Here is a 144,179-nt window from a genome sequence, read left to right on the forward strand (position 1 = left end):
TGTGTGTGTGGTTTCTTTACAAAAACAACCAACAGCACCCACTAGTGGCCCAATGTGAAAAAGAAATCGTTTTCAGAATTTCCGCCTTTTCCATGTAAATTAACACTTCTTATAAAATGTTACTGTGCAAACGCAAACGTTTTCTGAGAGAAAAAGAAAAACGATGCATTTTCATTTGAAACGTCGTCACGGCTCCTCGGATTTCTTTATTTCTCTTCTTATCAAACCTATACGCTCCACCCGGTCAGTCATCGTCTCAAATGAATCAAACCAGAGAGAACCTTCATTTACACGATGTAGTTGAGTTTTCTTGGTCATAAAACAGCTAACAGTCCACAGCGAGTTATTTTAGAAGTTAGTCCACATTCAGTGTGATCAGGCTGACATTGCTGACAGTTAAATATTCCGCTACATCATTTTTTTAACCTACCTTGCAAGTTTTAATGCCAACCAAGCTTCTTCAATCATCAGCTATTTTTTCAAACTGCAGCCTTGTTTCCTTTGCTCCATGACGCTTCCTGTTACTGCTGAAGTCTGAACGCACAATGTTGAAGAATAGTCAGAGGAATCAATAAACTCCAGAGCTATGATTCTAATGGATCACATCATTGAATGGTTGTGAATTAGAACTGATCTGCTACCATCCGCTCAAAAGCTTCTTATTTCAGTAAAACTGAGACTGAGGATCAACAGTCTGAAATGAACATTTCACAGAAACTGTTCCGAAGTTGTTCTGAACTTGAGCAGACTCACTGAACCTCAGCCGCTCCTCCTCCTCCGTCCTCACAGCGAAGCGGCGCTGCAGCTCAGTCTGGCGGCGCGACTCGTGTTCGGGAAACGTCCTGCAGGGAAACCTGGAATAGAAGGAGGCCGGCCGCAACAATGTGAGGCAATAAAACCGTCTGCAAAATGGAAAAAAACAGGAAGAACCTCTGGATTCCTGCACATCTGCGTGCCGCAGCAGTGTTTTACGAGAGCGGGGCACGATTCGTTTCTCAGAGAGGAGCAGTGACCGTTTCCATCCACACCTGAACTACAGCGACACGCTCAGACTGAAATCAACACGGCTTCACGAGGCTGAATTAAACGTTCCTGTTGTGAGACTGTCCCAAACTGGAAACACACCGTGGTTTAGAAACTGGATTCAGGGTTCTAACATCGCTGCTATTTGAGATTCTGAAGGACAAAATGAAACAGCAGGACTGGAGAGCTGAAAATAAGAACATGATAACAAAGAAGAGGTTAAATCCAACACTGAAGGAGCGGAACAAGGCCAGAGGACGCTCTCTCACCGACGAGTCAGAAGGACGAGTTCTGTTCAATCCGGAGTAAATGGATCGAAATCTTTTCTCCAATTTGTGGATTTATGTGAAACACTATTGAACTAAGCCCTTTTATAATTTCTTTCTTTCTTTTTACTGAACAAAGTTTATTTGTTAAAAAAGTAAAAATTGGGGGAAACATCAATAGTCAACTTTGTATGAAATTAAATGAATCATTTTTTAGATTTTCTTTTCAGAGATGTTTTCAGTTTTGCATGGCAGCGTTTTGGAAGTGATGTGAGTTCACACAGTAACAGCAGGAACGCAGAAAAGGATGCAGTTATTACACGAGCCGGTGCCGTCGTTTGTTCTGAGATGAGAAAACTACAGTTGTTTTCATTGTGAAGCTTCTTCCTCTTTATATTCCTGAGCGCCGGTCAATATTTCTCCTTCATGTTATGCAAGGTTCTATGGATGTTTGCAGTCTTGAAGGTTATGAACGATTTGACCTCCCCGAAAATGAAGATGTGTTGAAAAGAACAAATTAAAGCGTCTGTGAAGGACACGAACACAATGCTCCATTCATACAGCCAATTTTCACCCAGATAAATAAATTAACTTTTGACTTGAACAACAGTGTTAGAAAATAGCAAATTTTTGCTAGATTTTTTTTTTTAATGCATGCAAAACCTTGATAATGCCCAGTAGAATTTGCTTGTTTTTAGTTGATAACAAATAATATTGAAATAAATAAACGGATTTAGCAGAAATCTGCGTGTGAGAGTGGAGCAGAACACTGTGGACTCACCTGTGACGTCCGGAGTGCAGCTGTTTGCCTGCAGGTGGATCTTTAAAGTGCTTCCTGCTCTGCGAAGCATCAAGCCTGCTGCTTTACAGCACTTCCTCTGAACTCCCTCATAAAACTCGCACGTCCACTGAGGAGGGCTGCTTCACAAATTAGACCCACGTCGAAAAAAAAAAAGAGAAAAAGTAGAAAACATTTTCTGTAAGTGTGTGTGAGAGTGTGTGTGTGTGTGTGCGGGCGGCTGCAGGATGTTGAGCGCTGCTGGGAGGAAACGTGTCACTCAACCAGAACGACTCAGTAAATTGGAGGAAAGCCTTTCTGCCTCTTTCTGTTAGCTTTATTCGGCGTTTCCTCTGCCGCTCAGGATGTGAGAAGTGTTGTCTTTTTATTCACAGGGAAAATAAACGGGGGCGGGTGGGGGGGAGGGAAAATCCAAACACACATTAGTGCTAATGGGGCTTAAAACAGTCCGAGACCGAACAAACAGGAGCCGCGGTCGCTGGATGGTGCGATCGTTCGCGCCGAAGCGACAGCAGGACGGACAGCTGAGCGTTTTAATACCAGACTCCGCTGCTGGAGGGGCCGATCGGCCGATCGGCCCCTCCAGCAGCGGAGTCTGGTATTAAAACGCTCGTCTATTTAATCTGCATTAAGTGTGACTTCCTCAATTATCGGCCCATCGATTCCCACACATCAGACAGCTGTGAAGCAGATACTTAATATGCACTGAGTGCCACAGAGGGAGGCGGCAGCACGCAGAATTCAGACAATCTGTTCGTTTCATCTATCGCTGTGTACCGCGAGTGTGCCGAACCCAAACTTAATCATCTCGGCAAACTTCAGAACCGCCGCTTGTTGTCGTCTCTCGTCTCGCCGTCTTTTTTCTGTGCAAACCGAGTGTCAGGAAGGCGGATTCTACTCTGAGTTTGCGCTGTTTGACCAAGAGACGGACGGCTGCGTGTTCAAGATCCAACTACACAGCAGTGTTTTCAAGTGAAAATGCAGCTCTGGTTTACCGTCAGTCTAATTCTTACGGTGCGTTCACACCGGACAAGCGTCGTGAGCGGCGCTTTTCTATGCAAAGTCTATGTGGACGAGCGTCGTGGAGCGGCGGAGGGCGGGGCGGCGCTTCTGGAGCGTCAACTTTCGAGCGTTTCAAGCTTCAACGCCGTCAGGAGTGTCGTGAGCGTTGCTTTTTGAGATTTCGAAAAACTGAACTTGCGACGCGCTGCCGCTGGGCGTCAACCAATCAGAGACGATCCCTCCGGTGCTACGTCACTACGTTTCACGTCAGTACCAGGAGTCCGGAAAAGAAAGACAACGATGGAAGACAAGTTGATTGTGGCTGTGTGCGCTCGTCCTGAGCTTTATGACACGTCGTCAGACCATTACAGAGACACGAATAGAAAGGATAGGGTTAGCTAGCTAACAAATGAAGCCAAGCCAGTCTCCTGATGCGATCCGCCATAGCTGGAAACAGAAATCAGCCTCCTGCGTGCCAATAAACTGACGCGCGTCAAGAGCGTTGCAAGCGTCGTGAGCTTTGTGACCACCTGGTGTCAAGCGTCGTGCTTGAAGCTTCACAAGCGTCAGCTTCGAGGCGTCGACAAAGCCCACGACGCGTCCGGTGTGAACGCAGCATAAGGGATGCATGAAAACAAACAAAAAAAATGGATGAAAAAATTTGAACAGCCACAGATTCAAAGACACAAGAATTCCTAGTGAGGTTGTCTCAACTATTCATTACAAGTATTTAAAGACACAGTGATAGCAAACCCAATAAAAGCTCTGTTGTCTCACGCTTTAGAGGTAATCTGGTTGATGAATGAATCGCCGCCACAGCGGCCGAGGAGCTCGTCGTCCCTTCCTGACGTTTACAGACCAGAAACCATTAAATTATTAAACAGTCTTCAATAGTTTATGTCCGGGCCGTATTTGCAGAGGGGTGATACTCAGGATCAGGTCTGGTGTTCCCATCAGCGCTGACAGCAGTTTAATTCAGTATCTACATCCCGGCTGGGAATGTTAACATACGTTTGTTTACGCATTCCCCGTGAAGAGGGAACATTCGACCTGACGCCTCTGAACACACCTGAAGCTCAACAGAGACATACAAGGACCGGACCGACCGCCGAAAGGACGCTTCTCCTTTAGACAACACTTCAGACAAATATGCCCTGATGAGCGGCGTTCCGGTCGGATCCTGACAGGATGTTCACCTTTCCAACAAAACAAGCAGCAAACAGGAAGTGATGGCTTATGCTGTTTATGTGCAGGGCGGCGGTTTGCCCTGAAAAGGCAAAAAGGAGCGGATGAAGGTATTTGATTCAATGTCAGACCATGTTTGATAGAGACAGAATTACCCCGATCTGAGTCTGCATGTCTTCCAACTTCTGTCTCTTCTTGGAAATACAAGAAAAAGAAAAACTTCAGTGCAATTCCACAAGTGACCACTGTGGGAACCTGTCAAGGGTGCAGTCTGTAGCTGTGAAAAACGCATGTACGGGTTCATTACCGCGAGGAAATCCGTCATCAGATCTATCCCGGCTTTCAACATTGACTTCATTCTTGTGTGGAAACTAATGTAGAGACGTGGGCGTCCAGAACGGCCATCAAAACAACGGCTCTGTTTCAGTGACTGCCTGCATCAGCGGCTAAATACACATAAATAACTCCAATCCTCCGCCGGCACGTTGAGGCAGCACGGCCCCAGGCTGCCCACCCACCCAGTCCTCCCTCAACAAGTTACCATCCATGCATTAAATTTGCATTGTAGTTGCCCAAATCACCTATTTTCCTCATATTTCAAGATTTATCCTTAAAAAAAGAATCATCATTTTGTTAGAATTATAGTAACGGATGAATTTCCAAAAAACTTGGGTCCCAAAATGAAAGAGTTGAGAATATTGATATATATTATAATTCCTAAATATTATAAAGGAGGCATTTGTCTGCTTTTACAAAGTCCAGAAACTCTCTGAACACCACCTTTGTCTGTTTCACTGTCAAGATGTGAGGGTTTGATCATTTACAGGCCGGAAATCTTTTAAATGTTCAGTATCTGATTTTTTATATTTGTCAATAAAATATTGAAATCCCTCGACTCTGCTGTAATCATGTGAAAATTGTCGTTAATACATTTCAGCGTTTATTCTTTTTTCTAATTTATGAATAGAAAAACTGTGCTGCCAGCTCCGCCTTGCCCCTGATTGCTCATTTTCAAAGCTCGTGTGAATGTCCAGCACCGTGTGTTTTCACAGCACATTCTTGCTGCATGAGTCCAGGATATTTGTTAAGAGCATAAACAACCTGCAGAAGCAGCCGCTCCGGGTTCGATTCCCAGAACTCCGGCGACTGTTCCACTTACTTCACACCACTTTATAGTCACCGTACCTGGGCAGAGGTCATCTCTGTTACAAGTGTGTGTGTGTGTGTGTGTGTGTGTGTGTGTGTGTGTGTGTGTGTGTGTGTATATATATATATATATATATACAGCATTTATTTCATATTTGATATATGAAAGTGATTTATTCAAGTTACTTTTTTTTTATAAATGCATAAAATAAAATGTGTGAGCGGTAATAATTGATGACAATCATTTCTTGTCAAAAATGACCTGGAGTTGATCGATACATCAAAATTTATTCATGTAATTGAACAGAAAATTGCTTGATAAATTGCTTAAGGCATAAAAAGACAGATAATACTGGAATAATTAGTAAACAATGACTAAAACAGGATATAACCACAGTAAACAGCTGTTTCACAGTCAGACATCACCTTTCTAGTGTTGCCATGACAACAAGTGCATGCACTTGTTGTCATGGCAACACTAGAAAGGTGATGTCAGAGGAAGTTCAAAGCAGGATCAGATTCTCTCTTCACCACGTCTGTTTGGCCTCTGCCAGTTGCTGGAAGCACTCCTTTAATCAACGCGCATATCTACGTTTGGCTTACTTTAGACAAGATGTTTCATTTGGGTTTCTTTCTCGGCGCTGCCGTTACGCGGGCGGTCAGAGCTGTGACCTCTCGTCTCACTGAGACTTCAAACCACGTCAGCGGAACAGATGAGTGTTCACCTGGGAAGCTGCTGTGTGGTGAAGGACAGGAGGAAGAGCCGCCCCAACAGCAGATCACATCCATCTGCAGGTTTACCAACAGATATAACAACTGTTGGCTGAACTCCACACTGCAAGCTGCCCTGAACTTGGACATTGTCAAGACCAAGCTGCTTTGTCAGCCACCAGAACTTCTGGCACAGCTGTCAAGCACTCCGGAATTTGCAAGGCTGTTTTTGAGAGCCCTCCATGAGTCAGGAAGAATGTTCAGCCCGTTAGATCTCCTTCCAGTCCTGCCTGAGTTAAGCGTGACGATCCCGTCGCTCGCGCTGTGGGGACACAACGACCCTGTAGACTTAGTCAAGCATCTCCTCGGCTGGTTGAGCAAGTGTGATGTTCAGTCAAGTCTTCAGGTGCAAAAAGTGACAACGTGCCCCAGCTGTGGCGAGAGGGCAGCGGAAAACACGGACCTGGAAAGCATCGTCTTCCTAACAGTACTTTCTCAAGATGAGAACATCGCTTCTCTCTTTAACCACACTCTCCATGAACAGCACAGCCCAAGACCATGCCACAGATGCAGCAGCCCTACGGGAGAGCCAAAGATCTTCTGCAACAGTCCGGATGTTCTGACACTTTATATCTGCCGAACAGAGAGCTGGATGCCCGGCAGACAGGATGTGACTGCATCAGAATTCATAGAAGTGCCTTTGTCTGAGGACAAAAAGCAGGCGTACGTCCTGTCCTCGGTCATTTGCCACTGGGGATCTGCCACTTGTGGTCACTTTTGGTCATACCTGTTTAAAGAAGACGTGACCATTGAAGCCAACGACACAAACACTTCTGTGGAAGCAGATCGGTTCCTGCACAACATTGACAGAAATGGAATCATCTACATTTATGAAAGGGTGAATGAGAACACAAGTGCACCTCAACAGGAGATGTTCAGAGTGTCAGAAGCAGGCCCGCCGATTGGGGGGGACAAACAGGTCTGTTGTCCAGGCCCAGGGGGGCAGGAGGGCGGCGGCGGGCAGGAGGACCGGCGGCGGCGGGCAGGAGGACCGGCGGCGGCGGGCAGGAGGACCGGCGGCGGAGGGCAGGAGGGCGGCGGCGGCGGGCAGGAGGCCGGCGAGCAGGAGGCCGACCAGCAGGAGGCCAGCTGGCAGGAGGACCGGCGGCGGCAGGCAGGAGGACCGGCGGCAGGAGGACCGGCGGTGGCAGGCAGGAGGGCGGCGGCAGCGGGCAGGACGACCGGCGGGCAGGAGGCCAGCGAGAAAGAGCAACAAGGCAGACCCACTCCCTAGTGGCAGAGGAGTGGGCATGACACCGCTCAACACAAATATGGTTCGCAAAAAGAAAGTAGAAAAAGCGAGAAAATTTAGAACTGCGAGATTCATGATTCATGATTCACAAACATTTCTGTGGAAATTTCTGGTTGTCCAGGCCCAGGGGGGCAGGAGGGCGGCGGAGGCGGGCAGGAGGGCGGCGAGCAGGAGGGCAGCAGCGGCGAGCAGGAGGCCGGCGGCGGGCAGGAGGCCGGCGAGAAAGAGCAACAAGGCAGACCCACTCCCTAGTGGCAGAGGAGTGGGCATGACACCTCTCAACACAAATATGGTTCGCAAAAAGAAAGTAGAAAAAGCGAGAAAATTTAGAACTGCGAGATTCATGAAATAAGTATTTTAAAAAAAAAACCTGTGGCTGGTGAAGTTGGAACGAGCAATGTCAACCTGCAGCATCAGGACAGAGATGTTGATTAATAAAGTGAACAAAAATCTTTTTCCACGTCCTGTCTGCTGGAACATTGTGGAGATGGCAGAGCTGGGCGGAGAACAAGAGTCATTTAGAACATTGTTTCATTTTTTTCACTATAACTTGAAAAGAGAGTTGGTTTTTTTGTAATTTCTGCACAGAAGAGCCTTTTTTTCAGAGATTCAAGCAATTTTTGGGTCAACTGATTGTGGGAGAGAGATTTTTTAACAACAGTAAAGCTTACTGAGTAACTTTTGAGAAGCCAGTCTGAATTTACATCTTTGGAAAGGATATTTTGTTAAATATCACATTATATATGGGAATAGGGAAAAATTAACAGCGATCATGTTTGCTTTTTTAATTTTTTTAAAGATTTTAATGTTGAAGTTGATAAACCTGCAGTGTGATTTACAGTGAAAACATTTCCATGTTCATAATTTGTTCCTGTTAAAACTGTCTGAGAGATATTTCCTCGTGACTTTTATATGTCAACTTCATCAGAAAATATTTTCAATTTTAGCCCTTTTTGGATTTGCTCTTCTTTTTCTTGCACATTTAACTTAAAACTGAAAATCTCCTACTTTTTGGTTTGTTTCTTTTTAATTTTATTCAGATATATGGGCTTTTATTTTTCTTGAAGGGAAGAAAGATTTGTTTCCTTCAATGCTCTGACATGTTTGATAGCTTCCAAAACGTTTGAGTTTGAGTCATCCAGTACTCAATCCAGTCGTCTAATAAAAATATATTTTCCAGCAGGTTAATCTCTTACAAAAGGGCCTGATGCATGAAATACCCACATCTATACTTTCGGTAGTTTGAAAAATTTAAATTCAACCCCACTTGGTCACTTGTTCATCAACAGCCATCTTGTGGCCTTGTTGACACTCGATGCCGACTCCATGCTTTTCACGGTTTCTGCTCTCTCTGTGAACTGAAACCAAAATCTATTATGTGAAATTTACCAAACTTTAACAAGCTTTGCAGTAAATCAGGCCTCTGGCTGCAGCTGGACTCTTGTCTTCGGGTTTCTGACTGGCTCTGATCGGCTCGGCTGCCTCTGTGGCCCGAGCTGGAGGAAGCGGGATGGAAGATGTATGCATGTACTGCCGCTTTGTGAAATCTTTACTGTTATTTTACTGTGGTAGCGCACTAAGACGAACTGTTTATCTGGCTGTAAAATGACCTACCGGTCTCCTCCGCCTGCCGCTCCCGGTGTCAGAGGTCAGCCTGAAACCAAACTGTTTAACTTGGCTCTTTCATTCAGGACCTGCATCCTAATAAACCCGACACGGAGCTGCGGCACTAAACACTTTGACCCACGCGTTCAGGTCTCGGAGCAATTTAAGCCGGCCTCACAAAAAAAAACCTCCGTAACATCCACTTCTGCACAAAGCAGCCGCCGAGGTCGGGCGTCCCGCTGGCTTCATTTATGGAGCCCCACTCGGCAGTGGCACCGTGATTTAATACAACAGCTATTATTCCAACGCTGCTATTAATCTATTAAACACAACACCGCAATCAATGACAGACACAACGGCGTTATTTCGGGGGCAGTTGTAGAATGGAATAACAAATGACCAATCACAATGCGCCATGCTATACCGCGCTACGAGGGGCCGTTTTGCAGAAATTGATTGTTTTTTTCCCCCAATGTGTGAGCTCCAGCCTGCACTCCTGGATGTGTCTGAATAACAGATTCAGCCAGTTTCAGCGGCCTTGAGTCAATCACGGTGTTTTCTCTGGCTCGGCTCTCTCCTTTTCAGAGATCCCATTCAGCTCGGAGCGCAGAGCGATGAATATGTTCTCTTCCACTCAGCCTTTATTTTTAGGTTTGAGTAGACTTACAGATGGCCTACATAAAAACTGAATAGGGCTTCATTTTAACAGCGGGGTAGAGAATTGGCCGGCGATGCCATTGTGTGGTCTCCATTATGAGCATACGGGGGAGTTGGGTAATACAGCCTGTCCCCTCGCCGTCCGCGCACACGGCCAGCACGATTTTCCGTGATGATTTCTGAAAATGAGTTTGTCCCCGGGGTGTGCGGCTGCGCCGCCGCGCGGTCCAGGGTCGCCGTTTCCGAGGAGAGGGGCCGCGACTGTTCGGCTGCCGGTATTAGCGTCTCGCTCCTCCCAAAGCGGTTCGCTCGCCGCGGCCCGTCGCCTCCTCCCATCTGCCGCGGCCTTCAGACAAATCGAAGAGGACAGGAATAAAAGTTTGAGGGGGAAGCGTTGAGAATTAAAGCGGAGATATGACGGCGGGGGCTCTCCCCGCGAGATCAAATTAACACCAGCCTCACGAGACGCTCTTAAGACCAAGGCGGCAGGAAAATTAATCAGAAAAATGACGGCTGGCAAATTAGAAGGTGTCAAACTTGTAACCTACCAGTACGTTAAGTACGCTGGGTATTGGGCTCAGTCTCACATCTCATTTTGACCCCGCTGCCAATCAGCGTTTCCCTTAAGCCCTGATTTATTTCATTCTAAAGTACATAAATACATCCTGAAAATCCACATCCATCATCCCGTTTTCTCCGCCTGACTGGCCGTCCTCTCAATCCTGGATCCCTTAAATTAAGATATATAGAACATTCTGGCAGACACTTCACTTGGAGACATTCCTCAAAAAAACAAACAAGCCCTTTTACATCCGCAGGCATAATTGCCGTCTGTGCAGGTCGCAGGGCTTTATGTCCTCTGAAGTTATGATCCTCCGAGGATGAAACACAAATATGCCTCCTTTACCCAGAGAACTGGTATTTACTTTTGAAACATTGTCATGTGTCACTGCCTTCGTGCTCCCATGCGTCCCTCAGTTCTTCCATCCAGCAGGGGGCAGTGCACGTCGTTATCGTCATGTGGGACGTTTGTAATCCAGACATCAATAAAAGAGATTAAATGCGGGTAAAATAAGCTTTGGTGTCTCTGTTAGTATTCAGAATTTGATCTTTTTCTGTCTGTGGTTTTCAACTTTTATGTGTAAGAAAAGTAACGCTGGTCGCACCTTGGCTAAACTGCACAACACTGCCCCCACAGGCCATCACTGGTATTACTCTGGTAGCTCCACATCTGTATGTGCCCTGGATTTTGACTAAATCACACAAATAATGAACACAGAACACAGACAGAACACAGACACTGTCTATATCCATCTCCACCTATGTATTTAAACAACTCTGTCAAGTGAAAACACAAGACTTTAATTGTGTTCTGGGTGTCCATTTACTTAATAATGGTGGTTTTATGACTGAATATGGACTTTTATAGATTGATCTTAAATTGTAAACTCAAGGTGTAAAAGAACGTTTTGTGAAATAATGATTTCAGACGTCATTGCGCACTGGCTTCCCTCCACAGTCTGATAAGGCAGTGTTAACAGGTGACTGTAAACAGGCTGTAGGTCGACTGAGGTTCTCTCAGAACTGTAACCAGCCTCTGTAGAAAGGTTGGATGTGAACAGATTCTCTAAAGAAGCTCAAGCAGTGCAAACAGAAGTGGGTGTATCTCCATCTTGAGGGGAAACAACTCCACCAAAGTGCTCTCGTCTCATCTCGGCTGTCACGTTACCCCCCACACCGAGACTCCACTTCCTGCGGCTGACATTGTCTCAAGGTGGCAGCTTCCTCTGCAGCCAGCGTAATGAAAGCGACGCGCCCCGCGCCTCCTGCTACGCCGTCTGCGGCGCGAGGCGCGGCGCAGATGGGGAAAGTGACAGAAAACAGCTTCTGGGCCTTTCGCTGCTCTGAAGGAGCCGAGCGCGCCGCCCCCCTCCGTCACTCTCCAGGCGGGATGTTTGTGAGATCTACACATCAGATGATCGGCCGTGAGCCCCCTGCTGCCCCCCTGTCTTCAGACTAAAAGTCAAAATGAAGAATATAAGTCACCTGTAGCTAACACAGCTCATCTGTTGTGGCCTCGCCCCAAACCCAGAGACTCTGGAGCGGCCTTTTTTATTTGGACGGCAATATTTATGGCAGGCGTTGATCGCCTGATGGTATATCTGTGATACCTTTTCTACTGACCTTTTGGGCTCCAAAACCCAGGAGTGTGAGCACTTTCAAAAAGTTCCACTTTGGGAGCTTGTTTGAAAAAGTTACATTTTCAGTGGCTCCAAGCTCTGTTGTCGTGTAAACAGAAACCCAAAACGCAACAGAAGCTTTAACAGCTTCTCTTTGAAATGTTAAAATAGCATCTTTTTGCTGCTTGTTTGTTCAAACATCACATGAATGCGAAAGTTATTTTGCAAATCCTTTCAAAGTCAAGTCAGTCACTGCTGTTATCAGGCTTTAAGGCAGTTCCTCCTGTTGTTTCTCAGTATTTCAGTCGGGCAGGTTTTTCCTCTGAGGACAGCGCTTGTAAAATTCACTGTTACAGAACGTCATCCGGCTGGGGGTCACAGGTCAGTGGAGCTAATCTCAGCTCGGTGGGTGAAGGCAGGTTACACCCGGGACGGGTCAGCGGTCATCTCAAGGCAAACAGTCACACATACGGACAATTGAAGGACGGCAGTTAACCCAACATGCATGTTTTGGAGGAAACTGAAGGAGCTGTGAAAACACCTCTAGTGTCTGGACCCATTTCCTTTTCACCTACACTGAAGTCTGTTCTCCCTCCAGCTCCGTGGAAGAAGGAAGTGACGAATAAAACACGGCCGTTTGATCACGTAAAGGTGAGTCACAGGAGAGAAATGGCTCGCCCCCTCCTGATAATCAGCGGTCTTAAGTTAATCTGTGAAACAGCAGAGAAGATGCAGAGAGTCTGTCTCCAGCTAATCCCGCTGCTGTGAACATGTTTCTGGATTCATCCTCTCTAATCTCACCACCAGAGTTGAGACACAAAAGTAATCACTGCGCCTCACGGACTGATTATACCCTCCGCCGAGGGGCTCTGATTGCGTGTTTGTAGGTGTATTCTGAAAGTCGCACGGGGAGTGGAAGTGTGTGACGGATAGAGTTTCGCCTCAGAAGCAAAACACAGATAAGAGCCGAGACGTTATCAGTGGGAAGTCCAGTCCGAGACGTTCCCACAAGTCATCGGATGGAAACACGACGGAAAGAAGACTGTTCTGGGCTTAAAGTAATGATGACAATTAGCCTGATTTGACAGACTGGAAGAGAAGAGGTGAGCCAATCAGAGACGTTGAAGAGTTTCTATAACAACAGGAGACAGAAACCCAGAAAGGTCAGAGTGCCTAATGGCTCAGGTGCAGGTGCACTCAAAAACATCCTGTTTCCTCAGATATGTGAAATGTCAGAGAGAATAAGGCCTCTTTTCTCTCTTTGCACCACACACTCAAGCCTTTAATTCATACTTTGGTGATAATTTGCTCTCTGCAGTTATCTACTTTGCAGAGGAAATTACAAACCTCCGGTTTGTTGGAATATTGAGAATGAATGTATCAACGCATTGTGCTTTTTCCCATTTAAACCCTAAATTGCATCTAACACCAACACCTTCAGCACACAAATGAGGGATAAAAGAGGAAACAAAGAAGACGTATAATAAAAAGGGACGGATGTATTTCTATTGTTCATCTACTCACAGATGTGCAGAAGAACAAGAAGAGGTTTTACTACAGTTGTGCCCAACATGATCGAATGATCAAGTTTAGACAAAGATGCTGGTGACAAATTACAAGCACCAAAGCGAATGAAGTTGGAAATGGGTGGAGCCTATTCCATACGACACATGAAGCTGAACGGGGACCCAAACAGCCCAGAGGAATGTGGGTCTGATCTGTGATTTCAGTCTCATCCGGTCCTGCCAGGGTTGGGTGGTCTTTGCTTGTCGCTGCGCTCCAAACGGACTGCTTCCATTTGGGCGCCACATGCCGGGACAGCTACTCCTGCAACCCATGTGTTTGTCAGACGCTTACCAGAGACTGACCTCAGCGCAGACTAATAAATCTAATGCCTTTGTTTGCTCGTTCTGCTGCATCGTAGGAATAACACAGCCGTCAGCGCCAGCGGCAGAGCCTTCATGCATCAGCAGCACATCCGGGTCCCTCCATTGGTGTTAATGACAACTTTGTAACTCAACTTTATGTTTTGAAGACAGACATAATCTACATCTAAGTCAAAAAATATAGATGAATGCAGAGCTGCCATTCTGATACGTGATGTATACGAGTCAAAAGTCAAGATCAGGGATAAAAACAGACGGATCTGCAGAGCAGCAGATCTCCTCCTGGAGCGTCTGTGTCTGCAGGAAACGCTCTTCTCTCTTCTCACGCTCTGCAGCTGTGACAGGCCGGGTCAGGAGGAGACGATCCAGAAGTCTCAGGAAGCCCAGACACTGCCGTCGTCTTCAGTTCCACGAGCTCCACTCCGAAGTGAAGGAGCTGGAGTTAAAAGTTAGCAAACCTGTCGCTCATCCACTCAAACAGGATCTGAGCCACATTAGCACAACACATTAGTTTGTGTTGTGTTTGTGTCCTGCTTCACGGACTCATTATGGAAAGACTTCACACAGAAACTGCAAAAATGCTGGAAATGCTGCCGTTTCCGTGACAGGCCATCAGTGTTTGTGTGTTTCTGTAATCAGACCACACACACGATGATGGAAACATTCTCACTACAGCCTGTATAACATTTAGGTCCAGCACATGTACGAAATGCTCTCTGTTTATGCAGATGATGGTGTGTTTTGTCTTGCTCTGAACTCAGTTGTTTTGTAGAGGGACGTTCAAAACTCAACTAAAGTTTTGGCTTTTTGTGACTTGAAAATGCTGTCATGTAAACTGAGTCTAAACTACAGCGAAAGTTGACGACTCAGTGTCTTCAGAGCTGAAGCAGCTCCCACAGACAAAAGTTCCACAATTCCTCCTGAATGATTGAAAGTCCAGCCTTTTCTGACTTTATATAATCTTTGGCTTGGTCTTAGTTTTCTGACATGGTATTTGCGCATGTTTTATGTTAATAAGATCATATAGAAGGTTTTGTTGAGAAAGGTGGAACGACCCCAAGCTTCTTCCTCGGGCTTTTTTTGGGTCGACCAACGTTTCACCATCAGCTTCATCCTGCTCAGATCTGTTCAGCTTGGTTTCCCTTCAGACTGAGTCATTTCAACGAATTTATGTTTTTTGGTTTTGGTGAGGTTTTCTTTGGTGCCGTTTCAAACCGAGTCCTACATTTTCGACCACGTCAGGCTGTGAAAATACCAGCATGATGCTTCTATGGCCCTGAAGGGAGCTTTGTTGGGTCTGAGAAAACAACGCAGATGATGTCAAAGACAAATTTATAAGCTTGCTTTACAACCTGGAAGTGAAAAAGATGTGGGCATATTCCAGCGGGGGAGGATGAATTGCAAATTGGAAACGTTGAATTTTTGGGAGTAATCCAGCAGAAGGAAGTTTCTGTCTTTAGCTGAAACTGAAGAAGTTTTTCTTTTTCATAAATCAGAGCCTTCGATTGTTCAGACGCTTCTGCAGCTTCTGGCTCCGGATTCTGACCTTCTTCCTTCCAAACAAAGAGATCCAAATTGTGAAATTCTCACAGCAAGTTGCTGCAAAGTCACCAAGAAGACGGAGGCGTCTGAGACAAAGACGCACACGGAGAAAAGAAAGCAGACGGCGGCGAGAGGCAGCGAGCGGCGTGCGAGGCCTGGGTTTTCTTGGCGGAGCTCCCCCCGAAGCGCCGCACATTCCCGCAAGATTAATTGAAGCTGTTTCTGTTTTTGTTTCTCCAGCGGGTGAATTACCTCCAGATTACAGAGCAGCAGCTGTTCTCCTGCTCTCCCCACTGTGATTACACACCGAGCGACAACCAAGACAAACATCCAGCTTTTCCACGTTCTTTCCATTTCACAAGCCGTCACTCATTACGGTGACGATTAATAAAACAAATCAGACAACATAATCACATCCGAGCAGTATTGATTCAACCTAGTCGTGTTTGACTTAGACAGCTGGAGCAGCCGCAACACGTGTCGAAACGTCTCGGAACCGGTGTAATTTCAAAATGACACTTTTAATTTCTTTCTGTTATGACATATTTCAGTTTGTAGTCAGACGTATTTGTTTGTTGAGTGTTTCTTCATTTTTCAAACGATGCTATGATGGCTTGTCATGAAATATTTTGCTTATTTTTCCAGTTATTCTTACCGATCATTTCAAAAATATGTGCCTACACATGCATTATGCATTATTGTTACGTTTTCTTCACTTCATTGTTGTATTTAATCTTTTCTGGTACAATACATTCATACATAACAAAGTTTTAAATTGTTTTAATTCTCCTCATATCATTAGAATTAGACGTAGTTTCTCAACTTTAACACAATATAAATGTTATGCTGTAAAATTGTTGGTTTCATTCTAAATTTTTCTCCATTCTAAAACTGTACTTCAAAATAATAATAATAATAATTATTATTATCTTAGTATTATTATTTTTTCCTAATGATTCAGTTTAGCTTTTGCCCATTGCTTCTATGAAGACATATTCTATGTAACTCTCTTGGTAAACTCTTTTGACTTTTAATTTTTCATGTTTCACCATTTTTTCTGCTTCTGCTGACTCTGGGAACTTAACCTTAATGTATATTGCATTGAATAAATGAGCGACACACTGAATAATAGCTTAAAATCTATAGTTTTGTGACATAAATTAATTAAATACAGAGTCAACTAGTTTTAGAACATAAATAAATATTATACCCCATAATCTGCAGAGGGTTGTATGATGTTAATGTCTTCTTCAGGCCTTCTGCAAAGTGGAAAAACTGGATTTCTTTTGACTCAGACAGTTTGAAATAGTCCTTGAGACATCTGAACATCGGAACATTGAACAAAATCAAACCAGACACGATAAACGACAAAGAAATATTTATTAAATCTTTTTTTTTTTTGTTGGTTTCTTTTAGTTAGTCATAGCTGCTCCAACACGTGTATTTACAAAGAAATGGCCTTTTTGTAGAAAAGTCTAGTGAGGGACTGAGCGGGAGGAACAGTTTTGGGCGAGTACAGAGGATGGTTTAGGCACGAGGTCCGGGTACTAACGTTAACGGAATTGTGCAGTTCTGTGGCACATCCACGTCTAGCCGGGAGGAGGGGGGGCGGGGTTAGAAAAACCACAGTGGTGGCTACAGTAACAAACAGCTTCCCACCGCGAGATGCACTGACAGAAAAGCACACGTCTAGTTCTCAAGATACGACGGACGCCAGCGGACCAGAGACACGGTGGTGTTCGCTTCAGGCTACATGGCACCAAAGACCAGGAGGAGGAGGAGGAGGAGGAGGAGGAGGAGACGACGCCATGCCGGCGGTTCGGGTTTCAGTTTCTCCGTCCAGAGGCGACGATGATCTCGCACCTTCAAGACACTTTGGATGCAACAGTACAATGAAGAAGAGCTTTGTTCTGGACTAGAAAAAAGAAGAAAAAAAAAAAACGGGTTTAAACTGATTTTTTCCAGCTCCGTCTGTTCTTCCCTCAGAGCCGCCGGCTCCCGGCTGTAACCCGGCCGTACTGCATGCTCGATATGTGCCTCAAACACTGACCTCCGTCCTCTCTGTTCTGTTTCATATAAAAGACATAGAAAAAGAAATCAGCATATTTTTTTTGTTATTGTATCAAACTTTTTTTTTTTCGTTGTTTGTTTCTTGCTAAGAACGTTAATGTGTCGGTTAAATTGCCCTTTAAAAGAGGTGTAGGGGAGAAAAAACGCTGCAAGTCACAAGTAGCTGCTGGATACACGGTATCCACTAAAACCAAGGGGCTGGGTTTTCCCGGCATGGCGCGGCTGCGGGGGACGAGTCCAGCGGCGGTGGGTGGGACATGTGGCGGTGGAGCGAAGCCACACCAGGCTGATGGTGGCAGGGCGGAGGAAATATTCAGAAATGTGCTTCAGCTCTGAAAAATAAAAATCCCTAAAAGGAATATTAAGGTGCTCCAGAAAACTCTGAACCTGTTTAAAGGGACCTACGATGCTCAGAATGTCAAACGACGAGGCTGACGACATGATGAGAGACATTTCATGGTCAGGTTTCATTAAATCGATGCCAGCTTGTTGCTGATTTGTTTAAATCTGGGATTATTTTCGCCATAATGAGGCTGGTGTCAAATTACATCAACTTATTGGTTTCATCCAATCAGAAGACAGTGATTTTTGGAGGAGGAGGGTAAAACATATCAGATAGTTTGTACGCTTCAGATGCTTGGTTTTACGTTCACTTTATTTTGAAGCTGGTGTCAAATTACCTCAGCTTATCGGTCTCACCAGCTACGTTTCGGAGACTCACACATTTCAGAGAACTTGCATGGTTCAGATTTTGGTAAATTTCATTTTCTTGAGCTGTAATCCGCCTGTTCAAGATTAAATTCATTTTGAGGTCGGTGTCAAATTACATCCATCGATGTCACATGCAATAATCTTGACTTTACTCAGAAGATAAAAATCTTTACCTGGAGAAAGTTTCCCCTGCTGAGGCTGCAGAAGCAAAAATATCTGTTCCACTCAGCACAACAGCCAGTGATACGCTGAGGCTGGTGTCAAATTACTGTACTGCTGCTCAGAACCTTGCTATTCAGAGCAATAATGTGCACGTTAAAGGAGCATGAGTGACCTGATGGACGAAATCTGAAGCGTCAAACTTTAACACAAATCCATTTTTCTTTTAGGGAACTTTACATTTTTGGTCAATTGAATATTTATCAGTGAAAAATGACACATCTGAAGACTTTAAAGTCTCGTATGATCAAACATTGGATATCAACATTCGGTTGATGTACGCCAGTCAGATGAAAGTGGACTGGGAGGAAGGCCGAATTGATGGATTAGACTGTTTCTTCATTTAGTGTGAATCTTGAAAAGATAAATATGAATAAATAAGCGTAAGAGGTCCCCTTGAAATTAGAGTCTTAGATTTGTGTGAGTTTTTTTTTTGTTTGTTTGTTTTTTGGTTATAATGAACTCTGAACGAAACTGAAGATTGAAAACAGCTTGAAAGTTTGGGCCTTCATCAGCATGAAAAGAATAAATTGTGCACTGATTGTTGAAATTTCAGTAAACTGAGAGCAGAAATCACCTTCAGTTTCATAAAGTTAATGGAACTCTGACTCCGAAAACTGAGGATTGAATGAAAAGTTAAATATCAGAATGTTTCCCTCTGCGGAGCTACGCTGACCTGCTTGACCTGGAGCCGCCTCTGTTCTCTGGAGAATGAGGGCCACTTTCACTGGAAATGAAAATCTCCTGATAAATAGAGTTTATACAGATAACTTCATTCTTGATACATTATTCTTTAATAGAAGTTTAAATCTTTATTCTTTAGCCTTTTTCTGATAAAATTATGCATTATAACAATATTATTTAATCATAAAAACCTTCATTTACTATTATTCATTTTAAATAAAGTTTTTATTTTATTAGTTTGAAATATAAGTTTTCATCCATAACATATACTTTTTAAATTCATTAATATAATTTATTATGAAGTTAGAGCTCAGTTGTATGAGTAATGTTAATATAAACCATGTTTTCCTCTTAATTATAGTTTTACTGTTAGTTAAATTATCAAGTGGCCCAAATGCTCCTCATACAGATTTACAGATAGAACTACTGGCCATGTAGAAAAGAGTTCTGTTCTCATGAGGAGGCTCCGGATATCACGTTTCCCTCTGTTTGGCCTCCCCGGTTCTGCCTCTTTCCCATTGGCCGGATCTGCACTTCAGTGACCGACACCGTCGCCTCACGCTGTGCCGCCGCCGCCTGCTTCGTAGCTTACTCTCACTGAAACGCCTCTTAGCTCCAGCAACTCTTTATCAAAAACGAATTTAAAAAAAAAAAAAAAAAAAGAAAACAGAAAAAAAAGTCTTGTTTTTAACCTCTTGTTCGGCATGGACACATCCCTGAAACTCTTTGTAGGAAACTTGCCTCTATTTACAATAGCTGTGTTATGACAGTGGTTCACAAAAACAATAGTGAAACAGTAAAATTACATCGGTGACATTCGTTAATGACAAATTCCAAACAAACTACCGTTTCTACACCCTGATAGCACATCAGATTTTTTTTTTCTTCTTCTTCTTCCTGGACTTTGTTAAAAACAGAAACATTGTAAGCATTCAATCCAAGCACGTATGTAAACTGGTTTCTTTTCTTTCTTTTTTTTTTTTCTGTGAATAACTATCAAATGTATGAAAGCGTATCGCTGCCTCAGAACGTGGAGCATTTGTATCACGTTGTGATGAATCACACTGTACCACGACTAAACACACAAACTGCTGTTATAAGTCCATAATATGCTAAACTGAAACAAGCTTCGACGAGATAATACATTAGAGTGTGAATCAATGTTCATTTAAAGCATAAATATCTGAGGATGTATTATTTTCTATATACTGAAATTTCAATATGAAACTTAAAACGTTAGCCTCTGATATTGTGACATTTTGAAACATAAATAAAATGCAGGTATATGATGCAAAGCCAAAGCACAACATGCTGAATCAGTCGTAAAATTAAACATTTGAACGTAGGAACACGTTAGAACTTTGTGATCAAGATTTCATGTTAAGTAAATACGTAGCATGAAAGTATAATCTCATATAAAAGTTTAAAAACCTGAATGTTAGAACTTCGTACGTCAATGGATGAGTAAAAAATACATTTAACAGCATGTTAATAGATTATTTTGTCAAAGCTGTTTGCATTGAAACTGAATAATGATCGTTTTAAGTTGTGATCATGCAGCTTTTGTTCATAACATAAAAAGTAAATCTTATATGTAGCAACATGATAATATCAAGGTGGATTATTCGTATTCATATCAATCATAGGTTTTCACATTATAACGTGATACAAACTGGTCTTTCATGACTAAGGCAGCTGTACAGTTTCATACAAATGACAGAAACGACGTGTAACTAACGTTTTAATGGCTTTCTATTGTACTAACAGACTAAACCGGAACAGAATAAAATCACGAGGACTCCACAATAAATAGGAAAATACATTTTGCCTGGCAAAAAAAACAAAACAAAAGCAAAAAAAAAACAAAAAACTTCTACACTCCGTTCCAATATCTTACTGTACACCCGTGTTGGCTGCTACAATTGAATTATGTGATTTAATTAAAAAAAAAAACAAAAAAACATATACATTAATCTAACATTAATCCATTCCTAACAAACACTGAAAGATGAGTGCTTCTTGATTTCTTCTTTTTTTTTCTCTCTCTCTCTCTCAACAAGGGTCCTCCTCAGTCGGAGACGGCGAAGCCTTTTTAACCTGAGAGGAAGGTTAAGTCTTCAGAGGCTCCGCCCACACCGTCAGTGGTCTCCGAGCAACAGCGTCCTTCCACCATCTTTTTTTTTTTTTTTTGCTTTGTTTTGTTTTGACCGTTCACTCCTGGATCGTCTTCAGCGAGAATAAATGGTGTAACGTGGTGGGTGGTGGTGGTGGAGGGGTTTTCATGTGATGTTCCTGAAAAATGTCGCGTGTGTGTGTGTGTGTGTGTGTGCTTTCCTAGCCGTTCCAACTAAAAGAGTGAGCTGATTGTGTGTTTACGTGTGTAAAAAGCGTGTGGGTGTGCTCGTCTACAACACAGACGGTGTCGCGGTGGAATATCTGCATTCTGTGAGCGAGCGAGGCAAACAGGTAAGAGACGCGTCTGACCGCCGGGGGGCGCCGAACGCCGGCGCCCTCAAGGTCAGACATCACACTGGTTGGCATTTTACAAAGTCAAAAACGAAAAGGAAAAAAAAAAAAAAACAACAACAAAAGGCTCCGAAGTCGAAGTCCCTTCCTCTCTCTCTTTTTTTTTTTTTCCACAGAGAGATTGTCAGTGTTTTTTTGTTTCGTTTGAAAAAAGTGCTCCTTGAGGGGAGGGGTAGCAGGGCGGGAGTGGCCTGCGGTCCAATCAGGACAGTCCATTCCCGGGGGCGGGGGGGGGCGGGGACTTCTGAGCCCGGGCGCTATAAAGACAAGATGGCGGCCAGGAGCATGAGGGCGGAGCTCAGCAGCAGGACGGAGGTGTGGCACCGGCCGGCCGAGTTGACGTCTCGTCTCGCCGGCTCCGGCGACTCGTGGCTGATGCCGTCTGGAAGGCAAGAGGAAGAAATTACCGGATACGGGATAACAGGAAATGTTGAGGTCAATCCCTCCTAAATCAGTTTCATTCTGAGTCTAACGTCCACCGGCGTGTTTCCACCCACCTCTGGGCTCTAGGGAGTTGTGACTGTTGTCGTCAAAGTCCACGCCTTCCTGCGCACTCCCCGAGCTTTTCACACAATTGTCTGAGAAAAACAAAGAAGATGTGGAGATTAGACGAGTCCGGCGTGGCCAGAGCTCGGAGAGAGCGGGGCGGCGGACTCACTCTGAGGCCTGACGAAGACTTTGAGCCGGAGGCAGCTCCTTCGTCCCTTGTCGTCGGTGATGGAGGCTGCGGACACAAACGCACAAAGTTATTCAACCAACAGACGGCAGAGGAGGAGCGTTGCCGTCAACTTCACAGCGTCGGCGATTTAATCCAAGGCGGCACGATGAAGGGAAATGTCATTAGGAATGAAAATGTCAGGTAAAATGCCACTGTTATTACCACACTTGAACTTTTGGATGTGACAACAGACGACAGCGCACTTCGACAACTAATCAAACACTTTGAAGGAAACAAGCAGCTGTTTCCAGTTTTCTCAGAAACACTTTTTTTTGGCACCACTGTGCCAAAAGATTCTCCTCTGCACCATCAGACCACAGCAGGAATGGAGACCCCCAGACCTTCCATGGTCCACTTCTCTTCCTGTTTCAACTGTTTACCCAGATTTCATCTCGTTATTGAACCATTCTCTCACACTCAACGTCACTTAAACTGTATTTGTTAGTGATTGCCATCGAGTTTTAGTGCTGGTAGTGCTGTCTTTAGTGCTGTCTTCTTGCCTGTTTTCTCTTCATTGACATCAGCCAAACTACAGAAAAAAAGACTGGTCTGACAAGCTGGAGTGTTCCTCCCGTCAGAGGTATCCCACACTTATCTTCTTTCCAGTCTGAGGAGCTTTATCTCTCCATCTGAACTTCCCTCTCATCCTCGCGTTAAAGACTTCCTGCTCCATATTTGATGTCAGAGTCACCCTCGTCGTTCCAGGTCTAAATGGGCCACAGGCAGTCTTTTCTGCAGATGTGTGGCATACGGTTACGCTCACCTACTAAATCTCATTTCCTGACGATAAAAAGGTGAGTATTCCAACAGTTTTTTGGGAAAGAGGGGCGAAAGGTTGCTGAGCACGTCCAACAGAACTAAGTAATGTTAACTAATCTGGCGCTAATAAAGATCTGATGGCGTCTCCAGCTGTGACGAACGACCTGCACGTTTTTCCACTAAAGCCTCAGAGTTTTGTCTGGATTCATCTTCATCTCCCGATAGATCTTCTTTTGTCTCTCAATCTCACGTGTTGAGCCGTGACCTCGGTCGGGTCGTCCCGCCTGCCAGATCTCTCAAACTGTTATTGATCCGCCTGCGCAAAGGCACACGTGGCCTCTAGTCTGGATATTCTGCATCGGGGGGGGTGTTGAGCTCGAATGTGCGACCGCTCGCCGCATCGTGCATCAGTGCGCGGACACTCCAGACGACGCTCGGCGCGATGGGATTCCAGCCCGGCGGTGGATTCCTGATAAAAGCAGAGCATGTCAGTGTTTCCACAGCGGAGGACGACTCTGGCTCCCATTTCAAAAAGCCACTTTTATCAGATGCTTCACGGCCGTGAGGGGAGATAAAAATCGTCTTTAAACTTTACCGTGAGGGGAGTATTGGAAGTGAAGCGGCGGCGGCGGAGGGGGGGGAATATACGAGACGGAGCCGTTGTCAATCACGCCGCTTCTGTCTGTGTCAGCGGGTATCCGGTAACTTACCTCACGCCCCAACGGTGGCTGGAACAGGAGTGCAGCCGCCCGGCCAAGCTCTAACTGCCTCTCTGTCTCCCCTCATCCTCTGGTCTCACTTCTCTTGGCTATTGCTCCCAACTTTATGCGACTCTGGTGGAGTCTGTATTTGTAAACTCCTGCACGGAACGTCTGGAGCGATGGTACCCCACCTGGGGTTCAGGACCACCTCAGAGGGCTTGCCAGAGGTCGCACAGAGGTCACAGGCAGCCGAGAGCTCGTGTCATGAGAGCTCTGGGTCTGAGAGCTGATGTGTCCGTCAGGATCTGGCTTCACTATAACGGTCTGACAGAGCGGAGTCAAAGGGGAGACCCCCATCGGAGCTCTGGAATACTAAAGGTTAAAGGCTCAGCGCGCTGTAGGGCAGGGGTGCCAAACATAAGGCCTGTGGGCCAGATTTGGCTCCAATCACACTTTTCTTTGAAGAAATTTCTTAAGAGGCGCAGACACAAAACAACAGTGAGACCCGAGCTGAGGTACCGTGATGCTGTCATGAGAGCTAGCTAACTAGCATTAGCCTCAGAGTCACGCTGCCAAGGTGAGTTTGTTAAAACATGCAAGAGTGAAATATACTATCAACTGCATTATATTCATATAGAAACATACATGTCCTTCAAATCAAAAAAGAGTTCCTAAAGATATGTTGCTGAAGATATTAGCTGCAGCTGTTGCGTTCGTTCTCCCCAGTTAGCGTCCTGCTTTACCTCCACTTTATTTTTTTCCAGACATTTTAAAGACGCAGTCATTTTGGAGGAGTAAACGGTCCCTTTCTGTCGCTGCACTGACAGAATTTTGGCGCACTAACGCCGAAAGTACTCGTATCAGGTTCCACTAGCAAATCCAAAAGAAGTAAATTTACTTTCTTTTTTTAAATAGACCAAAAAAAAAAAAAAAAATCAGTTTCCTTTAAGAGACTGGAGGCTGCATCTTGACTTGGTTCATCTGCAGGAAGATTTATTGCCTGTCATTTATCATTTTAGCACAAGCACAATTCCTACGACCATTTTATAGATTTTTACAGAGACCAATTTTTGCTTTTTACTGCGATCACTAAATCACACACCAAGACGTATAAAAGCGCAGGTAGCCATGGCGACGACGCGCCCGCTTCACGCCGCACTCGCTGCTGAAGCAGACAGTGTTTAAACAGGCTGCAGATGTTAAATGGCTGCACCGTGACGCCGCAGTTATCAGCCGTCACGACATACGGGCCCGGCGAAAGCGGCTCATTGACGACTGCAGCCAAGACAAACTGCAGACGAAGTGAGATCTTCCAGCTCATCAACTTGATTTGTGAAAGCGAGAGTTTCGGTAAAGAGATCTGTGTGAAAACCTGCCAGGTTCTGACTCTCCACTCATGCTATAGAGGCCAGAACCGCCGACCAATCAGAGGAGGACGTCCACTGAGAGGAACTCGGAGCAGCTCTGCTATGAAAACAGTGCAGTGTAACAGTAGCTGCAGTTGTTTTTAATGGTAGAAAACGTGAAAAAAAAAAGAGAAAAGGCTCAGCCTTGAGAGAGATAAAGCTGTTGTCCTTCCTATATGACCGCGGTATAGACCTGACGCTGCACCCTAAAGTGTCACATATCAATAGACATTGTTTTATGTGACAATGGCAGACAACTTTGAAGTGTTATTTTTTTTCCTTCATGTTTTAAAGGTAGAGACTTCAGAAAATGTTCTACTTCCACTCGCTTCTTCCTTTCCCGTCTGCTTTTCAGTTCCTCTCTCCCATGCCTCATCTTTCCCTGACATTGTGTCATCCTGTCTTTCTCTCATCTCACTTTCTCACCCCACCCCCCTCCCGCCGCCACTCCGCCGTACCCCCGTCGACTCCTTCACAGATTCCGACGCGCACACGCAATTACCCGACCGTCTCTCTCCCGTCTCTCTCCCGTCTGCCACTGAGGTCAGAGTCTGGGTTTTCTGTCCTCGAGCAACGCTGTCATGCCTCACCATGACTGTAACTGCAGCTCCGCCGTGCAACCCGAGACCGCCGTGTTAGTCAGCCAGGTCATCCGGTGTGCCGTGGCGGCGGGATGAACGTCGCCTTCACACGCTTCGGCACCGGTTTCGCCCGGCGCTGCGGTTCAAGGCCGTCCCTTGCTCGGCGAATTAGGCGAATCCTGATATAAACACGGAGAGATTGGTTGTTTTTCTTGCGATGATTGGATTTTATCTCAGGGACAAAGCCTTTCGTCTCCGCCTCAGCCGCGAGAAGCTAAAGGGGAACTGCCGGAGCGCCGCGCTCGCCGGGGTTCATGTCATTATCGATGTAGATCTCCGCTGGCTGCGCGGAGCAGGACCGGGGTTTGGAGCACGGGGGCTTTGCAGGGAGACAGTCATCTCTCTCACACAGGGAGAGCCAGACTCTCAACTGTCTCCTCTGAAAATTGGATTTCTATCCCCCGAGATTAGGATCAGGCTTCCCTCGCCGCACCGCGGCTCTATTAGAAAAACATGCCGCCCTCCGAGGCCGGGGAGAAGCTCGCAGCGCAGACCCCGTCGCCATCCCCGTGACCTTTGCCCCTCCAGGACCGGTTGCGGCGCTGATCCCACACCAGGGCGGCTTCCCCCCGGAGGTGTCGGCCTGTCTGCCAGGCGGGGTGGCCCGTAGCCAGCCACAGGTGTCATCCATTTGACGAGGTCCCGCCCCCCTCCAACCCTCCGTGCGCCCGCGGCGAACGACGATCCCCACGCAGGAGGACAAAGAAGTGTCTGTCTTCACCGAGACAAGCAAACCTCGACCCCCCTTCCTCCTCCCCGACTTCCATGTGTCATTTACATGCTCACTTAACAGACTCTCAAACCACACTATATGTGTAACACCGGTATTAACTATCAGCTATTGTTAGGGTTCGGAACAAGACACTGCCAACATGCAATCTGACCCCGATAGCAGCAGCTGATAAAATACAGTCTACTGTCACAAAGCCGGCTTCACTGGAGCCGGGAAGAAAACACCAGGAGGGTCTCCCGTGTGTAAACAGCAGAGGTCCTTCAGTACCGGCTGCACTTTCAGCTCGTTTCGGAGGCTTACAGAGCAAAGGTCTCTGTTTGGTTTCCTTACAGTTTGGATTTCATGGAACCCGAGTACAAATGGTCTCTCGCTCTTTTATGAAAAATTCCATCTTTCGAGCTTGTGGACGGATCAGAAAACCCTCTTATGAAAACTACATTTCATCAACAATCTCTAAATAGTGTTATTTTGCTGCTGAAAGCAAGCAAACCATGAGTTATGCCGTTCAGAGACTTGATTTTACACTCAGCACCTCATCAGGATTTCTATAGCGGTCCAGCCTGAAAGCTGCAGTTTGTGATCAAGAACACATGGAGGTGTTTTCAGCTTTACAAACACGTTCATTTGATTTTCTCTCATGATCATTGTTGTTTTTGTTTTTTCTCACCAACATAAAGGCGATGGTCCAATAAACCGCATGTACACAACCTGCTCAGTACAGCGAAGGCTGAGAGTTAGCCGCTACGCTAAGAGCATCCCTTAAAGCAGGGGTGTCAGATATTTTGAAAAACTCTAGCAGTCAAGTAGTTTCAAAATTCCTGCAATCTCAATATCAAGGCAATTTTAATGATTTAAAATACAGTGAAAGGTCCAAATGAACTTCTCCTATAGCTGTAACATTATGCATGTTTTACAAACTCCCCCTGACAGCGGAGCTCCCAGGCTAGCTTGATAGCAGCCAGGTAGCTAGCTTAGCCATTTCCTTGGCGGCTTGGTGTGCTGGATCCTGTTTCGGACCAGTTTTGGCTCATGGGCCTTATGTTTAAGTAGAGGAAGAGGCTTTCCAGATATATTTAATATCTCTCTGTATCTGCCAGATACAGTTTCTAGAGTCTTTGCACATAATTTAAAAATAAGTTAAGCGTCACTTTGCTTGTGTTTCTTCACTTCAAGTATCCAACACAATCAAATAATGTGGAAATTTGAATTTGTTTTGTTTAAAATTAGAAAGAATTCAGATTTTCTTTCAATTCTTAAACCTTATTTTAATAGTTGTGCTTCCAAAAGTAGATTATTGTTATTCTGTGTGATATCAAAGCAATATTGACTTAATGTAACCTGTGCTAAAGATGATAAACAAACCATACTGACATAAAAAGTTCAAGATAAACTATAAAGAACATTAATGAAAATAAACTAATGACCTTAAAGATGCTGATATTGGGTAAAATATGGCTTTTTTAATCAAATGTAGCTGTCAGGATAATATTTCTTTGAACAATTTTTTTTAAGACAATGAAAGTTCATAAAAGGGTAATTTTTCTGTCTTCACGGAGATGGAGAAGAAGTTGCAGCACTTTCAAAAAGTTGTGTTTTATCAAAGAGAACGGTTTATTTGATCTAAATACATTGAATGGCCGATTAAATGTTTTAGACCCACAGAAGGGTTTAAAGGAAGTCGGTGAAAGTCAATGTACTTCTGAAAACAAACGTCTGTGCGGCTCAGATCTGTTCTGAGTTACGGCGTCTCGCTTTGTTCCTGGAGGTGAATCCGTCACATGTTCAGGTCTCAGGTTCTCAGAGGAACGGAAAAAAAAAACCGGATGAATCACGAATCTGAGTCAGCAAGACGGAGTCCATATGGCCTAAAAACTGCTTTCAGCTCCTCCTCCGCCGTCGTGCTCGCTTTGGGAGATCAATCATCGTAAAAAGTCTTCGAAATCCTCGCCGTCGCTCGGTTTCAGAGCCAGCGCAACAAACCTGAGATTTTTCTCATCGGCGTCCAAGGAACGGCATCAACAAGGCTCTGGCAATGGCCGACGGCAGACCGCAGTTCCCAAAACAATACGGGCGCGATTCACGAAACACGGACTGCAGCAGACTTAAACAGACACGGAGATCTAACAGGAACATGCGATTCATCATAATACAAAATACTGCAACCAAAATATACATTGAGGTTTGGACGGCGGCCCCGAGGAGCTCCGCTCGCCGCCGGTGAGGAAGTACAGACGGTTATCGGGAATCTGCGGCGCGGTCTTTAACCTGCGTCACGTGGATTTTAAACACACTCTCTCATTTCAGCGCGTTCCAAGTTCATATAAAAAGCACCATGAATGACTTCTTGTCTGAGTGTTTTCGGTAACCTGAGCGCTTCTTTCTGCTTCTCCCAGCCTAACTGCGGTAAATTAACTGCAGTCGCCGAAGACACGGTTCAAGAAGTCTGCTTTGAAATGAGACAAGCTTTGGTGGGATTTCTGCAAAACGCTTCCAGTGCTTGATGATTCAATGACTGATGCATTCAGGATAAATCAGCACACAAACTTTTAATTATGCTGTCCATTTCTTCTGGTGTGTCACATTTTAAGACTTCTGAAAACTGAATTATATCGTAGCAGTGTGGTACTTTGAGGCGTAAATGATGTGAGAATGAGATTTCACAAAACTCCACTGAGCAGCGTGTCACATTTAAAGACATAAAACACAACGTAGGAAGGGACCAATCGATACTGCTTGATATAAGAAAATGTGGAATTCTACAGAATATGTTCACCTTTTCGTTTTCCATTTAGCTCTTTTTCTTATTTTATTCTGAAAATGTTCATGTCAAGTTTTTTTCCCCCACACTTTCAATACTTTGAGACGCATTTGTACATTTTCCCGAACACAGTGACTTCACTCTCAGGAAGAGAAAAAAGTGGACTAAAGGTCCAGATTTAAAGAAGCTCACAATCAGAGGAATTTATAGTTTGCTTTTCAAGACACAAACCACAGAAAGGCTGTGAGGAACTCATGGAAAATCCTTCCACCCTTCTCTCTTATCTCTGTTCTGTTCTTTGTTGCCTCTTCCCCTTTGTGATTACCGCTTCCTGTTAAGGTGGCTGAAGTCCTCGCCGGACCGCAGCCTGTCGGCCCGGCCCCCTGAACGCGGCCCTGAGCCTCTCCTGGCCCTGCAGGGCGCTGACTTCACTTATGAAAACACGGCTTCCCGGCTGCTTGTTTTCCTCGACTCTTCTCACGAGGAGGAGGAAAGCTGAGCTCAGCCGCTCGGCAACAAAAGGCTCTTCAGGCCAGACCTCGACAGCCGAGACGTTTCACTCCCTCCGGCCTGTGTTTTGGGTTTGGCCCTCGCTCGGAGGGAATTGCAAAACAGAACGTGCGCACCGCTGCATCAGACACTCACAGATGTAGTAGTACTCTCTGCCGGGGCGGAACTCGAAGCCCAAGGAGAACGGCGTGAAGAGCTGGAACTTCTCGGAGAACTTGAGCGGCCCGTTGGGCGACAGCGGCCGGTTGCACTCCCAGCGCTTGAAGCCCTTGGCGGTGTGGTCGCAGGAGCTGTAGCCGTCGTAGTTCACCATGTAGAGGACGTAGCGCTCCGCCCGGTCGTCCGACACCGGGCCGACGTAGTGCGGGCAGTAGACGTCCAGGTAGTCGTTGATGCAGACGTCGATGTGGTAATCGCCGCGGTAAAATCTGGAGGAGGGAGGAGAGGAAGAAAAAAATGTTTTGCTGAATTAATTTTCCATGTTTCTAAACGCCAAAATGCTGAAATTTCAGATTACTTTTTGAGCACTTGTGGTGCTGTTGAGCAGTTTTTTCAAATGTGTTCATATTCACTGTTCACAGCAAAAACAAGAGGACATTAAGGCATACAGCTGAGTTAACAGTGCTAACACAACGTCAGGCACAACTTCAGGAAGAATTTCATTGCTAACGACTTTCATTCTTAATATTTTACTTTATTTATTATTATTATATGAACATTATCCTTGACATCAGCTACACGAGGTCAATCATTTTTCGTTATTTTAACCTTATTTTTGTCATTCAAACTTTCTCAATATTTGGAGCTTCATTTAAATATATATTTAATTGAAAAATGTTTAATTTAGATTTCATCTCCGAGTTATTGACCATCATTACATTATTGGTTGTTTTCTTTCACCTTGGTTTGCAGCACTGTTTCACAGTGGAGCAAAAGTGAAAAAAAGATTTTTATTTACTGAACTCAAGGTTTTGAAAAATTTAATCATGACTTCCAGATAAAGAGTGAGAAAGAAAAAGTGACTGAGAGCAACAGCAGCTCATGAAAAACGTGTAGAAAAAAAACCCAGCTATTTGTTAAGAGATAATACTTATGAAGTAGAACTTAAGTGAACTTATGTCTGGGCCAGAGCAGAGTCATGAATAAGATTCTATTAATTCTTTTCTCATTTATTCAACATTACTGTCAACATCATGACTCATTTCATGAGTATTTATGTGTATTTCAAGCAGACAAAACACCTTTTCAGACGTTGTCCTCAGTGTGGCGCTAACCCAGCAAAGCAGTTTCCAGAACAATCCCACCAAGCAGCTTTAGGGCCGAACATACACGACTGAAGAACACACATGTGACCACTTTAAAAAACTCGACTTAATTGTCTTTCTAATCAACAATGATCGCGGCGTTTTCGCGTGTCAGCAGAAACGCCGGCGCTGCTCGTTCCAGAGCCGGTTATTAACACGTCTGCCTGTTTACATGCAGAGATCCGTCCCGGCGGGGCGCTATCTGGACGGCCATCTCCGCTCCTGACCTTTCCCGTGATTTATTCACTAATTAGCGTTGTGCTGAGCATGCAGCACGCTGCTGGCTTTCTGTTGTGCACACACATTTAATATTCCAGCGGTGCTCTGCTAAAGGGCACGTCGGCAGCAGCTGTTTAAGAGTGCGGGAAGTCGCTCGTTGATGGCGTTGATTCGTCCCTTCGAGCTGAAGTCCGACCGTGAGAGACGTGTTCAGGCTACGAACGCCGTCTCCGCTCATCACGTCAGTCTCAATCATCCGGAGATTTGAAAGACCCCCCCCCCCAATGCAGGAACCTCTCCCGACACACGCGAGTCAGTTCCTGAGCCGTATATCAAAGTCAGCGCCGAGCGGCGGCGACTTACGCCGGCGCTGGAATCAAAGTCCCCGAGCGTTACAGGGCTAATCCCCCGGTTAGCACGAGCCCTCAGCAGCTTTAAGCGGATCTCTCTGCAGAATGAGATTTTCATTAGCCTGATATGACAGCTTGATGTAAGAGGCCCCTTGTGGAATCCCCCCCCCCACTCCTGGGAAAAAAAAGAGGGCCCCGTTCTCCAGGTTCGCCCCGGAGACAGGCGAGAGGATTTTTCGGGTGTTTACTGTAAACCGAGCACAGGGGGGAAGAATGTTGCGACGCTCAGATATGTCAGGTATGAAGGGAGCGATCGGAAAGACGTATTCCCACCGGCGCCGTATAAGGTTGCGTTTGGGAGACGGATTAGGGTCGGACAGCCGGCTGCTAATGGCCCGCGGTCCGGTATCGCTGACACGCTGCGGATGTCTTCAATGCCCCGACGACGGGGGGGCTGATCAGAAGGAACAATCAGCTGATGGGGACCCCTCCGGGGGTATCGGGTTGTGGGCTACACGGATTGTAAATGCGCCGCGGGATTAGCGGCGGTCCTACCGGGGCTGCAAACGAGCGGATGTGTTGGCGATGGCGGGGTGTCCTGTGGCATCGTCGGCCTTATCACCGTTTGGTCAGGAGTGGAAATCAAAGCCGTTGTTTTTCTCAACCGCACGGCGGGCGTCCCGTTCCTCTCGCTTTCACAGCAGATAACCGATGTTATGGCTATCGAGAGGGCGAAGCGGCGCCACGCCATCCACGCAATGGAGTGGAGCTACAGACGTCAGTTTCCGGCCTCATGGGTGTCAATTAAACGTGACCCAGCACTAACAGCTCAGATTAGCCAGGATTAAGAGTTTCTCTAATGCCTCTGTGGGCGAGAGGTGGAGAAAAATTAGAATAATAATCAAAATAATTATAAAAATATGAATAAAATTACCTTTTTTTTTTTGTTTTACTTGAAGTGCAAAAAAGAGTCCACTGTAATTTAACTGAATTTCTAGAGCAGTTTGAAATTGTTCAGAAATGAACAAATTGGAAAAGTAAAGGTTGTAAGTCGCCACATTTTTAAATTTTCATGGTTAACAAGTGTTTTTCATGAAGCCAACAAGACTTTTCATGTTTTTCCAAACCTAATTTGTAGCTGCGGGAGCAAAAAATAACATCTGAAACCCACAAACATGCAAATCTCTCTTGTACAAATATGTAAATATATCTTCTGAAGTCGGTCGGGCTGCAATTTTATTAAGCTCTATTTTTTCTTCTAGTTTTTCAAAAGCAATCAGTGTTTGTCTCCCATTGAGCCCAAAAGTGGAAGTAAATGCAAACAATCATCACAAATCAAAAACAATGGGTCCAAGCTGGAGGAGTCTTCAATGAAAAGGCGAGTTTCTCTGGTAATGTGAAGTCTTTCAACACCGAACACATCAGCCGCTGCGGATCGGAGGGCCAATCGCTCCCCGATCGATATCTGAGAACTTGAGCAAACACAACTAAAACCGCCTGCATGAGTGGATACCACGAGAGGTCTGAGAGAAAACACAGCAAATAAAACCGGGGTAAGTAAAACCAGAGGCATCGGTGGAAAAACAAAGTTAATACACCCTCAAACAACACGGATTAAACCCGAAGGACTAAACGGGTTGGAGGAATTCCCTGAGAACGCGCCATCGCTGATGTTCGGTGAAAACTGAGTGAAAATGTTCCGAAAATGACCGAAGATGCTGTTAAATACCTTAAAGTATCAGCAGCGATCCAGACTAAACTTTCTGTCAAAAGTGGCCTTGAGAGTTCAGTTAGCGCGTCTCGGCGCAGAACACTGATGGGATTGTTACTTTTCTACTTTGAAACTAGAAAAGCTTCTCATTTCTAAATTCTACCAACAGAAAAGCGTGTTGTTTCAGGGAGTCTCCCTCAGAGGGAGAGGATGATGAGGATGAGGATGATGAGGATTTATTTGCATTTCAATCCAGCAATGAAACCTGAACAGGATTTCTTCCATTTCTGGCAATATATATGGAATCATAGAAATACAAGCCAAGAAAAGCCGTTGAAGACGTCTCACGTATGCGCCAGTAATTTTTTTGCTGCATGTTTATATTGGTTGAGGGCGTTCTAACTTCCTGAAGATCACATCTGAAGTCGATTTTTCTCTGATTGATGATGATCTACAGACTCATTCAGATGGTCTTTAAACTTCCATATTTCCACAGCACTGGAATGGATGTGAGCCATTCAATCCACCAGGGGGCGCCGCTCTGAATCAACATACTGGCGAAATACCAAAGAACAAAAGGAGAGGTTTTTTTTAGGAAAATGAAGACAGACTTCAACGATGAAGGATGTCACACTAATGTTAATAAATTCATGCTGAATCTCAACACTGCCGCCCCATGGCGACCAGTGGTACTGCAATGTTGACTCTTAACCGAAAACAAACAAAAAAATGGACGAAGTGAACCAAGAGCTTTGTGGTGACCAGTGTGTGTTTGACCTTTAGGAGCCAAACGAGCCAAAATATTATCAAATGAGGTCTTGCAGGAAAATCAGTTCATCACATTCATCCATCCTCTACTGGGATTTATGACACTCTGGAGGCAAACGTTGTTCTTCTTCTCCATCTACTGGCATATTTACATATTTACATTTACTACAGAAGTAGTAATGTTTTGGGAAAGTTTTCCTCCTTCTACTCGGAGACAGAGCCAGAGCTTTTTCCTGAAGTTTTTAGTTTCCAGTGACTCCGAGCACCGATGCCATGTAAATGAACCCTAGGATCTGTGCAGTTCAGTTCATAACTACACCCTCTTTGGCGTCAAGACTATCCAGATATAACTGACAAGCAGACTCTGCAGAGAAAGCTCCTGGGCTGAGAGGAACCGTGCTAACCACTGCACCACCGCTGTCGACTGAACTTCACCAGAATTACAAATAAGATCTCTCCAACTTGCCGTCTCACTGCGAGACGAACTTCTTGGATCAGCTCTGCTTGGACGTCCCCTCATTAATCTTTCAAAACAATACCGCGAAATAATAAAATCATGTCAATACTTCCATTTTATTTTAATGATCTTGTTGGATGGAATTCGAGGATCCATTAATATTAACATTTGGCAATAGGCTGCAGCGCTCGGTGCATTAGGATCCTTTTCCTGGCTAAATCTAGTTATGCGTCCAGAGCTTTTGTAACCCGGCCAATAAAACCACAGCATCACAGTGTCATGTTCGCGCAAAAGACTCGCACCGTCATAGATCATGATTTGACAGCGCTGTATGACATTATGTCAGCAACATGATACAATAATAAGAGATGGTGGATCGAGAAAATGTACTTTAGTCGTCAGGAGAGCCGCGCCGGGTGGACAGAGTTGCCTCTCATGACAATACTGAAGTTTTTCCAAGTGCTGCGCTTCAAACTTTGTCGGGGAGGCTGTCTGAACCCCGTCCAAACCTCACAGCCACAACAGATCAATACAAATCACGACAGGGTACAATGTAAAGTATTATAGGAGGCCATCTGGAAAGTTTGCAATAAATAAACCGGCGGATCTCAGAGGGGAGGGGATGAAGTGACAAGAGACCATCCACATTCCACATTCCTCTGAGTGTGTGTGTGAAAAATCTCCTCAGATGCTGCTGCATGTGTGCCACATGGTGTCGGAGCAGCTTCATGAGGACACTTATTATTGGAGACAAAAAAACAGGTTTATGCACTTTAATGACTTTATAAAGTTAGTTAAAAACTTTTTCACATGCAAAACTGACCAAAATCCCACTTCTTTCAGAATGTGCCACTAAAAACACAAAAAAATCCTCACAATTTATGAGTTAAATCCTTTCAGAAGCCTGTCACGGCGCAGGCGACAAACACTATCTGGCAGTATTTAACATTTGATAGATTTTAAGGCAAGAAAAACATCCTTCAGTCAAAGAAAAGGGGCAAAACACAACAGTATGTGTGTTTTGTCTCACAAGATGGAGGTTTTTTAAAAAGCTCAGACTGTCGTCCTGTGAAAACTCCATAGTCATAACTACATAAACTTCTTTCTGTTAATTGTTCTTTGAGTGAAGAGCGTTTCTCTGAGCTGCTCTCGGATTACTTCCAGCTCCATCGTTTCCACAGTGCAAATCTGGAATCAGCACACATTCCTGTCTGTTTGCAGATGAACTTTGGTCTCGGAAACTTCTTCCCTTTTCCTTTACGGTCATCAGACTCTCGGACTGAAGGCCTGCTCCGGGTCACAGACGGCACAGAGGATGCATTTGGACTGGAGGTGTTTGCAGAAAAAGACGATAAAATGAATCGAGAGAGAGAGAGAGAGAGAGAGAGAGAGAGAGAGAGAGAGAGAGAAGAGCCAGATGTTTGCCAGATGGAGGCCATGAGGAAGTTTCTGAGTGGCAGAAATGAAATAGTGATCGGATCCAGAGCCGCAAACACGCAGCGCCGGAGCAGAAGACGGGACTGTCGGCAGAGCAGAGCGGCCCGCTCTCGTCCTTTAACCCCGCTCTTCCTCCCGGTGATCTCCGGTCTGAACTCTGACCCCAGCGTCACCCGCTGTCAGACACAAACCTCCATTTATTTACTGAGAACCTTTTTTTTTTCCGGCAGCCTCAAGCATCCAGGTTTCGTCATTTTCACTACCAGCAGGATGCATTCACTTCATTTTAATTTTTTCTAAATGGTTTTGTTGCTATGGGCTGTTCAGTGAGTCATGGAGGTGATTCCAGCTCTCGCTTTCCTTTCGTCGCCGTTTGGTGACAAACAACAAGCGACAATCAAGGGTCAGGAGTTTCGATAGAAGGTCCTGATGTTTACAGAGAGGAAGAAAACCCTCAATCAACCCTTCAGTTCGGTTGTAAAAGTGTCATAATGACCACAATCCTAAATCCATTCGTCTTGGGGATTATTGATCCCTGATTGGCTGAATTACTGGCGGCTAGTTGGAGGGGCTTATCAATGAATCAGTAACCGGAGCGTTTAACAAAGCACACACCGAGGCCTAATCCCTCTTTTCAGCCCACTCCCCGGCCTGTTTGCTTTCTTTATCCCCGTCTGTTGTGTTTGTGTCAGTCAGGTGAAGGAAGGCAGAGAGAAAACACACACACACACACACACACACACACACACACACACACACACACACACACACGTCGTGACCGCTGAGAAACAGGAGACCAGCCATAAAAATCAAGCAGCTTTCTTTATCTCCGGTTCATCAAACCAGCGTTGTGACTTTATTTTCTTGTAAACCCCAACGCAACTCAAACCGAAGGAACTCTGCTCTAATCTCCATGCCAGATTACAAAAATCTTTCCTGGAAGTTCTGAGGGAAATTCTTGGGAAAATTGCAGACCCATAAATGAATCGTTAGAGTTTTATTCCCCCCGCTTTTAGGAACTGCAGGATGTGTCAGGCCCCGGCCGCGCGGCCAGGAAAAACATCGGGGGTGTGATTCTTTATGTGTTTACATTCTGCTTTATGCGGCGCACATGTGCCTCTTTTCATCCGGACTCACCGATCGGGAGCTGGCAAACCCGGAGCGAGCCGGGAGGAGAAGTTCTCCCAAGTGCTTGGAATCGAACCCAGGGTGGTAACCGCTGCACTCAGAGCCGAACAGGCTCAAGTAAAATAAACAGCTCAAAGAAAACGTTCGATTCAACTTTCATAAACCAGGTATTAAAGCTAATGTGCACAATTTGTGGTCGGATCTATAGAAGCAGAAGCCAGCATGGTGTGTTTGAATGTATTGAATTTATAGAGTTAAAATAAAAAGCTTCAATACGGTTCACAGTGTAACCAGTTGGAGATGCCGAAGTAAATCAAAACTTGTTTTCTTCAGAGTTTGAGTGAAGACGGTGACCTGATAAATATTTTAACGGAGTGGCGTCCGGCTCACTTCAGCGTCTCATTTACGTCTGTGTTTACATGTGAGCCTTTGGCTCAAAACTGTCTGTTTTCACTTGAAACGCTGTTGTGCAAACGGGACCTTAACTCAATATCATTAAAATAATTTAAAATAAATAAAAAAATGTTGCAAACTTTTTGGTTTTTTTACAAAATAAAGTAGCAGCTCTGTTAAAATAAAAAGTGTAAGTAAAGAAACAAACAAAACATCAGTTACTAATATTAAAAGTATTATTCCTGAGGGATGAAATTGAATCTCTGGCAGGCCTATTTTCGTCCGCAGGCCACATGTTTGACAACCCTGCCAACAAAGGCATGAATGATCCAAATTTGGAAAAAACTACATGCGGTAAAGTACGATAGTGTGCGCTCTGTTATAAGTGTGATACCCCAGACAGTATTGATTATCTATAACAGATTAAGTAATCGGTAACCATCGTGTAGCTTTTTCAACATTTTGCAAAAAGGAGCTATTTTAGCTCAGACTTTAATCGTTTTTTTGCCATTTCTCAGTCAAAATTGTCGCCCAACCTACAAGGACGTAGTTTTCTTCACCCGTTTTTCAACAGAAATTACATTAATTTAGTAAAAAGCTACCTGAGCGAACTTCCAGGATGTGAAGTGAAATCAAAACCTTGATGAAGAGCACAATAGGTCTTTGTTGAGAAAATGAAGAGAAGCCATTTGAAGACGAACGAGGGAAAGAAAGAGAGGAGGGTCAAACACAAGTTGGTAGAGAGCAGCGAAAATAAGAAAGAGATGAGTTTGACGCATGAAATGAATTATAAACATGAGAACAATGAGGGCAAAGGTGAGAAAATACAAAAGAGACAGGCAAGGAAAAGGAGAGAGGAGTAACCAAACTGCAAAAGAACATGGAAGAAAAAAACATGCTGAAAGTGTTGAAAATGAGATAGTAGAAGAATGTGGAGAAAACAAGAGAGTGAAAGAAGGTATGAAAAGGAGGAGGAGAGACGATAAAGGCCTCCCGTTGTTTTCCTCATGAACACAGTCGGGTCAGATGAGGGGCAGCTTCCCAGGGTTATTCCACAAAGAGAGCGGAGAAGAGATGCTTTCAGCCCACAGAAACACACCAGGCTGCTGTCCTGACACACACACACACACACACACACACTCACACACTCACACACACGCATGCGGTGGTAGCGTCTGTGCTAAAAGACGCAAACACATCAACCACAGCCTGCAGACCTCACGCTGCTTTTGCATCAAGTCCATCAATTTACTCCCCCACAAGCCCCGGCGGCGGCAGCAGTCGCAGGCCCGCAGTTCCCCCCGACGGCCTCCAGGCGGCGCTTTGAAAGAGTCCAGAGAAGCCTAATGGGGCCGGGGCTCTGCCCCTCCAGGACTCCAGATGGGGTCCGGCCGTCAATGCCCTCGGGGCTGGTGAGGCCTCCGCCGCCCTCCCTCCACCTGTCCCATCATTCACAGCTCTCCACCAGAGAAGTTCAGTCCATTATTACCGAGCCGGCTAATTATACACACACATCTGTCACAAACGCACACATCCGAACACATAATGTGTCTGCCAGGGGCTGGAGTCCGGCTCGGGCGCTGACAGGGCGGAGACGGGACAAATGGAGGCCGCGAAGCAGCGAAACTTCTCCGTTTCTGTTTTTTTTTTTTTTTTTTTTTTTTTTTCGGGTCCTCCTGCTGGGAACAGAACCAGGGGAGGTGAATAATTGGCCTCAGATTGAAAACACATTGCCGTTCGTGGGAAGGCACCTCGGATTGTTCAAAAGCACCACAGAGGCTGGAGGGAAGCGAGAGGAAGCAGGGGCAAGATGAATGGGGGCGCGCGGCGTGTTTACGGACCCCGGTGGTCCTGACGGTGCCGGTCGCTAGCTCGACCTTCAGCGGTGCGCCCGGCTGACGGGCTGGCTGACGGGGCTGCTTCTCATGTTTGTCTGTTTTCACTACAGGTTGGACTTTTTGTGAGACTGAGGGATAAAAAACAAACTCTTTAGCTTAGCAGCCCTGCTGGAGGCTTCATAGTTTCTCTTTAAACGCGGTCGGATGGGTTCACTCACGCTCAATGAGGCTCGTTTGAGTGGAACTGCCTCGTTTTGTATTTTCATTTCAGAAAAGTTTTACTTTTAAACAAATAATGATGTAGTTTTCAGGTGACAGGTGAACACAAAGAGAAACGAGACTGTTTCAGCTTGTTAGCTTTGAAGTTAGCATCACTCCTGCTCTATTGACGACAACCTAATGAGAAACGTCCATTTCTTGGTGTTTTCTTGAAGAAAATTAGCTCAATAACTTAAAAACTTCTGTATTTTGTCTTCTTCTCAAAGTGAAAAGTTGATATCAGACTCCACAGGAGCTTGAGCCCAACAGCAGCAACACGTAGCTAACAACCTGCTCTTTAAACTAGCAGCCTGACCTTTCATACCAGATTAACATTTCAAAACAGCACAAGTAGCTTGATCTACTTGTTGGGAAACTACAAACACAGCCAGGCAGAATATTCCACTCCTGAAGTGAAAGCAGAATGTTCCCAAACAGCCCCTGTAGCCAGTCTTTAGCCATGTGTTAGCAATTTTCTTTAAGACAAGTACAAGTTCATAAACTCATTAGAAGAGTATTTACCGATGTATCTTATATCACAGCGCCGACTCTAAAAGTCCAGAGGGACTGTGCTGAACGCTGATTTGAGCACAGATGCCTTCATGTGTTCAACTAAAATGCAATTACAGAATTAAAGCGCGAGCTTAAAACTGACGTCACGATCATTATTGTAAACCGTTCCATGAAGAAACAGGAATTTCTTTTTTTTGTGTGTGTTCAATCAGGACTTGGTAGAGAAACAGCAGCTAGCTGTTTTCCATTTAGCTGTCTGTTAGCGCTCCACACTGTCAGACTCCAGGAAACCGAGCCACCATGCCAGGTGCCGGGTCTTCACCCGGAGCGACTCGGGAGTGTGTTTGCCCCGGGGCACTTCAGCACACAGACAGGGGGCAGCCTGGGACTGAAACACACACCCCCACTGAATGTTTGGTTTGCTCAAGGAGACGACATCTCTAGAAGACGACTGACTGACACGCAGAAGGCGGGTTTCTTTTAATTCTATTGCTTTATTTTTACTTCTGAAAACTGTGTTCAGGGCTGTGTGGAGTTTGCATGTTCTCCCTGCGTTTTCTTCCTATTGTCTCCCATGAAACACACTCAGCAGGTTAACATCTGACCTTAGATTACCCGTAAGTGTGTTTGTCCTTTGATAAACTGGGTTAATATTCCACCCTGCCCTTTGCCATCGTAAACCTGGATGGCCTCCAGTGTTTGATGAGCCTGAACTGGATTGAGCAGTATCGTGAATGGATGACATTTATTGTATTTAGACTTCTAAAGTAAGGAAAATGGGTTTTACAATGATTCAATTGAGCATCTTCCACGGACACAACAAAGGCCCTCTTGGTGCCAGACTGAACGGTTCAGTTGAGAACATTCCTCTCTCCTCTCAGTCGGAGCTGATGTGTCCTTCTGCACAAAGTTCAGCAAATAATCAGAGCATGAGCGACTCTATTGCAGTGACCCGACCCGTCCGTTCATCCATCTTCTCTGGCTCCGAGGGCGGAGGTGTCGATACGGGGAGCAGAGGAGAGCAGGCGTGACCCTTCCACATGAATATTTCTGATGGCGTACAAAGTGAGACCGGCGCTTCTCCCGCTGTCGTACATGAATGAGGCAGGTTAATTACTGACAGAGCCGTTCTGGTGTCACGGAGGTCAAAGCAGCAGCGACAGCGAAGGGGTTGGTGTCAATCACAACACACACGCACACACTTCCACACAGTCACACAGCAGGTCTCCATCATTCAGTCGGTGTGAAACCCCGAGGGGGCCGACAGGGCCGCTCGTAAACCCTGCCCGAGCTAAACATGGCCGTCGGCGTTGCCGAGGAGCCACTTTACAGCGATGTTGCCGCTGCAGCATCCCTGCTTTCAGCCTCCCCGATGACAGGGAGTACGTGCAGGGGAACGAGCGCGAGGCACACAGCCGTGTCTAATGCCACACGGCTTCAGGACGTCTTGTTAAAATACCAACACGTTTCCCGTCAGCACCTGCTGGAGAGGCCCGAGGACCGGCCGGGCAGCGCCACGCCGCCGCGGTGTGTTCACACCGGGGGCGGACGTCGTATACATGTCGAGCGCGAACAAACGAGCCCATCGGACGAGATGCTGGCTGTGCTCGGGCGATATCGATCTGACACCTTAGACTCTGAGCTGAGGTCAGGGGTCACTGACAGCCCATTATTCAGCCCCAGAGCCAGTGTTTGGTCAGTGTCTGAAAGCCAGGCGACGCTCTGACCTCCGTCTCGTCCATCTTGAGAGCTGCTGAGCGATGGAAGGTGAAGTTTAAAAAAAAAGTCAATTTCCCATGAAATGCTCCAAGCCTGGTTCACCTTCCTGCCCTGCTTCAGGAAGCTGGACTCATCTTCCTAATCTTCCTACTGCATGTTCAGTCATTTCAGTGTAGCAGGGCAATTCAAAGGTTCTGTCCGTGATCAAAAGATACGAGTAAACTACCCGGGAATAATTTAAAAAAGCTTTACTTTCTTATTCGATTTGGCAAACAAAATATTTCATTGTGTGATTTCCTGATTTTGTAGAAAACAACATATGCTAATCCAAAAAGTACAAACTTATTTTGACAATCTATCAATGCTTTGTAGCGAGTGAACCAGAACGCCAATCAAGAAATACCCGTTTGTACCACAAGAGGAAGCCACGACTCACAAACTGTCACCAGAACAAATGTAAATAAAGACAAATCCAAGTATTTACTACATTTCCTGGAAGATACTTAACACTACATCTCTTCAATTAAATATGCCCGTTAACATTCCACATCCTTTCAAAAGACAGCATTTAAAAGAAAGCATGTCTCTCCCTCCCTCACATGAGACGAGTCACAGGGAGATTCAGTCTAAAATGCCTTCAAGTCGATTTCTTAAATCAATACTAGTATAAAGAGTCTGACAAAGTTTTTGTCTGACTGAATCATTAAATTTCCCAAATCCTTTGCAACAGTTGTGATTGCAAAAAAAAAATCAGAAAGAGGAAGAAGAGTGTGAAACAGGTACTGGAGATAATTACAAACCCACTGACACAAAGAGAAGTTTGACATCTTTAATTTTCCCTACATCTGATTTTCTTTTTTATTTATTTTTGAAGAAGTCTATTTTTTTTTGGATGCAATTATTTCTGCATGCAGCACAATTCTCTCTCCTCCGTCACTGTTTTACAGTTGCTTTTCTGTGCTGTCTGAGTTACAACACGTGAATGCAGCCAGATAAAACTCGTAATGAACCTTAGTAACCTGCATATTATAACTGATTTCTATTTTTCTTATTCATGTAATTAAAAAAAGCACAAGGACACTGAACCCAACACATTTTTTTCTCTTTTCTGTGTGGATGTGGAATGCGTGAAGAAATATTCCAACTATTAATAATCTGTGAGATTCGAGACTAATTGAAAGGAGAGGAATTGAAAGCCGTTAGTGTCAGATCATTGCAGAGATCAAATACAATGTCATGTGACCAGTGACCGAGGAGACATGAAATAATACTGTATGGACGAACAAATGACCTGAAGAATTGCTTCTTTTTAATGTAGCTGTAATGGCTCAAGGAATACAGTTAAAAAAAGAAAAAGCCTCTTTTACTCTGGTGAAATCATGAAGGTTCAGTATTTTCTTCTATCTGTGGCTGAAGGGCCGCTGGATTTGTTTAAGGAGCACGGCTGACGCAGCGGCTGTCCTCCCTGGACTCTATTAAGGCTAGAAAAGACATTGTGGTCACAAAAAAACGTCTGAAATAGAGGAATAGATGAAGACGCCGAGGGAACGTTAATGCGCGCCCCGCGCACGCAGACAGGAATCCAGATGCGAGGTGGAGGAGACCACCTGAAGCATGTTTAACCAGCACGGCCCCGATCCTCCTTCAGCCGGGCCCAGACTCTGACCCCTGACCCCACGCCCCCCCCCTTCCCCAGAGGCCATCCAGAGCCCCCTATCACTTTACTGCACCCCAGGGAGCCGCGGCCCCCCCCCCCCATCCTCACCCCCCTCACCCCCCTCACCCGCCCCGGGGCCTGACAGACTGAACCCAGCACAACCGGGAGGGAGGGGGGAGGGGGGGCGGCGAGGAGGGGAACCCGCAACGTCTGGACTCAATCATCCGCCCATGACAAGCCTCGCAAAGCTTTCACACACACATACACACACACACACACACTACCACTACCACCGTCACTGCTACACACACTCGCACACACACACACCGACAGCATCACTTATCCACCAGTGAGGTCTCACACACATCAAAGTGTGGCGGAGCTGGCTGGGTAGAGTAATAGGCGTTCTGTGGGGAGATGCTAAAAACTCGGGGGCTCGGGGAGAAAAGAGAGAGAGAGAAAAAAAAAAGCTGTTGTTGGAGTTTCCAGGAGAAAAACGGGCGAAGGGAAATGTGTTTGAGGTATGAAGACAGGAACGGGAAGAGGCAGAGTTTGAGGAATGGACTAGTGAAAGAAGTGATGTGAGAAAAACTGCAAGGGAAGTGGAGGAGGGACCCGGGGAAGGAGCACATCCCTGATTTAAAACTCCCGCAGGTCCCGTATTCCAGCTAGGAGGTCTGTGTGTCGAGCGCGCTACGCTCTGACTTTATTTGTTTGGCCCAATTTCACATAGGACGTCTCAACGGGCTGCGCCAGAGCCCGAGACATCCAGCGCCTCCATCGCCGAGCGCGCTCCAGAGAGACGTCTTTAGCAGCGGAGATATTACAGGTTTTCATGTTTTTTAATGGAAAACCCAGACTGATCGCTCCCTCTTTGCCTGTGCACTTAATTTTTCTGGTTATTGTGATCGCCAGGAGAGGGATTTCACGGTGGTCCCTCGGCTCGCCTCTCTCCTGGTGATAGCGGTTAAGAGGAGCTTTAATGCAGCTTTTTATGGATCCCATATTTTTTTGGTCACTTTCAGGAAATACTTTCACAAAGAAATTAGCTCATATTCCGACCGAAATGACTAAAACATCTCCGAAAGAAGTCGGACCGCCGCACACTGGATGGAGAAACGACGAGCCACATTTAACAGAGTAACTCGGGGTGTTGAACACGTTTTAGTTCAGGGGAACCGGATCGGTACAATAGTGCCACAATAACCTTTGGATTCAAACTTTAAAGTTTTTCTTTGCTGTGATGAAGAGAATACATGATGAAAATGTCGGTACTTTAACAAAACCAAACATTTTCTACCAAAAGTTACTACAACACCGACAGCACAGCTGCTGAAGCTAATGCTAGCTTGCGCGCAATGATCTCGAGGTCTCAGTGTTGCCTTGTATCTGCTACACTTAAGAAATTTTGTTTGGAAAAAAAAAAAATCTGTATTTTCCTTTGAGATTCTTATGTAAAAGGCGTTGTTTTGGCCTCCCGGTCTTTTGTTTGACTCTTCTGCTGTGATTGCTAACTGTGGTTTTAAGAAGCATCGACTGCTTTAGATTCATTTAAGTCAAACTATTAAGATGATTTGGAACCACTCAGCTATTTCTGAAAATGTAACTTTGCCATCTTTAAAATACACAAGCTAAAATGTCAAAACTGTATTTTCAAATTCAAACAATTCAGCACAACTTTTCATTTCAGATCATCAAAACTTCAATTGTACAACTAGTTATTACTGATAAAAGCCTGAGAGCAGTCAGACCTGTTTCTACTGAGTCTGTGGATTACCCTGACTCTATTTAAACTATTCAGATCTCAAAATCGCTTCAAGCTCTCACAACTTCGTAGTTTTTGCTGTTTTGCTGGATTAAATGAGAAGAAAACATGCAGAGAAAGAACAAAGGACGACTTCAAATCAATAGAAATCAATGACACATTGTGTGCTGCTTTGAATTAAGATTTCAAACGAACAAATGGAGAATGAAGCTCCAGAAATTACTTCAAAGTGACCACAGAAGTTGGTAAAAATTACAAAAGAAACTCTAAACATTTGTTAGTTTGCGTTTGTAGATTAAAGATAATAAAATAGGTCAGTGTTTTTCCAACGAGAATTCACTTTCACTGGTACTGTGACTACGCTAAATGTTATCATATGTTATTAAAAGTATATAGTTTTATACTATCTTTGCTCGCACGCATGCCACAAAGTGGTCATCTTTTTGACACAACTCCAATAAGATGTTGAAAAATTAAAGTCGGTTTTAACATAGTTTTCAGTAAAAAGATGAAACCAAAACAGATTCAAGGTAAATGAGACTTTTTCTGATGCACAAGCCTAACTGAAAATGACTCCCAAGGTGGAACTTTTCTAAAACAGTCCAACTCCGTTTCCGCATGAAATGGAAAAATTCAACTTTTTTGAAAACACTGGGGCTCCATCTCTGTGGATGCAGCAGATGCTGCTGCTGCTCGTGCGCCCCACTGCTGTAGATAACAGTTCTTCCACATGTCCTCAGTAGACGGACAACAACAACGTCAGCCTTCAGAGTGTCGTGACTCCCAGTCCAGATTCTCCTGGAACTTGGTAGGTTTGGTGTTGAAAGAATCCCAGAATAGCAATCCCACTTGGTGGTCTGTCCATTGGAATGTTCAGGGACTTTTATAGTTAATGCTTATAGCGTATTGTTCTGTGTGTGTGTGTGTGTGTGTGTGTGTGTGTGTGTGTGTGTGTGTGTGTGTGTGTGTGTGTGTGTGTTTCATTACAAAAACAACTAACTGCACCTACTAGTGGCCCAGCATGTTAACGTCAGCATTTTTTCTGCCATTTGCATGTAAAGAGACAGTTTTTGAAATGCCGCGAAAACGCAAAAATGACGTGTTTTCGCACAAAATACTGTTGTATAAACGGGACCAAAAAAGTGGCTTAAGCAAAACTGTTGGTTAATTTTAGGTACTGTGTTGAAGAAATCCTGTTTTTGAGCAGAAGTTCCTGCTTTTCACTGGAAATAATTCAACAAAACAACCAAAAGTAGCTCAGCTTCCCGCTGACCATTTGTTGAATGTGGTCGTAATGGTCATGTTCTCAATAATGTTAATCCTCACGGTTCACACAATGTACGGTCGTCAAAGCTGCAGCAGTGGCGCATTGAGTTATACCGTTGTAAAAGCAATAAAACTCTTGAGCGTGTTGGTAGCGGGAGGAGCTGGGGCCACTTAGGAGGCGCAGCTCGCTCCCCCTCATCCCACAGCAGGCCCAGGGAAAACAGCACATGTAGCATCGTGTAAGGGCTAAACATAGAAGTGCCGGGCATGCCAGCGCCCAGCCTTTCCACCTGGCCCGCTCAATCTGCACCCCCCCCCCCAAACGGCGTCTGTCAGAGTCTTGTCCGTCAGGGAATCTCAGATCTGCGCCTTGAGAGAGCCCCGGTTCGGATTCACGCGCGCCGCCTTTAGAAGTCCCGCGGCTCAGCTTCGCACGCCTCGCGCCTCAAGAGGCCGTATTTCAAATTCACGCCCGGCGCGGCGCTCCGGTGTCAGCGCCGGCTGGAGCCCGCGGTCCTCGGCGAGCGTATTCAGCTCCAGCGAGGTAATGGCCCGGCTTTTAGGACTTCCAGCGGGCAAATTTCAATGCATATAAAACGGTTTCCCACTGCTGCCGAGTGTCCGTGGAGCTGAGGGGAAACGCCGAGCACATCCACATGCACCTGCTGATGCCAGCACGCACACGCACACGCACGCACACACACACACACACACACACACACACACACACGAGAGTGAAAAGCTTAAAAAGCTAGTTTCTAGATACAGAATAAATAAATCCTCGTAACAGTTCAGAAGATTATATTGTTTAACGTCATTGAGGCATGATTATAAATGGACTTTTCGCTTTCTTTGTGGTAAATTTCGCCCATTAACGGGTCATAAGTTTGATATTTGTCAAATTAATTGAATTATCTATTTCCTTAAAATATATAACAACTGACTAAACTTTGTTTGTGATAGTCTGTCAAGACGTATTTCTGATCATAACTATTGTTCGAATAATTAAAGTTGTTCATATATTTTTATTAACATGTTGGTATTGAGGTGCAGTTTTATATAAAGTAAGCCCATTTCATCATTAATTATAAATATTTGCATAGTAAAGTAGATAAAGTGTTGAAAACAAGTTCACTGAAAGGCTGAAAAAAAAATCACAGAAAATTGGATGACAGTAAAAGTAAAAAAATACAATTAAGTTGTTTTAATTGAAAAGGAGATATTTACTCTCTTTTTCACTGGACGAGGGGATTTTATGAAAGGAAAAAAAAATAGTTTAATTCATGTCCTCTAATACTGTCCCTTTAATGTATTTAGTTGATATTTTGGGTGTCAGTTTTCGTGAGAACACTGAAAACACAACTTTTTTAAGACGGCCTCCAAAGTGGAACTTTCAAAAAAGCTGTGACTCCATGTCGACGAGGGAAAATTCAACATTCCTGATCTGCTGCGACTCTGCGTCGGTAGGACAATAACACCAATCGATCAGCTGGCGCATGTCCAGAGGAACTATTTACTACAACGTACGATGCAGCAGCATTTCAGAAAAGTTGTGTTTTCCTCAGTCTACATGGAGACGGAGCAGGAATGTTTTCTATAAGTTGTGTTTTCAGCGGCTTCGAGAACCGTTGTCGTGAAAACAGACGCCCAAAACTTGACAGAAGTTCTGTTTCCTCTTGAAACACACACGGAGAAAGGTCCCCGGTCCCAACTCTGGATTCCCAAACCCACATGAGACAAACTGGAGGCTGGAGAAAGTCTCCCTTTAATGAATTTCAGTATTTTACTAATGAAGAGCTCAGTGTTCTGGTGAACAGTGAGAGGCTGCGGTGATGTGGCTGCAGCTGGGCGTAGCCCACAACAGAACGTGAAGAAAAAAAAAACCCTGCGGAAATGAAGGAGTTTGGAAAAAAGACACAAAGGGAAAAGCATCCGCCTACATGCACACGCACTCCGCACACAAAGCTCACATTATTCTAATCAAAAGGCCGCTGAGGTCTGGCAGAGCAGTCCCACGCGGCGGGCCGGCCAAGAGCCGTGCGGCCAAGAGCCGTGCGGCCAGCTGCGATCGGCAGCTGATCGGCATTAGACCCGACCGGGACGCTTCAGTCAGCTCCCATCCCAGAACCCCGCCCGCCCGCCCGGCCTCCTCCTCCTCCTCCTCCTCCTCCTCCTCCTCCACCTGACGAGCGTCCGGACACCTTCCCCCGCATCGCCCCGGCTCAGATAGATAGGAACCACATGTCAGCGGCCGCACGTCAAGTTTGAGGAAGGATTTACGGCGTCCGTGCGATGATGGAGAGCGCCATAAAGGAGAGATAGAGCCCCCGTTGATAGATGGCCTCGCCGCGGGCCGCCTTCCATCTTCGAGATGCCGTCTTCGCCTCCAGGACGGAGGCCAGACATATGTGTATCTCTTTTTCGAAAGTGTCTTTTTCGGGGTTTACGATGCGCCGCTGCCGCCGCCGCCTGTGCGTGTCTACACGTGGGCGCCGCGCCTGGGTTAAATTAGGCGTTCGGCGGCGGCCGGGTCCTCCCACTCCTCCCGTCATTATCGCCGTATTTTAGGGAGCAGGCTGCAGCGATTAGCCCTCGCCTCTGAACCGTGGGCCACCTCATTTAACACACCACTTGGTGTAATTGTTATTGGAGCGCAGATACTGGCCCGCTGTTCAGACGGCGGCGTGCAACAGCTCGCCGCCGCTCTCTCCGTCTGACAGCTACTGGCAGCACAATCACCTGTTTGTGGGCTAGGAAATGAGAGCGAGAGACAAAAAAAAAAATCAAGATTTGGCACAGCCAGAGCTGGAATCTTTGATACAAAGAAAGAATTTAGAAGAGGAGATGGTTTGTTTTAGCCAGAAAGATAAAGACGAAAAGATCCTGAAGTTTGTGATTTGCAGGTTTAGTTGAATATAATTGCCATTTGATGAATGTAGTTTGGAAACTCTTCTTTAAACCAGGTGTTTGAGCCTGACGGTGTCTGGCAGTTTGTGATTACCTGCTACATTGTCAAAAAAAAAAAAGGTTTCCTTGCTTCAGACTGAACATCTGTTTCAATGAAAAGTTTGCAACATTTACCAAGTCCTGCATGAGCGGTGTTGAGTTTTAATTCCTGCCACTAGGGGGGATCAGCACATGCAAGAAGACAGGCTCCAAGCCTTTCAAGCATTTTCCACAAAAGTTGTCTATTTCAGTGCTTCTAAGCACCAGCGTTGTGTAAAAGACCCCAAAACACTACAAAAGTTTTGCATTTTCACTTCAAAGCCTCGCTTCTTGATTTCTCTGTGGACTGCGCGGCGTTCACGTGGTTTCCTGCAGTCTCAGATGCGAAATCATTCGCTGAGCAGGGGTTTGAAACACGGCGCCCGCGGGCCAAAAACCGATGCTCCAGAGGACTGAATCTGGCCCGCAGGGTGACCTCGGAGAGAGTAACTGAATGAAAACCACTGCTGTTCCTGAACGGCACCGCTTCACCAAGACTCAAGATCGGAATCTAACAGAGACCATGAACTGATAGCAAGGTTTATAGCTGAATTAGAATTATAAACACTACTAACACTGTTAGAATGTAAGTGATTTATTCCACCTTTATTACAGTATACAATCTCCATGTAAATTATTATTATTCTAAATCTGACTTGATGATAATTAGAGATCTAAAATATCATCGCAGCTTTGCTGTTTTCAAGAAGGGAAAAGCTGCAGTTTCACAGACAAACCGACCGAAAGTAGATGAGAGGAGACAGAGAAAAGGAAAAAAAACTGAATAGAGAAAATTGAAAATGAAAGATTTAAAAGAGGAAAGAGCTTAAAAAGGGATGGAAGCGCACTGAATGGGAGTCTGAGGGTGGAGGGCTGGATAAATATACTCCCTTCTGCTGAATGATAGGCATTCTCATCTCTCATCTGCCCCCCGGGGAGACGGAAAGAGCAGAGCAGGGCTGGACCTGCCATCTTAACCCTTCCTCTGTGCTCATCTTACACCACCATCCCTTCCTTCATCCCTCCGCCTGCTCCTCTTTCACGGCCGCTCGGCGCTGCCATCTCCACCCTGCATCTCTAATCATTTTAATACAAGCCCCGGCCCTCCGCCTCCGCCCGCCTCTCCCTGCCCTTTCACTGCTATTAGCGGGCCGCTCTCCTCTGTCCTAAATGCCATGTGACCGCCATTATCGCCTCGTGGAAAGAGCACCGTCATCATGTGTGCCATCATTTTCATCCATAACCATTAGGATCATTGTAAAAAGATACGACCACTCACACGGTGTCTTCAAATAATGGACTGCAGGCACACGGTCGGACTGCAGCTGCTCGCCAGCACCAGCAGACGCTGTCATTACTTTTTACGACTTTGAGTACTTTGGCCCTTAATGTACATCCTTCCTGTCCTTCAGGGTTTGAAGCCAGAGGCGGAGGGAAGATTGCGGTGGGAGAGACCATCCGGTTATCAAAACAGCCACAGGTTTGATCACTGCACCAATTACCAGGAGCTGCGAGCAGCAGAGTTTTCCAGCTCAATCAATGCTGCTGTTATTTGAGCGGGGAGGGGCAGCAACTCGATAAACTGCCATCCTGTTTCATTACAATCACATCAGGATCCGCTGCTGCCGCCGCCGCCGCCGCCGCCGCCGCCGCCGCCGACCTGCCCTCCACCCAACACCGACTCACCAGAATGGTGGAAATGCCGAAGAAATGGGATCATTAACAGGCACATTTCTGTTTAATGAGCGAACGCAGGTGTTATCGGGTCAGAGAAGGACACATTAAGTCCGAGTAATGTGCGGCGGGGCCGGACGAAAACACACAAAAGATCCATTTAGACTTTTATCATTGGACATTAACAGATGAAGTTATTCAGTGAACATAATGACTTCACCAAGTCGATGAAGTCAAGTTCAGAATGTTTTCCTAATGTTTTCAGTGCTAAAATGATCCCAATAACAGCTTTAAATGCATTTTTTGTCATTTGTTAGCATATCAAAAAAACCTTTGTTGAAGTTATAATCTGAGTTCCAAATCTCACCAAACTATAATTACACTTCTCGGCATCGTCATTCAGTAAGCTGTGAACAAATTCATGTGTTGCTTTGCTCACTGATATAACTGCTAGCATGGCAATGAGCAACGTAAATCGGTGTATCGTCAAGCTTTAAGCTACGTTTTTGTCTCTGAATCAAGTACTTTTAACACTTGAGACTATTTAGCATGTTTCTGACAGCTAGCATCAAAAGACGGGACTCAGGTGGAAAGCTTAACTCAAGACTGGAGTGTTTCCCTAAATCTGATCAAGTGAATTCTTGCACCTTAACCAAAAAGCAACGACACACCAACATGTTCAGCATGTTTTTAATCGTTAGCATAGCGACAAGAGAGTAATGCTAATGTTTGAGGCTCAAAAGGTTTTCTGAGCTTTACCAACACTTTTTTAATTCAATTCAATTCAGCTTTATTTATATAGCGGACAACAAGTGTTGATTCTGGTTCTTTTTAAGATATAAGCTAGAAAACTCTTTAAATTCCATCAGATTAACAGTTGAGGATGTGTCTGACAGAATGTATTTCATGCTAAATGAACACATAAAGTATCAAAAAGGTCAATCTGAGTTCTTTGCTTTGTGCTTTGAACCAAAACCAATGTTTGGCTGGTTTTAAAAACGTTCATCTGCACCAAATAAGTGGTGATCTCCTCTTGAACTCGCTGATGAATACAGCGATCCAGTCACAACAGGAGTATTTTGAGCATGTGGAGGAAGCTCCGGGACCCCGGTTCATTTTTAGCCTGATGAAAGACCATTGCTGGTAGTGTCAAGCGCTGATAAAGCTTGTTTATATATGTCCCAGATAAGCGTCTATTGAGCTCACTACACGGAGGAAGTGGTCCCCACTACTCCCTATCTGAAGGGCAGATAAAAACCCACAATGGCTGTTTGAATTGGACGACCCCTTCTGAACGGCTGACCTTGCAGTGATGAGAGATTTCATCAAGCAGGTTTCTTCGAAACGCTGCTTTTCTTACGCCGTCACGTGCACACAGCTGTCAAAATAGCTCGTATGCATTTACAAATGTTATTCGAGAGCAGCTAAAGAGGTATTCAGACATCCCAGTATGAGGGATGCTTTGTGTGTGAGCGGCTTCCAACTCAGATCTGAGGCCTTGAAGCATTCATGAAGCGGACACGTTGTAGATTCTGCTCTCTTTTGCATATCGACAGCTTCCAAGGCCGGCAATGAAACACATTCAAACACGAAAAGAAACCCTTCAAATCCAAGGTGGAAGGTTTAATGGGATTGAGGGCTGCACAATATATCAGAACTCAGAGATCAACACAACGAACATGTAGCTAAAGGCATTTATTATGTTTCTATGCACTACATATTCATCTGCTTCCACAATCATAAATATATATATATATAAAAAATCTAATTTAATAAAACAAATTAACGAATCAAAAATTATACAAGTGTCAGGGAAATAGCATCATTATGTAAAAAAAAAAATCAGTCTGAAGCCACAAATTTATTGAGAATTTATCATTATTGCAATATGAATATGCAAAAGACTGAACTGTGATAACGGATGCTTTCATTTCCAGGGAAACTCAGCGCAGTTAATTCATGGAAACTGTGCAAATAATCAATAGAAAACTATTGACTGACCTGAAAAATCAAGCAAAAAGCAGTCAAAACATCGAAATGTTGCCACTGCTTCTGGTGGAAGCTTCAGTTCCAGGATTGATGTGAAGGAGAAGATGACAACAAAAAGCTCAATATTGTTTAGATTTATCCCAAATTATTTTACAATACTGAACATTTCAGAGATTCACCTTCAATCGTGCATCCTGGGCTTATTTCAATCAATGTGTTCAAACCTAAACAGCATTAGCTTGTTTTCTCCTGGTATCCAGCCGCCCTCCTGGGGATCGTCAATGGCCGCGCTCATAACCGGCTGCATTCTGCACGAGTCAACGGCGTCTGAAGCCTTCCCAGGTTATTATTCAGTAAATGCCGAGCGGAGCAGCCAGCGAGCGGCGTGCCAACACTTCCTGCTGATACGCCGACATTAGTGCCAAAACCCCGACGTGCGAACCACAACAACACAGCGGCGTACGAGGAGGGGGGGGGGACCCAAAGGCCAGAGTTTAAAATCACTCAGAACCAGCATCCGTCAGCACACCACACACACACACACACACACACACACACACACACACACACACACAGAGAACACACAGGGTGCGCTCAGCACTCACCACGTTAGCACACACAGAGAACACTTGACGGGCTCAACACTCCTCAGATGCTGTTTACTCTCAGAACAACGGCCAATTAGACGGACAGGGGAGCTTTCAGCAGCTCCGCCGCCGCCGCCGCCACCGCCGTCGCACGCCAAACATGTGGACACGTCCTCCGTTTGGGTTCCGCTTAATGCGAACCAAAGCAGCGAGTGTTACTCGCTGCAGAAGTAAATATGCGATTACAACAAGTTTTCCAAGGAGACGTAACGGTTAAACAGCGTGGATCTGTCGGCGGGATCAGTTCTCATAACGCCATTTCCCTCGTTTTTCACGCGTTTAGAAAGAAGCTTTGATGAAAGCCGTCACGCAGACGGGATTGGAAGCGTGGTCATTGCCCCGAGGCCAAACGCCAGCTGTGGGCAGCTACGCCGCCCCGACCCCCCCACCCGACTTACTATGGAGTATTTGTCTTACATGTCACGTGTGGCGCATATTTTTAAACAAACATTTGATTTGAATTACCTTTCTGGGAGTTTTGCGTTTCCCGTCTTCTTACTGCGACGATGAAGACTTTGGTTCATTTAAATTGTCCTTCAGAAATCCTGGTTTCAAACAGCTTGATTTGATATATTTAGTAAAAAAACAATACAGATCTGAGAAACTTCACCACTGCAGTGTTCAATATGGAACAACCTTGAAAATTAGCACAATAATTCATTTAGTATTGAAGTATTGAATGACTTCAACACCTGAAGCTCTTCTCAACTGATCCAAAGTGTGCAGAACTACTCAATGCTTTTGGATTTTCTCTTGACTACTGTTCACTACATCAATGTTTTCAACTTGGACCCTGTCTAAGTCTTCCAATAATTTGTTGAAAGAAACTACAAATGACCTTCTAAAGGTCCTCCAATTGTCCCTTAATCTCGTATAATCTCCGTTTTCCTCCCAGAAACACAACACTAATGACTGACAACGTTTTTCTCTGAGAGAAGATCATCAAAATGACTAATTGTGTGAAGATTCCTTGGTTGAATGAGGATCTTAATGATCAATTAGTCGATTAATTGACTGACCTTCAGCTAGAACTCAACGCCTGTCAGTATATCTGCGCTTACGGCGGTACAAACGGCTGTTTTGGCGCTCTGGACGAACACCGTGTTCTCGCCACTGCTGGGATTAACTGGAGTGTTGCTAATGTTGGCTGAGGTCTTCCACGTGGGGAGACTCGCCCGGAGCGTGAAGTAGAGATGTCACCCCGCACATCCGAGCTGTCCGACGGCAAATCCGCTTCACCGCCGTCGAGAGAGAGGTCCCGGTTTAACACCTCCGGGTCAAAAAGTGCACCTTCCCTCTGTCATTAGGCGCTGGCTGAGCCTAACCCGGGGAGTAACCCGAGCCCTGCCCCGCAGGCGGCTAATCCGCCCCGACAAAGCCGCCCGGCCGCTCTGACAGCCTGAGCGATCGCCGTCCAGGTAAAGCAGACCGCCGCGGCCAGGTGGCGTTTCCCGGCGTTTCCCGACGTGTTTGAGTAGGTGCGAGTGTGTTTGTCGAAGGACACGCTCTTGATAAACAGCGTCCCGTCTGGCTTTGACGTGCCCAGACGTGTTAGCTTTTCGAAAGACGATGCGACCGATTGACTTTTCTGAAGTCCCCATTCCAAGCGGCAGCGCACTCTGACACTAAACTGAGAGCGACATGGCTTCATCCACGCTAAATGTTTCTGATTACCTCTCATATATCCAGAACTGTGACGCAGGTTGAGAAAAAGTAGGAATTGGACACACTGTTGTTTCCTACCATGTTCTGCATCACCAGCACAGTCAGCCATTGACAGACATTCTGGACTGAAGCTTCTGAGTGCGAATAATTAGCATTAGCTGTTGGAAGAACACCACAAAGTATTTATGTTGCTGTTAAGCGAAGAGGCATACGTTCGGACCGGGTTTGAAGCCGTCTTTGTTTGGCTCCGGCTGGAGAGACAATAGTGTCGCTTGATGAGACAAAAGCTTCTTCTAGAACCAAGACTGTCAAACATTTCTTTGTTCGATACCTAACCGAGGACATTAGCATCTTCTGGGTGAAACAAACCAAAGCAAATGTCACTCCGCTGTGGAAGCTGGAGCTTGTGGCAATGACTCAATAAAAACATCCATTTCCAGACCAAAAAGCTCTCAAATGAACACAACCGGTAGGTTAAAATCTCTCTTTAATGCACTACTACATAACGACAGTTAAATGCTACATACTGCCTGATGATAACTCTGACGGCCGTTTACACAGCGTTTCAAGTGAAACCTCATCGCTTTGTGGTTTCCTTTCAGAGAAGTTTAGATTTTACACGGCAACATTTTGAAAACGATGTCTGAGAACGGCAGAAAAGCTGAACGTGATGTAGTTTTCATGTCGGACCACTAGTGGGTGCTCCACACAACCAAGTCCCAGGAGAAGATGGACAGGGAGTCAGGACACTCTGGAGGCAAATGTTGTTGCTATTGTCTAAAAACTATACACTAGTTACCGTTTACTCATGGTGCGCATGTGCAGTAGCAGAGTTTTCCTGTTTCCATGGAGTCAGAATTGTTCGAAATGTCATTGTTGTGTAAACGGACACCCGAAATCAAACCAAGGTTTTCAGTTTTGACCCTTCATGTGAACATGGATTAAGTTTGAAAATGATATAAACACGCATTACTACGAAACAAGAAAGGAATTCCTCTCGGTCACTGTTTGAATGAAATAAATACAAAGCTGGAGTTCATTTTACAACTCCTTGCATCCATTTCTGAATCAAATCTTGTGAGTATTTTGAACGTGTCTCCGTGTGGACTTGTTTCTTTTATTAGAACAACAGCATGGAGGATTCGGGGACAGAGATAAGAACAATGCCAGCAACGAGTTGCTGGAAAATCAGAAGATGTTTGGTTTGGTCTGTGATTAACAAGCACTCATTAAGTGTGATATGAAGGATAATGAAGAGAAGCAGGTGGCTGGCGTCCACCTCAGATAACCTAAAATTGACTGCTGGAGCATCTTGGCACGCAGTGGCTGTTACTCATAGAATCATTACATAACCGTCTGGCCGGCCAGTCGAACAAAAGCAGAGCTTCATTACTCATGACACTTAATTTTTCATTTATTATTTCCCTTCATTTTCGGTCTCAGCATGCGTCAAGGATTGCAGCCCTTTTAATTTTTTTTTGCACCCAAGGCAAGGTTTTAGTGTTTCTGACATGGACCGGGGCGGCACTTACATTTTACACAACGTGCATAAACACAAGGATTCCCATCCCTTATGAATGATAATTAGCACTTCTCAGGATGAGTGCGTAACAGGACAACAAGTGTGACATGAAAAGGAAGTGAAAGGATTTGTTTTTCAGCCGGTCGGCTGAGATTCTCGAGGAGACGCAGGTTCGCCCGGGGCAAACAAACTGAGGAAACAAGAATTGCCTTCAACAAGCCAGACAAGGCAATTCCTCCACACTTGAGTCACACACACACACTCACACACACACACACACACACACTGGCTACTGCATTCCTGTGTGCCTCCTGGCCCACATCCCACCACACTTGTCAGCGGACAGCGCAGGGCCCCGCAGTGTGTGCCGGCCGGCCTGAGGAGGCTCTCACGGGCCTGTTAGCATGCAGATGGTGTCAGGTGACAAGAGCCGGAGCGGCGGGGGGCCTGGGGGGGGCCGGCGGGGGGCACACGGAGGGCTGCGTGGTGGCTGCTGCAGGTTCCAGGCTCCAGAGTGCTACGCTGACCTCTTTTCACGGGGAAAAAACTCACCTCACTGAACTTATAATTAAACCGCTTCTCTTTCATCAACAGAGGAGCCTCGAAATAGTCCATCCTCCACATTACGGGGGCGGATTGTGACTTTCTACTGCCACAATGAAAAAGCAAAATGGTACTAATTTAGTCAATGTTTTACATACATTTACAAAAAAAACCCCAACATAATCCTGTAATCCTCTGCAAAATCATCGTTTGCAGTGAATTACACGTGTCCAGCGCTGCACGCCAACGCGCTTCGTAAATCAGACTGAGTTCGACTGCGCTGACTGTCAAACCCGCTATATTGATTGTATGATTGAATGACATTATTGTGATCTCAGACATATCCAGAAACCCAGCGGCTTCTGTTTTTGAGCAGCTCAGGCGTCCTTGTTGTAACTAGAGGGCGACAAAAAAGCATTTTTTTTTTATTTTTTATCAAGAATCATCCATGCATTTCTAACGACATGCGAGTGCGACGTCTCTCGGGGTTTCAGGGCGGCGATAAAACTGTATTCACACTTTCAAACAACCGTCCAGACTGACACGCTGCGACATGCAGCCGGATAAATCCACACAAAGAGCTCAGCGGCGGCAGAGACGACGGTGAGGGCGTCCTAATTGGAGCTCAGCAGCAGATGTGAGGCAGGTTTCTGACAGACAGCATTCGAGGAGAATGGAAATGACCTTGTTGACCTTTCTTCACCCTTTGGACCGGTGTCTCCGTCTACGTCTCTTGCTGTCCCCGAGGGTCCCGTCAAAACCCTCCTGTCGCGTTTGAAACCTTCATCACGACGTCGGTTTGTTTTTCGGAGACCGTCCGTGGAAATGTGACTGGATTAAAAAAATCAGAGCAGGTCGGAGTAAAACTACCAACCGCACAGTTCATGAGTACCATCTAAAGATGGTGCCGGTCTTAAGGTATAGAAGTCAGTGAGCATGCCTTGCTCAGTGACTTTGTTGAACTGAGTCGTGGTCAGAAACACACTGTATTGATGAGACATCGGTGATGTGTCGTAGGTGAGCCGTCAGCTCGCTGTCACTGCTCGGATGGCGCGTTATTGATTAATCATTGGCCCGTCGGTGATGCATTGTTGACTCGTCGTTGGCCCAATTTCGGCGCATGTTGATGGATTGTTGGCGCACCGTTGACTGCTGGGTGACCCACAGCATGAGTGGCACTTTGTTGGAACACTGTTGGTGCAGTATTGATTAAATTTGGGTCCGCTGGTGATGCAATGCTCATTCATCACCGGTCCAGTGTTGGCGCATTTTTGATTCACCGTCGGCTCATTGATAGTAATTTTTGAGTGACCGGAGTCGTAAGAGGACGTGCAAACATTCATTGTGATGCAAATCCGTCACTCCAGCCAAATTGTAATTAGTTTCTAACTGGTTTATTTTATATTACAGCTGCAAGACATATGATTGAATTGAAAATACACCCAAAATACACTTTTGCTAGAGAGTTTTAGGTTCTGGACTCGACTGGGAGACACCTTCCAGTCTCAACACCGACACTAATTGAGCTTTCTGAGGCAGCAGACTCGAACCTACAGTGTGGAATTCCTCTGAAACCAGATTTCGATCTGTCGCACCTGCGCTCCAGTGTGTCTCCTTCGTGTCCAAGTGCCGCTGTCGCTCTGCGAGCCTTCCCCAGACGATCTGAGGTACGAACGGAGGGCGGGGCTGGAGTGGGGTCCGGGGGATTTCACGAGGAGCCGGCGATCCCACTGAAGGGTCCCCGACCAGCTGTGCTTTCTGGGCTTCATGAGAACCCAGAGAGGGACGCGGAGATAACGGGGAGCGGGCGTAATTAACTTTCTGCCGCGCGCAAAACACTCATCAGCACTTGTCAAGTAAAACATTTACACTCTCTGTAATAAGTGGTAAATCCACACGCGGAATATTTACATAGTGCAGGATATGTATAGTCTGCGCTGCGTGGCACAGAACGTCTTGCCGTGTCTTGTATATTGTACAGGAGGGCCCTGTTTATGTTCCCGTCCACGGCGCTGTCACACAGCCCCTATGGCAGCGTCGCTGAAGCAGATCCTTCCCCCCATAATGCTCCCTGGTGATTAATTGATTGTCTGGGATCACGAAGCGACTCCATGTGCAGTTTCCGTACAAACGCCTTTCACTTTGAATAAGATCAGAGATGATTAAAACTGGGAAATGAACATACGTTAATAACCGCTGAAAAAAATCCTTTCCATCCTATATTTGTCTTGATGAGGAGGAATTTTCCCCCATTTGGAATAAATATTCACCTCTGTGTTTCCTCGCTCCGCGCCGCCGATCTGACACCGGAGATGAAGAGCTCATATTCATAACACACCTCCGGGCTGCTCTGCTTCTCATTAACGCCGCCGTGATCTCCATCCGCGAACAAAGGCACGCACGCACGCACGTCCTCACACATCTGCATGCACGCACACACCGAGAGCCTGCAAATGAGGCTTCTCGGTGCGATCAGAGGCGAACAGTCCAATATCTGACACCGTACTTTGCTTGTGTCTCACACACACACACACACACACACACACACACACACACACACACACACACACATCGGCGCAGGCTGCATTCAATCACTCACTGGCCGACGCTCGCGGGCCGCAGCCTCTCGGCCTCCCGTCTTGAGTGAAGCACTCAGTGCGGCTGCCGTGGAGGAATGAGCGCTCCGGGGTGGCCCGGCGGTCAGCGGGACCGGTCCCCGCAAATGACATGTCACGGACTCGACGCCGGCCGCCCCAGCGCGCATCTGCGGCCACGTTAAGTGGATGGTGTTGACAGTAAACGCGGCACAATGGGATGATATTACAGTCGATGAGTTTTTAAATGGTCCCCGGTGGATGTGTCTGCACAGAGCGTCGGAGTCTGTCTGAAGGTCGCGGCGGACGGGAGGAAACGGGCGCCGCACGGGCTCCGATAACGGACCGAAGCCAGCGCACAGCACGGGTCCGACGCTGCATGAATCCTGATGTCAGAAGCAAATGAAAAAGTAGCGTAACTCCTTGACAGGCCGTGAAGTGTGAGAAAATATACCAAACACATGGAACTAAAACCTAACGGTACACCTTCTGGACAGACAGCGGACTCTATTAAAGCTGGCTTGTTCTGGTCTCTTCAGGCCGGCCACACTCTATAAACTGCTGGAACCGGCAGCGCGGTGCCATACATCTGGCTGTCAGTGAGGGGAATCAAACACAGCAGCCCCAAGTTTTTTTATCAAGAGACACAAGACTGCTTGATATTCCCGACTGAGCCGCAGCCACACGGTGCACTCCATTTGGTGGTCAATGGAGGGCATCAGGCCCAAAAACCTGAGAACCGCATGTTTAGCATTTCTCCATGATGCATAAAGCAGCTTTTTCACATCTGATCTCTGATCAAAAATCACCCACAGAATGCTATATACACAACTCTCTCATAAAGCTTGTTTGTGTTTGACCTAAACACACCCTTTTCTGTATTTCGTCATCGGTGGAAGTTATGAGTCCCCGGTTTTGCTTTGGTCACATTAAATATATCTGTTTCAGTCAGCATTCATGAGCGTGAACGCATCAGTATTGAGTTTTCCTTATGAGACAAGCTGTTTACTTTAGGTCAGAGCCAACGTGCACTCCTTTTGGTTGTCTGGTTTGTATTAGCAGTAGATCAGTTCTTTCTTTGATCCATTTCCCATGGTCACGTGTTCAGCGCTCATCGGTGAACTGAATCCACCCCGGCAGTCCCAGCAGCATCTCATTGGAGATGCAGTGTCCATGTGTCCAGTGAGATTTCCTTTCATGTTTTACCCGGGATGGGAAACATTTTCATGTTTGTTGGTGGAGGGTATCAACCCCCAGAGCCTGAAAATAACAGCCTCCGCGTCAACAGACACTCCTCATTTGAAGATGACTATAATCTGAATCACCCACGTCTGCAGTCGGTCACCTCTGGAACGACCCGGTAGCCAACGGCACATGGGGTTGACACGGTCACTTTTCTGGTGTTTTTTAGCTCCTATTTTGGACCACCATGAATCTCTGTAGCCTCTCTTTGTACAGCAGTGGACCTCCACTGTTGATGGACTCAAGACTTCCCTCAGCTGAACTCTAAATTAGCTTCTATGCTAGTCAGGAAAAAAAAACAAAAACACTCCAACGAGTCCCAAACTCAAATTATATAAATGAAAAATATGTTAACCCAGCAATTAATCCAACAAGCAAAGTAATCAACCAAGTGTGACTATCTTAACCTCGCTGCTGCTGCTCGTCTCCTTCACTGGAATTGTTCTACTTAGCATTAATGACGGTCCGTCATTAGGAAATACACTTTGTAGTCTCATTTCTCGGTGTTTGTAAAACACTGAAATGAAGTCAGAGCATGTTCAGAAAGTTCTAACTTGTTTGTTTTCAGAGGCTCCATTGTGTAAACTGACACACAAAACACAACAAAAGTTTTCTGTTTTCTGGAGAAAATGTCGAGTGAATGTTCTCAAAGTGGAGAAGCGGAAGATTACGGTGTGATTTCTGAGTTAAGACTGAGTTTGAAAGTATTCCAAGTTGGGACTCCAACGTGTCAACATGCAGTGCGGCTCATGACATTAGAAGCATTTTAATGCTGATTTACAAGGCCTCAGCTCTGCTCGAGAAGCTCAAACTGCACTGCAGCTTCTGAGTGAAACAAGCAGCTTTTCTTGGTTGCACCCAAATTGGTTTACAAGTGATAAACTGAAATGAACTGAAAACACGCAACCTCTGAAAGAAAGTATGACAGCATTCCCACAAATGAAGCACAGCTAACATTCGAACTGCCGTAAACGCACAGATGATAACGTGTCTTTTAGTGAATATTGTCATTGTCTCAGAGGACAAATGAAAAATGTCAAGAAAAAGAGGATTTGGAAACATTCTTGAAAAAAAAAAAAGCAGTTTTTACAAGTCAAACCTTATTTTTCAGATTTGGTTTCTCCTGGCATCCTTTTGGACCAGCTGGGTTTTGCCAGAATGGGCAGAAAACTCGCTGAACGATCTTTAATTTAATCCGTGAAGTGCCAGCTTCACTTTCCATTCAGCTGGAAATCACCAGAATGCCAGGCCCAAGGTTTTATTATGTGTGAGTGTGTGTGTGTGTGTGTGTGTGTGACAGCTGCGATAAGTCTAACTGCACCCTGAAGAAAATGGAAGGCTTGCTGGTTTAAGGCAGAAGAAGAGAAAGGGGAGCTGGTGAGCGATGGTGCTGGACGGGTGGGGGGGCGGGTGGGGCCCTGGCTCACCGGGGCTCTAATCCACCTGGGCTCAGGAGAGGTGTCGGCGTGGAGAGGGGACCTGTCAGCGCCGCGGGACGCCGGGCTTTCTCCCTTTATCCCTCCGTCCCTGCAGCGGTGCCGCATTCCTCAGATAGAGCAGCAGGTAGAGAGGAAGAGGAGGAGGGCAGGGGGGTAATTCGAAGGGGCAGCTGGGGCTCGGGGCAGCGGAGGGGCAGAGGGTAAAGCCCACCGCTGAGGCTCTGATAAGCGTATCTCCCTCCCTCATGTGTGCCAGACAAAACCCATTTGTTTCTCATCTGTTCCCCTGATTTGGGCCTGACAGCTCGGGGTGAGCAGCAGCAGAGTGACGGAGGAGAGGATGAAGGAAAAAGAGCGAGACGGGGGGGGGGGGGGGGTGGAGGTGGGGGGGTCATGCTTTTTGAATCACCAACACTTGTTTGCATGGTGTCCTTGAGTTCCTCTGTCTTTTTTTTTTTTTTTTTTTTTTTTTCAGATGTGTGTAATCACAGACAGGACTTCTGGATTCCATGACCCCACATTTGCGATTCATCCTTTGCTCTTTTATCTTAAGTTTAAAAAAATGTTTCTTTTATGCTGTTTTTTGTTGGCGACACACGCCGACTGTAACCACTAGCATATTGGTCGAAGCAGGATACAGATCACTTCAGACTCAGTGAAAGTAAAGAACACGTCCGATGTCCGATATTTCCAAATTCAACTTAGCTCTGACAGTCAGTTCCAGCTTGTTGTCGTTACTTGCCAATACAGAGTATCGTCAGCAGTATTTATTGAATGCCATGAAACCTTTATTTATACTCCGTATGCAAACGATGCCCAGAGGCTTCGCGTTGTGGCGAACCGCCGCCGCGACCTCGCTGACAGACGACGTCATGTGACCCGATACTGGGATCAATATTGGTGCTTTGCTAGAAAACACACCTGGATTATGTTAGTTTGGGAACGTCAAGAGAGAAAGATACAAGTTAAAAAAAAAAAAGCTGGGATCACTTTTCAGCACGCTGGAAACGATGTGTTTACTAAAAGCATCACTTCACAATGAATCAGCTTATCTCACTGCAGGGAGTTTGAAGAGTAGATAAAACCTCTGAAGTGTAAAAGTGAGAAGCATGTTTAAGTGACGTTGATGTTCCTGTTCTTTTCATGTGGTGTGTGACTGTTGAAATCTTAAACTTGGAATTGGGACTTTCCCGAATGGCGTAATGCCTGAAAGCACAATTATTTCAGTCATTTTAAAGCTTGGAAACACCGTTTTCTGTCATGTACAGTTGACTGACAGAGGTGTGACCGCTGACCAAAGGCAGCGCTCGCTCTAAACCGAACCGCGTTTTCAAATGAGATTTCAGTGGGAAATGTCAGATTCTGGGCGGTTGCTAACAGGATCCTCATGTTCGCTGAGCAATGACGAAAAAATGTGAAAGTAGACCAAGATCTGACTTTTCCAAGGACACAGGGTTCTGTTATTGTCTTATGAATCATCTCTGTTGATGTCAGGAAACTACCGAGTAGATTCACTCAGCTTTGTTCAAATCACTGTTGAAAGATGTATTTTTTCCCTGAACACTAAACGTCTGTTGGACATTAAGCTTCGCCTGGATCTCAGAGACAGTTCTCTGTCGGACTAATAGGCAGTCATTACATTTAATGAGATTACAAAAGAATTACAGTATCCAGACATTTTAAAGACTCGGGTTTGATACATTCCCCAGCTTGTCCTAACGGCACGGAGGTTTTTACGACGTGTGAAAGACCTGGAAAAACCGAATGTGCAGATAAAAAAAGCTCTTCATCAAACGGACGCCCTGCAAAAAGCAGGACCCCATCGAGCGCTAACGAGGAGGAGAGAAGTGTGTGGTCCTCCGCCGGGCGGCAGCGGAGCTGCCGGTGCAACGCTCAAAACGGCACGGTGCGGCGAGGCGCTCTGAATGAAAGCGCCCGCTAAACGGCGCGAGAGAGAACAAAGGCGGAGAAGAGGCAGGCGGAGGAGACGTCAGGAGGTGGTAAATGGACCCTCCCTCCCTCTGTGTTATTCCCTTCATCTTATTTTGTGTGAATGCGGGTCTCTCATCCCTCATAATCCCTTCCCCAAACACCGATGAGTAAGTCCTGACACACAGCTACAGCGCCGGGCCCGGCCCTGCCTGCCGGGGATTTACTACCTAAATAAACACTCCACACGTACACAAGAGGCGCGAGCACACACTCGCATAAAAAAGTAAATTGAAGCAATAAATTCACACTGTCATCTGTTGCCAAGGCTGGGTAATGCTTGAATGCTTTTTTTTTTTTTTTTTTTTTTTTGTGTTCCACTGCTGATACCTGAGAATCGGTACTGATAGCAAGATGATGCATTTCAGAGGTCGTTCACTTTGGACGATATTCATTTTTAGATGTTTGGAAACATGTTGATTGTATATTTGGACTTGTTCGGTTCAATAGAAACACAATATTAAACATGCAAGTCGAGGATTACACTCATGATCTGACTTGGGATCAATAAAATTCAAATTTTTTAATTTCTTTATTCTTCGATCACATGTCTGCAGTTCCCACCGTCAGTCAGCAGTTACTAATCCATTGTACCGTCTGGTGCAGTCAGACTTCATCTATGTTAAAATGCATGAACGCTCAGTGCACGGAAACATAAAATTGATCGCAGTTCAGTCAATCTGTCACAAACGTTGGTGACGATCAATCTGGGACGCAGCATGCAGCCTCAGTATCAACCTTTATTAACAATCACCAAGGCTGAGGAGTAATTATAATGTTAGCAAGTTGCTGCTGTGACGCTACAGTATCAAACTGAAACAACAAAGACTTTTAACTCATCAGAGTGAATCCTCAACTCAATACAAATTCGTTCCTTCCGAGGAATCAGAGGTGCGTCGTGTAAAATCTGAGCAATGCTGCTTTTGTTCACCGTGCTCCCTGACCTTTAAAAATCTGCTGAGACTTTATGTTTTTAAGCTCTACGGCTACATTTACACTGATCCTCGTAGCGTGAGAACATTAGCAACAAATGATGCTAAAGTTGGCACCAGAGTGGCTCAACACACCATCTTGTGGTACAGAGTGGAATTACAACACTTGTGGCTCATGCACTTTATGTACATCTGTATGGTAAGCTCCCACATAATCTATAATAACCAGTAGGATAATGTTAAAATAATTTATCAGTTTTCAAAAAACACATTTCGTAGGTTTAAGGTTTCAGGCTAAAAGCATTTTTATCCCGAACTGGCCAAAAAAACTGTTTGTTTTCTCCACTAACAATAGCAGATAACGCGCCCAGAGGTTATAAATAGCTATGGTTTCTTCCAGCTAAAGCTAATTAGATGCGATAAGAGGATTTGGATTCGATTAGTAGAAAGCGATACTGAGACGGAAACCCCGGTCGCACAAAGGCCACATTCAAAAAGAGGTCACGAACGTTGGCGGGTTCCACTAATCTGTGTCGCTGACATATTTCACAAACGTAGAGGAACCGTCCGTCTGCTGCAGCGGTTAAAAACCTGTAGGCAGAGAGCGCCAATCCGCCGGAGCCTCCTCCAGAGTTCAGCGCTGCACCTGAGATGTCACGCCGCCCGAAAAGAATTTAATTAGCACAGGTCTCGGCGGGGATTTTTAGCGGTGCATCAGCTCGATGCTTGTCCAGAGGCCGGCATTAATTCTGGGGCGAGACCCAGTCTGGAACAAAGTTAAAATCTCATCTAAGACAATATAAAGTTTTATGTTCCCCCTAATGTTATCCACAGAGCCGGGGAGACGAACGGCTCCCAGGGGGTTTAGGTTTCCCTCCTCGCTTCTTCCTCTCCGCTCCGCTCGCCCTCTTCCCTCTAATGACCATGTTGCTTGCTGGCACATGGCCCGTGTCGATCTATAACCGCCCATCTGGCCGCGATGTGCTGCCGGCGTGGGTTTGCCATGAATCCGAGAGTGTGTGTGTGTGTGTGTAATGTTTTTCTGACACACCTGCTCCGCATGCACGGCCTGTTAGCTCCACTCGACACTCTGCATTGTGCCGTTAGCCAGCGTGGCGTTGCTAATCCGCGGCGTTCGGGGTTAGCCGGGGGCTGCGGCGCCGTGCGATGGGGAGAGGAATGTGGCACAGCTGCTCACAGCGAGGACGGGCGCCGGCGCTAACCTGTGTCACCATGTTGAAAATAAAAGATCACGCATTTCTACACAGCAGCAACGCTGAACTTCAGGACGACAGAGACTTCGATGGGATATTAAAAAAAAATTCAAAATAAACATGATAACGTGGCACATCGGACAACAAAGTCTTTTACAGACAATTCTTAAGGTTTCTTCTCCATCAGAGTTGCCAAATACTGAAAGTAAGATCATCTTCCATGGGTCATATCCATAAAATAATGCCGTAATAACCTTTAAATCATACTGTAGAGAACACACAATGAAAACTTTATATAAGATTGATCAATTACTACTAAAAATTACAACAATCTATCTCAATAAAGTCAATTTTCATTTTATTTTATGTTATTAATATGTCCAAAAAAATCCCTGCTGCTGCTGTATTCTGCATAGTTTTACAAACTGACAGCATGGCTTTGAAACTATCGCTGTGTTGTGTTTGCTGCTCTTGAAAATTAAAAAAAAGAACATTTATAAGCACATTTCTGACCAGTTGTCTTGGTGGTTTGGTATCAGGTCAACATTATATTAATCACTATGATATTTCGATTTCGCCAACGATTTCGCCAAACCAAATTTTTCATTAAGTTAACCACGAAATGTATGTAAATTAATTAAGGGATTAATCACCCTTTCCTTTCATGTATTTTTAATTAGCACAGCATGAACGTGGACCCCATCTGCGACATGCCAAAACATTAGAGCGAAGCCAAACACTGGCGAACGCCGCCGCCGCCGTGGCGAGCAGAGAAAAGCCCTAAAAACACAGCCAGAGGCGTTTCTCCAGTTTTCCTTCAGAATCAGGATGTCAGAGCCTCGTGTTTTTTTTTTTTTTGTTTTTTTTTCCACGGGGAGCCCACTCACCATCCGGTGCCATCGTGAGCTGGCATGGGCCGACGTCACCTCGACGCACGGCGCCGATCCAGAACAGCCATTTTATCACGTTTGGCATATGCCCGACGACGTCTTCTGTTTCTGCGTCGCGCATTCAGTTTGGGCCGAGGGGGGCTTCGCCTGACATGACGCTATGTGACACGGCTGGTGTGTGTGTGTGTGTGTGTGTGTGTGTGTGTGTGTGTGTGTGTGTGTGTGTGTGTGTGTGTGTGTGTGTGTGTGTGTGTGTGTGTGTGCGTGCCCTTTCGGTCCTGGCATGCCGTGAAAGCCTGGCATGCTGAGGAAACGTATGCAAAACGCGAGCAAAGTCAGTGTTTCTCGAATCTTGGTTGAAATGGAACAAATTGGTTTCTGCCCGGTAAATGATCCTCGGATGAGGTGCAGATTCTCCTCCGGAACAGAAATGGAAGCATTTCCAGGACATTTCTGTTTGGGAACTGCAGAAAATATACGACATCCTAGCAGTGGTCCTGTAACGGTGCGGCACTGGGTAAATGGTGCATCTCTAGATCAGAGGGATAATTATAAATTTGCTTAAGAACGTCAGAACGAAGTGCTTCTGAGAGAAGATTAATCCAGTTTGGTTCCTATTTCTGGATTCACTGTAGGACAGCTTGAATAAAGATGGATAAAAGAAAGCTTCTATAAATGAAAAACATGAGAACATGATCGCTAAAACTTCCAAAAACAAACTTCTTTCTATAATTAAAAGCCTCTGAACACGATCAGCCCTCTAATGGAATTAAACTAGGAATATCACTGCAAAATACAACTTAATAGAAGTTGAAATATCACCACTTTCTCAACACGTGCAGTAGATTTCGATAGTTTTCATACCTTCCGTCTCCTGGACTCTGAGCATTCATCGTCCAAACTCGCCTCACACCAGCAACAAAGTCGCGGCTTTCCAAGAAGAAAACACACAAACAACTTCAGCAGGAAGACAATGGGGCCATAACTCTCCCTCCCTGAGAGGACGGCTATTATGACAGCAGACCCATTAGCTAAATGGAGAAAGAGCATGTGCGGCTCGCGGCCCCCGGCTATATAAATCTGCATCCCTCACCCTGACCTCCAGCCGCCGCCCCGGGGTAATTCCAGGCGCCCCCCGCGGCGGCGCTCCCCGGGTCGGGTCGCCGTAAATCTCACGCTGATCAAGACCGGGTGACAACCGGGAACGTCCCCTTTTCAGCAGAGCTGAGGTGCGTCAAGGACTTTTGTCACGACCAAAAAGTGCTTAGCTGGGCAGCTGGCGGGCAGGAAGCGAGCGGCGGCGCCGCTTTTTACCCCCGTCCGCCATATTTATGCGTCTCTCAGTAGGACCTTCAGCGGAGAGACAGAAAGGAATTAAGTGTGGCTAATAGCCATGTTAGCTAACCAGTCACACGTGCGTGGAGGTTAGGGAGGAACTTCCCCTCCGCGCCGGGAAACAGATGAGGCCTGCGACCGCACGGTCGTGCCGCCGAACACGGGACATAAATTAAGGCCCCGTCCGCCGGCGGAGAGGTGAAAATAACGCTCCTAAATCAAACGCTCCGCCGCGGGGGCTCCACCAGGCCCAGCGGAAAGCAGACCTCAAAAATGCTCAAATCGACGGCGGGCAGATCCGCGGCGAAGACAAGAGCCTGGAGTCGGGGAACACGCCCAGGCTGGGCGACGACAGGAGCCGAGGAGATCGCTTTCCTCCAAGAGCCGCAGATTTACAGGAGAATCAGACGACACTGATGTAAATTATTCCCCGACATTCTCCCCAGCTTGACCCACAAACCGATCTCTCCCCCAGGACCGAGCCGTTCGAGCTCCCGCCGCACAGCCAGGTTCAAATCAGAGCTGACGGGAGTTTGCATGTTTCCTGAGGGTAAATCCCCCGCAATCCAGAGACACACATGTAAGCTCAGAGATATGCAGCAGGACTGTGTCTCCATCCGTCTTCTGTTCATCCCAGTTATGTTGACGAGCGGCCCAACCCGGTCCCGGCTGACATTACACTGCGAGGCAGCGCCGCATAAACCGAGCACTTCACATGTTTAGATCAGTGTCTCTGGAACAGAAACACAGTGAGGAGCTGCGCCCAGCTTCTGCTGCTTCATGACTGAAAACGCTGCTCTGGACAGTTTTCACCAGGAAAAAAAAACAAAAAAAAAACAACTTAGCCATTTCAGTTGTTTTAGTATTTGTTGCTTTAGGCATTTAGACAGGCTTAAAGGTGCATTAAGGAGTTTTTCAACTTTAAAAATATTTATTTTCCACCATAAATATGTTACAAATATTCAATGGTGTGTACAATGTGCCCAGATGTATTCATTACTAGTACCTCTAACAGCGCTAAATTGTCACTTGAAAGTTGCAGTGCCGGTCCGGCACCAGAATTTTTTTGGGGAGAATTTGAGAGCATGTGACGTAATGCACGCTCCCGGTGGCCTGATCCCGTTAGGTTTCACGTTGTCCGCCATTACTCCGTTAGAAATTTTACTCGAGCGCTACTAAAAGAGCGAGGAAGGAGTTCCCCTCTTCCGTGCACGTACATGGATGCAAGCCACAGACACGAGTGTTTCACTAAGCTGCAGTTATGCCCAAGGCCTGCAGGGGCCGCTGTTTTGCATAAAACGTGCAAACTCCTTAAAGCTCGTGTCCGGAGTTTCCATTCGTTTCCAACTTATGTATCATTTTTTAACAGAGCTTAAATGTGTCAGTCTGGTTTGATACTATAATATAATATTAGCATAAAGCAATATAAAAATTTATTTATGAGCCCCCCCTTCGTCTCATAGACCCCCATGCATGTCATCCAAAAAAGCGCTGGTCAGCTTCAGCCAATAGATTTCGAGCTTCCGCCTTGTCGTGCTGTCAATCAACATGTGCACGCAGCCAGAGAGCACGCACACTCGCCCAGGCAGAGGAGAGTTAGCCCCGCAGCAGCCGCCGCACTTACCTCGGATATATCCACCGTCTGCTGAACATCCACCGTAAACAGCTAAACATGGAGGATGCTGTAGGACTCGGAGGCTCTCATTTTCACCCGACAGATAACTCGCGTGCACAATTAAAGGGGCGTGGCTTGGTCGCTCATGAAAGCAGAGGGAGGGCGGAACCTCGAAATGTTGGATTAAAAAAACCTCCCTCTTTCAAAACTCCGGACACGAGCTTTAATGCACCTTTAAACTCCGTTTCACAACATCTCAGCTGCCTCTGTGCAAATGGAGACTATTTTTAAAATCTTGTGCAAACGTGAAACTTTTCTGAAACAAAAACACAGAAATTTGAAATTTTCTTTCACCACATCAGACCTGCAGGCAAATCAACATCATTTGCTGAGTCTGTCCACACTGACTGAAGCATTTTCCTCTGAGGCATTTCACTTTATTTTTCGTTAGTTTTCTGAGAGGTGCGGTTGGAAATTCGACATCCGCCGCCTGGCCCGCAGTGTGGGAGACAAACGACTGAACGATCCGTTTTAAGCGTCAATTTGTCTACTCCTGCTCTGAGATATAAGGGTTCCTTTGAAGGATTGTTTGCTGTGCAAGAAATAAAAACAAGATAAAAGTTTTATTAAGACGTTTGTGAAAGCTGCAGGGATGACCGACAGAGGCCGACCTCCGAGAAGAACTTTCACAGAGAGAAAGTGCTGGAAGTGGGACTCATCAGGTCGTCCTGCGTTGCTTGATTCGGCAGTCAGAATGAGCGGCGCATTAGCAGCAGGTTTTAGATCTCTGTTTACCATGCTGCTGAAATGAGCACAAAAAAATCAAGCCTAATAAAATCCAGGACTCGTGCCCGTCCGGCTCGCCTGTCCCGGAGCGTTTAACACGGGTTTTCTGGTTGGGTGACTGAAATGAGCTTTGTGGTCGGAATACGCTCGTTTCAGCCGCAGAAGGTACGTCAGCAAATAGCACAGTCATGATTTGTGAAGCTTTTACAGATCTTAAAAGAGGCGGTTTCAACCCAGAGGCTTTCAGACGCGTTATATCGTCATGCTGAACACAGGCCGGTCCGCCTTCATGTGGTCAGAAAGCAAACAGCTCCAATCGCTCGGCAGAAGGAAAATTCATCAGAGGGAAATGTTTCCAGCGTCACACAAAGATGGAGGGCTTTTATTAGACAAGGTGAGCTACACTATAATAAAGTTTTCACTTGGTCAAAGTGATTATTTTCAGCCTCAGATCGATAAGACAGCGGTTCCCAGCTTTGGCGTTTTCGTTTTCAGAAAAGTTTCATTTTGAAACCGATGGCAGAAATGCAGTACAGAGAAATTGCGTTTTCCCCCATTTCCATGGAGACTGAGTGTTTGTGAAAATTCCGAGCACCGTTGTCCTTTAAAAGGACCGAAACACCACAGAAGTTTGGTGTATTAACTTGAAAATGTGTAAATGGAGGATGTGTCTGCTCTAAAACTGACAAAAAAATAAGTAAAATAATATAATTTCTGGTCGAGAGCAGACCTGGGAAATATCAAATAACTTTAAATTCACTGATTGCAGTTGGTGTAACGTTTATGGATTGGAGAAGGTGGGGTGGGGGGGTGCAGCCTGTGTTAAAAGCATTCTGGGGGTGACTCCTTGAGGGAAAAAAAAAGTCTGGGAAACCACTGGTAAGATCCCATTAGCATCAATCTGGTTCAGCTGACAAAGAGCTAAATTCCAAGCTGGAGGAGCTCCATACGTCATCCTGCAGCGCTCCAATACAGAGAGAGACGGAAGATTCAGAGTCAGAATCTGACGTTTTAATGCTAAATGATGCGTTTTCACTTGAAGCATCGTGTGAACGAGGCCTGCGATTCGTCCGATGACGCTCCGCTATCGATTCCTGAAGCCCGGATGTCTCACCGCAGACTGACAAGAGTCACGCTTCTCTGATCTGGTCTGCGTGGGGGTGTTTGTATTGACGATCTCAGGAGCAGAGACGGAGGGTGGGATGCAGGAGGATGAGGAGGAGGAGGAGGAGGAGGAGGAGGAGACGCAGGCGGGTCCGGCCCCCTCACATCTCGGTGAGCTGATAAAGCAGGACACACTCACACAGCCACAGCAGAACATCAAAGACTGATAACGCACCTCGTGTTATCTCCCGTGGCTTTGTTTCAACAGCGCAACGACACACACACACACACACACACCACACACACACACACACACACCTATTTTATAGTATTTTTGCAGTGGAGCAGATATATGGGGCTTCAACAGAGCGAGTCTATCTCCTGTGCTTACAGGAGATCAAATGCAGCCTTTATTCCGATGAAGTTTTGTTTGAAACAAGATTCTTATCAGCTGAGAACAGACGAATTGCGATGATTAGAAAAACAACACAGCTGTGTTAACCCCGCCGGCGCCGGACTTCAGCTGAATCGATGCAAACAGGCTGATCTGGAAGTCTTGCAACTTTAAGACATGGGGCTCCAGCTTCACCCGAGTCGAGTATTTTGTTTGCAAATGAACTCAAGAAATTCCAGGACCTCCGTCTCAGACTGTTTGTCTGCGGGTTGGAAACCCAGCGACCGACGGTAAACTTGAAATCCTGGAGCAATGTGACAAAAGCCAAACCCAGACAATAGTCTTATCCCTCATCCAGTACAAAGCTCATTCAGTGGGCTCTTTCATCTCTGCAAACAGGCCGAGGGGAGGCTGGCGGGGCGGGGCGGGGCGGGGGGGACACAGAACATTTGATTAAGTCAAAGTTAATCTTCCAGCAGTTTGAAGTCGCCGAGCTTTGTTTTGTGGCCGCTGCGCCGTTACCTGCCGTCCCACAGTGTTAAAATGCTTCTCTGAGCAGTTTCATATCAAAGGCTCACTTTCCTTTTCATGTTGTCCTTATCAAGGGATATTTCTTGCACTTGAGGGACAGCGTCTCAGAAGTCCACTTCATAAAAAGACGGCGTGACCCTCATGTGACCCTAGTGATAAAAAAAGAACTCGCCTTCATGACTTCAGAATGAACCACACTTGTAAGACGTTGAGAGAATTCCTTGTATTTGCAGTCACATGTGTACAGTATGCACAACGCGCCCTTCACTGGTCCTTAAAGTTGTCATCGCAGCTCTGCAGCACTGAGGCAGCAGATTCCTGCTCAGGTAACGACTCCGCGCACGAGGTTTCCCCATGAATGTCAAGTTTAAACCTGTCAGACTCGCTTCAGTGTCCACAAGGACAAGCAAGGAGCGACACTGTAGCCTGAATGTTATGGGAGAGAAAAGAGGGACAAATCAGGGAGGAAGGTGTTTAACTACTTAAGTGTTATCTGTGTAACTGGAGCATGCTGTCAGGTGAAAGTCGAGAGACGATGAGAGACGATGAGAGACGATGAGAGACGATGAGAGACGATGAGAGACGATGAGAGACGATCGGGGGCCTGCAGGGAACCAGAGCCCGGGCTGCACAGTGGTTTCAGACCCTGATGATAAGGACATAAACTCAGTTATTAAAGTGCATAAAGTAAACAGCCGGGGGCGAACCCGACTCCACCTTTAGCCGTGCGCGGGCGGGCGGCGAGCGCCACCCGATCCCGGAGCCGCGGGGCCTCGCCGCCGTAAATCAAGAGGCATCCGAGACGCTGAGCTCGCGGATGAGACGAAGACGAGACCGCAACCAGACGGGCAGGAACGCTGATGTGTTTCTCTGATAGCAGGAGCGCGTGTGTATACACACACACACACACACACACACACACTCATACGCATGCAGAGATCTGCATTTCTCCGAGTGTTCCCACTCGGCTCACAATACAGCCCCACACAACAGTCGAACAAGAGGAGATCACAGGACGGCTGACATAGTTGTGTACACACTAATTAGGCGTACTGGCAAAGCCACAATGGGGCTTTTTCATGGCCTGCGTGCACAAATCATACACTCTGTCTCACACACACACACTCACAGAGGACGGCTATCGGGACTGGGATCAGCGCCATGTTTGCTATGATACCCCCCTTTGATCCGGGGTGAGAAGTTCTCTGCCCCCGATGGTTTAAAAGAAGAAGAAGAAGAAAAAAAGCAGTAGTAATGAAGGGGATCGGAGACAGCCGGGCTTTTTCAGACGGTGGCAGCGTTTGTTGGGAGTGTTTGACAAGTGTGAATGGAGGATGCAGCGTTTTGTTCCGGCTCTGTATGAACAGGCGTTTTGTTTGCCAGATGACATTTAGACAATGGCCGCTGGCCGGGAGGGGGTCGGGGTTGGGGGGGGGCACGGCCGAGGAGGAGGGGGGGGTTGCGCTGTTGGCAGCCGTCGTGTGAGTGACGTCTGGAGCTTTTGTGGACGGGCGAAGAACAGAAAGGTCAGGGGGTCAAGACCGGCTGACCCGTCCGCTGACATCAAGGCAGGAATCGACACGCGGGGCGACGGGCCGACAATGGCTCCATGTTGGTTTTTCCACTTAATGCCAAGACTTCAGCATCGTGTTGCTGTCAGTCAGATCTGCTGTCAGCGAGGCGATCGTTGGTGGAATTTACAGGTTTTTTTTTTTTTTTTTTTGGCAAAGCAAAAGATGGAGGAAAATGTTTTCGTCCATCGTCTCGAAGTTCGGAAGAACATGCACAATATCGAAGTGCAGTGATATTAAAAGGCATGCGTCATGCGTTCCTGAACTCACAGTAAACTCAATAAACTCACAGTGAACTCGCTATCGATGCGTCGCGGGGGACACACCTCAATCTTCCCAAGACAAACAACACATTGTGAACCAGTCGTGTTTAAAATCACAGTGACGAGCAGAAGAAACTTTTGCTGTTAGCAGACCAAACAAGCGCTGTGTCAACCCTCTGCACCTCCAGAGACACACATATTTGATCCCTGTACACACCGGATCACGGCATGCTAGCTTTGCTAGCTTCGGTGCGACCAAAACAACTAGCCAGTCGTAGCCTGCTTCCGACCAGAACCCGGTGTTCCTGAGTAAGCCTGTATGTTTTCCCACTGCGACAGATGTTTTATAATAAACTTTTTAGATTTTGAATTTCATTTGTTTAAACATACATTACTATATCCGTTAATTATAATCATATCTTACCATACTACCAACAAAGGAGTTTAATAATGCAGTTTAATAATCCAACCCCCAACATACAGTGAAGAGTATGTTTTCATATGAAAACATCATGTAAACAAAGGTTAAAAATATGCTTAAGTGTTCACATTTAAGTGTTTTATTGCAATAATCAACATTATTTGGTTTTCGGTGGTTTTTCACATAAGAAACAAGCTTGAAACACTATTATCCCTCCATTCCTAACACTTCAAAAGCAGAAAGTAAAAAGTTTGATTGTGGATTGGGTCTGTGTGGAGTTTGCATGTTCTTACCACAATCTGAACTAACTTATGTTTAGTGAGACTGTGTGAGGGTGGCTGTTTCTTTGCCTCAGGTGTTGATGGAGGACAGTATCATCTGGGACAGAGAGCGCCGCTCTGCAACCCTACTCTGAATACACAAGAAGGCCTGGATGAATGGATCGCTGAGAGGAAGCTCATATTTTTCCAGCACCCAGCAGGACAACACAAAATCAATGCAGCAGACCGACACCAGACGCAATGCGATCTCAAACGAAGCCGTTTCTCAGATGTCACCACTTCATCCCACCTGAAAAACTCTCGGTGATAAACGGGCGAGAAGACTCTCTTAAAACGCGCCACATGACAAAGATTGTGTTTCTCTTGCAATCCAGACACAAACACCTCTCACAGGAAGTGCTTCCTCCCTGTGTGATCATGTAAAAGAGATGATCCACTCAGGCTGAGAGGCTGTGCAGAAGTCTGACTCCCCGCTGCCTGCTGGCCCTCTTATCTCTGAAGCAGCGGCCCGATGGCTGCGATAAACACGGCAACAAGCTCATCCCGCACGCAAGCATGCGGGCAACGCCGATCGAATCGGTTTTGTTTTGTCGCGGCCGTCCGCCACAGGTGGCGACTTGCGCGGGGGACGTCCGCAGACGCGCCTCGGAGGCGGGTTTATCGGCATCGAACCAGGAGTCCGAGCAGCATGGGAGGAGCGGCGGCTGACACGGGATCAGACGGCGCTCCGCTGCACGCGGCGGGACGTCGGACTCCGCCCAGCTGGGCGGTGTGAGGCTCCGTCACAGAGGATGAAGGTGGAACGGATCGAGTCTGACTGTTCCCTACAGGCGGTGCTCCACCTGTAGCCTCCACCTGGAGCTCTTTATCAGCTCTACCTCTGCCCGCATGGCAAAACAAATCCATCCGGAGAAATCACAGGAATCCACAACTGTGGAAAAGCTTTGAATTTGTATCTTTTTTTCAATTGACGAGGGAATGAGGCGCGGAGCTGAATAGTTTTAATAAGACGCTCTTGAAGCTTTAGAAAGAAGCTGCAGCTTTTGAAATAAGCGCCAGTCATTGGGTCAGCTGTTGGGACGCAGTAATAATGCAAACTGTGGACAGATCTGTCCATCAAGCATCCATCTGTCTTTTGCTTTACAGCTTCTTTCCTTCCTCACTCGCCATGTTTCACTGTTAAATGTCAATAACCGTCTCTCTCTCTCTCTCTCCCTCTCTCTCTCAGCAGTACTGAGTGGATTTATGTCTGTTTGCTTCTACGTCCGACATGGACCAGGATTTCAATCAGTCCCAACAATCTGTCTGTCGATCTCTTCCTTTTCTCTTCTTCTATAATCTAACTCCAGTGAAACAGCAGAAAGTCTCCTCTGAGTCTGGTCCTGCAGTTTTATTTCCTGTTAGGAGAGTTTTTTTCCTTTTCCACCGTCTCTGCTTGTTCATGTGGAATTGCTGTTTGTTCTCTGTGTTGTATTTGGAGCGACGGGGATGAAATCAAATTGAATTCAACATAAAAAATCTTGGAGAAACACGGACAACTCGACACACACAGTACTATAATATAAGGCTGCCGCTTTACAGAGTGACAGTTCTTTTAATTCCTTCTAGTTCCAGCCGGAGACCTTTTCTCCAAACCCAGTCCGTCCGGGGCGCAGATTCCACCAGGGCCCTGAATTTAAACACCTCATCAAGCTGGCCTTACACCTCCTCCAGAAATAGCCACTTTCCATAGATAGTAAATAAAACAAACAGTTGTGTCTGTCTGACTCCGCTGCCCAGCTGCCGTGGGGTAACGGTCAAAGGGAATCGCATGTTTGGCTTGACGAGGGAACGTTCCGAAGTCAGTGTGAGGGATGGCGAGAAGCTGATTTTACTGGTTGCTTTCCAGCCCGAGCCCCGGCTCCGTGCGCTCCGACCAGCAGAGCGAGGCAAAGGGAAACACGTTTTTATGGGAGATTTTTTTACAGCGTGTGAAATATTGGGTGTTGATAAAGCGCCGCGCGGTCGCAAACCTGAGAAGAGAACAAAACATTAAAAAAAAAAAAAAGAAAAAAGGGTTCAGCTTTATTTTTGGGGTTAGTTTTCCCATCAATTTCTCTGGAGTCTCTAAAAGGTCCATTAAGGCGAGTCGGGCAGAACGGCGACAGAGGGCGACCTGACATCCATCACCTCGGCCTCTCCGCAGCCCGGCAACACACACCCCAAAGGAAGCTAATGAAAGAAAGTTGGTGAAGACGGTGGGCGCGCACAAGCCAAGCGCCTGCTTTTGTGTACAATCCTATCAGTGTCACAAAGGTTACGCTCCCTCAAGATAACCCGCCGAGATCGCTGTGGGCTCCGGCTGAGGTTTTTTCACTCCTCTCTTTTTGTGATTAGGTGTCAGCAGAATTTCCTTGGTGCGCCGGCGACGGCTTTCATGTGGACGCCGTTCTCATGGTCTCCTGGCCCTCTCAAGCCGGCCCATTCAGGCGCAGTGCAAAGAGGCTGCGGAGGGAAGTACACAATGTCTGTTTGTAGTCTGGCTGCGAGGGCAAGAATCCATATTTATCTGAGCGCAGCCACGTTTGCTGCAGCGCTTTCTGCTGTTGGCTGGCTGCATGGAACAATTCCTTTGTTGCTGTTATTTCTTTTTTCTTTTCTTTTTTCTTTTTTTTAAAACAAGGGCCATTAAGTTTGGGGCTTAATGTGCTATATCAAAATAAGAAATGCAAGTATTTTCCACAAACAACTGGCACAAAGCCTCTAGCGTGAATAAGTTGGGACTGATAACATCACCTCAGCATTCAGAAAACAGTTCTGCATGAATCTGGAAACAGCAGAGAGCTTGAATCAGTACAGATGTGGCAGAATGTCTCTGGAGGTTGATGCTCTGCCACATCTCGGGTAGACTTTGGCTTGGTTGTCACTTTTTTTTTTTTTTGTACATAAACTTGTCATTTAGTTAAATAAACATCCAGAAACAACCAGTGGCTCCACGGGACTTTGGAAGGTGGGTTCAGCGTCCTTCAGATCTTTAATTAGCGTAGTCCCACACCATTCATCAAGATTAATCAGGATTTCTGTTCACTGCTATTAAAGCCATGGCAGCCTTTAGTTGACAACAAATAATACCTCAGAAAATCAAATTTAAAAAAGCCAATGGCATTCTTTAAGACGGCCTTCCTTCCTATCCGCCCACAGCAGAAAGCCGGGGTGGCCGACACTCACGCTGGACTCAGTTCTGCTGAAGATATCACACTGAAAAGGAGCATGCTGCATGGAATTTACAAACTTCTCTTTCTGCCCTTCCTAAATCCACTTCTTGTATTCCTTTGCTTGTTTCGGCTGATGATAGTTTTAATATAAGATTGGGCCAATCTAGAGCAGTTTAAGGAATGAAGCCTTGTTTAGCAGCAATGCTTCAAGTGACAATTCATTGTTTTTCATTTTGTTAAGGAAAGTTTTGCGTTTAGATGGAAACACTTTGAAAACAGTGTCCGTTTAGATGGCTGAAACACTGAAAACAATGTAGTGTCCATGTTGGGCCACTAGTGGGTGCTGTTGTTTATTTTGGTAATGAAACCACAAAATGGCGAATACAGTCACAGTTGTGTTTTCCTGTGTTTCCACGGAGACGGGGTGTTGTTTCCCAAAGTTCCACTTTGGCAGTCATTTTCAAAATCTTGTGTATCCAGTAGCTCTGAGCAGCTTTGCTCTGTAAACACACACCCCAAGTGCTGCAAAGGTTTTGCATTTTCACTTGAAAGCACTGGAAGTAGGGCCTGCAGGTCGACCCAAATCCCAGTTCTGATCTAAAGACATGGTTTCTCTGGTTAATGACATGCCGACATGGCGGCGGTCTTGTCCTCTACCGAGGCCTCGAACCCTCAACTGTCTTCCAGGTGCTGCATTACAGCAGCGTGCTGCTCCTGGTGTGTGTAGTTAAGGCTAAAACCAAACAGGAAAACGTTTCCCAGGAGGATCATTAGAGAAAAGTGACTGTTTTTTGGTGTGATTGTATGTCATTGTCTTTCTGTGTTTGCACTGTGGACAGGGTGTGTGTCCACACATTCTCAACAGTGTCAGCTGGGATATGATCCCTTCACTGCTCTGACTTAGATGAAGGGATTAGTAAAAGAAAGATTTAACATTCCATTGGAAAATATATTAAATAGAAAAAAAAATACATAATGCAATTAACTATAGCTGTCCAAAACAACCTTCTATCAATGAGCAAACTGCATATAGCTTTATGATGTGGTCTATTGCCTTTATGATTTTATTCAAGCCACATTATTAGCTTACAGAGCAATAACTATGATCCGTAATGTAACAATATTTTTATATTTATGTCCTCAAAGCAATAACTTTTGTGATTTGTGCAAACAAACATAACTACTCCACCACTGTCTACAAGTAACTTCAGTAGAGCTAAAAATACAACACTGTCATCAGCAAAACACCCGAGCTCGGTTTGTGGAGCATTTAATTGGTCATTTCAAAAGTCTACAGCACGAATTCCTCACATTAAGGTTGAATTTTTATTTACTTTTTTTCCCTCTTACTACCAGACAGGCTGGATTTGGAATTGGATTCACTGGATTCTTCCAGTGAAGATGACAGACGACGACAATAGGTTCTTCAAATCTGACCTAATTCTCCCAATAACCTCAAATACGAAAGGATTGAGTTTTCTCAAGTTTTCTTCAGGAACTGTTGAGATTTGTAAAGATTTGCTGCAGCTCAACATAAACTGCTTAAAACTGTGTTGGTTGATGATAAAAACTCGGTCTTAAATCTCCTCCTGCGCTCATCCCGGCAGCGGGGCCGCTGCTCGCCGTTACGGTTTTTTAATGAAGTGCAAGTGGGTTTGAGCACCGCCTGCCCCGCGCTGCCCGCCGTATCCTGGACGAGGCCTGAAATGTAAATGTAAATGTGATTTACCATGGGAACTTGGTGGCATTCTTCTTGTTTTGGAGGATTGTGAAAAGGAACCGGGGCTGGAGCCGGCTGAAAGGAACAGCGCGCCTCGCCGGCCAAGAATCGGCCGCTGTGAAGCTAAATTGAGAACGACACATAAATCTCGGTTTTATAGAGAGCGTCGTCTACGTGGAACTGCTCACACACGCACACGCACACACACAAACACGTGAACACACACATGCGCAGCAGCGACTGTTAGCGGCTGATATGCTAATGTTCCCATCGCGGGGCGGTCTGGTGCCAGAGCGCCTAAAGAGCCTCTTCTCCTAATGAATGAGAGTTCACTAAAACTCATTTATACCAGGACGGATGGTGGAGAAGCCCCTCTGAAGTGTCTTGTAACTGAACGCCAGTGTGCCCCTCAAGAGTGTGTGTATGTGTGCAAGCATGTGTAAAATGTGTGTGTGTAAGAGCGGAGGAGGAGGAGGAGGCGGCGGCGGCGGCGGACCGTTGAGAGACGAGAGCAGCGGGAAAGTGTCCGATCGGAGCGGCCGTGACGCTCGGGCCGGAATGTCTGGAGGTGAAGGACGAAGGAGACGGTTCGGAGGGAAGACGTGCCGAGAGATTTGAAGCAGACTCAACTAGAAAGAGGATGGCGGAGCGCCGAGCGGCGGCGGTATAGAGGAGGAGGAGGAGGAGGAGGGGGAGTTCAAGCATCGGGATGTCAGAGTTCAGGGGTCTCGGCTGCAGATCTGACCCCCGGGTCTCCCTGAGCCTAATTACCCCAGTGGTGCTGCCACGCTCTGACAGAGACCCGGACGGGAGACCCAATAGCTGATACCAAAAAAAACATGGAGGGAAAAACAAGCAGTTCAAGGCTTAAACTGAATTAACGTCACACAGAAACTGTAGGTTTCACAAAGACAAGCAGAATGACTTGTCCGTGACTTGTGTGTATGAAGGCCGTCATGCTCTCATGGTGGTCCGGGAGGAGTTCCTGCTTTGTGTTTGGCTGCACTGTAAAGTTTTGGCAAATCGGACAAAATAGAAGAAGAAATTCTGAGGCGACCTCCAAGAACAACTGTTGGGAAACCCTGATTGAGATGAATGTGGCTTTGCGTTTTTCAAAATGCAATTTGACCGTACTTCATGGTTTTGTCAGAACGTGAAGACAAGCACAAGCTCCTCTCATCGGGTTATCTGCGAACGCTAACAGCTAAGTCAGAAAAACATGACCTCCACCTCCTCATACGTTTGAGAAATCGAGTTTTTCCACCAGAAGAGGCGTCAACAGACGGCGGCGGGATAAATGAAGGCGACCCGGCGTGCGCACACGCGTGTGCCGCTGTTTGAGAGGCATAAACGGAAACCCAGGGCGCCCGGCAGACATGCTGCACGGACAGAAAAAGCTCATCAACATATAGTGGCCGCGATGCTGCGCTCTGATTAAAAAAATAAGTGTCCACCGAAGGCCAATTGTGCTTTTTGGCGGTGCAATATTACACATCAGCAGAAGTTGGACAGCATAAAGTTGCTCACTGACATGTCGGTGTGTGTGAGTGTGTGTGTGTGTGTCAGCCAAAAGCTGAACGTCTCGTGTTCTGTGTAGTTTGTTTGTACGTGGTGTGACCGCCGGTCCAGCCGCCACACACCTGACAAGACGAGAAAACAAACTTATCTCTGGGTCGTTTTCCTCCCTCTCATGATGAAATGCAGCTCTGGAAATGATCTGTGATTAATAAGAGACGGTTCCCACATATAACACGGCGACCGAGCCAAGATCTGATGGATTAAAGGAGATCTATTTTGGTTTTTCTGTACTTTCTGTCACAGATAAAATGTTACAGACTTGGCTTGGATATTGACCTCAACAATGAGGTGAGCTGCATGTTTTCAGGGTTTTCAAGGGAAAATTAAAAAACTTTCGCAGCGTTTTCGGAGACAGTTTACACAACAATGGTGGTACTGGAATGCAACTTTCTGGATCTGCTTGGGCTCTGTCGCTGCTACTAGTGGACCAACAGGAAACCTGCGTGCTTTCCATATAAACTGACATTGTTTTCACCATGTTGAAACGCAAATGTGAAACTTTTCTGAAACAAAAATGCAAAAACCAGACGTTTTCACTTGGCATCAGCAAGCCAGCGTTGAGGCTGGTGCCAAATTACAAGCACTTGGCGGTAAATGTTGACAGGGGGCTTGTCATTTGAAATAAAAAAAACTACCTTTCTTTCAAACTATTTGTGACAGATTGTCAGCAGATGCTGAATTGCTGATGAACGGATTCGTGTGGAGAAGTGGGAGTTTTCTGTCATTTTCTGTGGACTCATGCGGAGCGTCGCCTCTTCAGGCCTAAATTAATTAACGTGAGAAGTTGTCTAATGCAGATTATCATAAACTTGACGGGGTGTCACCTGCCAAATCTGCTGGGAGGGACTCCTTTCAGAGGGATAAATCAGCCAGTAGTTTAGTGGTACACAAGCAGACTGATGTAAATTCTCCTGGAACTGGAGCGAAGCCCAGATTCTGCACCAGGAGCTTAATTTGCCGGAGCTTGGTGTTAAAGTACGGCTGCATTACTTTCTCTAACTCTGGGAGAATAAACTCGAAAACAGGCATCGGCACTTTTGGGGCTCATTAAAAAGTTTAACGGCTTCATCCGCCCATCGTTAACATTTTTGGGTGTTTGGTTCCGGGATCGGCGGAGGCGTGCGCTCGCAGCTTCCAGCTGTTTATTTATTCCCTCCTCCGGGGTCCGGCGGCTCGGTCAGCGCCGGACCCCGTCCCGGGACGCCGCCGCCGCCGCCCCGGCGCGGCTCACCCTCGCCGCACACACAAGTATGCTCCCCGCCGGCCAAACACACCAAACAGACTAAATAAACACGGTGAATAAAAGCTGAGATGTAGAGCAAAAAAAAAACAAACTTTCTTTTTTTTTTTTTTTTTTTTTAATGTACTAAAGCCAACGCGGGTGAAGCAAAGCTGGCAATGAACCAACACACACTCACACACACACACACACACACACACACACAGCCGTACCCTAAGGTCTGCAGCAGAGCGAGGTGTCAGAGCCCGTTAGAGGCCTTTGGCTGGACGCAGCCCCAGAACAAGCCGGACAAAAGCGTTGCCTGTCTCCCCTCATTAAGTGATTTAAGATCCCGTGTTCCCCCGGCTCCTTTCATCGCCGTCCAGAGTGAACACACTTAAAAAGCCCAACAAGAATGCCATGAATGGGGTGAAGAGGGGCGAGCAAAGCCAAGTTCACGGCGGAGGACCGGGGCCTAAAGCTGAGCCGCGGCGGCCATGCCTATTAGCATGGCGGTGGGGGCGTCGTCTATCGAGGCTTGGCTCCCCCGGGTGGGAAACGGCAGCCACTTAATCCATTAACAGTTCTTCCTCCCACAGAAAAAAAAAGAAAAGGGGGGGGGGAGAAAAAAAAAAGAAAAGCAAAGGTTTTTTGGAGTTTTTTTTTTTTTCCTCCTGTGAAGGTTCGGTTTTGTAGAAATGCATCGTTTCCACATTCCTGGCTAACAAGGCGGCGCTATCTGGAGGTGGGAGACGACGGGAAGGCTGGACGGAACAACGCAGCGCCGTCCAAGATCAACCTCACGAGAGACGCGTCACCAGCAGGAGTGATTAAAGCGGACGATCGTATATCACACGGTTACCAGGATCTGCGGGGAAAACCTCATTACTGTCCCTGATCCAGGATCCGTCTGGGTTTAAAGGCTCCGAGCAGCTGCTGCAGAAACATCTTCTGTCTTATTACTGAGTTCCAGTTCTGGTTTATACGTTTGAACTGAAGGAGATGCCAAAATCAAGTGAAAATAGGAAAACGGATTCAGGATTGCGAGTTGCGAAGCATCTCCGGTCTAACTTTTATTGTATCATCGAATCACGAGGGTTTAAAATGTGTTTAAGCAGAACATTTTCCTGGCTGCTCAAGGTACTACAGAAACCAAAATATCCAAAATAGCAACGGATCAAACAAAAGGCTCAATCAAAGATCAGAAAAAGTATATTTTCCAAAATTTCTGAGATTTTTTTTTCACTTAATTTCAGAAAAATTATGTACATATACATACTTTGTTTAAATTGGGGGGGCATTTTTTGTCACACAACAGAATATTTTAACTCGATTTCTGGGTTTTTTTTTTCAGGATTCGTTTAAATATTTTATTGGTAAGATATATTTTGGGATGAAACTACAAGATGTTCTTATAGAAAACACATTTCTCATCACTTCAAGAAAGTTTGACCACTGAGATAAAAAAACAGACAAATATTGAAACCATGTTTGAATCTTTACAATATAATATAATATAATATAATATATAATATTTAATTCATTTGTGTCAAAAAAAGTTCTAATTTTAAGCATTTACAGTAGACAGGTCTCATTTAAGATTTTTTAAAGTCTTTAAAGGATTGGGGGGGTAAAGGCACTCAGCCTAAGTTTAAACTACAGTCTGAAGAGTCACCAGTATAACAAACAGCCTGAGACCGAGTGTGAACCCAAACACTTCCTCCTCATCGCTCCAGAATATCACAAACTGTTTTTTTTTTTACATATACAGTGTGTTTTGAGGCTCCTTTCACTTTCTTTAATAGCTGTACAGGGTGAGGTGGACTCATCCACGTCTACAGCGGTGAAAATCTGGGTCCCTCAAGAAAAAGTAGGCTAATCAGTAATCTAGAGCACATAAGGCAGAACAGGAAAAACAACAACAACATGGAAACTTTTTCATTTGTGTTTGCTACAGAGAAAGAAAGCAAACTTTCCACAAGTTGTTTTTAGAGATCTGTGTTGGACATCCTACTTTTTTAGTTTTCAAAACAAATTTGACCAAAGAATAGGAAATTGGGAAAGAAAATTGCTTTCTTTTTTGGTTTCTTTTTTTTTGGTTTTCTGAATAAAGGCATTCCAAAAACAAAAAAAACAAACCAAAACAGCCAAACCAGCCGCCTGATGACAGCTCGCTGAGCGAGAAGTAGAGAGACTGAAACTTTCTGAGCCGACTGTCTCAAACTTTGAGCCTTCCTCCGTTATTTGGCTAAATAAACACTTCTGTGCAGAAATAGCCGTCAGAATGCACTTGATCATACAGGTTTGAGTGTGTGTGTGGGGGAGAGAGTTTATACACAGACCACACACACACACACACACAGCTCCAGGTTGCAGGCAGCAGCAGCCTCCTGCTCATCAATTTCTCATATATATATATATCTGTTATATTGTTGTCTGCAGCTGTATGAATCAAGGCCTTGACTCCTGAATCAGTCGATTCCGGCATCGTTTCCAGAACGTTGCGGTGCAGATGCAGCGCTTCACTCTGAACGAGGCCTGAAGTCCCGTTTGGCTGCATTTCTTTCCCTCACAGGCCCAGAGTCCAATTAGTGCAGCGCAGGACCATGTGGGATCCAAACATGTGTTTACAGGATTCCGGTCTCCTTCCTCCTCCTCTCTCAGGGACCCCGCTAGGACTCCAATGGCGGCTCCACAACGGGGTGGGCGGGGCCACGGCGCACAGACCTCTGGGCCTTTTGACACTGCGCCGCGCAGCCATGAGGTCAGAGGAAGGCTCTTTCTTCGGCGGCACAAAGGAGTGATTTTTCACTCGCCCCGTGAGAACAGCGGCGAATAATGAGCCCTCGGGCCCCCGGTATCACGTTCGGTTTCACACGCGTCAGCTCCATTCTGGAGCGGAACAAAAGAGCAGTAGGAGAAACATTTGTGGGGAGGGACCGGCGTGCCCAGGGCGCGCCATGCGGGGTGAGTCCCAAGCCTCTACAGCGCTTCTCCGCCGTACTCATCAGATTAGAGAGGCATTGTTGATTGTTTTTGTGCGTGAAGTCTTCCTCGCAGCGGGAGCTGATGTACCCGAGAATCTACTCAGAATCAGCTGATCGTTTGGCCCAACGCGGCGTCCTGACCGTGACTCGACTCGGCAGCGGACCGGGAGCCTCCAGGTCACGACCGCCACTCGTCTCTGGACAGATGCATGAAAAAAAAAAAAAAAAAAAGCTTGTTTCTGCGTCAGATCTGGGAAGATGGCTTTGATTTGCTTCTCAAAACGCTCCGTGTTCTGTATTTCACGTTTGACCGAACGTCTAAACTGGAAGCATCAGCGCTTCAGAAGCTGACCTGTCTTTGTCTGAGAGATGCTAACCTTTAGCGACATGCTAATAGCTCTTTAACATTCCACTTCAACACAAACCGCATTAAGTAATTTCTGATTTCTATCAGTTGAGATTCTTGTTATTTTCTTCCTGCTTTAAATAAGAAACGTGAAGTTACTGACTCCTCCATCCCTTTAGACGTCTTTTATTCGACGCTCTTCCTCTTCTTGTTACACCTTTTCACACTGGTGAAGCATAAACTGTGTAAAACTTCAATAAAACATGCAGACAGTTACAGTAACTGAGTATAAACTACATTTTCCCCAACAAAGAATGTCAAATATGACAGTTTAAGGCAGAGGTGTCAAACATAAGGCCCGTGGGCCAAAACTGGCCTTCTCGAGGCTCTTATCTGGCCAAAACATCAAATAATATTTTTTTATAAACTAATTAGTAGTGAAGAAAAAACAACACTGAGCCCCGAGCAGAGATATGGGCGATGATGCTACCATGAACGATAGCGTTTAGCTTTAGCCTCACAGCCGTGCTGTCAGGGTGAGTTTGGAAAAACAGATTTATGTGATACCTCACTGTATTTTGCAGCAGAAAGCATTTATTAAAATTGTTTTGTGCTGACTTTTTTGTCATTTTTGGGAACAAAACTTGATGTTTTTGGCAAAGATATGGACATTTTCTTCACTTTTAGTCGACACCACAACGACGAAAGACTGACTTGATCTGAAATTGGCTCCGTAAAAACAAAACTCTCTCTGTGAAGCTGGATTTGGGTCCATCTTTTCCATGTAGTGTGAATCTGTTTCAGTCCTGGCTCTATTTAGTGACTAACGGTGTGAGAAATCCTGCAGACTACACAGCGGGAACTCCAGCAGATGGAACTGTGGGAAAAAGAAAGTTTCCCTCGACGGCAGGAATTTTATTGTGCTGCAGACAGAACTGGGAGGGAAACCTGTGACTGTGGTCGTGAGACAGCGGCGAGGGCGGCGGGCGGCGGCGGCGTGCGGCCGGCCGGGCCGCTCCGTGTCGTCCGCTGCGCTCCGCAGACGGGATTAGGCAGCAGCCGCCCCGACATGAAACGCCGCGCCTAATTCAAAGCTCTCACGGCTGATTAATCACAAATTATGATCAAACAGCTGACTTACAGGATAAACACATGACACCCTGGCTGATCCATGTGTGTGTGTGTGTGTGTGTGTGTGTGTGTGTGTGTGTTTCCACAGACTGCAGATTAAAAGCCAGCACCAGCCACTAAATTAAAAGTCACCAGCGCTGCGACTTTCATCCCTTTTTTTAGAGCGGCCTGCAGAGGAATCCGCAGGGCGGCGAGCCGCAGCCGCCTCCTCCTCTTCCTCCTCCTCCTCCTCCTCTTCCTCCTCCTCCGCACGGCGGAAGTGACCTCAGCCCAGAGGCGGCCGGGCGGCCCGCCAGGGGGTCAAAGGTGACGCCCGGGCTGTGAAGTCTGAGAGGGTTTAACCTCAGCAGCTGGATGACCAACATCTGGACTCCAGCATGAAAAGATGAAACAGGTCTGAGCGGCTCGGCGCGAATCTGTTCTCCATGAAATGTAGGAAACCAAACATCTCACAGCAGCGATAAGTCACTCCGTTCACCTTGAAACAGATGTTAAAACTGAAACTTTATAAAAAATACAATGAGGCAAGTATAACATTTCAGATCAATGTACCGAAATTTGAGCAAAAACAGGGTTTAATAGGCAAAAATCGAGCAAAAAGTTGAGATTTTATCGTTTAAAAAATTCTGCTTGATGTTTTTAAAGATTTAAACTCTCAGAATGAAAATAATATGAAGCGAAAAGGCATAATTAACTTTCATTTTGAAATTATATGAAAGAAATGTACTTTTTGTAGACTGTTAAGACATTTTTTTACACAACCATATAGAAATATTAGATTTTTTTTTTTTTTTAATTTCATATGTGAAAAAATGATTTCTATCACTCTAAATTTAATTTTATTCATATATTTGAAACAAACCCGTCTGGAATGGAAAGCCAAAGTAACAGAAAATGTAATTTATTTACTTTTTTCTTTTCAATTAAAGCTGCACTTTTAAAGGATTGACACAGACGAGACGTTGCAGCTACAACATGAAAATTCTGGGGGGATTTTATATTATTCTTATTATATGATGTAAAATTGTTCTTATTTGAAGAAAAATTAACAAATGTATTTTTATATAGCTGCATATTTAAAAATAATTCACTGACGTGATGAACAAATTTTATTTAAATGCAAATAGAAAATCTGCACTTCTCAAGCATCAATAAGCGTTGAGAAAAAACTGTGAATTTTTCTATAAAAAAATCATTTATAAAAAAATTACATTTTCTTTTTTTATATTTAGTTTATCAAATTCAATTTAGCTTTCACTAAAAATGAAAATATAAAAGCAAAAAATTTTCTTTAAGTGGAACGCAGTCAATCTGGTATCATTTTTTTTTAAAACTAAACGTATTTTTATTATCAATTTCAGAATTATTTAGAAATTTTAAAAATGACACGTGAAGTTTTAATGGTCAAATTTCCGTTTTACTTTCTTCCATAGTAATGACAGATGCTGACTAAAACCTGAGCATCTTTTTCTTATTATAACTTATTTCTTATTAGAACTTAAACATGAAAACATTAAAGCAAACTTAAATGAAAGCTTCTTGTCAATAAATTCAAAATTTGGAATTTAAAACAAGCTGAAAAGCTTTCGTAAAGTAATTTTAAGCTGATTATGTTTCATATTCATTATATGAGAAAATTGTTAGTGCAATAATATATTGAACATTTTTATTGCATATTTTTGATCATCATAAACGCATTTTGTAACTTCAATACAAACAGAAAGTCTGTTTTTACAGTGAATCTGGATCAGTTTTGGACGTTTCATGTAATTTAACACGCTAACAGCTAACTTTACTGAACTTACATAAATCCAGTGTTTATTATGCAGCAAATCTGAGAGTTATCACAAATAAAATGTCGGATTTTGTTATATAAACGCCACCAAATGAAATATTTTCCGCGTGTTTCACTGGCCGGTTCAGCCGATCGTTATGAGAAATTTGCGAAACATGGAAACGACTGGAGCGCGGATCAGTTTACTGCGCGCTAATAAACTGCGGACCAAGTCTGAATCGTGAAAGCTGGAGAGAAAGGAGGAGCGGAGGACAGGAAATAATGAGCAGGTGGGGAGAGAGAGAGAGAGAGAGAGAGAGAGAGAGAGAGAAAGAGAGAGAGAGAGAGAGAAAGCAAACTCAGCTCCCTGTAACCTCGTAACGTTTATACTGTGTGTGTGTGTGTGTGTGTGTGTGTGTGTGTGCTGCAGTAGGAGCCGTCTCCCTCCAGGCTACAGGGATTGTGGGTTATTCCTCCGCCGGTGTATCTGGCACAGTTTTGGCGTTCTGCCGCTCGGCCGGGCCAATGGCGGCACGGCTGCCTCACGCCTCATTGGCTGCGCGGCGCTCAACACTTAATCCTGATTGGTGACTCTGTCAGAGCCCTGATCTTCTCTCTCTCTCTCTCTCTCTCTCTTTTTGGCTGGAATTTGCATATTTATGATTGACTGGAAGGTCTGTAACCTGGTTTCTTCACTCTTTTAGCTTCCAAATTGACGACCTTTGACCTTTAGCGCGACTGCTACCGTAGCCGCCGGTTCCACGCAGGAGCGATGATCAGAACCGATCAGAAAGCACCTGGAAGCAGACGTAAGGTCTGAACGGTGCTGCGCCGCCACTCCACTGCACCACCGCTCCCACTCCACCGCTGGGTTGCTGGGCAAAGTTGCGAGCGGGGGCCCGGAGTGGGCGTGGCCCGGCGGCGTGACGCGCCTCTCCAAACCCCCCTGTGTATCGCGTGCTGAGCGCCGCTCCTGGAGCATCACGTGACCCGACGCCGCCGCCGCCACTTTGGGCTGCTGTGTTTCTTCTTCTTCTTCTTGCTTCGATCGATCCCCCCCCCACCCCCACCCCCCCCCTCCCTCCATCACCACCTCCACCCCTCCCTCCTCTACTCCAGCCTATCAGACGGACTCGAACACATGAAACTGAGGCAAAGTGACAGAAGTGGAACTCGGCGCCAACAACACACGGCGGCTTAGCGCGGCGCTAAACTCCAGCTCGCCTTTGAACATTTTCAAAGATTTCTCCCTTTTTTTTTTTTTTTTCGTTCTCCAGACATAAAGTGGCTGAATACTCAGTCACAGGACTTCAGTATCAGATTAATGCTCATGTTTCACTAATAAGGACTAAAACCCAGACGCGTCTTTGATAATTTGGCTTCGTTTCACCAGACTTTCTTTATTTTGAGTTCAATTCAAGAGCGAGTTGTGAGAATTGTAAATTCTAATAGATACAGTCAAATGTAACCACAAGAGCGAGACACAAACACACACAAACACGCAAAATGTTGCTTGTTTTGTGATGAAAAATGACAATAATGCTAAGAACTTGAAATTTTGGTGGAATTTTAAATGTTTTTCAGCGATAATTAAAAAAAAAACATTAAATTAAAGGAAAGATCCAACATATAAATAACATTTTTAAATATGAATTATTTTGATCTAAGCACAATTGTCTACGCACTGAAAAATAATAAAGCCTTTCTTTATCTGTTTCCATCTTTAAGATGTTTAAAAGCTTTTATCAAAGTTTAAGAGGAGAACCAGAAAACAGAATTTGAGGAAATATAGATGTTTTAAGATGTATTTTAACCCACAATGATAAAGTCGCATCCATAGTTCATCACATGAGAATATCTAATCAATTATTATACAATATTATTTATAGATTTATGAAAAAATATAGAAAAAACTGTTTTTTTTACATTATAATCATAATTATTAAATTGCTACAATGTATTACTATTTGATATTAAGTTGAATGAATAAACAGCTAATTTAGAAAAAAATGTGAATAAAGTGTATCTTTTCCAAAGTTACTCTTTTAACTACGTCAAAAATTAGCAACATAATGTTTTTTTTTTTAATTCCATATTCTTATTTTTGTTAGATAGTAACTATTAAAGACAGTAAGAAAAAAAAAATCACTGTAAGGTGGATTCTTTTTCTTTTTTTTTTCTAATATTGTGTGGAAAAAATACTGAACTTAGTATCAATTTAAGAAAATCTGTATATTAGCGAATACATGTTGGTCAGTGAATTCCTCCATGAAGGCGGTGACAGCTGGACTCTCCATGCAGATGTTCGCGCTCCTCCTCGGACTGAGTCCTCGTCTTGATTTGCCTCCTGATTGAATTACTCCTCCATCGCCTCCCGTTACGCTGGTTCTCTGTGATGTGGGTATTTTAACCTCCCGCCATAAAACAGCTACGCCGCGGATCCGTTCCGGAGCGTCACGTTGAGAGAGAGAGAGAGAGAGAGAGAGAGAGAGAGAGAGAGAGAGAGTGACCTCCTGGTGACCAGCCGTCCGCTACCGACTCAAGTCCTCTAAAACTTAACAGTCGCCTCAGAAATATGAGCGCCGGGCCATAAAGACTCCTGATGGAAACCTAAGCAGCCGGCACACTCAGGAAACAAATAAAGCATCTTTATGAGTCTGATTTTACGATCTTAATAGGAAAGAGTGGCGGCGGCGGCGGCCTCTAAGTGCTCCGCTGGACAGGTCTGCGTTTTCAGACGGCCGCCGCCGCCGTCTGCAGAAATCTCCGGCCGTTTCCCCTGTTTTTATTTTCATTACGCCGGCTGGACGGATAATTAAAAGAACACTTTCTCTGTCTGTGAAACGGCAGCGAATTCCCATTAGCTGTGACCGATTCTGCACATTACGGGACCCAACAGCAAACTGATGCTCAGCAAGCAGAAGTCAAGGGAAACAAAGTGAAGAAAACTGGAAGAAATGTGAATTTCAGTCGTGCAACATCACCTTAACCACTGTTCTTCACTTAATTACACACTTTTCCTAAAACAGTTACTTCTATTTTTAAGAATTTTCAGTAAAGTCAAGTTTTTAACTTCATTTTTTTTATCAATTTGTGCTTCAAAAACTTCTACTTTCACGCTGTAAAGTTAAAGTTTTGCCTTGAGCCTCACTCCATCTCTGCTTTGCGACTTTCTTGTGGTTTGGTGCCTTTATGAGCCTTTTGTTTCAGAGTTCCTCCCTCTGTTTGAAGCAGGTTATCTGTGACCTTGTCTCCCTTTGTCGGGCGGACAATGCGGCCATTAGCCTCCCTTTGTAGGTGCTGGTGGAGGTGCGGCCCCCCGCCCTGCGCCCCCCCCCCACCGTCCCGGCTGAGGAATGCACCTGAGGAATGCACGGCGGGAGACGGAGATGCTAATTATCCAGATGAGACGGCGGGTCGAGGGCTGATTCATGAGAGCGTAGTGGAGGAGGAGGAGGAGGAGGAGGGGGAGGGGGAGGGGGAGGGGGAGGGGTGGGGTGGACGGGGCCCGATTGGCCGAGGCGGTGGCATATTCTGTGTCGGCTGAGCTCGGGGGACCTGTTACGCCAGATGCCCTCCTCTCGTCCCCTGCAATGTTTGCAGCCCCACGCACGCGATCCCTCGCTCCGCCTGGCTGCACCCTCTCATCGCATTACTTCTGCTATTCTAACTCCTCCATCAATTATGCACTAGAATAACTCAGGGCCCTGATGGAGCCAAGACATAAAAGGGAGGGGGGGTGGGGGGGGCGGTGGGGTGGGGAGAGGTGGAGGAGGAGGAGGGATCATCGAGCCGCGAGCGCTCCGCAGCGTCTGCCCACCATGTTTCCCACCACGCCGATACCGACTCACGTCAGGGCGGCGGAGGAGGCGGAGGCAGGTGGGGGTGAAGCGAAAAGGCTCCTCATCGTGGAGTTACTGGGTCAGTCAGGCGGGAAGGAAAAAAAAAAAAAAAACTTTGATAAGTCTAAACTTCTGATTTCTACTGGTTTTATCTGCACTGCTCTGGAAGGTTTGAGATAAATCATCGACTTTAAACTCGTTTCCTCGACTCCTCCTGACGTGAATTAAGCCTTTTTTTAAAGAAATACTCACATGAATGTTTCCCGACTGACATTTATTCACCTTTTAATTGAAATTTTTACCTTTAAGTTAAAATGCAGACGAATTCAACGGTAGTTATCTTTCAAAAAAGCTGTAAAGAGCTACGCTTCAGACTGATGTTTGATAGCATTGATTGTTGTGTATTCTTTAGATCCTTTTATATTTTTGGGTTCTGATAAAACTTTGAAAATATTCCTCAAATTTAGTCCAGTTTCGTAGACTGTCTGATGGTTGACAATAAATCAAGTCATAAGTTAGTTTACATTGCTGATATAGTTTTAAACTCTTATTAAACCTTCAAATTGTTGTTTTCTGTGAAGAACCAGCACAACAAAAATTAAGAAAAAATAGCAAAGTTCAGAAAAAATAAGAAGTGTCCTAAAAACAATTTTTAAAAAAGAGTACAAAGTGTGCATCCACTATTGACATCTTTAATGAAAAATTACAGTTTCAGCTTTTATTATTTTGCATTAATGTCCAGTGAATCACTCTCGAAGTTTAAAAATAACTTAAAAACTCCCAGATCTTAAAAAATACACAATTTCTCTGCTCAAATATGTTAAATCAAGCAGATATAAAATGATGAATTCACCAGATTAACTGCAGCTTTATATCACACTGATGCAGTTTGTAAAGAACGGATTAGATTCAAGCAATAAAAAAGAAGAAAATGAGAAAACTTTATCAAATTGATCCATAAGGTGTAGAAATATGTCAGTAGAATTAAAATTAATGAAGAAAATAATGTATTTTTCAATTTTTTTTAAGTCTGGTCAAACATGCAGGTGCATTTTTAAATAATCTTTAGTTTAAGTGCTTAAGTATGACTATGGCCAGAATTTACTGGATTTTTCCTTTTTCTTTTTTTTTTTTCCTTCGTCCTTACATCTGAAATTGAGAAGGGAAAAACCGTGACATTAAAAAAAATCCAACTTGTTTCCATTTTCAGACCTTTCATGACCTAAATGATCAAATTAAAGTTAATGAAGAAAGAAAAGTCCCTGAAAAGTCCCTGAAAACGAAGCGGATCTTACTGGAAATATTTAAAATTTGACAAATTTCCGCCCGTCCTCCTCCCTGGTTTCAGGACAAATGTGACTCCAGAGTTGTGATACCAGAAACAAACAAGCGGAGAAGGAGCAGGTTGGAACGACGTCACATCAGAAAAGATCAAAACCGCCTCGCGTGACTTCCCTGGATTCGTAACCTACTTTTTATTCCCTCAAACAAAATGGAGTCGAATTTTGGGGGAAAATGGCTGCCTGCGCTCTCCTGCTCCGCCGCGCAGGACGGAGGGGGGGGGAAAAAAAGCCAAGAAGTAAAAGTAGATTTCTTTGGCAGTGTGAGATTTCAATTAAGAACCTGGAAACTTCAATTGCGCCACGGAAATACAGGAGAACGTGTTTAATGGGAGCCATTCATCAGCGTGGCGGCGGGGGCCGGGAGGGGATCCGCGGAGACGGGGAGGACTCGACCCCTCCATTAAAGTCATGGCGGTCCTGACCTGGATTTCTGCGGGTTGCGTGTGAAGGTTGGTCGGCCGCTCTGTCGTGAGATTGAGATCACAAACAGCTTTTTTAATATTTCATCGGTCCCAAAGCGCCGGGCGAGCAGAAATCCAACAGGAGGGGAAACACTCCGAGCCACACGGAAGGTCCCGCAAAGTCACCCCAAGTTCACCAACCTGCACGGACAGACAAATAACGACCCCCCCCCCCCCCACACACACACACACACACACACACACACACACTCACACACACAGAGGCTGAGTTCCTCCATTCTGCTGCGACTGAAACATCACGGCTCTCAAGAAGGCTGATTCTCATCCATCAGGGATGTTTTGCTTCGTCTCTGTGGGCAAATGAAGGGGTGGGGGTGGAGGTGGGTGGAGGTGGGGGGGTTGAAACGTCCGTGAATCACCCCCGATTCACCAAACCGAGTGGAAAAGTCATCCCCTCGCTCATCAAACGTCTTCCAAGATACACAGAAAGCGAACAGTCAGCAGACATTTCAAATCAGGAAATGTGCTCTTTCTCTTTTTTTTGGTGTGTTTTTTGATTTAGGCCCCTCTCCAGAACGCCGCGCTGACCCAGATATGCTTCCAGAGACATTTCAGTCGGAGGTTTTGGCCCCTGCCGTCAAAGTGATCACATTTGCTTTTTATCACAGTTTCCAGCCAATTTACATCTCAGCCGTAATGGTGTGTGATTGGATCCTACAGATGTGCCAATTTTCTCATTACCTCCATTTGTCTCTAACCCGGGGAGACGGCGGCGGGGCGGGCCGCCCCGGCCCGGGACGCTCGGGAGGAAAGTCAGAACTCTAGTCCGAAACGAAGCAACGCGGATCGAATGAAGGGAAGAGTCTGATTCCTTCTGCAGCCTCACGTCGCTTTAAAGCGGCTTCTACCTCCACAAAAAAAACACCGGCACTGTTCCGTCAACTCGGAAAATGAGCAGGAAATAGAAGATTCCAGCACACTTCCAACACAAATATTCCACCTGTCTGATTTTCTCTTGACAAATGTCTCAAAATAAATCCAAAAGACTGTATCAATGCACAAGCTATGCTAACGGCTATGCTAACAGTGACACACTTTCATTTTAGGTCCAAATTTTTTATTACAAATGATTGAAAAAAAGAAAAATACCAAAGAAGTGAGACAAAAGTAAGATAAAGTGGCTGAAGATGAAGAAAGTCTTAGCTGGTTTTCAAAAGTCTTTTTAGCTTTAGCGCTGAAGCGTTAGCAGCCGTCCTGACAGGTTCTGGGTTCCAACTCCAAGAAAATCAGAGAAATATAATATTCCACCAACTTTCCAATACAAATAGTCCAGATTTCTGATGCTTCGTTCCTCTATGGCACACGAGAGTAAAAACAGAGCCTCAGAGACGAACTGCAGAGAAGGAAAACTGCTTGGTAGCTTTTTCACACACAAAAATCCTTTATTTTAGGAGAAAAGCTTTTTCGAATGAATCCGTCTTGCACATTCAGGGGTATAATGGATTGGAGATCTCTTTTTAATTCTATTTTGAGTAATAAATTCAGTCTATTTTTTATTTTGGGTGATCCATGTTTACACTGTAGGAGGGCAGAAGAGAAATTTCATCCCGTTCTACACTGACAGTCAAACTTTTTGACTTTCAATGTCCTGCGATGCGATTTTTCGCTCGTTTGAGCTATTTTGACTTGCTACAAGCAAAATAACCTTTCCACCTATTTTTTCTGGATATTTTCTCTGTTTGTAGAACTGTGAAGGCCACGTCTGAGCACGCCGTCTTTGACAGGAGCGGCGGCGGCGGTGGCGGTGGCGGCGGCCGTGCCCGCTCTGTTAGCAGCTTAGTGGCTCTTTAGGACCTTTTTGGAAGCACTTTTCAGAAGCTTTACTGCAGTCATTAGGAGCTAAGGCTGATTAATGTGAATGGTCAGGCAGGGCCTGGCTTTCAGAGCGGGGTGAAGGGTCCCACAGGAAGTGTTTTGTGTCTTCACACAAAAGGAAGGCTGACCTCTTAAGCCCCTTAGAGCCTCTTTGCTAATACCCTCACCGGTGCCTACAAAGACACAGGGGATGCCATTTCACCACTCACATTTAAACAACACACACAGACACACAGACACACACACACACACACAGACACACACACACAGACACACACACACACACACACACACACACACACACACACAAAGCCCCGCCAAGATTAAAACGGCAGAAAAAGTGAAGCTCTGAGCAGCGGAGTGAGACGGTGTGAGATTAGGCCTGAAGAGTCTCGCATATCAAACAGGAGAAGCCAGTGAATCCCGACACGGCGGATCTTATCATCCTGGCTCAAACCCTCTCAGGTCAGAAATACTACTGGAGAGTGAGGGGGGGGGGGGGGGGGGGGGGGAGACAAGTTCGACAAAGACGAGACATCCAGTTTCTACTGAAATCGTGTAAAAGCTTTTTAAATATGAAGAATGTCTTGACGTTATGATGTGAAGATGAAAAATTAAAGATTCAAATCCAGACATAGAATCTGGATTAGGGTGTTAAACACACATAAATTCAGCCCAGTTGCATCTGGAGTGGGCTGGACCGGTAAAATAGCGCCATTAAAACTATTAAATTTAACCTTTAAAGCTTTTCTTTGCATGAAAATATCTATATTCACACAAAAACTAAACATTTACGACTAAAAATGACAAACATCTCAACATAAAGCCAATTTTATTGAATCCATCTGTTGAAAAATACACTGAAATGTGTGAAAAAATAAACTTCTGCATGTTTTTCTTAACTCCTGCCGACAGCATGGCTTTGAGGCTAATGCTAGTTAGCTATATTTCCTGGCAGCGTCGCTGATATAATATCTCAGGTCTCAGTGTTGTGTTGTGTTTACTACTCTGAAGAAAATCTGTTGAAAACTGTATGTTTTCTCTGAATTTTGTACCATTTGCCAGGTGGTTTGGCGGGCCAGATATGAGTTTCTCCCGGTCTGGTTTTGGCCCACGGGCCTTATATTTGACAACCCCGGACTGTATGATTAAATTTAGTACAAGTGTCAAACAGTTTTCAAAGCTGTGTATTTTTAGTACACCACAAATAAACCATCTTGCACTATGAACATGCTGAATCAGCAGTTTATTGATTTTTGGTCTTTATTCAATCGACACACATAATCCTGTTTAAATCTCATTTCTTGAAAATTCTCAATTAATCCAAAATCTTTTGTTGTTTTCTTAGTTTCCTCAGCTCCAGTGACACACTTTCGTGTGCTGTGTCTACATATTTGAAACTTGTTGAAACGAGACCACTTTCATGTGAATCTGACAGAAGTCTGGCAACCCGCATTCTCAAACTCTCTTTATTTGTTCCTCGGCTCTGTTGCCTTTGTGTTGCAGAATCCACTGAAAGCGACCTGGTGTGTGTGCAGAGATCTCCGCAGTGTTCCACAAGATCCACACACAACTGCTTTTATATTAAACAGTAAAAAGCAGTCGTGACCTTTTTTTTTTCTACAATATTCTTGATGTAATGAAGTTTTTTAATGATTCTCGATCAGGGTGTCGAACAGATTTTAGTCCTGGGGCCATATTAACCTTTATATTTAAACTTTAAACCATTTCTATGAGCATACTTGATAAAAATGTCTCTATTTCTCCAAAATTACTCCAAAAAATGACAAAAATGTCAACATAAAACTAATTTTAATGAAACATTATGTTAGAAAATAACATGAAATGTTCAAAAAATGTCACCCATAGCTGCTGCATTATGGGTATTTTTACAAACTCCACCTGACAGCATGGCGTTGAGGCTGATGCTAGCTTGCTAGCTTTCATGCTAGCATCATTGACATTCCAGCTCAGGTCTTGGTGTTGTGTCTGCTACAGTTCAGAAATATTGTTAAAAAAAAAAAATCCATGTTTTCTTTGGAATTTTCACAATTTTACTGGCGGTTTTGCCAAATTGGAGCCTCTTGTGAGCCAGTTTAGTCCCACACACCTTATGTTTGACACCGCTGATCTTGCGTCATGAATGCTTCTCTATGATTCTAGAACCGAGAAGTGAATTTACTCATCATCTTGCACTCTCTTCTTGTGATCTCTTGAGTCAGACTCAGACGGATCAGCTGTTTTCACGTTGGTTTGACGTTTCTGGAATCAGAAACCTTCCTGAGAGAGAGAGACGATCTGGAAGAGGAGTCAGGACTGATGAAACCGAGCGCCGCTGTGAGAGGTATTTTCACTCTGAAGCTCGCTTGGATTCCTTTTTCTTTTTCTTTTCTTTTTTTTTTTTTTTTTGTGAAATTCTTGTAAGAAGACTCCTCTCAGAAATCTACTCGCCATATTCCAGCAGCACTGCCGGCTTTTTCTGCTTATTTTAATCAGGAAGACGAGAATCTGCGGTCTGAAACGTTGATGAAAACACAAACAAGAAGGAGCCACTGTATCGACTCTGCTGTGTCACAACCGGAGACACTTCATCCTCCGTACTTATTAGCAGCCTCACATCTCCGGCTTCTGTCAGTCAGCCCGGGGCCTTCGCCTTATTAGTCTGAGCATGAGGGGAGGGCGGAGGGGGGGCTGCCAGAGCTTGACGAACCACAACCACCAAAAAAGCTGAGTTTATGAAAGTCACGCAGCCTAATTGACCCGAAGGTTCATCCGTCCTGTACGGAGGCAGACATGATGAGAGGGTGAATGAGGGAGATTTCCTATCTGAGGCGGGACGCGCTTTCATTCCAGCGGCCGGGCGAGCGGAGCGCCGCGAGGAGCTTAATGCTGCCGCACTCTGTAATAAAATGGAAGGTAAACCTCAGATAAGATGCCTCTCCTGCTCACTTTTATTGGCCCCCGCCGCAGGAAATCACATCCAGCGCGCTCCCTTTGATGCCTCCGCAGATTGACACCTTCCTCCGGTCCCGGCCGGCCCCACCCTGCGACTCGGACGCCGCCCCCGCCTCCCCCCGGCCGCCCTCATCCAGAGGAAGTTTCTCTCACACCCGCAACTGTGCCGTCCCGCCTGTTCCAGCCCCCCCCCCCCAGCCTCTGATAACATATGCACATTCTCCTCCACCTCCTCCTCGTCTCAGAGCGCGGCGAAAAGCCGGCCATGGACCGCTGAGTCCGACTGGAACAATAGTGGCCTTTCAGGCGGCTCCTGGTCCGGGATGGGAGAAGGCGCTGCGGCGCTGAGACCCGGTCAATATTTGGATGGGGCTGCCTTTTTCTTTTTCTTTTTCTTTTTTTTTTTTTTTTTTTCCTCCTCGTCCGTTTCTAATCCAAGCGGAACCGAGCGGCGGGGAGCCGGGAAAAGGCCGAGAGGGGAAAGCGAGGGTAAACACTGGGAACAATGCAAATGGGGCAACTCACAATGCCGCTGGGAAACTATCACAACATCGGCTCGCCACCGGGGCAAAAAATGGAGCATTGTTTCTTTAAGTGGAGATTAAAAAGAGAAGCAGTGTGAGGAAGGCAAACGGCGGAGGTCACAGCGCCGCGAGGAGACGAGCGCGCCGGGGTTCCTGAGGCCGAGCAGCATCAGAGGGAGCAGCGGAGTCAAGCGAACCCTTCAAAAACGCTGTGTAGACGGGTGAAAACGGCACTTTCTGAGAACGCTCGTACTGCCGAGCGATGGCTGATGGTTCTTCTGGGACTTGGTAGTTTTAGAGTTGAGAGTCCAACTCAGCAGCAATCTATCTTTGTCTATGCCACGGGTCGGCAACTTTTATGACAAAAAAGGAGTGATTTTTAATAGCTTTCCACTCAAATCAAGATCTGGAGCCGAAAAGCACATTTAACCTTTAAAATGAGGCCGATGCAGCTCATGAAGTTTCATAATACTTTTGATGCACATACAAAAATATGATGAATTTTTTGAGGTTTTAAGAGCAGCTCATGATTGTGATTATTTTTTTATATTTTGACCTGTTTTTATACCTGATTTTAACAGTTTTGTTCCTCTTTTCAAGCATTTTTGAGCCAATTTTATCGGTTTTAACTAGTGATGTCCCAATCAGGTTTTTTTGCCACTGAGTCCGAGTCCTATCATTTTGAGTATCTGCCGATTCCGAGTCCCGATCCGATTCTTTTCTAATATAGTAAAATGTGTACATTATCTAAATATAAATTAAAAAAAAAAACTAAAAAACTTATGAAAAGGTCTCCTTTTTTATTTTCTTACCCTCAATTCAAAAACAACACAGGAATATGTTCCACATATTGCCGTCTCTCTGTAATTACATCTTTTTGTAGCACGGAAAACCTAAATACATCTCATTTAACCCATTAAAGCCGGGCACGCATTACCGCTTCAGTGTGCAGCAGTGGCCAGAAACGTTCAATACAATGTTAGGAGGCAGTGCAGCAACACAATCTGGACCCGGAAACAGGACCAGTTATGCATATGCGCCAGTTTGATGCATTTCATTGCCCAAGAAACAGCTGATCAGCGCAAAAAAGAAGAAAAAAAGACTCCGGCGTCAATGGTAGAGCTGTGCAACAGAGCTTCCGGGTTTAATGATAGAATTGTGCAACAACGCCACGACCGTAAATGCGTCCCGGCTTCAATGGGTTAAAAAGGAAATTAAAGAAAAAATAAACATCTGTATCCAACCGAGTCCAAATCGGGAGGAAACTTCCGATCCTGATCGAGTCCGTAATCACGTGATCGGGGCCGGTTTCCGATCACGTGATCGGATCGGGACATCCCGAGTTTAAACCATTTTACCTCTTTTTATGTATCGTGACATGCATTTTCTTCTTTAAGAAATTCGGAACATTTATGTTTTTTAAGCCATTCTACAAAGTTTTCCCCCATTTTTCGTGGCTTCAGCTATTTTTCCAAATTTTATTTGCACCATTTTTTAAAATCCCGTTCGAACCATAGGTGACGAATCTTTTGTAAACGTACTCAAATGTTTATTCTCGGTTCGTGTTGTTAAAGCTTCATGGAGCCGCTACAGAGAGACTGAAGGGCCACATGTGGCTCTGGAGTCGCGGGTTGAAGACCCCTGGTCTGTAAGAATGCCCGTGTTCTCGCCACCGTCAGTGGCTATAGCGTGTTCTCCGCTCACGGTCATGACAAAAACAGCTCCTACTAGTGCCCAAACAAGAAAACTGCATCATTCTCAGTGTTTCTGTGGACGGACTTTGAAAACATGAAGAGTTCCACGTGTACATTTTGAAACGTCCTCCTTTTAAACGGCGTCTAGGTGAACATGTGAAAAACAGGCCTCTGAAAAGGCTCTTTGATGATCTTCTGCAGAAATATGTTGCATCTGCCGCGGCGGGCTTTAGACGGGCATTATCGGGGATTTGAGGAAACCCCCGGGGTGACAGTGCTCCCCTCACACGCTGGAATCCCTCTCTGCCCAGCTGTCAGGTCGTTAGTCCCACCCAATGAGGCTCTTTGATGGCGAGGGGTATCGGTTTCCATGGCGTCCGAGACACAAACAGCTCGGGAGATTAGGGACGGAACTCGGCCCTGATTCTCCGCTGATCCCACCTATCAGCAACAAATAAACACCTTGGGCCTGCGTGCGGACCATCTGGGCCCGGGTGGGCTTTAATGAAGCAGCTAAATAGCCGGTGAGCAGGGAATTCGCTAATAGCTCCTTGTCAGAGCAGCAGTAAATACCCGACTCTTGCACTTTCTTCCATCATTGGGTTACTGACGCAGCCGGCCGGGCTGACAGGGAACATCTGTGGCTCATTTTTCTAACATGAGCTTTTTTCCACCACAAAACGCTACCCTTTGATTGGGGCCGTTTTCATCCCTAACAGGGCCCATTTCACACAAGCTCCCAACGCCGTAACTTCGCCTGTTAATCTTTTTTTTTTTTTTTTTTTTTATGGATCGCATTACAGGAACTTCACTTTTATTCATTACTGCTTTAATAACTTCAGCTAATAAGATCGACCTCATCAAGGGGTTACGAGCTCCAGTCAGTCTGCCCACTGGGGCGAAATCAGACCTGAAACTTTGCATCTTTAAGGAGAAATTGCGAATAAACGGTGACCGTGTGGAGCAGCTGGTGAGCCGATCTGTGCTGCTAACAGGGCGGAGCAGCAGTACAGCTGAAACTATGCTTCTTAAATACATCGTCATGTTTGCACGACAACGTTTTCAGGTGAAAACGCAAAATTGGGAGGAAATAAAAGCACAACTTTTTGGAAACGACTCCCAAGGTGGAACTTGTTTGTTCTCAAAAACAACCAACATGAAAACAATCATTTCAGTGTTTCCATGTAAACAGACATCATTTTCAAAATCTTGCCATCTAAACGCCACACTTTTCTGCAAAAAAACCTCAATCCACTTTTATCGCCATGATTAATTCATGTCACTTGTCGAACAATTCATTCCAATGCAATTCAACTGAAAGCTGAAGGATAAAATCAAACGTAAATAACAAATACAGTAAAGCTAAAGGGGCGAAGCACTGCTTGGACCACACACGCGCTGTCCGGATAGCGTCTCTTCACATTTGGAAACGTTACTGGACGTACTTCTCCTCCTTTCGGTGCTCGGAAAACTCCGGTTTCCTCTGACGTCTTGACTTCTTCACTCGCACCTAATTCCATCAGCTTTAATGTCATTAATAACTGCAGCTGCACAAACACAAACCTTTGTGTTTTGGCAAACACACGTTACATGTGTTTGAGTTTCTAGGTGTGATTTCAGATCATTAGGAACTTGGGGATAAAGTCTTCTCCTGCCAACATAAAGAGCCGGACGATAAAAGTGAATAAAAAGAAGTTGATTTTGAGGTTTTTTTGGACAAACGAGGTGTAATTTGTCATCTCCAGGCAACGCGGAGCTTCCCCTGACCCTCAGCTTCAAAGAAATCAATTGTAATTCCTGTAAGAGCAGCGCTGACTGCTGCGGGCCGCGAAACGCCACCGATTACGCTGATGTTTTTGGAATCCTGCAGACTTTCCAGAGCACAGCGAGAGAGACGCTGCTGCAGCCTCCACACTGAGCAAAACACACCCGGCTGATGAATCCGGGAACGGGACAATCACCTGAAGTGATTTCAGTTCTTTTTTTCTGAGGATTTGAGCTCAGACTGAACGGAGGAGGATCATTATATCAGCTCTCTCTCTCTCAGCCGAGGGTGTTTCTCCTCCAGACGACGGCTCCCTGACACCGGAGTTTCTTTTAATTTCATTAAGTAGCTTAAGAAGCGCAGCTCCTCGCCGCCGCCGCCGCCGCCGCCGCCACGGCTTCTCAGACTCCAGGCGGGGCTGAGCCGTCCTCCACGGCTGTAAATCCCTCCTCCAGCCCGCTCCCGGTCCGGATCACCCTCCAAGACGTTCAGGCATCGCTAAAACAGGGGTGCGCGTTTATCTAAATTACAGAGAAGAGGCTACTTTCAGCCCCCCGTGCCTTCAAAACAATGCAGGAGGGAGGGAATACAGTGGAAATGTCAATGCATTTTCATTTTTCACGACTCACTTCCCATTTCAATTCCAGGGCTCCTGTCGGGGATTTCATGAATGGGTGAGTATGGACTGCTGCTCCGGATGCCATTTTTCCCCCACTTTGGTCAAATATGCAGAGGGAGCAGGCTGAGGAGGAGGAGAGGAGGGGTGAAGAGGGGAAGGGGGGGGCTCATCTGGAAGTTGGGACTGTACCACAGCAGGTTTCCCAGGGCTCCAGCGCTGACTATGGTTACATTAAACAGTGGGGGATCCGCCATCCGCAGGATCACATGGAACACAGTGAGGTTCTGCTCCGGGTCAGGGGGGGAGGGGGGCCCCGAGGCTGTAAGAGCCCCGCGCCCCCCCCAAAAAAAAAGATCTGCTCAGGTTTAGATTAAAGTCATGAATGAGAAAAAGGAGACAGTCATTTAGAGTTACTCATTTATCGAGCCTCCTTTCTGGCCAGACAAAGCCCAGGCGGGGGGCCGTGGAGAGCGGGGGCCCCCGCCGGCGGTGCTGCCCCGGTGCTGACCCTGACAACGGTCCCCTCTGCGCTGCTTAACCCGCGACGTGCCCGCTCACAGGCCGGTGTGTGACCCCAGCATGTGCGGATCTCTCACCAGACCCGGCGCCACGCTGCGCCTTGGCCGCCGCTGAAATGCCCCGTGTGGACCCCCCCTCATTGTCTGCCCCAGCGTGGGCTTCTGAGGAGGAGATGGGGGGAAAGGGAGGGGGGGGGGGTGATGGCAGAGAGACTTGGGAACTGGTTGAGAGGAGAGAGAGGAGCCGGGAGAAGGAACAACCTGTGAGCGGCTCCACCCGTCGCTGGCGTCCCATCAGCCTGACTCAGTCACGGCCTCGGGTTGCCTCAGGGGTCACACACACACGCACACCAACCTCTGTGTGTTTTGACTGTTAAGACCAACAAACCAGTTCCACGTCCTTGAGCAGATGCTGTTTCTGTTTTTCTTCTGTGAGTTCTGCTAATGCAGCACAGAGGAGAAAGTATTCCAGCCAGACAAACAAACACACCCACCATCACACCCTGCACGGAGAGTGACACGCAGAGGAGGAAGTTTACACACATCCAAACTTCTGCACTGAGCACTCTCTCAGACTCTCTCCACACCAAGTCCAGAGCTTCTCGGCATGAAGCAGGAACAGACTGACCGACCGGCGGCAGGACCGCAGCACCTTCACACACTCCCACAGCTGAGCCGGGGTGTAATGCTGCGTAATGGTGAGGAGATCCGTCCTCCTGTCACACGCTGAACGTGCCCGCTTTGATCACAGTGATGAGATCCGTCAGCAGACATGAAGCCAGAGAGGCTTCATTCACCCAGCCTGGTGTTTTTTTGCGTGGCGCACGGTGCTGATCAGAGGACAGGGGGATGCAGTGTTTCCTATCCGCGCTGGAGCTCACGCCACAACATCCCGTCAAACACGCACCCCGGGCTGCCGGATCCGAGCCCGCGGCTCTTATTAACGCACCGATTCCATTCATGTTTCACTTACTTTGGGTTGGTCCGGTTCCAGAAGACGGCGTAGCGGTCCGACACCACCTTGGAGGCCGGGTCCTGTCCGTACACACACATCCCAATGAGGAGGATGAGGAGGAGCAGCAGTTCCACCTGCGGCATGTTTGCTCTGGAAGTCCCGTGCAGATCACAAAATAATAAAAAGACGGATTAAAGTCCAGTTTCGGTTCAGCCTTAAATGCTGTCAGTCCACTTTGTTTTTAACTCCTCCGCAGATCCTTCTGCTCTGTGCGGTAAATGAAAGGCTGGACGTCCTTCTCTTTCTCTGCGACACAGCAAATCCGTGATCAGATCATGTCTTCAGCTCGTCAGAACGCGCTGGAGATGTTGGAAAGACGAGCGAAGCGCGCGGCGGCTGTGCGCTCCAGCCGCGACCAGTCCTCCTGCCTCCGGATCCACTCCGCTCCGCGGACCACAGTTTCTCCAACTCGCCTTGGGTTTCCCAAAGAGGAGCTGCGTGCGCAGAGAGGGGGGAATAGAGAGAAAACCTGGAGATAAAGGCTCCTTGTGGGGAAATAACAATAATTTGAAAGGAAAAAAATAATAATATGGAGCGAAAACGCGGAAAGCGCAGCTGCGTCTCCAGTAAAAACCCGCAGCTGCCCCGGGAAACCTCCGGTCCTGTCCTGTCCTGTCCTGTCCGGGCGACAACGCGTGGCAGCGAGACACACCGCGCAATGACAATAATAATAATTAAAAAAAAGAAATTCAACAACAACAACAGTGAAAAGAGCGCACGGTCCGCACCGTCCCCTGACGCACCGACACCGAGAGCGCACCGGACCTGGGATCAGAAGGGGGACGACGAGCCAGTCAGCCGCGCTCTGGAGCCTGCTGCCATGCTCTCCCGGACCAAACCCCCCACCCCCCTCCTCCTCCTCCTCCTCCTCCTCCTCCCCCTCCTCCACCCTCTCTCTCTCTCTCTCTCCCTCTCTCTCTCTGCCAGCCTGGAACACTGGAAGAAGTGTTCAGTCTTAAAACAGAAGCTCCAGATCCAGATTTAGAACAGAATACAATAGAAAAGAAGCACTTTGTTCAGCCCAGGAGGAAATTCTTGTAATATCTCCACACGGGAGAGAAGCTGAAGCTGAAAGGTTTTACTTATAGAAATAATGAAATTCAGTTTGGCACTCTACACTTCAGCAACTTTAAAAGATTAAAAAAAAAAAAAAAAATCTTGAACACAGTAAAAGAAAAATATATACAAAAAAAAATGTGGACCAGAATATGTTAACATATGAAACACAGAATAGAAGTTTACACACCGTCTGTTGCTGCCACTTCATTAACAACCTGATTATCATTAAATGTGCTGCCATTTCACGTGCACTATGATCCGTGTTCTGTGATCCAGAAGATCAATATCCACATTATTCTTTCAAGAGTTCCTGTCGGGTGGAGAGAAACTTCAGTTCGACAGTATTTCACCAGAAAGTGAGTCAATTTAAATGAATTAAATGCTGACTCAGGAGGGCTTTATGGCCCTCTTAGGGGTTTCAGCAGCCCCCATGGGGGTCGGGCCCCCCAGGTTGGGAATCACTGGCCCAAAACACCATTAAGCCCAGTGGGACTCGTTTCATTTCTATAAATCAACAGTAAAACCTCGAACACGAGATCAACATGTTTTTTTTCCACTTGTGAGAATTTTTTTCTTTGTTTTTGTTTGTTTTTTTTATTTACCCATAATCAGACAATCTGACTCAGAAACACACAGTTTCCATGCAGAGCTCGTGAGATCGTGGAATTCCAGGAGCAACGTCCAGATTGCGCGCGGAGCCGGCCTCGTTCATTGTGGCTGACATTTCTTGCAGTGTACGGTTTGACGGGCGCGCGCGGCCTCATTGGCTCGCTGTTTGAATGACGGGCGTTTCGCTTACAAAAACAACATCCCCTCCTCCTCCGTAGGGGGGCATCCCGAGCTTCCTCCCGGGGCCCCCGCGGCCCCGGAGGGGCCCCCGATCTGCGAGCCGCGCTTCATCCATGCAGGAGCCGGACTGCGCGTCAGCAGCCCTCCTCTGCGCGTTTGGCACGACGTGGAGGCTCTGCCCGCGTGGTCGGCGTGTCAGCCCTCCTCCGGCTCCAGCGCGGCCCTGTCACCGGGGAAATTGTCCTTGAAAGTAGTGAAGTGATCTCAAGTGTCCGTGCTGGAGGAGACGCTCCAGAGGGGGGGGGGGGGGGGGGGGGGGGGGGGGGGGGAGTTTCCATTCAGCTCCAAACCAGCCCGGAAGAGTCGCATATTTCACTGTCTGTTCAGAGCTTTATTCTTTCTATTCTTATTTTTTTTATTGGAGAGGCTTTCCAAAAACCATAAGAAGAGAGAGAGAGAGAGAAAAAAGAGAGAGAAGGCTTCCCACAGATTTCCTGTCTGCGCTGCTCAAAACGCCCCCTAGTGGAGACCACAGGAACAACTACACACACACACACACACAGCAAATGAAACCTGTTTGGAAATCACTTTATTTCACTTTTAAATGTCAAATCTTCAGTTAATAATGTGTCACTAAGTCCTTCAGTAATGGTTGAGGTTTCATCAGCGGAGCCGCTGTCTCTCTCTCTGTCTTACTCACTCCTGATATGAATGAAAGTCGGATCTATTCTGAGCTCCTGGTTCGCCCCGAGCTGACTCAGGCCTCCCGTCCCGCTCTACGTAACATCAGCGTGAGTCCGGCGGCCTTAAATAAACGGAGCTCCTCTCGTCTCCTTTCATTACTTCATCCCTCTGTTTATTTTTAACATCCAGATCAGACGTGATCCTCGTGCACCCCCCCCCCCCCCCCCCTGTCCCCCCCAAACTCTGCAAGCCAATTCCCAAAAGTTAATGAATTATTGATTTCACAGGTAATGACAGTATCGTGGTCATAGGAACCTGGTGTCGATTGGAACTCTACGTCGCTGTATTACTGAGCTTATTTCAAGGTTATTAAAAACACGCATATTGATTAAAATTAGAGGCGTACAGTTAGTCTTTCTCATTTAATTAGCTGCCATATAACTCATAAGTGGGGAAGAGGAATATTAGTGAGGATCACTTTTTTGCAGCGTTCGCATGATGAAGGTTCCCGTACGAGATCATGACAAGATCTGCCTCTACAGGGTGTCAAACATAAGGCCCGTGGGCTGAAGCAAATATGCAACAGACTCCAATCTGGCCCATCAACCCACCAAGATAATGGTAAAAATTTGAAAGAATACATTGATTTTTTTTCTTTTTTTTTTTTTTTTTTTTTTTTTTTGCAAAAATTTGAAAATTTCAGAACCTGTGCTCTACATTACAACAAAGAAAACCTTTAAAGTTTAAACTCAAAGGTTATTATGGCCTTATTTTACCAATACAGGACACTACTACAATAGGAACTTTTACACTGAGGCATGCAAGTCTGAGTCTTGACTTTTGCTTCTCCTGTATGTCATCTTTTCACTAACATTCACTGACTTTTTCACTTTTAACATCATGTGGACTTAAATAAAGTGAAATATATAAGCTTAAAATGATTTTATCACTTAAATACAAAGTTTTAGAAGCATAAGACATGGGTAAAATAAAACCTGGAACTTATTTCTGATACTTTTAGACAATGCATGGTGCTGCAAATTTAATTTCAGATTATTTTTATTGGTTAGAACATACATTAAGTAATCTAATCAGAAAAAATAGAAAAAAGTTTGAGAGCTGAGTTTGAATTAAATGTGGGAAACCAAGAACATATGTGCACCACCATGAGTCAAGGAGTGAAATATGATGATTATTGCTCTAATTTCTTTGAAAAGAGGTGAAAATATTAGGGACAAAGTCAGAATGTTGAGAATAAAACCAAACTGTCAAGTCGAAAATAAATGTTTACAAATAGAGTGACATTTTAAAAGAGTTGTAAAGAAAGGAAACGTTGATAGAAATTAAGAAAGATACATGAAATAGGAGGGAAATTATGCAATGTAAAGAGTAAAATCTAAATATTGACAAAGGAAAAAATGTAGAAAGCAAAGAAGAAAGTCAAACAAGAAACTGAAATACTCAAAGGGTTTGAAAAGGTGAAAGAAATGTCAAATTAAAGTCAAACAGATTTTAATAAAATGGTATTTAAAGAAAAAACATGACGCAAATCAAAACAAGAGATTCAAGGCAAGGTTGGAAAACTCGTCCTGGTTTTACGTGTCAACACGTTTCTCGTCGACAACATTGAAAAATGTTTAGTTTTTCATCTTTAAGCTGATATATTGGTATATTTCACCTTTGTGGTGTAACAGTTCCAGCGTTCCTTCTCCCCAGCTGACGCGGCGTTGAGCTCTGCTGTCTGTGGTTTCCTGAAGAAGGAGAATCTGCGGAACGATTCTTCTGCATAAATGATGGAGAACAAATCGTAGCGAGAGCTGTTCGTTAGTTCTCGTCATATTGTTTTATCAAAACAGGTTTCAACCTGATATGTGAGTCAAAGTGTAGAACATCTTTAGATCCAAAACATCCGGCTCCCTCCAAAGAGTCAAACATCCCATCGTCCGTGTGTGTGTGTGTGTGTGTGTGTGTGTGAAGGTTAAATAACTTCACTCTGGCTCTTGGTAGAGTTATTAAAGAGACTTGCTACAACTGAATTAGTTTTTTTGCTGCTGTGGGTCGGTCTCATATCAGCTCCACATCGATTTCATTGATTTCTGAACGGGATGGACGACTGTACGGGACAAACTCCAGAGGAAACAGAGAGGAGCGCTCAGCAGACGGATGAGGACGATGATGAAGATGATGGCGAAGCCTTTTTCTAACCGCCTCGGTTGGGAAACAATGGCGACCTGTCGGCCGCAGTGTGTGTCGGCTGGTGGTGTGTGTGCCGTGCTAACCGTGAGCGGGGCTCACGCAGGCCTCGCACGGCGTCTGGAGGTCGTCGCGTGTGTCTCGCCGGCTCATCAGTGAATCGCCGCGCGTCCGCCATTCGCGTGTGTGTGTGTGTGTGTGGACACCAGGCTGGTGATCCACCTCGCCCGGGCAGACTAATCCATGAGCCATAATCACCTCATCTCCCGGCTAAAGTGCCTGTCCCACTTCATTTACGCCTGATATACGTCTGTGTTCCCCAAGACAATGGAGTCATTATAAATTAGGGTCAGTGGGGCTGCGGCACCACACGCAGCATCCTAATGCTTCTCTCTCACACACACACACACACACACACACACACACACACACACACACACACGGAAGTATGGCGGCCCTACATAGTGTCCATACATCACAGCGTTTTACCGCGGGGGCGGAGCGGGCGCCGCAGATTGTTCACATTTCTTCACCTCTCCTGTTTATGAATGCAATCTGCAATAAAGCAGCGTCGTCAAAGCGCCGGCGAGTGTTTATACGGTGACACAGACATTACAGCCCCCCCCCCCCCCCGGCCTGCTGCTATTAGCCGCTGGTAAACAAACTGTAATCACGCTCTATGAAGAAGAGAAAAAAATCCATTTCAATGTTTCTGTCCTGCGACTAAAAGGCCAAACAAATTGCTTTTTTTTTTTTTTTTTTTTTTGTTAGCACAAGGTGCGTTTATGCTGTAACTGCTTCAGGTTTTCTTTTCAGGAGTTGTAGATTAATCTGGGCTTCACTGAGAGATGAACAGAAGATTAAGATGTGCTGCAAGAAAGAAGGCTCACGTTCCATCAATATGATTCTGAAATGAAAACAGAAGAAAAAAAAATCATATAAAATTACAAAAATATTCAGGATAAAAGCCCAAAACATGAAACGAAATTAGAATTTTACTAAATCTGGTTTTCCTCATCAGGATAATTCTGTTTTTTTAATTGTTTTTTGGATGGATGTCTCAAATAATATCAATAACTAGATTATATTTAATGTAATAAAATGAAGAAATTGAGCTGAGACCACGGCTCCTCCTCCTCCTCCTCCTCCTCCTGCTCCTCTTCCTCCTCCCCCCCTTGTCCTCTTCCTCCTTCTCTTCCTCCTCCTCCTCCTCCTCTTCCTCCTCCTCCTCCTCTTCCTCCTCCTCCTCCTCCTCCTCTTCCTCCTCCTCCTCCTCTTCCTCCTCCTCCCCCTCCTCCTCCTCCTCCTCTGACCCTGCACGGCCCGCTGTTAGTTCAGTTAAGTGGCAGAATTGCAGCCAAAGCACTATTACCATTTCTGCAGTTTAGTTTAAGGAGACTGAAAACACTGAAGGTCAAGTTTGTGTCAGATTTTGCGGCACCGATGTGAAAAAACTCAGGATGGGTTTAACTTTCTGAACAACCCGCCCAGCCGATCGACTTCCAGCCTCCAGCCTCGGGCATCTGCACATCGAAACCTGCTGACGTCGAACTCCAGGTCCTTCAAATGCGTCTCACCGAACTGGAATACCTTAAAAAAGTGACATTTCTTCAATTATTTAATCCAAACAGTTAAAACTGGGATTTTTCAGGCTTCTTGGACAAGAATATGAAAGCTCTAAATACAAAGAGAAGAGAAGCGTGAAGAACTTACTGTCGTCTTCCTCCCACTTCCTGTCACTTTCACCTCGTTTCCAGCTGCTTGTGCCGCCACCTCCGTCCCCTCATGGAAAAGTAAACGCTTATCTCTTCCCCGAGGGAGGCAGCGCCTCATCCCTCCTGCTCGCTCTCTCCAGCGCCGCGCCGGGAACGCCACGGCGAGCCCGGAGCGCCGCGGCTCCTCGCCATCCTCCGCCCCGCCGGGCCGGTCGGAGGGGGAATCAGAGATGGAGAAACGTATACAAATGAGGGTGAAATGGGAGTTAAGGGAGGAGGAGGAGGAGGAGGAGGAGGAGGAGGTGTGAGGAAGATGTATGATGACAGGTTGACTGGGACCCCGGGACGCGTGGGAGGTCCGGGTTATTCCTGTGTGTGGCACCTGGCTGAACTCCTCTGTATACATGACCTCCTGCAAACACAAATACGCAAACTCACACTCTCGCACAAAAGCCGGAGAGCGCGCAAATTCACACACACACACACGCACACACACACACCTCGCAGGGTGTTTTCATAGAGAGAGGGGCGAACGAGTCTCCCCGTCGCTGTTTTCACAGCCACGTTTCCCTGCGTGGAGGTAAGTAACGCCTGTGACCCGTGGAGCCTCGGCTGCTCAGAGCCGTTCAGACCGAGGGCCGCTGACACTGGAATGCCTGCTATGCTCCAGGGCCGGCGGTGGAGGAGGGTGGAGCAGGGTGGGGGGGGGGGGGGGGTCTCCAGGCTCTAACGTTCATCCCAGAGGATGACGGAGCTGCTGGCTTTCCTTTGTAGTCTCCATTTCGCCGCCATTAGAGACTGTATTTATACGGACCGAGTGCCTCTGCTGCACCAGGCCAGTTGACCCTAAACCTCCCCGTTTGCCCCAAGTGCCCTTTTCCTCTGGACAATGCGCCCCTGTGATCCGCAAGAGTGCACTGAAGTGCAGCGAAGGGCCTTTCTGACGGCTGGAAGTGTCTCTCCAGGACGCCCCCCGCCTCACCGCGTTGAGGTGGGGTTAGCATGCACACTTTGCTCTCCATCTCGTGAAGGGTTATTATTACGTTACATTTCATTGATCACAACAGTATTTCTAGTCCAGATCAGCTGACACCTGTCTCCAAATGAACAAACAACGCTTCCGTTCAAAACGCCGAAAGCTGCAGCAGACACAAGGAATAGTCCTCCATTGTCGTTAACGGCTGTTTTTCCACTGGATGCTGTGTGGCAGGGTTACAGCGTTGCACAAATGATACGCAGCGGGTCTTACACTTCATTTACATCACCACATTTCATGTTAAAACACCTGCTCTTTTTGCTTTTTTTTATTTCAGAAAAGTTCCTTGTTGACATATGTTGTGTTTCTTAAGTTTGGATTTTTGTGTTTTGGACTTGTGAGATCCGAGTAGGAGGTGTCCAGTGTTTATTAGGCCTCTGTGAAGGGAAATATTGAGAACCATTGCCTTTTGCTGCAACGCGGTCTCTATAATTACCAAGGTAAATGCAAAATAAAAGCTCAGGCTTCACATTGAAATGTAACCAAAAAAGTTGGGCTGCATTAGAAAATCATACTGGGGAAAAAAAAGCTTCTGGTTAATGAAATAGCATTTATTATTGCTTTTTAGTATCTGTGTAAAGTTGCTATATAAGCGACCTTCAGATCAGGCATTTAGCCGGAAGCCAGCCTGCCTCCGTGGTCTTGCCTCTTGCAGTCTAATAAAACGCCACGTTGACCAACCTGCCGTTTCCTTGTGGGCCAAAACTCGATAATGTTGGGTGAAGTGCTCCTGCGGTCAACCTGAATCTCATCTTTTTCTCGGTTTTCCCGTCGTCACGCTCATCAGCCGAAGCGGCTCTTTGTTCAGAGCAGCTCCGGCTGATTGCAGTGTCCTCTGATGGAGCCTGAATCTGGAGGCAATGGTCTTCTTGAACCTGAGACAGAAAGACGAGTCGCTCCCTTCTTTCTCCTTCAGAGACTCTGAAGACGTTCGTTTCCATCCGGGCTGAGCCGGTTCAGAGCCGCAGCTGCAGCCAAGCACAGCTAAACGAGTGAATGTCATCCGAATGGAAGCGCAGTCCGCCTGGGGGAGTTCCACCCCGCGCCGCTGAAGGTCCGGCTCCGATCTGCACATTGATCGGCCCTTATTGCCCTTTCAATCAATCCACTCACTCCCATTCTCATAACGCAATTTTCTCGGCCTGAAATTGGCTTATTTCTGAAGCGGCGGGAGTCTAGATTAGATTTGGGAAGAGGAATAAAGACGGAGGGGAAAATTGCCGCGGATATTTACATACACTGAATGGTGTTTCAGTCCGAGAGGCCTCTTGAAAAACAAACCAATATTTTGGACTTTGCTACACAACACGAGCATCGGAGGAAGGCCTTTCAGCTGGTTTCTATCCGAGCCATTAATTATTCATGCTACACCGACACCTTTTGTTCCACCTGGTGTGGAAGGCCTGAAAACAAAAGAACGGGCGGCATTTATCCGTTCGCCTTTGATCTGAGGCATTCGGAGCTGAAGTGGGCTCTCGATGGCGAGCAGGACGCCGGGGAGCGGCGGATCGGACCGGTCAAATTGATCTGGAGATAATGATCGAAGGGGCTCGTCAGCTCCTTCGTCTCTGAGGGGATGAATGAGGAGGAGGAGGAGGGTGGAGGAGGGGGCGGCAGGCAGCGGAGGGTCAAGATCCCGACCCGATATTGTGCCGCGTTGGAGGGGGGGGGGGACTCTGTCTGGCTCTGCATCCGACAGATATCTGATCCCCCTCCGGGAAGGCCCGTGTGAAAATGAAACAGACACTTTTCAATAAAGCGGGTGGCCTTTAATACCGGTTCAGAAAATAAATGGTCGGCGCTGCGGTCGGCCGGAGGAAAAGCCCCCTCAGATTTAAAATGGAAACAACTCACGATCGCAGGACAAAGAGCGGCGAAGAACCCCGACTACCACAAATAAACTCCTGAGTTACAGCGCCGGACCGAATACGTTTGAGGTTTGATATAAATGACATCAGATTCAAGAATAACAGGCCGGCCGACGGGAAACAATCCGGTCAGCGAGAAGACTTGTTTTCATTCTCAGTTCATCGAAGTGATTGATTATTTTCTCTATGAATCATTCAGATTAGAAATATTATGAAGGAATCTGGATTATTTTAGGGCTCAGGTTCAAAAAGCCTTTGTGCATCGAATCCAATACAGTTTTCAATTTCCAAAAGACCCAACACAAATATCCACTTCTGTAATGAAAAAAAAAATTACTATTGAATGATTTAAAGATGTTATTCTCTCAAAAAAGTGTGGATTATTAGTTTCTCTTCAGGGGCCAGTGGGCTTCAGACTACAGTGTTTCTTTGTAAGATGGTCTGAAAATTACATTAAATTTAGAAAAAAATATCTAAGTATGTGCCAAAGTTATTTGAAACAAAAATCTAACTGCAAGTTTTTTCAAAATAAAAGTATCAGTGAAGAATTACGACTAATTTGGGTATGAACACCTCAAGAGCTACTTGGTCGTGTATCTTTGTAAAATCTCTGAATGAACTGTCCCTCAGTATGACGGAGATCTGGTGGAAATGTTGTTAGTCGCAAGAAAGCAATAAAGAAGCACAGCCAAGAAAAGATCAGTGGCTTAAAAGATCGGGGCGGATATTTTCTGAATCGAAAAGCTAACACACACACTCAGACTCCGAGAAGCATAACCGGGGGGGGGGGGGGGGGGGGGGGGGGGGAGAGTAAGAAATGGACGATATGCAAGACTGAAAAGAGCAAGGTATAAACTGTCTTTAAAACTCACACAGCATAGAGGCTCATCCCAAGCTGCAGTGGTTTTAGATCTGCTTTTTCTTTATGTATGTTAAAATAAATAAATAAAAAACTTTTCTAATGAAGATTTATGGGGAAAACAAAATGGCAGGCCCAAGAGAGGGAAACCTTTAGTTGCTTTTGGAAGCAAGTAGCGCTACCAGTTTTTAAAATCTCACAATATAATTTGCACTGTTTGCAGTTTTTAGTTAGTTCTGGACTGTTTACGTGGCGATATAGTACAGTTTATTAGCATATGGCAGTGTAAACCATTCGGGACCACTAGATGTCACTGTATGTAAACAGAATGCTGCTACACTACAAAAAAAAAAAAAAAATGAACAAACAAACAAATCTACTTGCACTGACAGCGCAAGAAAAGTTTGGCCAGAACAAAAAGTTACATTGAGCTAAAAATGATAAAACATGCAGACTGTGAGACAGACTGGAAAAAAGCAGAGAAACTGTAACTGTGATGAAGAAAATAAAGACGGCTGATCGTGGGCTAAAAGCTGAGGAACAAACACACAGATGGTTCTGGAAGAAAAGCTCCTGGAACTGGGATTATCAAGGGCACAGTTACTTCTGGGCACAAAAGAACAAAAATCTCTTCACGGAGCATTTTTGATAGATGTGAAAACACAGTTTTACATATCTTAGGATGGAATTAGCCTGAAGAAATGAGAGGACAAAACCAAAGATATTTATTTAAAGCATTTTCATTGTACTGCATCATGCAGGATAAGTGCCGGTTCATTGGTTCACGTCAAACATATGAAAAAAAATTCAACCAGAGTTTTGTTTTCACGTGAACACTGTGACAGTCGGTTACTTCTGAACCTGCGTCTCCAGCTGGACAGAAACGAAACCTTCCGCAACATTTACCCAAGACTTTCAGGGATTCAGACTGAGTAAGAAAAAAGAAGCTGCATGAAGGAAAGTAACACCCCAGTAAACTGTTCTTCTTTGTTATGTGTCATTACTGAATGAATTTATGAAAGTTTCTGTCGTGTAAATCACGCTCAATTGCTCTCTGACTAAAGACATCACTGCTTTTACCCCTGAGTGCTAAATACTATTAAGCCAGGAGCGCGATTCCTCGCAGCTCATATCACTCTCCCAGGATTTTATTAAATTACAACATTTAGACCTGACAAAGAGCCTTATGTGGATGGCAGTGTGATTTAATTAAATCCGCCCAGCACCAAATATGAGCTGTCAGCCCTACTCTTCTTCATTTGTATATATCTGGCTCCCAAAGTTTGGCCCGGCACCAAGTCTTCCCGAGCGCCTTCCTCCAGCCGCCGCCGGACTGTCAGGCCGCCAACAGGAAGCGGCTGCCAGGTACCGGCAGCACCGGTGGCGTTTGGGCGTTCGGCGTGGAAGAGGTAACAGTTGGGTGTGGGCGACGGTGGGCGATCCGACTGCATCAGCAACATTTCCCGGCTTTTTCTCTGGGTTTTTTGTGAAGAAATATCTAGATTTCACAGGTGAGACGCCACACAAAGATTAAGAATCCTTCATGTAGTTCCTGACCTCGACTCGCAGCTGCACTTCACCCCAAATATCTCATTTGGATTTCCAGCTTCTTCCAGACGAAGTGATTTTCACTTTCACCGCAAACTTTTGACCCAACAGCATATTTAAGCATCGTCTCTGCTCTGCGTTGGGTGTGCGTGCACGGTTCCCACTGTAGACGTTATTTCATGGCGCGAGAGCGTCTTCACATCTCCGTGCTTCTCCTAATTAGCCGGCGGCCGGCGGAGGAGCGTGCTGCTGAGGTGACTCTGCTCTGGCTGAGGCTGGTAATGACGGATCGCCGGCGTCTGTGCCAACCCGGCGGAGAAGATCCCCGCACAGTACTGACTCCATCATGTCGCCAGCCTGTGGAATGAAACAATGAGCGTCTCCGACACTCTGATGTTTTATTAACAGAGGCTGACAGCGTATGGGTGAAGAGTTCAGCGGACTGGGCTGCAGTGATGCTGTTGCTGGATTTCTTTAATCATGCACCGAGAAGTGAAATGGCGATCTGACAGTGGGAAAATGTCATATTTATGTCGGAATAATCATTTTAATTGTTTCAACAGCAATTCTTTTACAGGTGTTTAAACAATCTGGCCGAAGATCATGAAGTACTTCCATTAAAAAGGTTCTAGACTGAAGATTTTCAATCAGATCAAACTTCTAGAGAAATCTCTGGTGATAGGAGAACAGAAGTCCGTATCACCTGCTGTTGATCTGCAGGATTTCAGGCGGCGGTGTGCTTTTGTTAATGGAAACCACCGCATGTGCTCAGGACCACGTCGAGAAACCAACCCCTGCAAACGCAGTCCACTGTGAGATCCACAAACTCAAGCTGAAGCTGTGTCAAGCAGCTCAAACGCGTTACGAAGGCAGACGAATTCCACGGCGTTTAGTCATCTTTCAGATTGCTAAAGGTCTCTGGGGCAGCAGCGGTGTTTTAATGGCTCAGTCTCTTTCTGCCTCACAAATCACAGGTGTGAATCGAAAACAAAGTGCTGCTCGGAACAGAGCGGCAGAAGCTGCCGGATGTCGTCACGCGCTCATTTACAGTTTGCAGAACAGCTCATTCACTTAGTCAATCCGGAGAGGAGTTTGGGTCCCAGAGGAGAGGTTTGAAGCTCAAAACGCCATTTTCCTCGCCTTATTGGATGTCTTATTTAGGAGATGGCTGAATCCTGACCTGTTTCTCCTCCACGGCCCCCTGAGGGGAAATAAAGGCAGAAAAGACGGAATCAATCTTACCCAAATGGTTTGATCCAATTTGGCTGACAGGAGAAAAACAAGAGGGAAGTTAAGTGGAGTGGCTTGATTTTCTTGGTCAATAGAAATGTCTCTTTCTTAATGTGCACTGTACATGTCATGTGGGGGTAAGTGGAGGGTACGCACCCTTTTAACCCCTGATTGAAAGGGAATAATTCTTCTGTAAGATCAAAAGTGTCGATGATCTGCAGGTTTTGGGTTGTACTCTCTCTTACTAAGGTCAAGAGTTCACATGGAGACGTTTGAGCGGAGCCAAGTCTAAAATCGAATTACAGAGAGAGGTTCCTGATGTGCTGCAGCTCATTTTCACACAACAACAAAAAACGTTGTTTCAACAGCTGATGATAACAAATCTTGTAAATATGCGAGAAAAAGATGTTAAATTTTAGAGAACAACATGAAGTGTGTTCTCTGTTCTTCACCCTCTGAGACTGCTTCGTCCTTTGATAACAGGAGCTGAAGGTATTGGACACAGTTCATCACGGGACAAACGGAGAGCGCCGTTTAGGTTTAAGGTCACAGAAATCAAAACATCCAGAGCACAAGGACTTGAACCTGTTACATTTTTGCTGCGAGGTTAGAGGGCTAATCACTGCACCACCGACTTTTTCTGCTCAGATGAATTTGAAAATAGTCCAAAGCTTGTTTGACGGCAGTGTGAGTCCAGTGAAACTGAGGAGTTAAACGGCACAGGGAAGAAGTTTATCTTGGCACCAGTTGCAGCGGAAAGCCTGCTTTACTTACCCCGCTTCTCTGTAATTTCAGTAAAAAAAATATTTCAAATTATTCTACCAATCCTAAACAAACCTTGACTGAACTCACGGGAACTCACGGGGAGCGGCAGGGTCAAAGGTCCTGCTCAGGGATCCACAGTGGTTCTGCTCTCTGTTGGTTGTGAGTTTGAATCTGCAGACTTCTGATCCGAAGTGACATTATAAAGGACAGAAAACCTGAGAATACAGTCTGAAAGAGAAAGAAAAAGTTGAAGACATGCAGTAGTGCCACATGAATGCATGGAGGATGAGGAGAAGGACAAGCTCAGTGCTGTGAATAAGGTTTCCCGGCAGAATGAAGGCTTCTATAGACTGTGTGACACGAACATTAGAAAGTTAACTTAGACAGTAAGATTGCAGAGTGTCACTCAACACTGAATCCGGAGTCAGGGCTGAACTGTGTACCTTATTCAATCGTAACATTATTCCGTCAGTCATCTGTATGTAGAGCTGTTCTATAAGCTCTCCTGTTCAGAGAGTACACTCTCAATTCTCAAACTACCAGGTCCAGGAGGATCTGGACTGCGAGAAAAACGTTGTTTTTGACTGTGTTGTGTCTGCACAGTAGCTACATTTTAGAAAAGTTGTGTGTTCCCTCTTTTGCATGGAGACAGAGTCAGTGAATTTTCAAAAAAGATGCGTTTCTAAAAAGTTCCACCTTCGGAGCTGTTTTCAAAAAACTGCCCTTTCAGTGACTCTGAGCCCAAAACACAACTGAAGCTTTTTGCATTTTCACTTGAAAAAGTTGTCATGAAACTGGGAGTTGATCCCTCAAAACAGGAGCCTGATAGCTGAAAGCTCTGCCTCATTTTCTTCTTTTCAAGATTCTCAAACCCTCCAGTAAACCACACACAGAGCTCAGATCCCATGCTATGGCTCCAACAGCTTCGCAAAGATCGCATGAAGCCCAGCTGTTAACAGTGCTGGACTTTGAAAGAAAACTTTTCATTTGAGTGCTTAAATAAAGCCACTTCTCCTCTGCCTTTGACCGAGGCTTCCAATTAGAGAGTGTAAATTGTGGTTTTCTGCAGCTACCAGCTCTTAAACAGAACGCTCTGGGTTTTCTGGGTCAGACGTGGCGTCAGCCTGCAGCAGTGCTTCACCACTGTATGTTAGTGCAGGTATTACTGCTCATCACCTGGGGTGTGTGTCCTTCCTGGAAGATCAACAGAGACGTTATTCCAGCAGCTGACACTTCATGAAGCCTCTAACCGCTCCATGCACACGTTTGCCCCGTTCAGTTGCCGCTGACTGTACCGTACTGAGGCTGGAGAAGGAAGATGAAGCAGGCGGAGCAGGCAGTCGCAAATAGCTGAACTCCCCCTGGGGAAACGTCTGAGTGTCTCCTCAGAACGTAAGAAACAGCCAGCTGGGAGAGGATGAGACGCAGGGAGGTGTGATCCTGAAAACAAATACAGGAGGAAACCTGGGGAACACACTCTTCCCTCAGATAGCTCCACTCGGGGGCTTGAAACTGTGCCGCCTCGTCTGGAGTGCCTTCACACGGGGGTGCAGGTGATGCCTCCAATCAGCAGAAAGGGGAGCTCGTCGCTCCCTGGAGAGTCCCTGCAAAACTTCATGCTGGAATCTCACAACGCGCTGAAAACCATGAAGTCTCTGTTCTAACAGCAAGTCAGTTTGTTATAATGTAAAACCATTGAATCTTTCTCCCTTCAGTTACCTAGAAAAACAAGCTCAGCTGATTATACATCTGTTGGTTCAAAGGAAGAAGCTTTATTATGTGAATGATCATCACTAATGACAGAAAGTGAAGGTTGTTGGATTGTGGATTGAAGCTAATGACACAAGTGGACTTCTTCTGTGTTGATCTTAGGACTTTCTTTCGGATTAACAGAGTATTCCTCCATCTAAAGAGGGTTTGGATAAAATGTAAGAGTAGCTCTTCATTTTGGAGAACAGCATTAGATGACATTGAAGATGAAACAAGCAGTCAAGAAAAACCAAAATCCAAACATAAAGAAAAGCCTGGAGCACAAAGAACGCAGAAATAACACAGACGATGAAACACAAATGAACCGACAAACAAGACACACAAGAAAAGCCCCAGCATTTACCAGAGCCACCAGGTGAGGACGATCACACACTCAGGTGCAGGTGAAACACATCGGGAAGAGGAACACTGAACATCACGTTAAAGATGGCTGCATGCCGTCCTGTTGCCCTTTTCCTCTCACTGATGGACGCCTGTAGTTTGGGTTCGACACCCAGAATTATTCTGACACTGAAAAAACAAAACCTCGAACTCTGAGGAATACGAGATGAGATCTGATGCAGCTTAAAGAATTGCGCGCAGATTTATAGACATCCACCCCTGAAGGACGCCGGAGACTCTGCTGCGAGGAGTAAATTCCAGTAATTGAAAGAAGTCGCGCCTGACGTCTGTCTGCCTGGATCTGGGTAGAAAGTGTCTGCCAGGAGAAAGGTGAGGAAAGCCAGGAGGAGGAGGGATGAGAGGGCTTTGTTTTCACATATCCGAGTAATGTATTTGTTTTTAAAGCCAGCGCAGGCAGAGGTCTTCATCTCAGAGCCATCCATCCGTCTTTTATACCGGCCTCACCCCGACGGGCCTGCGAGGGCTGGAGTCCGTCTGAGCTGACGCTGGACGAGAGGCAGGCCAGCAGTCCATCAGCGCTTAGACACACACACACACACACACACACACACACACACACACACACACACACACACACACACACGGCTGTGAGTAAAAACAACTCCGAAATATTAGCGTTATTGTTTAACAGAACGTAGTTTTAAGAGTGTTTTAGGCGAGAACATATGGGGGGTCTGAGCAGGACCAGGGCCTCATCACAGCCCAGGTTGCCAATACAGACATCAGTAAACCTCCCCTTGGCACCACAGACACCCTGCAGTATGATGGAGGGGAAAACCTGAAGTTTCTGTGGCTCTGCAGGAGGAGGAATTCTGACGTGGCTCCATCAGGACGGAGAAAAGCCTGATGGTCAGGAGAGCAAAGCTCCAGGTTCCTCCACCTGCTCCTGTCTGGAAGTGGATCACTCTGATCCAGCAGAACCCTGCCGAAACCAGACCGAAGCTCCTGACTCCATCCAGGGGCTTTTTCTGGGAGCAGAATGGTGTTCTCCCTGGAAACCCTGAAAACTGGAGTCACATCACCTCCAGGACCTACAACTGATCATTGATCTGTGCATATTTCTGTTGTTCCTGGTAAATAAAAGAAGGAAGTGTAGAATTTTTTAAAAACATCATTTTTTTAACCTTCCTGATGTTTCCGACTTATTTTTGTTTTTACTCTTGAAAGTTCTGTTGAAGTCTGTTAATTAAAAGTTTCCTTAAACTCCTGACTTTCTTTGTTAGACGCCTGTTTATGATTAATATCTGTCTTTGCTTGACAGTAAAACCCATTTCTGTAGGTACTGAAGGAGAAATTAAAAGTGCTAACAATGTGTTAACTATTTGACGTATTTCAGGCCAATGTAAAACAGGGCATCATGAAGACGTGGCCAGACAGATGGCAAAAGGCAGGCAGGTGTGACAGGCAGTAAACCAAACTGAAATAACTATTTCTAGAAAATGTCTGATCCCCTGCCTTTCTTCTTAGCGTAGCTACAAGTGGTTAAACAGTAACTGAAAGGCTGTGTAGGAGGGCCGGTGGGCTAGAAGTAAGAGTAACTGTATTATACACGGATGACAGAATAGATACAAGCAGTTTTTCCACATTTTTCCAGTCGAGATCATCCTGTATTGTCATTTTAACTTTTGACTCACAGCCCAGTTTCCTCTGGCTTTTGCTCAAGGACACTTCGGCAGTGAGTGACACACTGATTTGCTGTGAAGATGAAACGTGAGATTCTGAAGTGGTGGGACGCCCCCTCGGCTATCAGATGGCCCCGCTGTCTCACTCGGACACCTCGGATTCACACACTGTCTCCGTCCCTCGCCGTCTCCTTGAAGGCAGATTTCGCCTCCGGAGGTGATGTATTTGTTTAGTTCATCTCTGCAATCCCGAAAGCTCCGGCTGGTGAATTGTCAGCGGGGATTATTGGGTAAATCTGCGAAGGGCCGCTCCGAGAGGAAGCAGGGGTCACTTTATTTTCAATGAGGAGGAGTCTCCACTGCGATCTGAAGAATCTCTCTGGGCTGGAGAAGAGAAAGCTCCTTCCAATAATACCGGCTCATCGATCTGAAATCCATGTCTGAGAGAGCGACGCCCTGACATTGACATTTCCCTGACAGCGGGAATACACAGAGTGAGCGAATTCCTGGCCTCCTCTGGTTTCTGTCAGCGTGTGAATTGTGCAGAAGTGATTCATGGCGGGGCTGAATGGGAGCTGGCAGTGATAGCTCAAGGTAATCAGCGCCTGGCGGCATGGAGGCGCCTGGTTATTGTAACCTTGTCAGGAAAAAACAAAAGGTTCCCATAATGGAGCGAACGGAGAGAAGAGACCTGAAGCTGGTCCACGAAGGCAGGACGAGGAACTGAAGGGACTTTATGTGAAGCGATGATGGAGCCTTCATGTCGGTTTCTGTGGTGATTCCAACGAACCACACCTACAGCTCGGCATACGCGGTTCTCCTTCGGCCGTGAATAACCGGACTTGTGATCAGGTTTTAAAATTGGTGGGGTTGACACCTATTGGCGAGCCATTCACCTGACTCATCTAATAACGTGGCGCTCCGATCAATCAGTGGCCTGCCGCCTGCTGACGCCATATTTTCCACTCAGCTCACTTGGTGCCGCAGCCGAGCAGGGAATAATAAAATACCTGTTACCAGGTACGAATACGTCATGGCGAAGCCGAAAACCAAGGCAAACCGAGTAGAAAAGAGCCAATACAGCACAGATTGGGTCGCCTGGATTGGTAGATAACAGCAATAGTAAATGATATATTATCAAGGAGTTCATATTTATTGAATGAACCTTTTTCAACACTGCAAACCTGAATTTTTAACAAAAGAAGAGCAATTTCAAAAATATTACATCTTAGTTAATAATTTACACACACTTTTTTTCCCTTCACATTTTATTTATTTGACAATTGTTTAACCATATTTACAACTATAAACATCTTCAGTTCTATCGAGCAGTGACTCTAAAATATAGTTAACTAGTCTATTATGATCAGAATAACCTTTCAAAATGTAGAAATTATCATTAATGTAGGCACGTTTCTGCATCTGTGTAAAAATCCTGAAACCAAAGCTGAAGGAAGAGCTGTTAAATGTATTTTTTGCACCTCTGGTGGTTAAATAAATTCACAGCAGTTCATGTCGTTATTTCTCATGTCTGGAACGTTTCCTGTTGAGACAGATTGGACTTCCTTACATTTCTTTCTCCTGAAAACTTGAATATTTAAATAATTCTGAAGTCTGCGATATGTTGATAGCAAATATCTAAAAAAATAAATAAGCATCACAGAGATTACTGAGTCCTTTAAACTGCTTTTAAAGAAACCACAATCCAACTGCAGTGAGTTTTTTGTCCACTGGGACGTCATCGAACAAACATTTGGGTTGTATTTTACTGTTGAATGAGGATTGCATGCACATCAACCTCAGTGTTACGGGGTTAAACATATTAAAAGACCAAACCTGGCAATATAAAACTTTTTTTTCCCCCCTCAAAAAAAAAAAAACAAAAAAAAAATTATTGGCACTATTTTCTGACAGTCGTGCAATTAACTTAAACTGCGAAACCTTAAAAACCACCTAATTAAAATATACAGCTTATATTTAAAAAAAACCCCATAAACAGTAAAACTAGCCTGGCGTGGCGTACATAAGTCAGCCTTTAAAGACCCCAAGGGACAAACAATCAGCGCTGCCAACGGACCACTTTCTTTTTTCAACTGTGAAACTCAACATGAAAAACCTTCATGTGCAAATTCTTGATACGTGACGTTATTATTTACAAGCAGCTTCATCTTGAAATAACAACCTGGGAAGAAATTTAAGCATGCAATAAAGGAGCTGGATCACAACAAATACAAAAGCCTCAAAACAATTACAAAAGCAGCAACACAACTAAACAATCCCACAACACCAGAACTGTTTTTGTGTTGCAGCTTTTGTTTGGTAAGTAAACCTGTGTTGAGAGAAACTGAGGAATCAGGTGAAAAGTCTCTTCAGCCGATTCTCTCTGCTTCTGCTTTATCTGAGACACATTTGTTCCCGTCAGACTGATCTGAAACAGACTGAACATCATAATGAGACAAATTGAGACTGGTTCCCCTTCAACAGGCCTAATAAAGTGCTTTTGGTGTTTGCTGAGGATATTTATCTTTAGTGGAGAATATAAGGCCACCCTAAAATGAGACATCGGGGCTTTGTTGAATTTTCTTTCTGTTGCAGTGTATTTCCTGAAGTGTTTGATTTCTTCATCATTTGGGCTGAAACCGGCCAAACAGAGGATCTAAACAGATTTCTTAGAGTAAGGCGACAAGTTGAATATACTATAATTAATACAATTTGTCTATAAAACACTGAAATCAAGAGGTTGTTGCTCTTTGCTCTTTTTTTCCTCACTTTTCACGCCGCTGCTCTGAGGTCCAACAGTATCCAAAAAAATGCATTTTTTCAGGGAGCCGCTGGTAAACGTAGTGGAAACGTACAAAAATGCGAGTGAGGCATCAAGCTACCAAGTCCCAGGAGAACATGGACTGGGAGTCAGGCCACTCCGGAGGCCGCTGCTTTCTCTGAGCCTCGACACAAAGTTGTGCTTCGCCCGTTTCCACAGCCAGGAGTCGGACTATTCTCAAAAAATTCCACCGTGGGAGGCATTTCCAGCGGCTCCACTCCACCTGCCAGTTACCTTATTCCACCCTATACACCACAGATCCAAATATCCATTCACTTCCGTTCACACACTGACTGCTCTGTTTTTTAAAACCATACCATGAAGTTGTTTTGTTCGCAGAAGGCTGCAGAAAATGTGCAGCCAGAGGAGCTACTGGCGTTTCCCAACATTGGTCTGCAGAGAAACAACAGCAGACAGGATTCTGGATCGCAAGCAGGTATGTTAGATTTGGTAAAATAATGCAAACATTTGCAGAATGTTCTCATTCTTATTTGCACCGAAAGTTACAGAGAACTTGTTATGGACGGTATTTATAGGTCGTTACGCCCTTTTCGTTGGGTCACATGGGACTGACTGTATGTGAAACTAAAATTAGTCCGACACTTCTGTTCTGACCGCGCTGATTTATTCCCCGCCGTAATCGAGCAGTTTCCACTAACTAAACTTAAAAGTTCTGAATTTACGAGGTGTTGCCGGAGGTTTAATGAGCCAGTAAAACTTTAAAATTCGGGAAAAATGGCACTCTCATTGTTTAATCTGTCAGAAGGATTATGTGATTTTCTCAGAAGGAGTGGAAAACTTTTGTAAACAACATTTTCTCCTTGAGAGTTCATTACTACATGGGAACAAGTTCACCGCCGCCTTCCAACGGTCTCCGCTTCTTTAAATGCCAGTTTGGCTAATGAATAAAATGACAATAATCTGTTGCGGTTTTTATTTTTTCTCTCCTTCTTTTGACAAACTGATGGAGTCAAACTGTTCTGATCTTCATCAGGCTGCCTGAATGGATCCAATCACAATAAGTATTATTGCTGTTTTTTACTGAAACATGATGACTCCATCATGATGTGGTTATGATCACTTCCATGATTGTTTTCTTATGGAAATTTGCTCATTACACTGGCTCCTGCTCTTTCTATTTACATATGCATTTACATCTTGGTCTTACAACACTTGACACACTGATCTACAGTTAGAGATGCTTCTTTTGGCTTTATCATGTTTGCAGTCTATTTCATGTAGTAAAATGTCTTTCTTTCTATCTTGTTTGTCTCTTTCTAGGTCATACTGCTGTATGTTATCATGCTAGTTTAGGGTGGAATTCGGTCAAGTCTTTCATGTCTCATCTGATCTTTAAGACGCTGCCCAATAAAGTACCTGTAAGAGTGTATTAATTTTTTTTTTTTTGGAATCACTTAACGCCAGTTTGACTCATCTGGCCAACTGGTAGCAGCTCAAACTGCCAAACCCAACAAAACAATACATTAGTGACGATTCTTCTGGCTCAAGAATAATGATTTTCAACTGAATTACAGAGAGAATGACTTCAACGTAAGAGATGGAGGGATGAAAAGTGGACGTCTCACTAAATGTGACTCGCTGAAAGGTTACAAGAAAACCCTCAGACATATTTCAGCTGATGGATTTCACATGAAAGAACGGTCAAAGACGTCAGCGGGCCGACGTCAGATGCTGGTGAAAATCTAAAAATGAGTTATTGATGCTAAAAGGCGCAAATATCTTCTTCTGAAGCCAAACGCACTTTCATCATATTTCACAGAAAAATGGTACAACAGTTGAATCCAGTTAATTGAATGATCGTTATTCCAAATCTGCCAAAATCTGTCCATATTTCTTGGCATTATTTCATCATGACAGGTATGCAGTGTCTTTGCAGCTCTTACTGCTCATGTGTTGTTCCATCATGTCTTGTCGCTTTTCCCATCTTTCTTCTGAAAACTGCTGAGTCGTTATGTTTCTGTAAGCTTCACTTTCCTTCCTCCCCAAACGACTCAGCCGTTCCACTCAGCTGTGTGTCGGTTTCGCTCCGCTCCCTCGTCTGTGGACGTTGGCTCGCGCTTCTGCTTCGTGTCGATTGTTTCTGTCCCTGATTGCTTCAGCTGTCTGATGTTTCCTCGGTTTCCCGGTGATTATCTGTGATCCTGCGCTCTTCACGTTATACACATTGTTTTAATTACATGGCGACCGTTTCAAACAATGTCTGCAATGCAGTTACCGTGTTGGGCCACTAGTGGGTGCTGTTGGTTGTTTTTGTGGTGAAGCCACACGAATAAACAATATGCTATAAACTGTTTCCAGCTCCGAGCACCGTTGTCGTGTGAACAGACGCCTAAAATGCAACGAGGGTTTATCGTTTTCACTTGAAAGTGTTGTTGTGTGAAGAGGCCTTCGTTTCCTGCTCCTCTGATTGTTCCAGCTGTGTGTGATTGCCCCACACATTTCCTGGTGAATTTATTAGATCCTGTGCTCCTCCCTTGTGTCAGTGAGTCACGTGTCCCATTCTTCATTCTTCATTCTTTCCTTTTACGAATCCAATCTGGCTGATAAGCCCCGCCACTGATTCCAGCTGCGTCTTGGCTCTTCCGTCTCGTTCTCTTGTGTATTCTTGTGAACCCGCCCGCCGTCCTTCATGCCTCCCCTGCCTCTTGCCCCTCTGCACCCTGGTCCTCCAGCCTTCATCCTGCATTTGTTTGCTTGTTGTTTGATAACGTGTCTTTCCAGGCTCGGCTTTAGATGGAACACGGTTCGGCCGCATCGTCTTCTCCTCATCCGTCATCTCTCCTTGAAGTCTGGAACCCTGTGAGAGGTGCGAGAGGCAAAAGCACTGGAAGTGAGCGTATTGATTCAGGCATATGCGACTGTCTTCTTCGGACACCTTCACAACAGCTTGTATTTGCGTTTCACCCTACTAGCAGTGGCTTTAATTCAAGGAAGGGCCACAAAATGCGAAGATCACCGGTTGAGGCGTGAATCCGCCAGTTAGCCCCTACCTCTGTGGCGGCACGGCGCTCTCTGAAGCATTTGATACCGCTGCCACTTTCTCCCATCTTGTTGTGTAAGGGCGACAGATAAGAGGGGAGCAGATGAAAGATGATGATGATTAAAATAATACGCCTCTTATCGCGGCGCAGAGAGCCTCCCCGCGCCCGCTGAAGAGGCCGTTTCAGACGGTCGATACTGCCTCTGTGTTAAAAATGAAAAGTATTGATCTCTCTTACCTCAAGCCGCTCAGCTGATTGAGCTCGAGAAAATCTGTATCAGCTGCCAACCCTCACAGGCGAGGATTGGGTGGAGGAGGGGGGATGATAAACCAGACGGAACGTCTTGGAGTTCATCTGAGGGGGACGGCGTTTCCTGTCAATATGATTTCGGCGGTTGGAGGGGGGTAACCGACGAGCCGCCTGTCCTGTCCGGCCCTGTAAGTCACACTGATAGCAACTTTATCCGGGACGTGCCCCCGTCCCTCCATCACACCTGGACATCTTCCAGCCAGATGTGACCCCTTGTTTACACTTCCCCGTCTGAGCGGAGCTCGCTGAAGGGTCTAAATTGAAGCGAAGGCCGGCCGCTCCCTGGGTAATCAGTCTGGGAAGCGGCCGCGGGGCTATCAGAGTCGGCCCAGACTCGGCCTGTCACTGAGCGAGAGGCGGCGCGGTGACAGACTGAGCTCCGTGTTCGCCGCCACTACACTGCCTTTCATAAATGGCTGCTCACTGAGCTCACAGCTGGATGATTAGATTAGTGTGACCTGTAATCCAATGACAGGGTCCAGTGACACACACACACACACACACACACACACACACACACACACACACACACATAAACACACGGCAGTGGGTGATTTCTGCCCGTCTCGCTCTATCACAACATCACATGCGCATACCAGCGCACACTCAGATATGTGGGATAAATGCGGAGCGTGAACACAAACAGAGACTGAAGGTTTCCCAGGGCCTCGTCCTCGTGTGTTTACCGGCATGCGGCTTAATGAGGAAAGTGGCGAATGAGACGGGGAGGCAGAGATCACCTGCTCCATACTGATGAGCAACATTGATCGGTGTTATTCACAATCTGCGACGGGGTGACTGGGTCCAAACACACCGAGGCGATGAAGAGGCCTTCCTTTCTTTAATCCTCGTTTGGAGCTCAGATCGGTTAATTAATACGGGAAATGTTGTAAAGACCCCGTGAAATCAAAATGGCTTATCTATGAGTCGGTCATGTATAATTTCCGTATTTTATGATCTCTGCCTAATTAGCGGTGACGTTAGTATTATAAATGCTCATTACCATTATTATTATTGTAGTTGTCGTATTGTTCGATGTAAACCCTCATTTGGATCTGAACCCCCTTTTCATGAAGGAATTAATACTCTATCCTCAGTGAGTGAATATGACGACTTTGCCTCCCATTATGCTGTTTTTGACAAGCAACCTGCACATATCCTGCAAATAAAACTTTATTTCCAAGAACTGCAGTGGCATTTAAGAATCATTATACTAATGGATGCAAGCTTCCTCCCACAAAATTTAAAGCAACTTGCACACTGGGGGAACTGGTGAGCACCTGTTGAACGGGTGAGTCTGCCGTTGTCTTTCTGTCAGTGTTATACAGTATATATTATCAGTGTTATACTTCTCAGTTTTTTCAGGAACAAAGACTTATAAAAAGACCTTCATCCTCCTCTTGATAATCCTGGCTAGCACCGGACATTACACCCCAAATCATGACTGACACTGCACCTCAAGCAGCTTGGGTTCTTCCTCCAAACCCTTGGACCCTGATTAACGCATGGAAGGAATACTCTAGCTTTCGTCGGAAAACAGGACCTTGGACCACTGGCCAACAGTCCAGTCCAGGGGTCTCCAACCCTGTTCCTGGAGAGCCCCTATCCAGCATGTTTTCCTTCTTTCCCTGTTTCAACACACCTGCTGGCATCAACAGGCTCGTTACTGGGCTTTGCTCTTTGCTTGGTGATTAGAGAATAAATAGATTCAGGTGTGTTGAAGCGGGGAGAGAACTAAAACATGCTGGATAGGGGCTCTCCAGGAACAGGGTTGGAGACCCCTGGTCCAGTCCTTCTTCTCCTTGGCCCAGATGAGACACTTCCTACGTTGGCTCAGTCCGACGAGAAGGGACAGCTACCGAACTCTTTACATTCATAGGTACCAAGCGAATTCCGTCGGTAACTACCGAGTATCGATTCACATAAGATCATACAATATAATGTTTTGATACCTAAACGCATCCTTGTGACTGTAAGGGAGTTGGAAGAGTTGGAGATTTTCTGAGCCAGACATGAACTCAGCATTACATGCACACGAGCATAATGACGTCAGGAGCCGAGCGTTCGGTAAAGGGTGAGGAGTGCAGCATTTTGCCCTTCCACTAGCTTTTCCATTGATATGCTTGGACACAGGACTCTGTGAGCAGCCATGACCTTTGGTGGCTTTACATCCAGTGGAGGGTGTATGTGATGGTCTTCTGGCCAGTCGTCAAGTCTGCAGTCTTTCCCGTGTTGAACCAAACTGAGACGATTGAACCAAACTGAGGAAATTTAGTGATACCTGGGGAGACCTGTTCAGGTGCTTTGAGTTCAGTAGAAGATTAGTGTGTAACACTCAGTTAAAAACATTGATGCCACACAAAATTTGGGCTGATTTCTCCACAATATTCCAACTTTCTTGTTTTCGTAGGTTTTACGAGCTGGAACTTTTCCATGATATTCAATTTTTTTGAGAAAGGGTCTATCATGGTTCATGTTTTGGTTCTGTCTGTGTTTGAGGTGTTTTTAATGTTGTCTCTCAGTCCAGGCTGTGTGGCTTCCCCTCCTCCTGCCTGATCGCTGTCCCCTGCCCTGATGTGGTTCACCTGTGCCTGATTAGTCTACTGCCGTCACCTGGTGCTCCGGGCTTATAAGGGCTCCTCTAACTGTGTTCCGGTTCGTCCCGATGCCCTGCCTTATTTTCCTCATGCACAATACAATGAGTTTAACTTGATTCTCCGGCTGTGCCTGGCTTCATCAGTCCTCCGTTTACCTTCCTTCCTTCAACATGACAGGGACTGTTTACATAGTACCTAACAAATGGGTACAATGAGTAGAACCTCGCATACTTTTAAATAAAATGAAGAAAACAAAGTTAGAATTATCCCCAGAGGCTCAGACATTTAGGATTTCAAATTAGACCGTTGGCTCAACAGTGTCACGTTTTCTTTTCCACTGCTTATTTCCAGAATGCGTGAGCAACACGTGTCAAAGCGGCTCCGCATCAGGTGCCGCTTACAACGGAGGCACTCCAGGCAAATGCAGATGAACCACATCTGGGCTCATTAACATCTGTACTCCCGGTAAATACTCGGCTGAACAGAATAAATTAGCCTTGATGGTAATTTAGTGACAGGCCGGGTGAAAACACTCCTTTGTTGTGCGTCTGCTTTCAGACTAAAAAACAACTGGATGAGTGTTGATGTGTGCTGTCTGATTAGGCTTCGGGGAGAAAAAGGTTGGAGCAGGAAAGAGAAGAAAGGATGGGTGAAGAGCAGTGAGAAGTGGAAGATGAAGGAGTAGAGGAGAAGATTAAAAAGTGTAGGAGCAGAAGGCTTTTCAGACAGAAAGTAGAGGGGAAATAAAAGCACGAGGGCAACGGTGTCAGAGTCACAGAAGGACAAGGAACATGAGAGTTTAAAAAAAAAAGATGGATGGCAAAAGTCCTCAAGCAGGAGGAAGAATGAAAAGGAGACGAGTGATGAGGATTGCACCGGCGTCCTCATGCAGCCCTGCCCGCAGGTCGCAGAGGCCACAGCTGAATCCACAGACGCTGCTCAGTCACAGCGATCCTGACGATGACCCCCCGAAAGAAAAAAAAGGTGATTCATCACGGAGGCCATGAATCAACCTGTCTGACCTCCCCTGCACACGGCTCACGCCCCGGACTGTTTACTCGGCCGCCCGGGCCATCCATTATGCAGCGGCCGCCGGATGCAGAGCAGCAGCAGATATACTGATGATACACTGGACACAGCGGCTCGGCTGGACAGAGGTACAAGAGAGATTCCTCCGGCTGGAACACCGCTTGAGGATTCTCTCTTTGAGAAGCCAAACACAAAAATACTGCAGGTTGAAAGACACCACAAGTAAATCAGACATCAGGGACTAACTCTGTGTTTTCATTAGCAGGCTTTACGAATTCATTCATACACAAAAAATAAAGTCAAAGCTCCTTCATTAAACAAACAAATGTTTATGACTCAGCAGTGTTCAAAAAAACAGATTTCCTTCAGAGACACTGAGGGTTTCTCTTGATCTTGTTGTCTAAAGAGTAGCTACTAATATCAGTCTTTGGATTCTTCATTGATCTGCACTGAGATCGCTTCTTAATGCTTGCTGAAAATCACACGTTTGATTATCTGCTGTCTGTAACAAGAGGAAAGGAGATCACAGGTACAGCTGAATACCTCATTCTCAGCAGTTATTACTGCAGGGGTTCCCACACTTGATCCAGCCTCGAAGCTTTTCAACTTCAACATGTTTGGATTTCGTGAATGAAAACAGATTAAGTGCTTTACGCACATGACAGGCTTCGTCAACCAGGCTAACCCACTTCTTCATCAACTCATGATCTGAAAACAAGATGGCAGCCACATGTTTTTCTCTCGGTTTGACTCCTGCAACGAGCAGCAACGTGGAAATCAGGAGACTCCGCACCTCAACATCTACTGTTGTCACGTCCATGTGCAAAACGGCTGCTATAAACAAAAAAACAAACACTGGCCTCATGAAGAGACATTAAATTACTAAATTAAATGCTGTTGTGAAGGTCCATTAGGTTTATGCACAAAAACCTCTCGGTAAGGTTAAAGGAAATCGTGCTGTTCGAGTTGAAATGATCAATTTTAGCATGGAATGTCGTCGTCATGGCAACATTAAAAAGGTAGAATCATGGCTTCAGAACAGTGAACAGCGTTGTTGGGATAACACGCCATATTGTATTAGGCCTGTTGAAAGACGGGCCTACAAAAATGTTTGTTAGCTTATGATGCTGCTACGCATGTCATCCATCTGATTATTGTTCAAAATCTCCCTCTTCCTATTGATCTCATTTTACCGTTTCTGCGAATACTCCAGAAATCTGCTGTGCAGAGGCCAATTCCTGCATTTCTGCCTAAATTGTTGTCAGTATTTTTCAGGGCAGCTTCCATTATTATACTGGGAAAAAGGAGGAAAAAAACAACATCTAAAATCCCCCCCTCCCCCAGCCACTGAGGTGCAGATATGTTGTATGATCAGAGGATGTCGGTGTTTGAAATATGGTCGGTAATCTGCGGTGGAATTCTTCCTTTACAAATTACAGACATGGCGCTTTTGCACAGGATTTAGATCGTAGACACCCTCTGCAATTATTACAAATCATCACTGGTCCTGAAGTGATACTGACTCTGTGTGAAAAGCAGCATTTCAGCTGCAGGAATTTCTCCAAATACCAAGAACCATCGCAGAAGTTCTGAGAGTGTGTTTTCTGGAGCAAGGGTCTACATTTATTTTATTGGGGAGAAAAAAACCAAAAACCTAAAAGATCAATATTCCAAAGTCCTGGATATCACAGGAAATTATTTCTGAGGCCCTGGAAACATGCAGAAACACAGGTGAACCAACAACCACGATACACAGAAAGCATGCAATACACAACATGGCCACGAGGTGAAGACAATCACACTCTGAGACATGAAGAGAGGAAGTAAAAGACCCTGAAAGCAGAGACAAGAGTCAGAATGACATGTTTATCATGACTTTTGATGAATGAATGTGATTTAACGATTACGATTAAGTATTTTAGATGCCATGTTTGAAAGCAGTTGTGTGTTGACTGTTTTTCGTCATTCTTCCATGTTGAATTTTCACTGAATGACTTTAAATTTTGTTGTTTGGTGTTAATTTGTTTCGTCTTCCTGCTGGAGCTGACTCGGTGAACCAGTTTCTTTCTTTATTTATTTTTGTCCCTTGTCCTGTTCGGCAGCTGGGGCGTGCAATACTGTATGATTGTAGCCTTTTACTATCCAAACGGATTTTAATGTTAGCAGCAGGACGAGACTGAATCTCCTCCTGCTGCTGCCTTTATTTAAAGCTGGCATCCGGCATGGCTGCCGGACAGGACCGGGACGGAAACGCTCAGAGAGCAGGGACAGAAAGAGAGAAAGATAAAGAGAGGGAGAATGCGGGGTGGCACAACTTAGATACAAATTCACAATACAAAACAGTGTTGTCGACACACCACACGCAACCAAGAACAATCCCAAACCCCAATCTAAACAACACCAAAACAGAGCCGACAACCAACACAAAAACTGACAGAACCAGAAGCTATATATATATATATATATATATATATATATATATATATATATATATATATATATATATATATATATATACACATACACACGTACATTTTTTTTTCCTGACGAACCACAGTAGTGAACAGACCAGGCCACAACAACAAAAGGAGGTGTAGGGAAGGAAGGAAATGCAAGGACACCACAAACCTTTTTCTTTTTTGAGAATATAGCTAGTAGTAACTAGTAGTAAACTCGGGGCGTGCATCAAGAGAGGGCTACTACAGATCACCATTATTCTAACCACCACAAGAAGACAAGGTAACCCAGTATGTGAAGAGTGATTAAAGATCACCGTGATCATGGAAATGTGATGGTGATAGCGATAATGCATATATGACCTCTGACCCCTGAGAAGGCCAGAAGCAGGCCAGAGAGGCCCTCAGACCCCAGACAGTCGGCGGTCATCACAGAGGCCGGATCCAAGTCGCTCCCCCAGGCAGACGCCCCCGCTCCGGTTCAGAAATGGGGCAGAGGAAAGCCCCGGCCGGGGACCCCGGCAGCCCCGGGGCCCGGGCCCCGCGGAGCCACGACCGGCAGGAGCCGGTCCACCCCGGGTGCCGGACGCCCGGGGCGGGCAGAGTCGAGAGCCCAAGGCCCAAGAGCCCAAGAGCCGACCCCCCACACAGGTGGAGGGCCATGACCCCCCTGGGAGAACCGGCCTACACGGGCGGCTACCCACCCCAGGCCAGTACACCTTCCAGCGCTCCGGCCACGCACCCCGAGATCCAGGGCATCTACCCCCCCCCCCCCCCCCCCCCCCCACCCCCCCACCCCCAGGAATTAGACCAATACTTCCTCCTTTTCTTTTTTCCTTTTTAACCCTTGTGCTGTTCGTTCAACAGCTAAGCCTATAATATCGTGTGACTGAGAGAATTTTAGCATCAGAGGAGTTTTTTGCTCTTCAAACAGGAAAACATTCGAACAACACTCACTTATTCCACACTGAGTGACTCCGAGCAGCGTTGTCATGTAAATGGATGCCAAAAATGCAACGAAAGTTTTGCTTTTTCGCTTGAAAATGTCACAGAGAACAAATAACTTGACTTCCTGCCCGAGCTGTCAGAGCTGTCAGAGCTACATGCTAGCGCTGCGCTCACAGGTCTGTTTTTGTTTACTGAGCTGGACGCATCGGTTGGTAAATAACCTGAACCTGATAAATCACCACAATGCCGCCGAAAAAAGTATCGGAGGAGGTTGATGAAATTAAAACCTCGCTCAGTTCACTATGTGGAGATGTAACGGCTGTCAGAGAACAGCAGGTCCAACTTCTTGGTCTACTCGAGGAGGTAAAACAACTTCGCCTTCAAAACGCGGAAAAAGAACAGCGCATTGTGGAGTTGGAGAGGCGAGTGGACGAGTTGGAGCAGTATACCCGCATGAACGATGTGGTGATCACCGGCATAAAGATTAAGCCGCGGTCGTATGCGCGCGCTGTGGCGGACGCGGAAAACGGCGGAGAGCCCAGTCAGCTGGACACGGACTCGGTGGAGAAGCAGGTCATGTCATACCTCCAGAACAGGGGGATAGAGATGGACCTGGAGCAGATCGAAGCCTGTCACCCTTTGCCGACCAGTGGCTTGAGACCACCAGCTGTCATTATGAGGTTTGTCAACCGCAAGAAAAAAGTGGCTCTTCTGAAACAAGGTCGCAAATTGAAAGGAACGGATGTATTCATAAATGATCACCTGACAAGACGAAACGCGGACATTGCAAGAAAGGCAAGACAACTAAAAAAACAAGGCAAGATTCAACACGCATGGGTATCCAACTGCAAGATCTTCATAAAACTCAACGGAGTTCCGGAGGATGCAAAAGTGATTGTTGTGAAAAGCATGCAGGACTTGGACAGATTCAACTGACATTAAGGTAACACGTGACTCTTTACACCAACATGCTTAACACATCACAAACACACACTGCTCAAAGAAGGACGTGGACAATCTACAAAGAATCCTTCATTACAAACAAGTACCGCTGGAAACATATCAGCACAACACAAGTGACCTTATTACAGAAATGGATCCAGATGATTTTCTTTCCTCAGCTATGAATGATTGTAATTATTTTACACATGACCAGTATGAAAGCTTGATTAAATCTGATGGCAAACTGTCTATAATACATTTAAACAGTCGAAGTATGTATACACACTTTAATTCTATCAAAGATTGCTTGCAGTCATTTACTCACCCCTTCAGTGTTATTGCCATCTCAGAAACATGGTTTGATATAGAGAGGTATAAATTTTTGTTTGGATGGATATGAGCTAATATATAATAATATAATTAATAAAAAATCTGGTGGAGTTGCTTTATATATTCACAAATCACTCAAATTTAATATTGTTCCTAACATGACCACTGTAATTGATGGGATAATGGAATGTCTAACAGCTGAAATCCTTTTTGAACAAATGAGTAATGTTATTGTGAGTTGTGTTTATCGGAAACATGGGTCAAATGTAGAAATGTTTAATACATGTATGGAAAATTTGTTTTCTACTTTAAATCAAAAGCCATCATTTATTTGTGGTGACTTTAACATTGATCTACTGAATCCGGACAAGCTTAAATCATTTTACGACTTTGCTGATACTATGTACAGTTTATCCCTGTATCTAATGATAACTAGACCAAGCAGAATAACATCACATAGTGCTACAATTATTGACAACATCTTTACTAATGTCTTGGGTAATCTCACTATCAGTGGACTGCTTATATCTGATATCTCTGACCATCTACCTATTTTTGCTTTATTTGACTGTGATCTTAAAAAGATAGGAAATTCCACAAAAATGCTTTAAAAACGAAAAAAAAACTGATGAATCAATTAATGCTCTGAATATTAGTCTGTCTCTCCAAGATTGGAGTCTTGTGTATAATGAAGTGGACGTTGATAAATCATACAATATATTTTTAGACATATTCATGTCATTGTATGACAATCACTGCCCTGTAAAAGAACACCCTATGAAGAGCAAGCGCAATAAGAGCCCACGGCTCACTAAAGGAATAATTAATGCATGCAAGAAAAAAAATAATCTTTACAAGCTGTTCATCAAGTCAAAAACTGTAGAAGCAGAGTTAAGGTATAAAAGATATAAAAATAAACTAACTGATATTATAAGAACTAGTAAAAAGTTATATTATAGAAAAATGTTATATGAAAACAAAAACAATATTAAAAAAACTTGGGACACATTAAATAGCTTGATTAAAAATGGATGCTCAAAATCAATGTATCCAGAATATTTTATTGATAAAAACAATGAACATCATAATATAAAAGAGATAGTGAATAGTTTTAACAATTATTTTGTGAATATTGGTCCACAGTTAGCTGCTGAAATTCCAAATCGTGTAGCAGATACAAGCATAAACCGCAATCAATCATCACTTTTCCTCTCAGCTATAACTGAGCAAGAAGTGGTAGATGTTGTTCGCAAATTCAAAAGTAAGTCATCCAATGACTGTCATGACATCGATATGACACTGGTCAAAAAAGTTATTTTGTATATTGCTAAACCACTAACTTACATCTGCAATCTCTCATTCCAGTCTGGCTGCTTTCCTGATAAAATGAAAGTAGCAAAGGTATTACCTTTGTTCAAAAATGGTAACAAACATTACTTTACAAACTACAGGCCTATCTCTCTCTTGCCTCAATTTTCAAAAGTTTTAGAAAAACTCTTTAACTCCCGTCTTGAAGGTTTTCTTGATAAATATCACATAATAAATGAAGGACAATATGGTTTTCGTAAACAACGAACTACCTCAATGGCAATACTTGATGCAATTGAAGGAATTACTACAAACCTAAATGAAAAACAATTTGTAGCCGGTGTCTTTATTGATCTCAAAAAAGCATTTGATACAATTAATCACTCAATTTTGCTCGATAAACTTGATCGTTACGGAATCCGTGGTATTTCTGGTGACTGGTTAAAAAGTTATTTAACAAATAGAAGGCAGTATGTAAAAATGGGGCAGTATACATCTGAACAACTTGATATTGCTTGTGGCGTACCTCAGGGGTCTGTTTTGGGGCCAACATTGTTTAATATTTATATAAATGATATTTTTGCTGTGTCTTGCTCCTTGAAACTCATTCTCTTCGCAGATGATACAACAATATTCTGTAGCAGTAAAAACTACGATGACCTTGTAAATACAGTAAATGATGAAATGAATAAAGTAAAAAAATTGGTTGGATGTTAATAAACTACCTTTAAATTTAAACAAAACCAAAATAATGATTTTTGGCAGTTCTAACACTCATCTTAAATTAGATCTAATCATTGATGGTGTCCAAATCGATACTGTAAATGAGAATGTGTTCCTGGGAGTTATGATTGACAGCAATATATCATGGAAAGCTCACATCAGACACATAAAAACAAAGATTTCTAAAAGTATTTCAATTATAAATAAAGTGAAGTTCTACCTTGATGAGAATGCTCTCCGCTGTTTGTACAACACGATGGTACTCCCATACTTTATGTATTGTGTTGAAATATGGGGAAACACTTATCAGTGCACAATTGATCCACTAGTTAAATTACAGAAACGAGCTGTGAGGATCATTCACAAGGTGGGATTTCGGGAACACACTCAATCTGTTTATCAACTCGAGGTTGCTTAAATTTACCGATCTAGTTAATTATAGTACCGTTATAGTTCTTTATAAAGCATTTAATAAATTGTTGCCAACTAACTTACAACCACTGTTTATTCAAAGAGTAAATTATCACAATTTAAGAGGTTATGGAAAATTTAATCAGCCTTGTGTCAAAAATAATCGTAAACGTTTTTGTGTGTCTGTATGTGGAGTCAAACTTTGGAACAATTTCAAAACCCAGCACAAGCAATGCCAAAATATTCACAGATTCAAATTACTGTATAAAAACATGGTCTGGTCACAGTATAAATTAAGTGGTTCTTAAATTTCTGTCAGTATTTTGTTGCATTTGTGTTATTGTGTGCTGTTTCCTTACTTTTGTTGGTACTGTTGTTCATTATTATTGCTGTATTCTGTCCATCACCCTTGCTGGACAGTTCTACTTTACCATTACTGGTATTTCATTTTTTACCATTGTTGGTATGTAACCGTTGCTGTAATGTATTTGTTGCCCATGGACAACAATATTCTAATACTTCTGTAACACATTTGCCAAATATTTATCTGTATTTTCTGTTGTTTTTGGGTCTGTAATATCATAGAAATTAACAGGAAGTGACTTTGATATTATGTCTATAATTTATGTAATGGGGGTGGGATTAAATAAGTTCGCTTCTTCCCACTCGCTTTCAGGCACTCCATTCGGGATATGTAAGCACATGTATTACTTGTCCTGTTACGGTCGTGTAAGTGATACCTGTGTTGAAATCATGTTGTGTGTGCATTCTTGCCTGAAATAAACTATTAACTAATTAACTAACTAACTAATAACAAAAAGGAAAATGACTGAATAAAAACTGTGACCAGTACTGATTCTACGAACTGCAGTCCAAGGTAAATGTTCTCCAAGAAGCTTTGCGTTCAGCCGTGTAGAACCTTCTATATTATAATGTCATGATGTTGACCTTTTGTTTCTCCAACATGCAGACTGAGAGCATTTATACCTTGTAAAATGTGTTGAAAGCAGCAGAGAGTGATGCTGGATTCAAGGTTTTCACATCTGCAGAAGTTCAAGGTTCTGCCTGGTTTTGTTCTTAGAATCATTTTCATCACACAAGTAGAATCATAGCAATTAAAGTCTTCAGTACTCCCAACTTTACATGCAAATGTTCATATTTATTTGAATTATTTTTATGATTTTCTTTTGCAGGGTGTGAAAATCGCCCAATCTTATGTCAGTGGAGCAAAAGTCAATCAACCCCGTCCAGCTGGAGCCTCCCTCATCTCCTCATCTTTTTTGATTTTTTGAGTGTCCCCACAGCAGCAGGTTTGACCAGCAGCAGCAGGTTTGGCCATCAGCAGCAGGTATCAGCAGCAGGTTTGACCAGCAGCAGCAGTTGGATCAGTTCAGTTCTGGTGGAGGTTTTGTCTCAGACTCCGGACAAGATCACTGAAGAACACTCGATTCCCCCGAGGGCTCAGATGAACCTTGTCCCTCAAAAATAGTTCTCGCTTATAGAAAACGATCTGCGGGTGGTCGATCGTGTCCCCTTTGACGTGCTGAATAAAGTCAGCCATCACGCCATTCACGAAGCGCCTCATTCTGTCCACCTGGGCTGGGTGACCATATCTGTAGTCGCGCCTCTGGTTGATGGAGGAGAGCAGCAGCTTCATGTGGGGAAACCGTGAGTGCAGGGTCTGCAGGTCTCTCTTCATGGCCTCGGCCAGCTGGACGCCTGTCATGCGTCCCAGGTCGTTGCCGCCGCAGTGGATGAGCAGCACATCCGGAGCGGTTCTTCCTCTGAGGCAGCTGTTGAAGAAGGGAAGCAGTTCCCCCCAACGCAGGCCTCCCCTGCCAAACCACTGCACCACGGCGTCCAGGCCCAGGGCCACCCCCACAGTCCGCCTCGCCTCCTCTTCACCACGGCGGACGTAGCTGTCGCCCACAATCCAGACGCTGCGCACTGCTGAGAGCAAGAAAGAACGGTAGACACCATTCAGCAGGCATCACAACAACGAAGATTCAACACAGACAGTTTGAAAAGTTTAAACTTCAGGGCTGAACCATAAATTCAAACATAGTCAAAGGAAACACAAAGATATGCATGTTGGGAATCAAATTTCCACAACAGCTACGTTTCTAAAGCATTCTGCAGCAACAAACCTTTGTGTTGAGGGCAGAATTCCCGGAATGAGGGCTGTTCTCCCTGCTGTCTCGGGTTCACAAGGTGAACCGTTGACTTGCGCTTTCTAGAACTGAAAGAAATGAAAACTAAGTCAGTATAAACCTTGATAAACAGATAAACAGTTTTTAAAATGCTTTAACGGTGATTTTGGTCCAATGTAACCTTTAAATCTAGCAGCTGATATCTGCTAAAACACTTTTTTTCAGTGCCAAAGGCAGAATGATGATACAGCCATGAAAATAAAGGTGAAACATTGAATAAATGAGTCTCACGTCATGCTGGAGGCGATGTTCTCTCTCGGTGAAACCAGTAAGCTGCTCATACGAGTCTCTCTCTTCCGTTGGCGACGCTGAAAAGTATCAGGATGCGCTCAGGACCGAAGGTTGGAGGTGAGTGGAGAAAAGTAACCGTCTGAGAAAACCAGCCAGGACTCATGACGTCATCACATCAAAAGTTACCATGGTAACCATGAGGGATCCGAATCGTGAACCGGTTCTTTTGTAGAACCGGTTCCTCATGACTCGATTCCAAGGGATCATTTGCCTGTCTCCTCTGAACGATTCCGCTTGTCGGTTCTGCTGTGCGCGTGACGACGCACCGCGCGCTCACAGCAGCCACGGAGCAGCTGCGGTCCGCTCCGGCCGCTACAGAGCCGCGGACCGGAAACTTTCAGCAAAGATCCTATTTTTCCCTCACTCCCGAGCCCTGCGGCTTCAGTCTAAACAGAAACAAGTCGGGGGCCAGATGGAAAGTAGACACGTGTTCCTAAATCAGTGATTTCAAAATAAAATCTGTGTCGTGTTTTTGCCTTCACATTGTTTTTTTTTTTTTTGTAATTCTTCTGGTAGAACATATCACAAACAACGCGATCCAGTCATTATATGCATTAGAAGAATGAACAATGCTGTACTTAC

General features: G+C 45.4%; 1 protein-coding gene across 1 annotated transcript; it reads right to left on the reverse strand.

Annotated features, from left to right (window-relative positions):
• Positions 1-16,677: 16,677 nt before the first annotated feature.
• On the reverse strand, positions 16,678-107,473 carry LOC115382829 (ephrin-A5-like). Its single transcript, XM_030084749.1, has 5 exons — positions 106,639-107,473; positions 29,886-30,178; positions 22,183-22,248; positions 22,022-22,102; positions 16,678-21,906 (listed from the first exon to the last, which is right to left on the reverse strand). Exons 1-5 carry the CDS (start codon positions 106,761-106,763, stop codon positions 21,782-21,784), a joined length of 690 nt encoding a protein of 229 aa, XP_029940609.1. The 5' UTR covers positions 106,764-107,473; the 3' UTR covers positions 16,678-21,781.
• Between the last annotated feature and the right edge of the window lie 36,706 nt (positions 107,474-144,179).

This window comes from Salarias fasciatus, assembly GCF_902148845.1.
Source record: "Salarias fasciatus chromosome 7 unlocalized genomic scaffold, fSalaFa1.1 super_scaffold_4, whole genome shotgun sequence".
Classification (NCBI taxonomy): domain Eukaryota; kingdom Metazoa; phylum Chordata; class Actinopteri; order Blenniiformes; family Blenniidae; genus Salarias; species Salarias fasciatus.

Coding starts and splice junctions, on each gene's coding strand:
- LOC115382829 (XM_030084749.1), bottom strand. CDS start 106,763: ATGCCGCAGGTGGAACTGCTGCTCCTCCTCATCCTCCTCATTGGGATG. Junction 30,179..106,638: donor TGGAACCGGACCAACCCAAA/GTAAGTGAAACA, acceptor TCCCTCCTCCAG/ATTTTACCGCGGCGATTACC. Junction 22,249..29,885: donor CAGAGAGTACTACTACATCT/GTGAGTGTCTGA, acceptor TTGTGTCCGCAG/CCTCCATCACCGACGACAAG.